Here is a 144179-nt window from a genome sequence, read left to right on the forward strand (position 1 = left end):
ACTAGGAGAGATTTTATGAAAGAGGGAGAGAAAAATAGTGAAAGCTTGGAGAAGGAAAGAATGCGAGAGATTTTTAAGAAAGAGGGATAGAGAAATATGGAAGAGTAACCATAGAGAGAAAGAGTGGGAGAGAGAGAATATAGGAGAGAGGGAAAGAGAACGGGAGAAATTTTAGCAAAAAGGGATAAACAACTACGGAGGAGAAACGGTAGAGAGGGAGACAGAGAAGAAAGAGAGTGAGAAAGACTTTAGAAGAGAGAGTAATATGGGGAGAGAGTGGGAGAGAGATTTTAAGAAAGAGGTGGAGAGAGTGGAGAGGGAGTTATAGAGAGAGGGAGAGATGTGTTATCTTGAGATAGGGCAATTTTAGAAAGAATAAGTGGGGTGGTCCTCTCACTTAATATATAAAAGTATATTTATATATATATATATATACAGATATTTACTTAAGGCTTTGACGAGGAATAAAAAAATTGGCATTGTCTTTGTTATTAGGCAACATCAACAGCTATAAGTCTTTCTTCTACAAATTTCCCTTGAATGGAAACTGTAGATTTATGTGAAGAAAACCAAAATGAAAAGAACCACAAAGATAAGGAACAGAAACAATATCATCATTATCTGCCCCTTCAGCCCAGCTTTCTTCATAACCATGGCCACCTTTTTCTGCCAAAAAAAAGAAAAGAAAAAAAGAAAATATTTAAATAAATGCATCTTTCCGATATTCAGGAGAATCGAAGAATCCATGAAAATTCATCTAACCTGAACAAAGTCAAGCTTGTTTGCTGTTCTGTCCATTTCTGAGTTCAAATCATCTAAAAGTTTCTCCTGCACATAATGAACATAAGTGATATGTGATAAAAATGTAAACTATAAAAAGAAATAAGAAAGAAAAATCATAAATGAAATTAACACACACACACACGTACATTTTTATTTTTATTTTTGGATAACTCACACACATTAGACAAGGTTTTTTGCATGTCAAATTTGATAGCCCTACTTGGGTTAGATTTTTAGTGATGCTTGGGAATTTTCTCATAAAGCTTACCTGACCCATAAGTTCTTCATGTATGGTGAGCCCTATGCCTCCAATCTTCTGCACGCTCGCACTAAGCTCATCCAGCTCTTCATCTTGCTGCCTATGAAATCCGAGGGGGAAGAAAAAAAAAACTCTAACCACTTTTGATAGAAAAAAGCTGTATGTTTGCCAGAGTAAACATGCATTCCTAAACAATTTGGGGCCCTTGGCTTACGTGATCAGGATAATAGAGCTACCATGTGACATCAAGGATCTATTCTTACCCGTTAAGATGTCAAAAAAGGAAAAAATGGCAGACGAGTGAAAGAACTGGTCATTTCCATCAAGTGTTCTAGAAATTATATTGGAAACTGGTAAAAGGAGAAGAAAAAGACAAGGGTAAATGATGCAGAAAAACAGGAGAGGGAAAAAGCTAAATTTCATTGTATTTCTCTTATAAGTCTCTAATATTCGTTCATTTCTTATCGACCTTACCTTTCATTATTATTCCTAAAATGTTTGTAGCTTAGTTTTTCGTGATTTTTTTATAGGAATTAATTTTATATGAACATATATATACACTAAACTACAGATTTAAATTTCAAAAATAGTGTGAGAAATAAGAGGGTCAAAGTCTGGTGATAATAGGGAAAACACTTTCATTCCTTCCTGAAACTGCCATTATTTATGAAGAATATACACAGCTCATAACTGAGAACCCTTAGGGTCTAGCTATTTACAAACCTACAGGTAGCATAATTAAACAAGCACTCTCATAGCATGCACATGCATACTCATGGCTTCCATGAAAGGCAAATGATAATGGGAGAAAATACACAATAATCCAATAGACAATGGAAAACCATGGTCCACTGGCACTATCACCGTCCAATGAAATGATGAACTCTTACAAAGAGAGTGAGAACCACCATCAGGGTCATGACCTATTCTGGCAGGTCTCACTCTCTCTCTCTCACTGTCCTTTTGATGGGATGGTGATGACCCAAATGAATTATGAGTAAATGAATTCCACTGAATTATAACATATGTTTGCAAATAAAAAAGTGGAGAAATAGCTTTTCAGCTTGAAGACACGAAAAATAATTTACTTTATGAGAAGCACTTGTCGATCCGATTCTGATGAGATGAAATCATCATTGCCTTGTGGGTCTGGATACTGGCTCGACCTACCAGCCCCATGGTCATTAGGTAACTTCATAAGCTCCCGCCGCATCCCATTTTGACCGAGACTATTCTTCTCTTTAGCAGCTTCCAAAGCTTTCCTCACTGTGGCCACCTAAAATGGAACCCTTCATTTTGATCATATCAAGCAGGTACACTCAAAAGTTTATGAATTTAAAAAGTATAATTATGAAAATAGGACAGAGCAAGTAGGATAAGTTGCCTACAAAAGAAAAAAGTAGATATGATCTTAAGAACATACCATGTGAAAAAGGATAATTTACCCAAAAGAAAAAGGTCAGCAGAAAAGGGTCAAGTTAAATTTTCCAGTGTCCCAAACGCCAATATTGTATAAGTTGGTTTCACAAACCAAAAGCAAAGTTAGGGCGATTTTTATGACCTGAAATTCTCAAACCATTTTTTATCCTGACCAATAATAATTTGAGCAATCAAAACCCACTATACGATTGTCCAACAAATCAATTAGTCTAGAGTCTTTCTTGGAGTGGAATGATTCAGAGCATATTTTTGAGCTCCAAACTATATTCTCTTTTAAGAATGACTTTGAAAGTGAACAAAGATGAACAAATGCCCCTAACTAGGTGGTTCGATGGTGGGCCAAAGTGTACAGTAGTCATCCATGGGACCTTGGGAAACTTTCCCCAGTGATAAATGGCCCCAACAAATTGGTGAAGAAAAGGACAATCTTACCCAAAAACATGTCCGTAGAAAGGGGGAAGAAGTGAGGAATAACCTGAAAACTAGTTGAAAAGGACAAGTCGCCCACAGAAAAGGTCAAAAAGTATAGAAGGGTCTAACCATACCTGATTACGAGCACCACTGGTCCACCTCCGTCGCTTTTCAAGCTCAAATTCATCAATGCCATACCAGGATGGATCCCTAGCTGCCACTGCAATCGCCTTGTCCAATTCATCTACCTACCTATCACAAACAAAGTGCTCAGCACCAAAAAGTAATACAAACCCTATTATGGACTATGGAATAAAAACCTCTCTCTCTCTCTCTCTCTCTCTCTCTCTCTCTAAGCTAAAGCATCAATGATCTAAAATCCCCCTGGATGTTTCCTGCGATTAAATCTCCAAACAAACACATGTTATTACCTGCCATACAATGCTCTCGGATCCTGCAATGAGTTCCTTTGTCAGATGAACACGCTCCCCGGTATTAGGCGCAATCTGTTCCCACTGACGGAACGTAGACTGCAATTTATTGATCTGAGCAAGCATAGAATGAATTTTTTGAGTGGGCATCCCAAATTACAAAATACAGAATTCAATGGAATATTCAAAGGCCTAATAAGTAACAAAAGAAAAAGTAAAGGAAAAAGTCTATATAAGGATGCAACCTTATAATGTAGAACTACGGATGCACCTCAAAAATCCATCGGAAAAGGTAGTTTTAATGTTGAAAAACCCTTTGATTGATCATCTCGACATCAAGATGTATGACCATGAAAAATAAAAAAGATTTTAAGTCTCAGAAATAGTGCATTTTACAACGTATTATCTACACCGTCCATTTCAAGATTTTCATATGTTTATAGATCTATTTGATTTTAACCATTTTTGAAATTTAAAATTTATAATTAGATATAAAAATAGATTTTCAGATAATCCTAAGAACATTTTACATCAAAATTATATAACATGATAAAATTTGAAGGTGCACCTTACCTCTACCGCTATGGATGCATCCATATGCCAACCGCACCCAAAAGTAAAAGGGAAAGAGGAAAAAATCATACAACCCAAAACCCCCAATACCATCATAAATAGAAAACAATGCTGCCTCAGAATATTTTCAACAGGAGGCCTTACATAAGAAATCTGAACATGAGAACCTATGGCACCTTTTATATCTTCCTCTAGTAGAGTCACCCTCTCCCAAGCCACTTAGTAAATCTTTAAGTCACTTGGAGAATGTCAGTTGTTAAATACTGATCTTCACATTTTTATCATGACAAGCTAACGGCACATGCATTACATAGTGCTCCAACTTAAAAATTTGATGGAAAATAGATTTTTTAAATATGTAATTCCAATGAACTAAAATTCGGTCCCCTTGCTGCCTAGGCAGCCTAGCCAACAAACCTATGCCTAGGCGGTGGGCTCTGGCGAGCATACCTAAGGCGGGCAGCCAAAAAAATAAAATAAAATAAAATAAATAAATAAATTTAAATCCACCTAAACAAAAATAAAGTCTGGTATTGCCCCTCTCTCTCTCTCTCTCTCTCTCTCTCTCTCTCTCTCTCTCTCGGGTCCATGTGCTCTCTCTATATATGGGAAGAAGAAGAACATGGACTCCAAGTGTTCGATGCGCGGCCCCTGACACACACAAATATATGCATGGACCCATATGCTGCCTCTTTACATGTAAGAAGAAGATGACCTCAAGTGTTCGGTGTGAGGTCCCTCTCTCTCACAGACTCTCTTTCTCTCTCTCTCTCTCTCTCTCTCTCTCTCTCTCTCCATAACCCCCAAGGTATTGAGACCTCTCTCACACAAATACAGATTCAAAAGAAAAAGAAAAGGAAAAAAGGAGGATGATCTTTAAGAATTTCATGCAAGACTTCACACACACACATACGTGCACATGGACATACACACATTCACAAAACACACACACACACACAAAAAAAACACCATATGGCCCCCCATCCCAACTCCTTCCCTTAGGGCCGCCTTGGTGTATGGGCAACCGCCATGGCACCTCGGCAGCTCAAACCCTTGGCCACCTAGGCGGACGCCTCCGTCTTTTTGAACATTGTGTAATTCAAATGAAAATTAATTTGTTAATTTTAACTTTTATATTTTATATTGAGTGCATTAAATACTACTTATAATGTTTAATATTCTACGTAATTTTTAGATATTTAATTAATATTATATATTAATTACACTGCTATCATTTTTTATTTCTAACATAGACATTATTTCTAATATGGGAATTCCTATTTTAATTTTTAAACTTCCAAGGAGACTATATTCATTTTTTCCCCATAAATTGCAAATGTTTTATTGTTCCAATTTCTTCTCCATAGTTTGATTTTTATAACACTAGTTTTTTGTAACAAATGAGAGATACTTAAGAGAGATAGCATCACCTTATTTGGAACCTTTCTAAGAAGATTTAGAGAACAAATGAAGATATTGTAAATGGCATATTTTAGGAATGAATAGGGTATGTGAATATTTCAAGAAAAAATTTTAGAAAAATTAGAGGGTGAGAGATTTTAGGTAAATTGGAAGAATGGGAATATATATATATATATATATAAGAGAATGTTTACAGCATCAAGGAAAAATTTGGAGGGAAGTAATGAAGCAGTGAACCAATTTAACAAACCACACGCACACACACACACAGGAGAAACTTGTCAATAGCTCCAAACTTATCTCCTAATGTACTTTAGATCCACCTCCCAATCGTCCAATCTTGATCGGATGGTTGCGAGTGCATATTTGTCAATGACTTCTATTATGTTTTCTACAAATTAGTTTGTGCTGAAATTTTGAGTTTGAGGGCATGTGTGCCTCATTTGGACTCATGTAAGAAAAACATAAAAAAAAGAAATTTTTATGAAATTAAAATGACTAAAATACCCCTGAAGTTTTATGGTATTTGCCCAATCTATTATCTCACGCATGCACACAGACACACATTTTGAATTTTAATCTTTGATCAAACAAGTAGGAGTGAATCCTCCATTTGAATTTTAATCTTTATATAAATCCAACTAAGCTAAAATTAGGGGTGTCCACACTTCATAAAGGGAAGCAACTAATAAAAATATATGCAAAAATATATTTCCAATATTTTAAAATGGCTGAATAGCCCCTGAAAGTTTCATGGGCATTTCAGTCATTTTAAATTATGGAAAACATTTTTTAATATTTTTATCGGTTGCACCCTATTTCCATGCATTCACAGCCAACATTTCAGCTTAATATGCACCGACCGATCAAGATTGAATGGTTCAGAGTGTTTGGGAGTGAATAAAATTCTAGCATTTTTTAAATTGTTGCTATATATATATATATATATATATATATAGGGAAAAGCTGAGGTTAGCCCACTAGCTACAGTGTTAGCCTAACGTCCTGGATTGAATCTGGGATGATCTGCCAGTCGCGACCTTATTTCGTAATATAATTTTAATATTTTTCTAAGAATCCAAATCACATGAAATTTTAGATGTCCATTCTTCTCATCAAGACGCACCTAATAAAAATATTAAATAAATAAATAAATCGCAAAATGTACAAAATACCCCTAAAATGTTTCAGGGGTATTTTGGTCAATTTACTTTTACGAATTATTTTTTTGATTTTTTTATTAGATTATACTATTTTTAAAGAGTAGACGCTCAAATTTTTAAGTGATTGGATTTATAAAAAAAAAAAAAATTCAACTACGAAATGCAATCGTGACCATTGGATCGACCCAGATTCAAGCCGTTGGGCTAACACTATAGCGTAAGCTTGTGTGTGTGGAAAAAGCTATCAATAGGTTGTCACCTAAAATGAATAGTAGCTTTGTTTCATATATACATACAAACATGCACGCGCATACACACACATCACACGCATACACACATTTCGATTATGAACCAAATCTGTAGCTCCAATTAAGTTCAAAGGTTAGATTCAGGCTCATATTACTTTAAGATTGAGACAAAGTAATAGAGGATAAGCGATGGTTAAGAGAAAAGAGAGATGGACATAAGACATAACATCGATAAAGCCATTTCAAGAGAGATGAAAAGAAAGGGAGAAATTCCCCCATTAGATTGGTCCTCCATCTCACCTATATTCCTAAGATATATTGATGCTTAGGAGCAATTTACTCACTTCCATTTTAAAAACAAGGAGTATCGTACCCTGGTGTTTCAGATGTTGCTTGATTCTTTAAACATTGTAGATAAAGGTGCAGCTTGTATAACGTGCCAACCTTAAATAATCAAAGTAAGGCGCACCTTCAAACCCTTCTGAAGAGGCAGCCTTGGTGCAAAAGACCCTTGCGATGGCAGGAAAATCTATTTTCACCCCTAATTATGAAATAAAAAACTCCAGAAATGTTGCAAAACAAGTAGATCTATAAAAACTTCAAAATCTTAAAAATGGACTATCCAGATGATGCGTTATAAGATACACTATTTCCAATACTAGAAATCGTTTTTCTTCATATCCATACATCTCAAGGTCAAGATGATCAATTGGGGGTTTTCCATAATCAATTAAAGAGAGTACAACGAACCAAATATTATAGGCTATCGACAGGGATGAAGATCTATTTACAAAAGCCCCTCAGGACCCTAGACCTTCTATGATTGACCTTTCTTTCCTCTCACTTCCCCTTAATAAAGCTCTTTGGTTGGAGAGACCTTTCTCTAAAGAAAAAATCCAGGAAGCAATTTCGCTTCTTGCTTCGGACAGGGCCCCTAGCTCTGATGGGTACCCAATAGCTCCTTTCAAACTTTCCTCGGATTCTTTTCGTTTCTTCCTTGCTTGTTTCAAAGAGTTTCATTCCAAAGGAGTCATCCATAGAGCAATGAATGCTACTTTCATTACCTTGGTCCCTAAGATAAAAGGAGCCCAACAGCTGAAAGACTATTGCCTGATTAACCTGGTCAACTCTACCTATAAGATCATCTCCAAGGTCCTGACCTCTCACCTGAAGAAGGTCCTTCCCTTGGTCATTTCGCCATCCCAGAGTGCTTTTGTCAAAGATCGACAAATTCTTGATGGGGCCATAGTGGCCCATGAATGCATACACTCCAGACACCTAGCCAAATTACCTGGCCTCATAATCAAATTAGACTAGGAGAAGGCATATGACCATGACGACTGGGAAATCTTAGAAGAAATTCTTGCTAGAATGGGCTTCGGTGGATGAAACCTTGCTACTCCCAACCTTTCTTCTCCATTCTTATGAATGGATCACCCAAAAGCTTTTTCCCTTCTACTAGGGGACTAAGCCAAGGAGATTCCCTCTCACCTTTTCTCTTTGCCATCTCAACTGACATTTTTAGTCAATCCATTTCCCGGATGTTTGCTGCTAGTAGTATGAACGGATTTTCTTGCGGAAACTAGGGCCCTATCGTCACGCATCTCCAATACGCGGAAGATACCCTTGTCTTTTGCAACGCCTCACCCGAAGAAATCAGCAATCTTTTCTTGTTCCTCATATACTTCGAATGTGCCACGAGATTCAAAATCAACTTCAATAAGTCTAAGATGATGGGGGGTAGCGGTAGATTTTCCTTCTCTTAAAGAGTTCGCGGATAGTTGGGGTTGTGAGGCAGAAAATCTCCCACTAACTATCATGGCCTACCCCTGTGCATTGGAAAACCTAAGAAGCGCTGGTGGTCCCATATTATTGACAAGGTGGACCAAAAACTCGCGAGTTGGAGGGGTCGTTTCCTTTCCACAACAGGAATGTTAACTCTCATTAAAGCTACCGTGATGCACATTCCCGTATACCATATGTCAATTTTCCATATGCCTATAGCAGTGAGTGCTCGGCTTGGACAGTTATTTCGCAGATTCTTTTGGTTGGGAGAAGCCACGAATCACAAATTTCACCTCATCGCATGTGAAACACTTTGTTGATCCAAGAGGTTCGGGGGACTTGGGATCAGAAATTTGAGGAAACATAACTTGGCACTACATGGTAAGTGGTGGGGGCGCTTGGCTACCCAAAGTCATCAGTAATGGATTGATATCCTCAAGAACAAATATCGCATTCCTTCCTCCCCCCCGTTACCCGTCTGCAGGATCAACAATAGATCTTCTGGGATTTGGAGATCAATTTGCTCGTCCTTTCAGTTGTTTAAAAGGTGCATTCAGTTTCACCAAAAACGTTGGTAGTCAAATTCTTTTTTGGAAAGACCTTTGGTTCGGTCAAGCACCTTTCAAGGAGAGGTACCCAGACCTTTACTTGCTCGCTTGTTCACAAGAGGCAATGGTGGCAGACAAGATGACTGAGGTTGCATCGTCTCGCTCTGGGAACCCAGTATTCAAACGAGCGCTTAATGATTCCAAGATAATTCTCTTCTGAACCTTGCTGCTGCCCTTCAAATTTGTTTTATTGCCACACCGGGAATGGACCGCATTATTTGGACACCAAGTGCCTCAGATGCCTTCACTGTTTCTTCCTTTTAACAAAAACTTAGTCAACCGCCCACTTTCCCATTATCTCCTACTTCCCCAATAGCCCAAGCTTAGTCCTCTTTTGCCCATCCTAAAATTCAGGTCTTCACGTGGTTAGCCTTCTCCGAGAGGGTGGTCACGGTTGACCAGCTACAAAAAAGAGGAATCCCTTTACCTAACCGTTGAGCCCTTTGTTTGGCAGATGAGGAAACTAATGCTCACCCTTTCTTGCACTGCCCATTTGCTTTTAAGATTTGGGGAGAATTTCTCCACCTTTATAATGTTTAGTGAGTACCACCGGCCACGATACCCTTTATCCTAAACTCTCTCCAACCTTTCCCTTGCCCTAAAGCAGGAATTTTGTTGTGGAAATCCTCGGTGGCAGCCTCTATTTACGCAATCTGAATAGAGCACAACAATAGGATCTTCCGGGGTGAGTACTCCTCATGGTACAATACCTTCGTCAAGCTTAAATCCTCGGTTGTGTTTTGGGCAAATAAAAGTTTCAAAGGGGTTCCTCGCTCCGCCTTTTATCAGGACTGGGTTGCTATCCTTCATCATAGTCGTAAGCGCCTACCTCAGGCATCAAATTGGAGACCACCAAACCCGGGTCAATTCAAGCTCAACTTTGATGGTTGCTCTTTTGGAAACCCCGGGCATGCAGGTATAGGCATTATATTCAGGTACCACCTTGGCTCAACAATCACCTCCATTTCTAAGAACATCGGTCATACTGACTCTACAGAAGTGGAGGCGACGGCTCTACTTGAGGGGATCAAGCTTCTTCATGCCCACAGTGAGTTTCTATTATAATAGAGGGAGACTCCAAAGAATGTTATTGCCTGAGCTACAAATTCTTCCCCCCCTCCTTGGGTTTTGGCTCATATTTTTTATGAGATTAACCACCTTTGCAAGGATATGCTCGTCTTATGGAGGCATACCTAGCGGGAATCAAACCAGGAGCAGACACTCTCGCTAAGGAGGTGGCGACCCAGGATGGTTTTTAGCATCTTTGTATTGGATCGACTTCTTTAAGTCGGCTGCTTTGCTATTACTTCATTGTAACTTTAAAAGTTGCCTTTAGCAAACATTGCAGAACCTATATACCTCTATTTAAAACTAGAACCCATGAGAAATCAAACTCTGCAGCAGCAGCAGCAGCAGCATCTATATATATTTTTCGATTGGAAGAATAGTTCATAGCATGCTGCCAATGCATAAGTATGTGAAGGCATAAATGGAAACTTTATGGCAAGCATCCACTAGGAAAAATATTATTACGCATTTAAAGTGTAGTGGAACATCAAGTTACAAGTAACATATAATAACTCTAATTGTGAAGAGAGAAACCAAGAAGAATCAGATAAGGTGAATGAAAAGTTGGGAATTCTTGTTGGTCCAGTTTGACAGTGAAGTAAGCTCCCTCATTGAGACCATAATTTGAAACCCATATTTTCTGAACTCATTCACAATTGAGTCCTTCACTGTTAATAAATGTAATCACATTTGACTGTGGTTTAGCTAGTGCAGCTCCTCATTTCTCCATGTCAATTTCAACCCCCTAAACCTTCAGTTGTTGCAGATACATTATGGATATTGTTTCCATAGTTGCATCTTAATGACACAAGGATGTAATAACAGATATCCTTGAAACTACATTATAGCATATATAACAATATATGCTAAGAAAAATTAGAAACCTCCGGCATTCCAATGAAGCAAGGATTAAGTTTTAAATTTTTTCATTTTAAAAAAAAAAATAAGTGCATTATATGAAATTGACTTCTGAAAGTACCAGCGGCTTGAGAGATTATTTGTTTCATTTTGATGGTTTATCATAAAATTCAAATTCTACCATTCCAATTTTCCGAGTCCACTATCCACTCATTGCAAAAACAAAATAATACAAGAAAGAAAAAAACAGGGATGCAAACTTACGGACTCTTGAATCTCTTCTTTTACTATATAAAAAGGGTCTTGTGCAGGCGTCATTGATTAGAATTTGAATTATCTTCCCAACTCCCTATACCTGAGTAGGCAGACACCACATCAAGAAAATTAAATTGACTCATGAGTAAAATTTATCGCTCATTATAATATTATGTATCTGATCACAGACATGCTTGAACACACAAACACAAACCCAGGAACTTGGGAATGCAATCAATGCAAATCTCAGAATAGTAAACAATGCAAATAGAGAAGATACAATAAAAAGATGATTCACTGGCATGCTAGAGACAGAAAGAGGTGATAGTGAAATAAAGTCCAGACTGAATTGTAGTTCTTCAGTGTTTTGATTTTTCTTTAGAAGATATTTTATTGATGGAGGAGAGAGTGTATAAGGTCATATAATGGAGATAGAATGAACAAAAACAACAATGGAGGAACAAACGAATTCTCAGGGTATGAAAGTAGGGCATGACCCTTGATGTAAGCCATGTTCGGACCTCAGGTTCAACAGTTGTTCTTTCCCTATAGCTTCGATAATTTGAAGGCATACAAAATCGCTTATAGTGTTAATAAAACCTGGGTTTTATAGCTATCAGGTACCTATTAGGGTCATAGAATGAGTGTCACTCTAACCAAACCCTAAGGTCAGCCTTTCCAGGGATTCGATAAAGAAATTGTTAACCTTCTTGTTGAACGCAATTTTCACCATTGCTTCATATAGCCCGAAGGAGAAGGAAGATTATGGCATGGAAAAGGACACCTATACGAGAAAAGTGGAGTTATTTGGGTTCCTGTCTATTGTGTCACTTTTAGCTCAGATATGCAGATATAGTAATAATCTCATGCTGTGCAACCATAATATTGAGAATTACTCCCCAAACATAATTATATGATAGAGAGAGTGGAACCAGTATTATCAAATCCATTCGCATCGGGCTCTTTAGCCGAAGTCCTAGAGTTTTACATCCAAACGAAAGCGAAGTGACTCACTCCTCAACATATTTCAATCACGGACACAGTTTATATGAGTCAGCCAACTATGTAGTCTGTAGATTTGCCCCTCTCTCCGTTATTCATTTTAGAGATGGATTTTGAATCCAATATTTTAAGTGTATATAACCTCTAACACAAGGATCATTAATATGTAAAAAAAATTGAATTCAAAAAATAAAAAAAAAGACATTTTTCGAAGAATAATTCTTGACCATTCATGTTAGTTCTTTGCGGGGGCACCACTTTTTTGCATACATCTTTAAGATGGATGCTTCGTGCATCAAGGGATGCAAATATAGAATTGCATCCCCTGACAGGGGATGTAAATATAGAGTAGAATGGCAGACCAAGATTCATGTAGGCAACTCCAATTAGTTGGGAAAAGGCTTTGATTAAGATAATGATAAAGATAAACTACCAAATACTTGCCCGGAATCAGCCACAAGGCCAAAGGAATTCCCTTTTCTCACCGAAGGGAGATCCCTTTGAAGCAAACTGATAATATTGGCTGAAACTTTCATCCATAGGTGGTTTATGAACTATTCCATGAGTGGGTTTCTTCGGTGGGTTTTGTGAAGGTGGATTGGTCTTTCAATTTGGGAGCCTGCCTTCAAATTGCCATAATTTGCATCTTATTGAAGGATGCCATGTCCACAATGTTTGTGACATCTCTAGTGAGAAAAAATTAGTTGAAGTTTTTATCATGGGGAAGATCAGAAATCTCGGCAACATTTAAAATGGTAATAGCAGAGTGGTTTTTGACAACACTAGTTTTGACAATACCATTTTAATAAAGAATATTCTAGCTTAAGGGTCTACATGAGACCTAGCCTCGAGAGATATTTTGATTGGATGAGGGATGCCTAGCCAGTTCATGTAAAGTAGCACCATTTATGTCCATTTTCAAGGGCATAACCTTCTTATTCATCAGGATAACAAACCTCTGTCAAAACCACCGCATTTCATGACTTGAAGAGAAGCCATCATAATATGCTCATCCTTCACTGAGAGGCAAGGAAGGGGAACAAAGAGAGCGCACAAAAGTATTATTTAAAAATTAACTAGATACGACCCAGGAAATAACCTTACATTTCTATCACTCCTTTTAATTATAGATTTCCTGATAATTGGAGCAATATACAAGCGAGAAGATTTTCCTGTGGAGAAGGCCAGAAAGACAGAGCAACATATTATCCCAACTCCTAAGAGATAAGGGACACTACTAACTCAGAATGGTTCCTTTTGTACACAAACTATAACCATAAAAATTCATCCAAGAATCATCTAACTTCAACCTGCAAATTCTTTTTTATCAGATGTCTCTGAAGAGACACACCCACATGACATGATGTCAACCATAGATAAGTATCAAATAACCACATGCCATAGCAAAATACGAAAAGTGAATATTATTCATTTATCCCTTGAAACCATCTAAAGAGCCAAAACTCAAAAATCTCAAATTCTCCAACCACCAATGAAATCAAACAACCAAAGTTCCACATTTTTCATATACTTTGAACATTGGCAAAACCAGTGAAACCCATGGAGCCCCACATGAAAGGAAAGAAACCTCCACTCATGAAAGTGAATAACCCAATCAAGTTTCTAAATTATAAGTAAAATACCCATGACTTTGTACAAGTAAAAGATTTTTATGAAGAATATTCTAAATCACAATCAACAATGGAGGTTTTTCAATCACTAGAGTAAAACATAAAAGCACAGTAAAGAACAGTGTTCAAAGTCGGCCCATTTTTCATAAATCAACCGACTAACTCGGAGTCAGTCACCGGCCGATCCTGAGTTTGCCCGATTTCATAGGTTATGTATAGGGCAATTTACATACAATGCCCTAATCGGCCAATTTACTGTACAAATCGGCACTAATCGGCACTATTTTCTCTCTCTTATTTGTTCTCCCACTCTAGAAAACATCTCTCTCTCTCTCTCTCTCTCTCTCTCTCTCTCTCTCTCTCTCTCTCTCACGTGCAAATTGCGTGAATGTCTCTCTTTACGATTCGCTTGGAAGCACACAAGGATTACTTCAAAAAGATCCCACCTTCAAAATATTTATCCAGAAAAAAGACCCCACATGTTTCTTAGATCATTGATTAATTATTTTATTAGTTAATCGTTTTGTCTCTACTTCTTCCTCTGTACTTGACCTTTTTTTGTAGGAGAATTTACTGTTCACATTCAAAAAAAAAGATTTAACTATTTTATAATGATTGAGCAAAACAAGAAATGGCCTAGTGGGATGGGCATTTATCTTCCTAGTCTTAACTACTTGACTAGCAAGTTGCATGCAAGAAATTAAAAATGAATACAAAGGCCAAGAAAATCAGAAGAACAAAACAAAACACAAATGACAAAGCAAGATGAGAAGAGGAAATAACATTAACAAAAAAATATGACAAGAGGAAATATTCGAGAAAATATGCACTTGGGGCATGTGAAAGATGAGAGAGACTCTTTCCGATGTAAGTGAGAGAGAGATTTTTTTACAATTTTTTTATAATTTTTTTGCTTATTTTATGTGACAATATAAAAAAACAATACATGTAAATTTTAAAAAAATTCTACAATTTTTTTGGGATTTTTTACCCCCATTTCATTTTGCAGTATAGAATCGGCACTAATCGGCCAATTTAGTTGGAATCAGTCCGACTAATCGGATCGGGCCATGACCGACTAGTCGGCCTGACTCGTTCTTTTGAACACTAATAAAGAAAGACAGGAATTAGAATTTCAAAAGCCATATGAATGATTGATCATAACCAAGGTTCACAAACTCGGTTCAGGCATTGGACACAGTGCCCCCCCTCCCCAAGCCAAGGAACTCGGGTGAGTCCGAGGGGACCCGCCCGAATAGTGTACGGTCCAAAAAAGCCCTAAAAATAAATAAAACTTTTCAAAACTTGTTAAATAAAATAAAAATGGTAAAAATCATGCTAAACTGAAAACAACATAAGATCCACAACTAAGATGAAAAAAATATAAAAAAAGGGATTTAAAAAATAGCTTACAGAGAGAAAAATCTCAGAAAATCCAAAAAAAAGATATTTTTAATTGCCCTGAGTTTTACCTGAGTACTCAGCTCAGAACAGGGTCAAGTCCGACTGGATGGCCAATTTTTCGATCACTAATCATAGCTACCAACAGTTTTCCAATAATTTGTTTAGTGAACAAACTCTAGTAATATTCAAGACCCAAATTTCCGCCACTCATCAAAACTAAATATAACCAGTCAAGAACCAATAACTCGGCAAGAGACCACCTAAAGAACACAATAACAGAAGCAATTCTAGTTCCAATTACAGAGAACGACAATAAACAGCCTGATCATGTAAAATCTCAACTCAAAGAGTTCTCTGTCCTTCTGCCAAAACACATGACTTGACGAAAACAGCCACAATCCAATTCTCAAGGTAAATATGAGAGAGAGAGAGAGAGAGAGAGAGAGAGAGAGAGAGTTACCACTTGAAATTGGTATCCTTAATCCATGGTGAAAAGGCCCTGATAATTCATGCGCCTCCTTGAAGCCACTACACTGTCTCCCTCACTTGATACAGCCAACCTGAGGGGAACTTTCGAGAGAGACTCAATCTATTGCGGATTGCAGGCAAGGTTCCCTACAATGGATCTCGATCTGTTGGATGGAGTAGATTACAACAAAAAAAACTCAAATAAAAGATACTCACAATAGAAATCTGATAAAAATCAAATCAATGCGGAGAAGAAAAGTAAAAATGATCATGAAATTAAAAAAAAAATGTTTTAAAAAAAATAACAAATAAAGCAGACATACTAGGAAATGGGGTCTTCTGCACAGCAACTCTGGTGGCAGAGAGAGGGAGAGAGAACACCCTCCTTCTAGCTTGAAAAAGAGAGCTCGAGTGAGGGAGACTATAGCTTGAAGAAAGAGAGAAAGAGAAAGAGAGAGAGAGAGAGAGAGGCCTTCACCCAACAAAACAGAGAGGCACTTAGAGAGAGAGAGAAACGTTACCAACAAAACAGAGGCCCTTTAGAGAGAGATAAAACAGTTGCGTGGGACATATGTTTCAAGGACTTACTCAACGAATTTACCCTTCACAAAGTAATTACTTCTCGAAATATTTGCTGCTCCCACAGGAGCACAATATCCATTTTCTCCTAGTCGGAATATACACAATATCCATTTTCTCCTATTCAAAATATATTTTGGAGAAATTTACGCGCATATTCAGAATAAGTTCTGGGTACTGTGTTTGATAACCTGCTGGAATGTTAAGGAAGTTCTGGGTACTTATGTTTGATTACATGCTAAAATGTTGAAGAAGTTATGGGTACATGTGTTTGATTCACCCTAGAACTTTTGAATGGAGACATGTCAACCCAATTTGAACCGTTTATTGATTTTTTAGTGATATGGGGAAGATATATGATGTATGAAGGATATAATTATGACATTCCTAATCTCTAATTGCATCCCAAAGAACAACCAACACAATTTTTTAGCCACTCATCTACTCGATTTACTATTTCATTTGATGGCCCCTTTGTATACTGAAGCACCCATTCATATATTGAAGAATCTAGTACATCACTTATCTATATTTATAAAACTATTTCCCAATGCAGCCAAAGAACAACCAAACAATGCCACCAAAAAACTACCAACCTCTACTCATTCACAGTTAAGACTCAAGAGTATCATGATACCTTTTTTTTTAAGGTGAAACCTAATTGCATTCAAAGAATTCTAGAAGTGCTTTGGATTTCAATTTATTTCGATTGTTGTGAATTTTGACAAGATAAGTCGAACAAAAATAGTACATGACACTAGAAAGCGTAATCAATGCAATCAAATGTCTTAAACATATATTCATGCATCTCAAAGAATATTCTTCCCAAAAATATTCAAATTTTCCAATACAGTATCACCTAGATCAATACCTATCATTCAAATAAGTTTGAATTCTCAATAGAAGCCTTCATAGCTAAAATCTCAAACCAAAACAAGGTCCACATGACACCAATCAAACCAATTTCACATAAGAAGAAGAACCAAAACCATGACCATGTTCATATCAAACAAACCATTAGTAGCAAAGAAATAATCAGCCTTCCCAGGGAATTATCAGCACAGAGGAAATTTCAAGGAGCCACATTCTTTAGGTACCATTGGAAGCCCATTTAAACTCACAAGATGCAAAACAGCAAATGCTCATTCACCGAAACAAAAACTCACAATATTTGTTGAACCTTTCCCATCAATGAATGAGAATACATACAAAATGTCCTTATTTTTAATAGATACCAGAACTATAAGCACATATCCATGAGTAGAGTGTTAGGTTTGGAGATAGTCAAAATCCCCATACCTATGTCTTCATTAAAATAATTACATAAAATGCCAAACCCAAGACCAAAGGAACAAACAAATACAATGCAGAGACTCTAACAAGTTGTATAAAATATGCAATGTTGTGTCCAACAAGACATCCATCCTATATATATTTTCTTTTTTGTGGTGGGTTAGTTACAGTAAGTGAAGTAAAAACCAAAGAATCTAAAGCATCTCTTTTACCCCAATTCAATAACTTTTGATCAAAGAATGACATGCTGCCGCAAAAACTTGGTAACCAATTCAAGCAATTTGCATACACGTTGCCATAAAGAAAACCAACCAGAATTTATTTTATCTTTTTATAGATGTATAAATGTCCTAATTCCCATCAATAAAATAGCATTTTTTGCAACTCGTAGTAATTGGAAAGAAAGTGAGCAATTGCAGTTCTTCACAGCCATGGATCAGTAACTGTTAGACTAGACTAACATAATTTATAAAACAGCACATTGTCACATAAAAAACACAAAAAAAAGAAATTGAAAACAGGAATTTGCAGAGAAACAAAATACAAGGAACTACTCACAAAGAATGACTGACAATGCACCAAAATCATGTACTACTGTGAACTCTTTGTTAAGATTCATGGGAGCATACATGCATTGAATGGAGAATGGAGAGAAAAGAAGAGAGGACACAATATTTACGTGGTTCAGGCCGAAGCCTTACTTCCACGGATCCAATGCCCAACTGACTACATCTTCACTAGTTTTGGATAAGAATTACATCAATAAATGCCTCTATATATATATATATATCACAATGAATCTTGGCGATAGAAATAAATAGTAGGAGGTCTTATCACCAATAACTAACCAATAACTAACTTGATGACGAAGTAATTTGACTTGGTCTCTTCTTATCTTCAAGACTCTTCTCTATTTTCTGCATTGAAAGGGTAGTGCACCAAAAGCAATCCCGTGACAAAAAACTTCCTGGTATCAAACACGGGATTTCTACAGTGATAAGAAGGTTTTTTGTATCAAGAAATATGCTCTGTCAAACGTATTTGTTTGGGCCATATGAATCTCTTTCATATTGACGCGCAAAACAAACGTAACCTTATGAATTTCTTGCATGTGTTGTTCTCGTATATCACACGATCTCAATTTTTTTTTAATTCGATTGTTGAAAATTATTTTATAAGCCAAATGAATTTTACCAAGATATTTCTTTTGATTTACTTATAGCAAATGTTGTTAATATATATTGAAATTACATGCACACTCACTGATAAAGAGAGCAATTGGGTCGATTGGAGGTCAATTAGCTCTTTAAGGTGGGTTCTAATATTTGTTGAATTCTGATTATTTAAGCCTTTAAGGAAAATTTTGAGATCAACCCAATAGATGGCTGCAGAAAGGCTCCAATAGATCACAAATCAGTTCCATTAGAAGAGGTAGATCAAATTAACATATCTAACTACAACAACATACAAAAGCATGCACGAATTCACAAAAGCCCTAATGAGCATCTGAAACTTGACAATTTACATTTGAGAAGGCAATAATCTGCAGAATACACAGCCGAAACCCAACAGAACCTAACCATGTCCCTTCATCAAGATAAAATGGTACCCCTCAAAACCCTAAACGGATTAAAGACATGATCGCATAATCCATGGTATGAAAACACGCAAAAACCGTAGCACAATCGCATAGCATTGATATAGAGATCTAAAAACTCAGAATAACCCAGAGAGTTAAAAGCCATAAATCAGCTATCAAGGAGAAAATGAAGAAAGCCATGGCGAAACAGAAAAAACCTTGCTTGTAGAAGGAAAATACCTTGAAAATAGAATGAAAAGAAACGCCAAATACTATGATCGAAAGCGAAGAAAAGCTTGTTGACGATGAAACTCAGATAGAGGAGAGAAGCTACTTATACAGCCGAGGGTAAGGTTAGATCTGATAATGGAGATATTTTTCGGAGGTTATTAGAGAAAAATGTCCATTATTGTTTTAGGGAGAAGTACTGTTTGATGAATTAGAGTTCTAACTTCATGGCATGACAAGGGTATCCCTTGAGCAGTTCGGTGTGGCCTCCGATGCACCAATTCGAGTGCATCAACTTTTTAGATTCAACTTGTAGATGGAGTTTGGATCCAAAACTTTTATAAGTTATTGCTTTGATCAACACGATAAGAATTCCAAAACATAATTATGGAGCCTTTAAAACAAAGTTTTAAAAAATGTCAAAACCGGCAAATTTGGATTGGGAATTGTAAGCTCCAAATTGGTTCCGTAAAATTTCAAAAACCGACTGGCTCCCAAAATAAAACGGCCGATTCTGGCTGGTTTGCTAATAAAATCGGTAAATTCTGTCAGAGAACCGGCCTCACTTCCTAAATTTTTAAATTGTTGAATATCTAGTTTGTGAATCTGGATCACCGATCCATTTCACATCGAAAATCTAGAGAGGCGATCTTGATCGTGGATCCATTTTTAAAGCCTTGCTTGAAAATAATATTTCTTTAAAGCATGTTTGTTGACAAATTTTTTTTTATGAAAATTACTTTTATCTAAATCTAATATACTATAGATAATATTATTATATGGGTGTGGTTTGTATAAAGCCTAGGTTCCAAACAATCAAATTATAGCCTACCTTCAAATAGCGATGAGAAATGTGGTTTCAATAGTGGAAATCTTTGTGATAGCCTTAAAATATATTTTCATATTTATATATAAAGTTTAAAGCTTCAAAAATAGTATAGATCGACAGATCTATGAAAACTTGAAAATCTTAAAATTGACGGTCAAAAAATGCATTACAAAATACACTATTTTCAAAACTTGAAATCCATTTTTTTCTCGTGTCCATGTATCTCGATGTCAAGATGATCAATTTAAAGATATTTGGGCATTAAAACAACCTCTTCTAGTGAAAGTTTGGAGGTAGGCTCAAATTTGATTGTTTAGAGCCTGGTTCTATATAAACTTTTATCTTATTTGTAATGGGTGTGGTTTGTATAAGGCTGTGGCTTTAAACATTCAAAGAAGACGCACCTTCGAATAGTGTAGAAAGATGTTGTTTCTATACATAAAATCTTTTTGATATCCTGAAATTTTATTTTCATCTCTAATTATAAAACTTGAAAAGTAGTGTAAATGAAGCAAATCTATGAACATTCAAACATCTTGAAAATTGATGGTAAAAAAATGCATTACAAGATGGACTATTTCTAATACTTTAAATCTGTTTTTTCTTATATTCATACATCTTGCATTTGAGATGATCAATTTGAGGATTTTTGGACTTCAAAACAACATTTTTTAGTGAATTTTTGAGGTGCTCCCTAAATTGATTGTTTAGATCCTCCCCTTTATATAAACTTTATCCAACAATCAAAGTAAGATGCACCCTCAAATAGTGTCAAAAGATGTTCAATACTAGAAATCTTTTTGATGGCCTGAAAATTTATTTTCATCTCTAATTATAAAATTTAAAACTTCAAAAGTAACATAGATCAAGCAATCTATGAACACTTGAAAATCTTGAAAATTGACTGTCCCAAAATACATTACACGATGCACTATTTCTAAGACTTAAGATCTATTTTTTTTTAATGTTCATACATCTTGAGGTCGAGATGATCAATTTGAGGATTTTTGGGCTTCAAAACAATATCTTTTAGTGAATTTTTCAGGTATTTAGGTGTGCCTTAAATTGATTGTTTAGAGCCCTGCTCTAAAAAAAAAAAGGAAAAAAAAGAAGGAAGTCATTGGGGATTTGGGCCCCTACCCTTTTGGTGTGAGAATGAAGGCCCCAGCTCTAGGTTGATTGTTTAGAGCCTAGCCTTTATATATAATTTTTTCAAAACAAAAAGTTTATATAAGAATGCAACCTTAAAATATAGAATTAGAGATGCACCTCAAAAATCCATCAGAAAAGGTTGTTTTAATGTTGAAAAGCCCTCTAATTGATCATCTCGACATCGAGATGTATGAATATGAAAAAAAATAGATTTTGAGTCACCATAAATAGTACATATTGCAACACATTATCTAAACCATTTATTTTTAAGATTTTTATATATTTGTAGATCTAATTAATTTTAACTATTTTTGAAGTTTAAAATTTTATAGCTAGATATAATAGATTTTCAAATAATTTTAATAAATTTTAACACTCAAATTACATGTTATGCTAAATTTTGGAGCAGGGCCTTGATTGGATTGTTTAAAGTTGCACCCAAACAAAAATAGTTCAAAGATAAGATTTAAGATTGCAGAGTGGCCCGGTGAAGAAGCAAACTCACGCGCCACGCGTACACGGCACTTAGGAACTTCGGCTCGACATACGCGCGCAGTGGCAAGCTCGAGCTTGCCCACCACCCACCCGCAAGCTTGGGCGCTCAAGACAAAGGGGGAGAGAAAAAATAAAGAAAAACAGTTTTTATAAGCGAGGCAATTGAACAAGGAAAAACTTCCAAGGGGATCGAATGTGAACTTTTGGGTGCTGAAGCGGCTCAGTTCGAAGCCCAGACGAACTTCGAAGGAGTTATGTTGAGGGATTGATAATGGCGAACTTCCTTGCTTCAGACGAATGTGATATGGACATGGCCACGAGGAGAGGGGGAGTGGTAGAATGGGGAGAGAGAGAGGGTGAAATAAAATAAGAGCTGGGTTGGAAGGGTCATGGATTGCTAGAGCTTAAAGAGAAATAGAAGGGGGATTGAGAGAGAGAGCAAGAGCGCAGGGAGTAGAGACGAAATAAAGATTAGGTAGATGAGAGTGGGAGGCAGCCTGAGATCGATTGTATATTGGTGGTTTTTATTGTTTCTTTTTTAATGTTGTTCTTCTATGGCATTTTCCTTTTCAGTCTTCAGTCACAGCTTTGAGGGGCTCAATTTTAGTGCGAGAAGCGAGAAAGAGCTTTGCAAAGTTCATATCAATCTGAAACTTGGGGTTACTGTGTTCTTTAGAGAGAGAACATATGACTTCCGATGAACCCATTTGTGAGAATTTATTGTTTTTCAGAAGACAAGAAGTAAAACCCATAAAGGAAAATGTGGATTTTGCAGAGAGGATATCTTTAATTATTCGGAAATGTGGGTGGAATTCAGTTTGTTCCGATGTATCAAGGTTTGATATGAGCCCTTGGAGTGTTTCTCGTCTTCTAAATGATGTGTTTGAAGGGAGTCGGGATGCTCGATTGTCTCTCTACATGTTTAGATGGTTAGAGAGAAAAAAATAACTGGGTCTGTATGTACATTGATAAACATTCTGGTCTCTGCAAAATTTAACCATATAGCAACTGAATTTTTAATTTATCTTGTTGGGTCAAGTGGGGGAGGACCTTGTGAAATTTTTGATGCCTACTCGAAGGGATAGAAAAACTTCTACAACTGTGCTTAGCATGGCAGTTCATTGTTATTTGCAGGAAAACATGGTAGATGATACTTTCCAAATGAAGCTTCTAGGCTTATATCCCACAACTCGAGTGTACAATACTCTTATCAGTAAGCTCTTGAATTTGAAACAGTTTGAATTAGCTTGGGAAGTGTTTATGGACCTACAAAGCCAGGGGATTGAGCCGAAGATCATTCTTTTTAGTCTATTTATCTATGAATTTTGTGGCAGAGGTGATCTGGTAAGTGCTCAGAACTTACTTTTGACCATGGAGATTAATGGGTGTAAGCCTGATGTTGTAGCCTACACAATGATAATTAATGCTCTATTAAAAAATGGTAGCATAAAAGAAGTTCATTCTCTCTTATATAAAATGAGTTTTAGGGGGAGTTTCTCCTGATTTCCTTTCATTATCTGCAGTTATAGATGGATATTGCAATGTGGGTAAGTTGTAGGAAGCCATGAATCTCTTAAAAAGTTATGGTTACACCCCTGACATATTTGTATATAACAGTTTTGTCTCTAGGGTATGCAAAGATGGTGATCTGGTACAGGCTATAGAGTTCTTTAGAGAAATGTGTGATTTTGGTTTGCTTCCTGATTGTGTTAGCTACACTTCCATTATTAGAGGTTATTGTAGAATAAGAAATACCGTCCAAGCTCTTAGATATTTTTGTGAAATGTTAAAGAAAAGACTGAAACCATTTATTGTTACTTATACTGCTCTGATTGATGGCAATTGCCACGCTGAGGAGATTACAGATGCAGAATACATATTTTTAAGGATGAGAGAGGATGGTTTTCTCCCAGATATTGTCACATATAATGCATTAATTGATGGGCGCAGCAAAGAGGGGGATTTTCAGAAGGCGTTTGAATTGCTCGACTTCATGCATTCTGCAAATATAGAACCGGATACTACAACCTATAACATGCTGATAAATGGGCTTATCAAAAGAGGTTATAAGAAAGAATCAAGAGAACTAAAGGGGTTTCTCTCCTGACGAGTTCACATATACTACTATCATAGATGGGTCTTCTAAAGAGGGAAATTCAATGAAGCCTTTCTTATATGGTGTCACATGAGTGAAAAGGGATTCAAGCCAGGTGTTATTACTTGTAGGGCGCTCCTTAATAGGCTTGCAAAGCAGGCCATATGGTGGAAGCAAGTGCTTTATTTGGTAAAATGATCGATGCTTGTTTGACTCCCGATAGGATAATATATCATACACTTATACATGGATTCTGTAAGGACGGAAACATGGATGAAGTTTGTAGCTTGTTAAATTTGATGGAAGAGAAGTTTATAATGCCAGATGATGTTACTTTTAGAGTGTTCTCCTATGGTTTAGAGAAAATCAGGGTTGAGGATGCTTTAGAAAAAGCAAGTATGAGGACTCAACATATATATTGGAAAAATTGAATATACCTGACAAATTCGATAACACGCGTTGTTCTGAATGAAAAGATTAAAACTTGATTGAGCTGCCTCAAATTGTCTTCCCAGTGAAACTTCACCTAGGTGGAATGTGCTTCATGATTAGTGGAAAACCCCACAAGGTTAAAACTCGGCTTCTCTTATATGGAAGGCTCTTTGAAAAACGATCTTTGGTAACCTGTGGTTCTGCACATACTGTGATGTGCATGTGCAACATTTCAGGTATGGTTTTTCTATTACACTACTTATTTAATTGAATTCCAGTGTTTGTTCATTAAAGAATTGTGATCATTAGTGCTTCAGTCATACAAAACTCCGAAGCCATGAAGTAATATATTAATTTTTTTCTCCTCCTCAATCAGTGTATTTACACAAATTTATTTTTTATGGACATGGAATGTAAAATAAGGAATGATTTAGGGCTGATATTGAATTGTCTATTGCAAGCCATGGCCTGATTGTGCTATGCTTCTTTGCAAAAGTATTTCCAAACAGCATGCCAGTATAATTATGGTTCAGTATAAAATGAAAGATAATTTATGGTTTTTTTTTTTTGGTTAATTAAGATAATTTATGGTTTGTATTGCTATAATGCCTTATAATTCTATATTTCATGTACAAGCAAGTAAGCGATGTATCTATAGTAAGGTATTCCCATGTTTTATGCATGCATTCACTTTTCATCTATGCGGACACATGATATGTTTTCATTGTCGTCTGTTCATATGCTTTTTCAAAACGTATTTTAGGTCCACATGCTGGATATGGAATGCTTTTCTTACCTGAATGGTGCTTTGAAGAGCACTGTCGCCCATTGTTATCTTTGCAACAAACAAGGGAATATGTGATGTGCGGTATACTGAGTGATTTTTACTTGGTCGTCATTCTTAAGGATTTCAATTGGACTGGCTGGTCCTCTAATGCGGCTCACTAATGAAGAATTCTACTAACTTATGCTGCTCACTAATTTGTTAATTCTACTAACTTATGCCTGCATTATGTCTATGGAAAGCAAAACCACAATTCAAAGGAAAGTGGTTTTTACGATAGTCCATTGGGGCATCACCTTCCCTTGAAATGATGCACTGTGATGGAGAAAAAGCGCTACCCATCTTTGGGTTATTTCCTATTTTGGTGGATGCTGCTGTCTCTCCAAGGTGCATGATTTCAATGGGCCTTTTCATGTATTGTTTCATATTTAGTTGTAATATGCTTTTCCTCTGTGAATGGCTTTTCTTTGTAGTATTTTTATTGTTTTGGGATGTCTATGTCATTGCTTTGTGTGATGAATAATTTGCATGGGACTGATAATGAGAAGTCCACACAGAATTCATGTTGATTCATTAGACAGATTGGTGATCACATAACTGAAAAACATTATTCAATTTTTTTCCTGTCCATGATTGGGGAGTTCTATATGAACAGTTGTGAGAACAACATTGCTTTATGGGGCAGAATGTTTGAGTTCAAGTATATTCATTTTTCCCATATATCGGATTCAGTCCTATATGTTGGAAAAATAAATATACTTGAAGAGTTCAAAATACTCATGGCTCCAAATAGTTGGGATAAGGCTCGGATGATAATGATAATGATATTTTGAATCCTCATAGTTGCTTTCCCTAACCCATTTCAATCCCAAAACTCATTAAGTCATGAGTGAAACTAAAAAAGTAACATCATTTTGCATTATAAGCTTCTCTGCTATCATCTAAAACAAGTTACAAGCTTCATCCATGTATGTGGTATGTTATTCTATTTGAGTGAAATCAACATTAATTAGTTTACTAAATAAAGCACTTGCTTCCCTCATGGCATGCTTTGCAAAATCCACATAGGAGCTTGAACCCATTTTTACTCATGTGATACCATATGGGAAATAATGTTAAAAAAAAAGGGATTTGGGCACCTAGGCAGTTTGGGTGCCTGGCTGCCTAGGCGGGCGCCTAGGGACAGGGTACCCTCACCAAAATCAAAACCCTCCCCCACCTTAAGCATAAGACATTAACTATTACTTTACAATAAGACTTAAATGAATAACTGAATATATAAGAATGTTGACCTTTCTAAAAAAAAAAAAAATTATATATGTATATATATATATATGACATTTTAAGACTTCAGTTTCATTTTCACCTAATACTTAACCCATTAATATATCACCTAGTCAATTATTTGTCAAATAAACTAAAACAAAAAAAATAGAATGTCAAAATAAGACACATTGTATAAAAAAAGAATCAATTATTCATGAAAGAATACGATATATGCTCAATTTCATCGTCCAAGTGAGAAAAAAAATCAACAAATCACCAAAAAAATCAATATTTTAACTACAAACATGTAAATATATCGTAAAAGAAAAAAAAAGTAAAAGAGAAAATACATGATTCATAACATAATATGTTGTAGCAAAATAAAATTAAAACCCTCTTTCAAATATGATAATAGATATTTTAGTGGCCAATTTTTCATCAATTTAGTCAACTTTTTATTGTAGTCTATATATAATTATATACTTAATCCATGATAATTCTATGATTTCTTTTGTGTGACGTAAATTTAATGGTCAACATAAGTTCATACAGGAAAAGAACATCTCAATATTCATAAATTGATGAAAACAATGAAAGTTAATAATATAGTACCCCATTTTTTATTGGATTCCTAAAAACAACATTTATAATGAATTTTAATAATTTTTTTTGAATTTTTTTAAGGTTTAATCCGAGTGATTTGGCCCAATTCCTGATCCGGATTGCTGATTTACCGATCCAAATCGATTTTTGGGATGTTCGATCCGGATCACCGATCTATTTTTTAAACCACCTGTGTAAACGCATCAAATAGGACGCCTCTTGCTTGAAGCTTCCATGGCAGCCATGACGAAGCCCAAACTCAAGACTAAATTTATGCGTTATTTATGTTGTTCATCACTCGAAAAAGATTCAACCATGGCGCCTACCAAGCCAGACGATTTAATCGTAAGTTTAACGGATCATACTTTTCCTTTCTTTTCCTTTTTTCTTTGAATCTTTTTTTATTAACTTTTCTCTGCAGAGAAAGAAAAAGGCACTGTATATCCTTGCTTTGTTTTTAACAACTTTTCTCTGCAGAGAAAGAAAAAGGCACTATGTATCCTTGCGTTGTTTTTAACAGGTGCAAGAAAAGATGGATCCAAACCCCCTCCATATCGAAAAAGCGCCAAATTCATGTTTTTCTTCTGGTTCTATCTCTAATTCTTGGCGGAGAAGTTATGAGGGTGAATGGTCTTGGGATAGGAATCCGGAATTTGATAGGATTCCCGAACTTGAGAGGGAAAAACAACAAAAAGGTTTCGTTGATTCGTTGGAGGCTTATTCTGAACAGGAAAGTTACCTGACTCGTGATAGGACTCAGAATTTTTTTTGTTGATTCTTCGGAAGCCTATTCTAACCAGGAAAGTTGATAGGACTCCGAAATCTGATAAGAGTCCGGAATTTGATAGGAAAAAACAAGGTCTAGTCTGGAGATTTTTGGGTGAGCAATTTCATGGCTGGAATTTGCCGGTATCATCTGGAAATTTAGTGGTAAAAAGGGCCTTCATCTCTTTAGTCTTGTTCTGCGTTTCCCCTCTTTTTCTACCAAGGAGCTGAAAATGTACCGGAGCTTTTTCTATCAAGGCTCTGAAAATCGACCACAGCTGAGCTGAGGAGTTCGAGGGGACTGATCTTTGTAGGTTCTGCATGGCGACATTGATGAGCTAAAAGTTTAACGTGATATTTGTGTTAATTTTCTCTACTATTTTGTTGGGGTGGACTATAATTCGCATCAACATTCTTCATTCTTTACACTTTTGAAGTTTGTACTGTTCTATTCTGGGTTGTTTAAGTTTATACTTTTCTGGGGTCCTATCATTTTTTTAATATGATCATGAAATTCAATGTTATTTGTGAGAGGTTTGGTCTTGAATTTCTTTCTTTTTGAGGCGGACAATGGACTGTTCTTTGTTCTTTCTTATTTTAATAGGAGCATAGAACTCAATGTTATTTGTGAGAAATTTGGTCTTGAATTTCTTTCGGCGGATAATGAATAATTGAAATAATGTTTCACTTTTTCCGAACTGGGTTGCGTTTTTTTTTTATCATTAGAATGAAAAGCTCGGATATTTTAAAATTTGGATCAAACAACATCACTTTTGAAGGTGCATAAATCATTATTTTTTACGTAAAGGAAAAAGTTTATATAGAGCCGAGGCTCTAAACAATCAAATTAGAACCTACCTGAAAAACTTCATGAGAATAGGTTGTTTTGATGCCCTAATATCCTCAAATTGATCATCTCGACATCCAGATGCATGGACATGAGAAAAAAATAGATTCCAAGTTTTGAAAATAGTTCATCTTGTAACGCGTTTTTGGGCCGTCACTTTTCAAGATTTTCAATTTTTAATAGATCTGCTCGATCTACATTGTTTTTTAAGCTTTAAATTTTATAATTAACGATAAAAATATATTTTAAGGCTATCACAAAGATTTTCAGTATTGAAACTACATTTTTTAACACCATTTGAAGCTTTAAATTTTATAATTAAAAATAAAAATATATTTTAAGGCTATCACAAAGATTTTCAATATTAAAACTACATTTCTCAACACTATTTGAAGGTGTGTTATACTTTGATTGTTTAGAGCCTCAGCTCTATAAAAACTGCACCTTTTGGGCAGCTGATTTTTTTTTGGGTGAGTTAATGTGGTGAGGCGCCATACCCTTTTGTAGGAATTGAGCCGCAGCTGTCAATCTAACCATATGCTACTACTTTAACCGAGTCAATATGTAATGCATTCATTTATTTGCTGCGCTAAGGTGATCACATCCAACAATATTGGTTGGATGTATATAGACATTCTAAACCTTTTGAATGCTTTAATGAAATGGTAAGTCTTGTTTATTGGGGAGAGTAAGGGGACAATAATATTTGCAGCATCTTGTGTTATTTGATTGTGGGCTTTGAATTACTTTGAGCATGGGATTTACTTAGAGAGAGAGAGAGAGTTCCGGCGGCATTGGATATTAGGGACAAAAGTTTAGATACTTTATTGGAAAAATTATTTGGTTGAAAGTCTATTGCAGGGTTTCGATATATGACAAGTTGGAGGTTTGGACACCATATTTCCCTTAAAACATCTCTCATTCAATTTTAGAACACTACAATTCAATTCTAGATCACTACATAACCTAAAATTTGAGTAATTCTTTGGCTGTAGAAGGTGATTCCTTAAATGGTATCCATTAATGTAATTTGAACCTATGTGGGACCTTAGATACATTTGGATGCAAGTTATGGATCTGGCGATGGAATTGTACTTACTTTTAATCATGTGTGTTAGGTTTGGTGATAGTCAAAATTGGTTTGGTGATAGTCAAAATCACTATACCTATGTTTTATTAAAATATTAAAGGTATTAAGGGAAAAAGAGAAGGGATTTCTTGAGGAGCAAAAAAAAAGCTCGAGGTGGTCTCTATAAAAGATAAACAAGTAGGACATAATATCATCCTTTTGAGAGTCACCCTTTTGGGGGTTATGTGAATGGATCTCCAAATATGGAGATTGGTCTCCAAGAGAGAGACATAGCCTCCTAGTGAGAAGCGTTATTCTCATGAGTTTTTTATTTGTAAGGATTCTACTTCTAAATAAAGAAAAGCTCTCAGTTCCTCTTGAGGTTATCTTTCTAGCAGCAGTATTACGATGAAAAAGACACTGGTGTTTGGTTGGGAGAGTGAGTTTAGAAGAAAAGATCGGTAATGGTCTTTTATCGATTTCTAAAAAGATGTATATCTCTTGTAACCGAAAACTGTAATTTTCATTGTGATAATAGATTTCTACTTATCGAGGCCGTGGATGTAACCCTATGGGGCAAACAATGTAAATCATGTGTTGTGGTGATGTGTTTTTTTATGTTTGCTTTATTTCTCACATTCAATTTATAATTATATTCAACTACTTTATATTTAGCCAATCATATACACAATCTTGGGTAGGATCCCAGTATTGGATTCTTGGATCCATGAGCTAGCGTTTCTTGAGAACCCTACAATGTGTATAAGGAGGCAAATTCCATGGCTGATGATTTGGCCAAGAAGGGAGCTCTGTCAAATTCTTTAGTAGTTTCATATATTTTGTTTTAATCTTTATATGTTTGTAATGGGACCACTCAATTAATAAAATTAAGTACTCTTGTAAAAAATAAAGACAGTTCAAAATTAACCTATATTTGGATTTCCCATCATCCTAAAAAATAATGAATAAATTAGTATAACTAAGAAGTAAACGTGACTTAGATATTAAATTTTTTGTATTTCGATGGTGGGATTTGGAAAAAGATGCAGTTTCTATAAAGACTAGGCTTTATGAAAACAGAGTAAAGCCTTAACTTGAATCCTCATTTGGAGAGTATTTTAGGCATTGGAAATCTCCATGATGGCTCTAAAACTAATTTTCAACACCAACTATGAAATTCGAAGCTTAAAAAAAAATGGTACAAATCTTGCAGATCCATGAACACTTGTGTTTAAGCAGGTCATCAAAATTTTGAAAAATACAATGATATCTTGTTTATAAGGCAATGTGGGAAGTGAGAAAAAACTAAAGCTTGTGAAATGGGAACGGGTAGGTGCCTCTTTGAAGGATGGTGGATTGGGGATTAAGAAGCTAAGATTGATGAACACTAACATATTGACAAAGTAGTGATGAACACTAGCCTATTTTGACAAAGTAGTGGTGGCATTTCCGTCCTCATCAAGGAGGATTGTGAGGTGAAATGTTAAAAGAGAACTACGGAGTGGATGTCTTGACTGGCCTAATTAAAATCCCTAGATCTAAGTTAGTTTTTCAAGCATTTGGAATGGAATACATGGTTGTTGACCTGTTTAGCTTCGACATTATAATAAGGTGGTCGGTAAGGTCGATCAAACATTATTCTGTTTTGATTCTACTAATTCTTCTTGGGGTTGATTCTACTAATTCTTCTTGGAATATTATTTATAGACACAGGAGGGTTGCAAACTCTTTCATTTATGAGTTTTAGTTGCTCATTGATTTGTTGTATAATTTATACTATGCACCTACTAAAGATGACTGTTTGGTGCGGGAACTTACACCTTCGGGGTATTTTTCAGTCGGATCAATCTATAGATTGTTGCAGAATTTTAGATAAAAAAAACTAGGCAAAATTTGGAAAGTGTAGGTGCCATTGAAGATCCAATCCAATTATTTTTGTGGTTGGCGTGTCAAAAGAAGTTGCCTGTTGTGGGCAATCTCCATAATAGGGGAATCATAATAGTTGATGTTTGTGGACTTTGCTTGAGAGACAATTAAAGCGTGGACCACCTTCTTCTACATTGCCCTTTTACTCAAAAGCTGTGGCACTGGTGCTGGTGCTGGTGCTGGAGATTGGAACATACTATGGAGATCATTATGGTTTAGCACCTTATGAAAAGTTTGGAGAGAGAAAATAGGAGAACATTTAAAGGGGTACAATTTGAGACTGATAGTTTTAAATCGAACATTTTAGCATCGGCAACTGAATGGTTTTCAATTCATAAGGAAAGTAAGTTTGTTCTCAAATCTCAGATTTTTTAGAACCCAACTGAAGTTGTTAAGCCAAATATTGATATACGAGCAAGAAACGTAAATTGGTCTCCTCCATTTGAAAATTGTGTAAAACTGAATTTTGATGGGAGTTCGTATGACAAGAGCTCTATTGGAGAGTTCAAAACTAATAAAATACTTTAAGGGCCATAAGGTGATGCAAGCAATGTCATTGCTTGGGCAAACGGAAAATCGAAATCAACATGGAGATTAAGCAGCATTTTTGATGAAGTTCTTTTTATTTTAATTAGTGGCTCCTTTGAGCTATTTAATTATTTTAGGGAGACTAATGTTGAAGTTGAAGTATTAATAAAGGGTGGTGTACACCAATCATCGTTGGTGCTTACACCCTTTCTTTGAATGAAATTTATAGTAATCGTTTAAAAAATAATTGAAAAAAAAACTGCAATTTTGACTTCCTAAACACCTAAAAAGCTATATCATATCAGAAATTACTTAAAAAAATTTTAGAGAGAGAAACTATCTCAAAATTATTAGATAGGGAAACTATCTCAAATTTTAAGTTTTCGAGTGAGAGTATCTTAAAATTTTAGAGAGAGAAATTATATTAAATTTTAGAGAGAGAAGTACTTGGAAATTTTAGAGAGAGAAGCTATCTCAATTTTTAGATATATATTTTCAAATTTTAAATTTTGAAGAGAAAGTACATTAAAATTTGTTTAAAAAAAACCATATCAAATTTTAGAGAGAAACTATTGTAAAGCTTTTAGAGAAAAACTATCCCAAAGTTTGAGTTTTAGATAGACAAAGTATATTAAATCTTGTGCACTTTTTGTTTTGTTATTTTACCAGGGCATTCTCTATTTAGTCCCACATCGGCTAGGCAAGCGAGGGTCAATGATGAATAAAGTGATGGGTCTGTGGTTAACGTTGGTGTTTTAAATACGTGGTGTGGGACCATAGAGCTTGTATCATATAACGAACCTGGGTCTCTAGGGACAAAAACGGCGTTCGTCCACAACGATTCTCAATTTGGGTAGGCCAAATGTGTTTTTTGGAAATGTATTTTTTCTTATGAATTGGACCACAAAAATATAAATTTTTTTTTTTTACTTTTTTTTCTACAGAAGATTTATGCTTCCTTTACCATCCAGCCATCTAATTTTGTTCAAGAGAATCACTCACCATTTATTAGATCCGGTCTCAAAGTATTTTATTTTTAGTTTTTTTTTATACAAATGGCATGAATATAAATTTTGGCACGTGTCATCTTCTCATTGGGGAACACCTATAAAAAATATTAAAAATAATTTTTCGATAAAATGTAATGACCAAAATACCCCTTAAAACTTTCAGGGGTATTTTGATTATTTTATTTTATTGAAAATATTTTTTTATATTTTTCGCTGGTGTGAGTTTAATAGAGGATTAGAAGTATAGAATTTGGTGTTAAAATAGTTTGTAGAAAAAAAAATAAAAATAAAATAATGTAGAGACGTGACATTGTGATTGGGGCAATCTTAACCCTCCATTCAGAATGGACGGTTGGATAAAGGGAAGTATATAAGTTTTATGTTGTAGGGGAAGCATAGAAAGCTTGCCCCAAAAATATTATTTTAAGATAATACCGCTTGGATCGGTGTTAAAGTTTATAAAGTTTCTATAAGGCTTAGGCTTTATAAAAACAAAATAAAGCTTCACCTCATATCTTCATCCGAAGAGCACTTTCGGCAACAGAAATCGTCATGATAGCTCTAAATCAATTTCTGACAATAAAATTTGAAACTAAAAATTTCTATAAGCCATAGGCTTTATAAAAACAAAATAACGCCTCACCTCATATCCTCGTCTTAAAAGCACTTTTAGCAATAAAATTTGAAACTAAAAAAACGGAAATTTTCATGAAAGCTTTAAAGTCAATTTCTAACACCGACAATAAATTTTGAAACTACAAAAATATACAGATCCACAGGCTGGTTTTTGAGCTTGAAATCCTAATTTTTCTTCACAACCATAATATTCACACTGAAATGATGGAGGTAAAGGTTTTCCAACACTTGAAATGCAATTTTCGATGAGTTCCGAGGTGAGGCTTTACTTATTTTAATAGCGCTGCACCCCATCAAACCATTTTCTTTATAAAAAACAAATGGTATCCCACATGTTTAGTTTCATATTCCCTTTTATTATGGGGTGAAACGTTTGTCCCCAAAATACGAGAAATTTTTGTAGCCCAATTGCTTGTTAAGATCTGATAATTCCAACCCAATTTTTTCTCCTACAAGATCGGTTCAAAACTCTCAATTTCAATATTAAAACCATATATATCTTAGGCATGTGCGTCATGATTTATAAATACCTCTTAACCTGGGAAATTGGGATTGAATAAAGTTTAAATAGAACATGGTCGGAAAATAAAATTATCTTATCGCAAGAGATAAGAACAACAAGAATATCTCATCGCAAGAGATAAGAAAATCTCCCCCTCTTTTGTTACTCCCCCAAAACCTATAAAACACTTACGGAGAAGGTTTCACTCTCTTCTATTCGACCATTTTTTTTTTCATTGTTGACAGTTAGTGCCGTAAATGAGAGAGAGACTTTTGTGAAAAATAAGCCGTGTTTGGCCTAACCAAGTCTGGGTTAGGTCTGGGTCCGCTTGATCCGACCGGGTCTGGGTTCGAGTCCAGCTTGGATCCTATCGGATCGAGTTGGATCTGTGTCGAGGCCCACCCGACTGAACATATTAGTATAAATTACATATAAATAATGTTACATATAAATAATATTAACTATGTAGTATGAAATACGTAAAATAATTCTTATATATTTTCTTTTTATAGATTCATACCTGATCCAACCCAATCCAATGAGTCAAGTTTGGGTCCAATTGACTTTGAGCCAACACGGACCCGAACTAGGTCCGAATTGTGAACCCTTGTTATCCAGATTGATACTCCTTGGTATTTCAAGATGCGCCTTGATCCTTGTTGTATGAAAATTTTAAATTCCAATTATCACACCATTTAGGATCACGCAAATTGTTAGAGAGATTAATGTTTGAAAAATATTTAGGCCCAAACGTTTTTTAATATAACTCTTTTTATTTATTTACCCACTTATAAAAAAGTACTTTTAAAGGAAAGATATTTAAGTAAGTGAGATAGTTGTCATGTGTCCTCAAGAGATACACATGGCCGCTCTTATGATATGTGTTATCTTGTTGGGTGAGTATATCCCTCGGTAATATCACATTAGTTTTTCTTTCATACTTTACTTCGTGGATTACAACCACAATGACTCTACATATTTAAGGCTTTAAGCATTGTATTAAAAACCTAGGGATCCGATATAATTGGTGCCAACACAAACAAATGAATAGCCTTGGTGGAAAGAAATGCCTAGATTGTGCACATAGATATTAGTTGAATACAAGAGATGTTAATCCCATTATTTTCCGATTGATTGAAAAAGCAACAGCAATTGAAGGAAATAGTAAGACGCACCACCTATAGTAGCATACTGCAGTTTTGTTGCCCCCACAACTACCGGGAAATCTGTGTCCATGGTCCGGTTGAAACCTCCGGCAAGCCAACCCAAGTTCTGGTAGCCGTTCTCGTGCAATCTTTTCACAGCCATCAAAGATCTGAGCCGTTGGTTTCATCTAGTCAGTGATACATCTTTCAAACTTAATTTCATGGCAAAAATAGCAAAAGAATTGGACAAAGAATGGGAAAACTCACTTAGAGCTATCATATAAAATCTATGAGAAGGTTGGTTTTCATCGTCCATGAACCATGATCAACGGTCAATTAAGGTTTACTTGGATGCTTTACTTGGAAACTCAAATGGAAATCGCCACAAACATGTGACACCAAGTATACTATATATAACAAACTACTTGCAAATTAAAAAGCCAAAAAAGATGAGTTACACTCTTAGTTAAAGTTCAAATGAAATATTTATGTTTCCCAAATCTAAATGATGGAAAAGACGTGAATGAAATAGTATGCTCCTATGTTATATGTATCTATATTTGATATGGATATGAGTGTTATAAATACACAATTTGTGACATGACAAAAAAAAAAGTTCAAGCCATTCCACACTAATAATAGTCCTACGTAGGAAGACCGTAATCCTAGTGATTGCAAGCGAGATGCAGTCATAACTCATAAACAATGGTTTAAAAAACGGATCGGTGACCCGGATCGGGCTTTCAAAAAACCGATCCGGATCGACGAATCGGCGAATCGGCGATCCGGATTGGGAATCGGGTGAATCGGTCAGAATAAAGTTTCAAAAAAATCCGAAAAAATTATTAAAATTCATTATAAATATTGTTTTTTAGGAATTCAATAAGAAATGAGGGTACTCCATTAAGAATTTTCATGTTTTTGAATGAATATGCGAATATTGATATGTTCTTTCCCTGCATGAACCGCCATTCAATATTTAATTTACATCACACAAAAGGATAAACATAGAATTATCATGGAATAAGTATATCAACATACATGGACTACAATAAAGCATAAAATTAGTAACATACGATCTAAAAATAAAATGATAGACGACGTTGTTGTTCTTCTTGGTCACACTGGTGCCATTGATTGAATTCGTTTGACAATTCATTGATTCGATCTAAAAACGAATCATCGATATTAGCGGGCGTCTGACTATTCTCAAATCCCTGAGTGTTAGTGTTTTGTTGTGTTCCCAATCCAAAATCCCCGAAGCTTGTCCATCCTTCATGCTCACCTACACTGTCGTGCTCATCCCTACACTGTTGCTGTTGGGACTCGATATGTGAATAATATGACTGGGATAGGGTGGCCTCAGAATCATCATCTCTCTCATTTTCTCTTAGACCCCCTTCCCACTCTCCCTCATTAGGTGCAATATCACCGACATATTGTGGATACATTGGCTGGCTGCTTCCTCTTTCATGCTGCTCATCACTTTCTTCAATATCTTCATCACCGATAACCTCAATGAACGCTCTCTTGTGCAACACTGGCTCCTCCTCTTCTACTACCCATTGGTCTGCTGTGTCTGTGACAAATATTGTGTCTAAGTCTATCGGCCCATAGTCTTCAAGCTTCCTTCTTATTTGTCGCTCTCTGAAGTTTAAATTATAATGAACGTAGACTAGTTTATGAAGCTTCTCAGAAGCGAGTCGATTCCTCCTAGTAGTGTGCAACCATTGGAACGTACTCCAGTTGCGCTCACAGCCGGTAGCAGAACATGTCTGGGAGAGCACCTTGATTGCTATCCTCTTTAGGTGAGGTGCATCAGTACCATATATCTCCCACCATTCAGCTGAATTAAAATGTAAAAAGCATTGTAAGGGCAAGAACAATTCATAAGATTAAATATATGAATAAACAAAATATTAGCGAGGGGATAACCTGGATCCATCATAGTTCGAGAATTTCTGGCAAGTCTAGTTCCGAAGGATCCTATAGCATCCCTATACATAGCAAGCTAAAACAAATATATTACGTTTTAGTGCATTATTCCTCACAAATATAACAACTCAATGAAGTTCTTACCCAAACATTAAATAATACCTCTTGTATTGCTGCTACTTGGTTTCGATGGCTTCTCTCCAACCTTGCAATAATGTATCTGACCCCTTCCATAATCTTGTGGGGTTGTTCGGGTGTCAAATAGAAAAATTTTGGGTTGAAGTAGTAACCTAAAAAATATATAGGTAGAAAAATGTCATTTACAATTTCATAAAAAAATGATTTAAACTGAAACATTGTAATGATATAAATATATATTTACCAGCATAATGAATTGGACGTCCAAATTTGGTGTTCCACCTCTTTTCTATAATCTCGATCACTTTGCTAGCAAAATTACACTTCTCCCCAATAGCTGATTTCGCCCTCTCAATACCTTCATAAAGGATACCCATGGTAGCTTTCTTATCAGCATCTACCATTCTCAACACCGTGACCAAAGGGGCAGTGGCCTCTACAACACTGGAACATCGAGACCAGAACAGCCTATTTGAGATTATGTTATCCACTTTTATACCGATACTGGACTTCGAGAGGCGGTCATTTAACCACTCTTCACAAGTAAACAATCTCTTTAATGCACCTTCAGATTGTCGAATGGAGTCCACAGCTACGTAATCGGTCGCAAAGCGGGTTATGGCAGGCCTGATTATCTCTTTTTTCTTAGAGTGTTCTCTAAACAGAAATAATATTTTAGAGTGGTTGTATATAAATCTCGACACCAACCTTGCTTCATCTAGAGTCTCCTTCACAATTTTGATCTCAACAATTTCCTCTAACATAAGATCGATGCTGTGTGCAGCACACGGGGTCCATACTAGATGTTTCCTCTTATCCATCAACTTGCTGCTCGTAGAAACACATGCACGCGCATTGTCCGTAATAAACTGAACTACATGCTTATCTCCCACCTCCTCCACTATCTGATCATATAGTCGTACGTAGAAGTTTGCATCCTTTTTCGTCCTTGATACGTCTTAGCTAGACAAAAAAGCTGTACTTTTTGGGGAATAGGCCAAGAAGTTTAAAAACTCCTTTTTGCTAACTTTATTTAACCAACCATCACTCATGAGAGTAATTCCTGTCCTTGGCCAACTCTGTTTATATTATTCAATCTACTTTTTAACTTCCTCTACCTCTTCATCTAATATTGGCCCACTGAGCTCATATGTCGTCGGGGGTTTTACCCCGAGCCCGACTCTCTGGATTGCACTAATCATAGGTGGAAAATATGGGCTGTTGGCTGCATCAAAGGGAATCCCTTTATCGTAGAACCATTTACCAACATATCTCCCTAACATGTTTCTTGTACCTTTAACCATGCCTTTTAGGGTCATCTGTTGTGACTTAGGCTTTGAGAGAAATGGGTCTTTACGACCATGACCTGCAATACTGGCACTCCTAGGTAACTTAGAAACAATTTCTTCAACAACTGATTTTCCTTGATACATATCGTCACCAACCCCTCCATACATATTTGAGCTGGGCCCGCCATACATGCTCGAGCTGGACCCGCCATGCATATCTGAACTAGGCCCACCATGCATATCGGAGCTAGGCCCACTATGCATGTCTGAGCTAGACCCACCAGGCATTCTAAACCCACGTTCCCTCTGATATTGTTCATGTAAACTCAATCTTGTGGCCATGTCCAGCTCATTATTATATTGCTCTTCTAGGTCATAATTATATTGCTCTTCTGTATCATTCCTGCTTGATGGTGTATATAAACTAGCTATCTCCTCATTCATCTTATGTTTGGCAATTTTTTTACCTTTGCTAGCATTAAGAATTGCCACAATCTGTTTTTTTACATTACTAGGGACACTAGTGCATGCAGAAACTTCTCCTTTAACCCCTGCCAAGTGTTGCTTGAACCTATGTACCCCACTACTTATCACTCTTTGACAGTAATTACAAATAATTTTGTCTTTCTTGTTGGGATCAAGTCTGACCCCATGTTGCCATGCAGGGTCTTCTGTAGATCTTGACATGATTCAACTGTTTTAAGATGTAAAAAGTTTAAATTAACCTAACAGTTCAAAAAGAAAAATAATCACCATATGTAGTGATAATATGTTGCGGTAGTTCATGTAGTCATATTCGTTGTTATTTGTTAATGCAAAATACCTTTTTTGACAATAATATTTTCGTACATATCAATTACAAATATTTAGAATAATACAAAATGCAAGCTCCAAACATGGCTACAACTCAATTATCAAGAACATACATTTTTTGCATTAAAAAATTAATAATAAAAACAATTCTTCAAAGAGCCGGCTAACATCAGTCATTCCAACTAAAAAATCCATGAACAACAGATAAAAAAAATACAGTTTTTTATTAAAAATATAATAACATGCATTTTTTTGCATAAATAATCCATCAACATACAATTTATCACGATTTTCACATCTTTTCGAAAAATCATCATTTTTCAAAAAATTCGATCATGGATAAAAAGAAATAATAAAAAAAAAAGTACAGCAAATTTTCAAAAAATCCGATCATGGATTAAAAAAAAAAATTAACAAATTTTTAAAAAGTTCGATCATGGATTTTAAAAAAAAAATCACAAATTTTCTAAAAATTCGATCATGGATTACAAAAAAAAATTCGATCATGGATTAAAAAAAAAAATTACAAATTTTCAAAAAATTCAATCATGGATTACAAAAAATTCGATCATGGATTACAAAAAATTCGATCATGGATTACATAAAATTCGATCATGGATTACATAAAATTCGATCATGGATTACAAAAAAAAAAAAACATAAAAGAGCAAAAAATTCGATGGTGGATTACAAGAATAGAAAAAAACAATTCGATCATGGATTACAAAAAATTCAATCATGGGTTACAAAAAAAAAAAAAAACAAAAAATTCGATCATGGATTACAAGTAAAAAAAACAAACATTTCGATCATGGATTACAAAAAAGTCGATCATGGATTACAGAAAATTCTATCATGGATTACAAAAAATTCGATCATGGATTACATAAAATTCGATCATGGATTACAAAAAAAAAAAACAAAAAAAAACAAAAAATTCGATCGTGGATTACAAAAAAAGAAAAAAACAATTACATCATGGATAACAAAAAATTCAATCATGGATTACAAAAAACTCTATCATGGGTTACATAAAAAATAAAAAACAAAAAATTCGATCATGGATTACAAAAAAAAACAAACATTTCGATCATGGATTAGAAAACATTCGATCTTGGATTACAAAAAACTCTATCATGGGTTACAAAAATAAAAAATAAAAAATAAAATTCGATCATGGATTACAAGAAAAAAAAACAAACATTTCGATCATGGATTACAAAAAATTCGATCGTGGATTACAAAAAATTCTATCATGGGTTACAAAAAAAAAAAAAAAAAATTATGTTCTTCACAGAGTCGTTTTACATAAGCGATTTTAACTCAAAAATTCACCTCTAAGTGAATAAATTACATCCAATTGAGTATATTTTCTGATAAACAACAATATAAGGAATCAAAACCCTAAATTTTTAACACATTATTTCTAATATATTGTGAAAACAAAATCAAAAGGCGGAAAAAAAAAAAAAAAAACAGCGGAATTTGGTTCCGCAGACATCTCAGTGTTCATATCAAATATCTTGCTGTAATTGACCAGATTACGTAAAATTGAAAATTTTAAATCATACTAGACACAATAAAGATTAAAAACCCTAATTATTGAACTCATTATGTTCAAAATATGCCGTGAAATAAATCAAATGGCGGAAAAAAAAAAAAACCCAAAGTTCTTACCTGATTTTGTGAACCGAAGCCTTCAATCTCCAAAAAACTCTGTTTTTCTCAACGATTATCACAAATTAGTAACAAAAGGTTTTGATTCAAAGATTTAAGATCAAAATGCCTACAAATTTTGAAAGATTCATAAGCTATTTGGCATGAAACTTTCAGAAAAGGCGGAAACCCTAAACACCGAATTTTTCGTGATCCAAAAACAACAAATTTTTCCACCATTTAATCCTTGAAAAAGCTTAATAAAGCTGTTTACAGTCTACAAATTAGATCACATGCCAAAAAAAACAAGAAAAATGATAAAAAAATGACAAATTTCAAAGAATCCCGTGAAAAACACTGTGCAACCCGTGTTCTTCACGGACTCGCCGATTCCGCACAGTGAATTGGCGAGTCACTGTGCGGAATCGTCCGGTTCTCTCTAAAACCGGACGATTTCCGATTTTTTTACCAATCCGGTCCCTTTTCGCGAATTCCGAGTCTCGACGTTTTTTAAAACGCTGCTCATAAGGGTTATGGCTGAGATTCTCCCCAAAGTCATCTAACAAGTTATACTCTCTGTCCATCATCATTCAGACCACTGATTGGATGGTGTTGACCTAATTACCAAATACCCCCTTGCGGTCCTGAGGATTACAATTACTCTCACCTGAGGGAGGCAATAGGCCGGTAAGGGAGGCAATAGGCCGGCCCCGGCCACGGCTTTGCCCGGTCCTTGTCCTCATAGGACGTGCTAGGCTCGGCCCTAACCTTGTCTGGGCCAGGCCGAGCCAAAAACAAATAAATAAATAACAAAAAAACAGAAAAAAGAGAGAAACTTAACCTGAGCCCTTCTCCACAGGCCACAATCAACTTCTCCTCCTTGTCAGGAACCAGCTCTTCCACCTCCCGCAAGAACTTCTCATTGATGGTGGTGAGAAGCTGCCCAGTCCACAATCCAATATACCCAAAGTGCACCCACTTCTTCAACAATGTGATAGGACCACTGTCTTCCTCCTTCACAAATAAGGGAACATGCAGAGAACCACGGACAAAAGCCTTCTCTCTCTCCCACTCTGGCCTGATATCGAGCAACTGAAATCCTTCATTTTCTATGAGAGATGAGGCATCTTTAGCCGTTATTTGTTGTACAGAGCCGGATTCTATCAATTTCCGGCCACTTGAAAATGCAAAGGTGGTTGTGAGCTTAGGCGAATGTTTAGTCAGAGAAAGAATGGTGTAGTTGTTGGGGGTGAAAGGTTTTGGAAGGGGAATAGCCATTGTGACTGAGAGGTTCCAGTTCCCTTATCCACCACACTCTTTGCCTCGTAATATCTCTCTATGACCCATAAAATATCTTTGTTATCCTTTTAATATTTCTATGATAAAATGATTGGAAATGTATGAAAAATACCATCAATTTTGGTATCGGGTACAAAAATGGGTATGTCACGAGCATCAAATGTTCTGAGAAAATTACCGTGAATTTTTTTTGGGAATAATGAAACACCTTGTGTCGCCTGATCTCACATATGATGGTGGGGATTTATTGTGACCTAGTATTTTAAGACCCGGTGATTTCTGATCCCACTAGGCAATCTGGATGGGAATTGGGTGGGGACCGAACCGGTGTTGGGATGATGTGGATCCCAACGTGTTTCGTTCCAAACCCCATTATATAGGTTTTTTTTTTTTTTAATCCTATCTAATATTTTTTTTTGGTCTCTTCCAAATCCATACCCCATAAACACCTATTTTTTTGTTTTATAGTATTTTATTTTATTTTAATAGATCGCCTATTAGGGCCAATCCACAATGTCGATTTAGCGATCCGTCCCTCCGATTTGGGTTTTGAAACACTGTTGTGACCTCCTTTTACTATAAGTAGAGTGCCATGTTTAAAAATTGAACCGGCCTCGGAAACCAACCAAGGCCTGGGTCCGAGTAACCGGTAAACTAGCCGGTTCAACCGGCCTAACTAGGCAAGTCCCCGCCAATCCAAAAAAAAAATTAAAAAATAAAAAAGCCAAAAAATTCAAAAAAATATTAAAATTATATTTTCATCCTGATTAAACAAAGCACATCCAATATAAAGTTTCAAATTAGTGGGAAAAAATATATTTAAAAAAAAATCAATTTGTGCCTAGGGATATTTTCAAAAAAATTAAAAAGATGAGAAATTGTGAAAATAAGTATTCATGCCCAAAACAATTCCCAATCTTTGCCAAAATGATAAAAATTATTCAATAACACATTACAAACAAATCCCTTATTTTGGGGATTATATATATATATATATATATATATATATATATATATATATATATATATATATATATATATATATATATATATATATATATATATATATATATATATATATATATATATATATATATACATTCTTATTTTTTTAAAAAAAACTGGCCGGACCACCAAAAATGGCTAAAACCAGATCGGCGAGTGCCTAGTTTCAGTTTGATCGGCCGGTTCCAAGTTGAAACGACCGAGTTTGCATCCACTATAGAGGGTATTATAGTATGGGATTGTATACTATAAGTTCACTTGACTACAAGGAGGTCACAATTACTCCTAGTTAATGCTGATAATTTACTCAGTTTGGATCCAAAACCCAAATTTCGGACCCTATTCGAATCCAGGAATGGATCCATATTTGATTGGACGGGTTGGATCCGGATCTAAAATTTGGATTTAAATAGTATTTTAGATTGGATTTGGTTCTAGGTAGATCCGATCTAGATCCAACCGAGATATTAAAATAATATATACATATATAAAAAATCTCCCCCTCGTACTCCCCCAAAACCTATAAAACGGTATCCGGATTTCTTATTAGTTTCATTACAACTCTCTCCTTCTCTAAACTGGTTTCATTACAACTTTCTCTTTCTCTAAACTCTAATTTCATTACAAGTCTATTTCTCTAAACTCTAGCCTATAAAACGGTATCCGGATTTCTTATTAGTTTCATTACATCTCTCTCTTAAGTGTGTGATCCCATCAAAGTTAAACTGTAAACCGTGGACGCCCTTTGCTTGAATTTTCCCAAGGCAGCCATGGCTAAGACCTGCTTAAAGCTTCCCAAGTTGAAGTTTCCCAAGGCAGCGATGACGAACGCCAAACTCACGACTAAATCCATGCATTATGTTTGCTGTTCATCGATGGCGCCTACCGAACCAGAAGATTTAACCATAAGCTTAACAAATCGTTGTCTTTTTTCTTCTTTTTTTTCTTCAAATCTTTTTTTGATATAACTTTTCTTTGTCGAGAAAGAAAATGGCATTACATAGGCTTGCTTTGTTTTCAACAGGATCCTTACCCCCTCTGTTTTTTTGCCCACCCACAAAAGCCCATGCTGGAGGGATTTTCTTGCGACCAGCATCATCTGAAATTTGCCTTTTCTAAGCCCATGCTCGAGGGATTTTACCATGCTAAGAATCATCGGAAATTTGCCGTCGAAAGGAAATTTTTTTAGCAAAAAAAGTGCAGTTGAAGGAAAGTTTTTAGCAAAAAAATGCGAAAATCTTCTTCTTGTTGTGAGGATAAGGCCAGACGGTGACTCATAAAAGTGAGCCAACTTCATGGCAGGATTTTGCCAGGAAAAGTAAGACAGATAACCAAAAAAGCAAGCGCTTCTTCTGGTTCTTCTTCTAGCTATGGCTCTACTGCTTTTTCTACCGTGAAGCTGAGAATAAGGGTTCTTCTAGGGGCTGCATGGCCGGAATCCTCAACTAATTACCATTAACATTCTTTATTCTTTATATTTTTTAAGTTATACTTTTGTATTGTGCCATCATGGAGTGTTTTTTTGGTTTTTTTAAGGGAAAAGTTTATATAGAACTGAAGCTCTAAACAGCCAAATTTTAGCCTATTTCAAAAATTTCACTTGAAGAGCTTCTTTTGATGCCCAAATATCCTTCAATTGATCATCTAGACATCAAGATGCATAGACATGAAAGAAAATTGGATTTCAAGTTTTGAAAATAGTGTATTTTATAATGCATTTTTTGACTGTCAATTTTCAAGAATTTCAAGTTTTCATAGATATATCTATCTACACTATTTTCGAAGTTTTAAACCTTATAAATAAAAATGAAATTATATTTTACGGCTATTACAAAGATTTTTAGTATTGAAACCACATATCTCGATACTATTTGAAGGTAGGCCCTAATTTAATTGTTTACAGCCTAGACTCCATACAAACTGCACCCTTTTTTTTTTAATATGATCATGGAAATCTATATTATTCGAGAGAGAATTGGTCTTGCATTTCTTTATTTTTGAGGCGGATAATGAATTATTGAATAATGACACCTATTTCACTCTTTCCTAGGTTGGATATAGATTAGTTGGGTCCGAGTCCTTGGATTCTAATGGATCTGGTCCGGACCAGGTCCAGGCCAACGTGACCAAATATATTTGGATAAATTATATATAAATAGTGTTAACTATGTAGTATATTTTTATATAAAATAATTATTTCTATATTTTTTATTTATAGAGTTTGACCCGAACTAAACCCATGGATTGCGTCCGGATCCAATTGACTTGGACCCAACCGGGACCCAAACATGGTCCGAATTGTGAACCTTATTTATCTAGATTGATACTACACTCTATTTAAATGTGCGCCTTGATCCTTGTATGAAATTTAGGATCAGGCAAATTGTTAGAGAAATTAATGTTTTCGAAATATTTGTTTCCTAAGATATACATATGGCCGTTCTCTCATGGAATAAGACTTAGGCCGTTCTCTCATGGAATAAGACTTAGGGGTCGTTTGGATCCATGGAAATAGATTATTTGGAAAAATCTATTTCCACTTAAATATATTTTGAGAAAAGTATTTCATATGAAATAGATTTCAGTTGTTTGGATGGATACATAACATTTTCATTTTTTTTTAAAAAAAGAATTTGTTATTTTTTTTTATTGTATTAGTCATTATAAAATCTTTTTTGTATCAAATTTGAGATAGTTTATCTTCCTAACTATTTGAGATAATTTCTCTCTAAAAAATTTCAAGTAGTTTCTCACTTTAAAAGTTGATATAGTTTTTCTTTCTAAAATTTTAAGATATTTTCTCTCCTTAAAACTTTAAATTTAATGTAGTTTTTCTCTCTAAAATTTTTAAGATTGTGTGTCTCACTAAAAATATTTAAATACTTTCTCTTTTTAAAACTTAAAATTTGAAATAGTTTCTCTCTCTAAAATTTTTAAGTATTTTTTCTCTCTAAAACTTAAAATTTGAAATAGTTTATCTCTTTAAAATTTTTAAGTACATTCTCTCTTTAAGATTTGATATGGTTTGTCTCTCTAAAATTTTAAGACGCTTTTCTATTTAGAGCTTAAAATATGAGATAGTTTATGTCTCTGAAATTTTTAAGATACTCTCTCTATAAAATTTAAAATTTGATATAGTTTATCTCTCTAAAAAATTTCAAATACTTTCTCTTTCTAAAACTTAAATTTGATATAGTTTCTCTTTAAAATTTTTGATATAGTTTATCTTTCTAAAATTTTTGAGATATTTTTTATCTCTAAAGATTTTTAAGTACTTGCTCCCTCTAAAACTTAATATTACAAAGATTTCCAATATTAAAACCACATTTCTCGAATATTAAAACCATATTTTTCGACACTATTTGAAGGTACCTTTTATTTGGATTGTTTAGACCCTCGGCTATATAAAAACCACGCCCTTTATGAACAGGCGCATTTGGAAGGAGTGTAAATTAAGAGAGAGAAATGGAGGATAAGAACAGAAGTTATTTAACTTGGAGAGAGAGAGAGAGGAACGTGGGAGGAAGAGCGGGAAGGAGAGTAAATTAAGAGAGATAAATAGTTAATAAAAGAGAGGAAGAGAGGGAAAAGATAATAAATGAAGAGAGGAAGAGAGGGAAAAGATAATAAATGAAGAGAGAAATAGAGATTTTTTTTTTTAAAAAAAAAAGACGTGGCCTCGCTTTATATGATAATGTAATAGATAAATAGATAGATATATAGCATTATAATTAATTGATTCTATTAAATAACACTTTGAAAAAGGGTTAACTCTTTGAATTCTATTTATGTCTGGGGAACCCAAATTCTACATCATTCGGAAACAAGAAAATACGTATAGTATGCTCCATACAAGGTACCTACTTCCTTGGGTGAGCTGGAGAGGTTTTTTCACAAAATAATTATTATATGGTTACTTAAAAAAAAAAAAAAAATATAAATTTTGAGTTATATATTACTATTTGAAAATTGAATATTTTCTATTCAATCTTGGGACATTAATTTTTAGGCATATATAGCAACCTGAGAAGTGTTTTCGAGATCCCCAAATTTTGGCAATAGAGTAAATGGACAATATGCTATTGCTGGGAAATAGCCTTTTGACAAAATAAGATCTTTATCCTTTTTTTTCTCTCAATGGTAGGCAATAGATTGATTGCAACTATAGAGCAATGTCATCCATCAACTCCCTCTAGTGAAATCTTAGTTAGGAGTATTTATGAGATATCTTGTTTTAGATACAAATTCATCAAGCTAGTGGCCAATCAGAGAGAAGAAAATATCAAACATCCTGAAAAAAATATTAAATACAAACTGTATTGGGTGAAATATAGGTGTTCAAGAACTCGAAATTTAATTTTCAAGTTGTTCCCACTTTTGGATGGTCAAATATAGCAGTTTATGAACTCAATCCAGTTTTCTTTTTTTAAGGGCGAGGTTTATATAAAGTGCCCATCTTATAGTAGACAAGTAAGGTGCACATATAAATTTTGCTAGAAGATGTATTTTTCTTGTCGAGAATTTATGATGGCATGAAAATTTTTGTTCACCTCTAATTATAAAATTTAAATTTTTAAAAAATGGTGTTGATCTAGCATATCTATAAATTTTTAAAATTTTTGAAAATAGACGGTTCAGAATACTTGTCACAAGATGTATTATTTTTAAAACTTGAAATTCTTTTTTTTTATATTCATACATACCCAACATCAATAAGATAATTCGGAAAGGTTGTTCAATTTCAATCTCTTTTCTCAACTTTTTCCTTTCTTAAAACAACCTCCACTTTTTCAAACTGAGAAACTGGTGTTAAGGAACGTAAACTCCAATTTTTTTCATGAAGTTACTCATGTTACATGTATAAAATGTGTATAAAGTCGAAAACGACGTGCTCCAATCGCTCTCGGACGGTGGTGATGCACCACAATTCAGACATTCAACACCATTTCTCTCCTCTGACACATCTCTACCGTTCGTTTTAAGAACGAGCGGTGATTGTTTTATCAGCGTACCTTACGGAGTTACAGTATGCATAACCGCATTTCTGAAATAATCACCGGTAAATTTGCGGACGTTATCTTGGCCTATAAATAGGTCTACAGAGAGAAGGAGGGAGTTTGTCTCGCACACGTGAACATCCATGTCCCCCTTCCCACCTAAATAGAAATCGGGAAGTCGCAGAGTTAGAGAGAGAGAGAGAGAGAGAGAGAGAGGGGTCCCAACAACCGTAGGTACCAGACCAGAGCTATTCATCCCCTTTCCCGCCCTTCCTTTTCATGGCTTTTCCTATCTTCGAATGCATTTCTCTCTCTTCTCCGGAACCCTAGATCTGCTCTCTCACCTTTAAATTAATGGAAATGGCTACTATTTCTTCGAACCCGCGCACTGTTGAGGAAGTTTTCAAGGATTACAGTGGCCGACGCTCAGGAATCATTCAAGCCCTAACTACTGGTAACGCTGACGGCCATGGCTCGCAATTCTCTCCTTTTTCTTTACTCTTTTTCTTTCTATCTGTTTTTCATGGTTTAAGTCTTTCATTTGGGTTCCTCTGGTTTTGGTTGTCTTTTTTCTTCATTGCAGATGTGGATGAGTTCTACTCTCTTTGTGATCCAGGTTACTATTTCTGCAACTCTCTCTCTCTCTCTCTCTCATTTGGATCTCGCTTTTTATTCTGTTTTTAATGATGAATAGAGCTTGGATTTCTAGATCTATGTTGGAAGTTGTCATGTTTAGTTTTTACTGTGGCGATTTTCAGAGAGTAATCTGTCCTTGTTGTTTCTCTCTTCTGGCTTCTCAGAGAAGGATAATTTGTGTTTGTATGGGCACCCAAATGATTCATGGGAAGTGAATCTACCAGCTGAAGAAGTTCCACCAGAGCTTCCAGAGCCTGCCTTGGGGATTAATTTTGCAAGAGATGGGATGAACAGGAAAGATTGGCTTTCTTTGGTGGCTGTACATAGTGATTCATGGCTGCTTTCTGTTGCTTTCTACAATGGTGCTCGCTTTAACCGCAATGAAAGGTATGGTGAAACTTACAATACCCTCTTTCTCTCTTCCCTTTTTTTAATGGTATTCATATTTATTAGGTTCTGGAAGTCATTTTTCTGGTTTAATTAGTTCCACCAGTTCAAGTTGTGTATTAACTTCACTTGGCAACTGGTTTTTTTTTTTTCTTCTAATGTTCACGAGGAGGTTAAGGTAATCCATTTCTTGTTTTCTGATAAATACACCTTATTGGTGAAGAAAGTCTAAACATCTAGAGGCATCCAAGGATGCAGACAGACAGGCACATACACTGGTTTAACGACGTGAAAAGAGGAGGAAAGGGAAACAACAAAAACATGACCAAAACAATTGAACTATAACAAGAAAGGAAGAAAAAATGAAAGAAAAATCGAACTGTGGATGGCATCATCAATTAGTATCAGAACACGCACTTTGTGTTTGGCTGATTGGTTTGCCTCCCATATGCGTCTCCCTAGGTCTAGTGCTGTCTAAAGAAAGTAACGGAAGTTTCCCAAGTTCTTTATTATTGGTCATCTAGGTTGAGAAGGCCTCCCAAGTTCTTATGTCAAAAACCTTTGTTGGGCCTGTGTTTGGTTCCTGTCTGTGCAAGATTCTTGCAAGTGAGTCGTGTCACCAACATACACGATACACTGATACTGAGTATGTTTTCTGCCCTCTCCATTTGACATACAAAAAGCAATGTCTTGTTACTGCTGAATTGGGAAACTTTAAGTCATGTTTTTGGTAATTGCTTTAAGTTTTAAATTGTGTTCTTCAGTTCACATAGTAATGTAAGCTCAGTGACCTAGAAGGACATTGAGAAAACTTTAGGTGGTTGTCGGAAAGAAAGGAGTCTCCAGACACTGCAGTGACTTGGTCAGAAATATGTACGATGAAATGCTTACTAGTGTAAGAACAACTTGTGGAAAGACAAATGAGTTTTCCGTAAAAATAGCTCTACATCAAGGGCCAGCGCCCTTACCTCTTTGTTTTAGTTGTGGATGACTTAACTAGGCACCTACAGGATGAGGTGCTGTGGTGCATGTTGTTCGTAGATGTCAATTTTGATTGATGAGACTGGAAACGACGTCAATTTTGATTGATGAGACTGGAAACGGCGTCAACCCAAAGTTTAACTGTGGAGGGATGCTTTAGAATCTAAAGGTTTTAAAATTATCCGGATTAAGACAAAGTTTATAGAATGCGAGTTTAGTAATAATAGGAGTAGAAACGAGGAAGTAGTTAAGATTGACGGCTAAAAAGTACTAAGAAGACTTCTTTTCGATACCTTGGGTTGTAAATCTAGGAAGATGGACAGATTCAGGAAGATGTCGCACACATAATTAAAGCTACGTTGGTGAAGTGGAGTTGTGCAAACAGAATTTTATGTGATCGCCGCATACCAATGAAGCTGAAGGGCAAGTTCTATAGGACAACTGTGAGACCAACTTTGCTCTTTGGGGCGGAATGTTGGGCGGACAAAAAACAATATACCAATAGAATGAGTGTAGCGGAGATGATGATGTTGAGATGGATGAGTGGCAAGACAAGAAGAGATCGAATTTGAAATTAATCCATTCGAGAAAATTTAGGTGTGACACTAATAGGCGATAAGATGAGAGAGAGTAGACTTAGGTGGCCTGTCCATGTGTGGCACAGACCTAGTACAACATATGTTAGGAGGTGTAAGTTAGTTCAAGTAGAAGGATCGAAAAAGGTAAGGGCTAGGTCCAAAAGGACGTGGTTGGAAGTAGTTCGAAAAGATATGGGGACTTATAACCTCACTGAGAGTATGACCATTAATAGAGCAGAATGGTGGACCAGGATTTATAGCCAACCCTAATTAATTGGGAAAAGAGAGTATGACCATTAATAGAGCAGAATGGTGGACCAGGATTTGTAGCCAACCCTAATTAATTGGGAAAAGATTGTGATGGTGATGGTGATGGGAAAAGATTGTGATGGTGATGGTGATGGTGATGGTGATGGTGATGGTGATGGTGATGGTGGTGATGGTGATGGTGATGATGATGATGATGATGATGTGATGATGATATGTAACTCTTTCTTTAGGGTGTTATGTAAGAGGCATTGGCACTCCATTAGTCTTTATGATTCTTCGCTGCAATGGACCAATTGGCTTTGATAGCATCTGTCTTTGTTGCTTGAGCACATTTAATGGTAGTTTGACCTCTTTTCCCTTGGTCGCAATTTTTATTTGATCTTCAAATGCATTTCGTACAATGTGTTAATTAATAGGTAAAAATTTAAAATAGAAATTTTAATAAAAAGTTTGTAAAACATCCAATCATTCTATAATATATATATTTTTTTGAGAAATGTTGACTTTTTTTATCATTCTATAATATTAGTATTAATGAAGAAAAAAATCCAGAATTGGAAATTATATTAAAAAATAAAAAATGCAATCATAGATTCAGTATCATTCAATAATGTTGCGATGCAGAAATGTAGTTTATGGCTTTATGCAATTACTTTGATGTAGTTTATGATGTAGCAATCTGGCAAGATAACTAATATTAGAGATCAAGATGCCATGAAGATGCCTACAAGGGAACGGTGAATCGTGATCCCGGAGTGGGATCGTCACCTCAGTTGGGAGTTCCCGGTAACTATGAATAAACCCATCTGGATTAAACTTTTTTTTTATACACATCTATATCAGAGTATGCTTTTAAATTTGAGTTAGTTGTGCAATGTCTCACACTCTCACTTCTCGTTCTGCTTTATAGCTCTAACTTCCTTCTTTGTAGCTTTCATTCCCTCAATGCGGGCATTCATTTCCTTGTAGCTGTCCGACTTTGCAGGGTCTGTAAGTGAGGTATACACCATAGATAAACAAATCAGTCATTGGGATGGACATTTGTTGTCCTTGTCATCGAGCAGTGAACAACTAAAAATAGAAGGAAATGCCTGAGTCTGGAAAGGAGTTATTGTGTGAGGGCGCGCCTATTCTTGGGGTTGCTTGCCTCCCCATATCTTATGCACAAATGGTCCTTGAGTTCCGCAACATAGGATTATCAGTCCCTTCAACTTTTTGTCCTTTCGAGTTCTATGCAGAAATTAAAGAGCAGGGTTATCCAAAGAAGAACTCATCAAGGGAACACCGTATAGTTGGGCAAAATTTTTGGTCATGTTCACCCAATAGATCTTAAGCTGCTCTCCCCATTGGTGCTATCATTTCTTGACAATTCTTGGGCATTTGGAAAGTGGAACTTCTTTATTGAATTTGAATTTGACCTTTCAAGAGACATTGAGTTTTCTTCTTGGAGGACTGTGGCATGAATACCCCTTTAATATAGATGAATGGCCAAAAAGCATGCATTGCTCTGATCTTGCGTCTATTTTTGTATTGGGCATTGCAAATATATGCAAAAATGTGAAAATGGGAAATATCCAGTAAGGTGATTAACTCGATAGCATGTAATTTATATTGCATTTAACTAGTGGTTTGTGCCTACTATAACAGCAATCAAAGTTGGTCGAGTACCACAAGTGGTGCTTCTTAAGCACGACAACTTCATTTACTGTGGGGTTGAAGTGCAAGAAGTCTGATGAGTAATTCCAACATCCTAAAGATACCTTGATGTTCCTCGATTGTGAAATTTGCACCTTTATTTGACTGAAAAAGTGACTGAAAAATTTTGACTTTCACCCATCAAAGTAGTTAATGACCCTGTTGTGGAACGATTTGAAGATGCTCATCCCATCCTTGACTTCTCAAGGCATTGCTTTGTTACCTTGAAGAAATCTTCAACAGAGTACCAGAATATGTCGGGGTGATCCCATGAACTAGATATCAACAGCTTTCGCACATGCTAGTTGTCATACTCGTGGACCGCAAGTTGTCCACCACTTTGGTCATGTTCGTCATGAATGATTTGGTCATGCCTGCTAGAGATTTTGAAAATGAAGTGTGTGGAAGCATGCAGATAAACAGGAGAGATACCTGTTATAATTGAGTGTTTGAATCCCATGTTGTCCTTTTATTTTTCTTCTCTATTTTTCTCTCAAACCGTAGATGGTTTGGATAAATAATAACTTGCTCTATTACCTGATTAGTTTTCAGAAGGGCTGGTGAAAGCCACAGAGCATACATTTTTCTCACTAATAGTCAAGATCCTGAGTGTGTTATATAGAAAATCCCTTTTGGTTACACACTTGCACTTGTGCATGGACAAAACTGATGTTACACCTGAACATCAGAAAATGACATGGTTAGAAAAGATAAAGAATAAGGAGAGAAAAAAAATTAGAACAACACACCAAACATAGATGAAACCATATATCCGAAAAAAACTTATATAAAGCCAATGCACTCCATCATGTTGCACGTCTTAATGTGAAAAATTTAAATTTTAATCTATCACATTGCAACTGACTGTATTTTGAAGGCATTTAGCTCTACAGGATGGTTAGTTTCTATATTTATTTTTAAATGCATTTGTATTATAATGCTTTGATGTTTTTTCCATCTAAGGAATTCATCACAATAAAATTTTTCTTAGGGATGAGGTGATATTAATTGTTTTTTGCAATATTTGAAAGAGATGCATTATAAGAGAAAAAGTTATTTCTTTGGTTGCTACTCTGTATGCTTATTTCTTTTGTTGAGATTTTGCATGCATATTCGCAGTTAAATAAATACCTAGAGGGGCATCTTTCTACTCTACTTTCCTGTTGTATGACATTATACTAATAAAGAAGTATTGTCACACCTGAACCGTTTATGTATCACATAAATGAAGTTATACTGATTAGGACTTGGAATAGGAATTCAGACTGTTGTGATTTTTGGACTTTGTGATCCATGTTATTGTATTTGCCTATTGGTGAGCTGGTTTCAGTACCCTTAATACGGATTCACAAAATGCTTCCTTTCTTTTTGTTCTTTAAATAGTCCTTTTTAATCGTAAAATACTTTTGTGTTGTTTTTTTGTTTTTTGAATATGTTGACTTAATATACTTTTATTCTAATTTCCAGTTTTACAAAGTTATTTCTCTTATTGTGTTGCTTTAATCTCTTGGGCCAAAAAGGTAATTTCCAGTTTCACAAAGTTATTCTCTTATTGTGTTGCTTTTATCTCTTGGGCCCCTTTTTTGTCTTGTGAACATGACCCTCCTACTTTTTTTACTCCAAATTGTATCATAATTCCTTGTGTCATTTTTCTTAGGTCCACACTCTTTTCCCTTTTAATACCAAAAAAGTAGTAATTTTTTGAATGATAATTTAAATTCTTAATATAGTTTGTCTGCTTCATGGGATATTTTGAGTCAGTTAGGAAGTGGGGAATGGCTGGAGTTCAGGGGTATCCTTCTTCTCATGTGATGGATTATATCTATGAATCATGCTTATAAATCCAGGAATTTGCCAAGAGTGTGAACTTTGGCTTGTGAAATAGTTTCACGAAAGTTTTCTTTTAGGGAGGAAGGTTAGAATTTTATTGATGAGAAGAGATAATTTGCAAAAGATAATTTTCTACTGGTGTCAGTTTATGGCAATTTTATGTTTCACCGATTGGGAATGGCATATGTATACAGAAGTATATTTTTTTCTTCAGTTTTTCATTAGGAATTTTGGGCCTACTGAAATATATTTGCTGTTGTATTGCTAGTTTTGGTTCTCTTGAAGGGTAAGCTACATAGGTCTACAAATCAGTTGTTTCGCAGTGTAAGTTCGGAAAAATGTTTCTTCAGTCAGAATAAAATATTTTGTCCTCTAATCTTGAAGGCCAACTCCATTCTATCGCTGAAATGTTGATTCAAGGTAGTCTGTAGTGTTTTTTTGTGCCAACCTTTATTATCTTGAATTGTGTAGGTTTGTTTCTGTGGGTATTTTTGGAAGTTTATTGGAGTTGAAATAGATGAATCAGTTTACTTGGTTTGGTTGCATTGGTTCATGAAAGTATACAGTGCATTGCTTTGTAGAGCTGTTGGGGTGCTTACCATTTTGCGCAAGGGTTTATTAGTGGGTAGAATACTGGTCAAGGTTGCATGACGGTCTTTTGAATAGATCCAAGAAGGGGTTGTCTTTTCTTTCCAATAGGATTCTCGAAAAAGGATGCCTTGCTTCTCTCGTGTCTATTTGGTGTAAGAAAGTAGTTTTTTCACTTATGTTTGATGAAGTGGTGTTATAAATTGAAATTATTAAAACCAGACAAGCTGACAAACCTGTGATGGTGCCGTTTCTTCTCTAATTGGCCTGTTTACGAGTTTTGTAAAGTTTCTAAATGTCCAACCACGCTTGGAACTTGTCTAGTCTAATATGTATTATTTTAGAGAAATTTATCTTCTGTACCGCGAGAAAGATGCAATATTACTGCATGATCCATAATTTTGGGACATATTATGCTGAAGTCCTCCATTTTTAAGCTTTTCTATTCCTATGTTATCTCTGGTTTGAAAGTGTAATTTCTGAACCTCCCAAAACACAAAAATAGATTATGCATTCAGGCTGTTTGAAAGTGGGTAACTACCCCAAACATGTGTTTGGGTGGTTCGAAAGGCGAACTTTTGAATCGCTTAAAATACAGAAAAACTGATGTATTTGGGTGATTGGAAATTCCAATTTTCGAACTGCTCAAATACATCGGATTTTTTGTGTTATGGATGATCCAAAAGTTTGACTTTCGAACTACCCAAACGCATGTTTTGGGCGGTTTGAAAGTTGGAATTTCAACTGCCCAAATACATAATTCTTCTGTGTAATTTGGGCGGTTCAAAAGTTGCACTTATGAAGCAGGGGTAAATGGGAATAAAAAAATAGCTTTAAAAAGTAAGACCTCAACATAGTGTCCCAAATTAAGGACCATTATGTGATACTGAATCTTTTTCTGACTTTTTAAATATAAAATATGTATTTCAGTGTATATATGTTGGGTGGATACCATGATGAACGTAGTTTTAAGCTTTTTGTTTATATGGCTTCTATCAAGGAATGCTTGCATCATTACCTTGATCTCCGTCTTCAATGTCCTTGGATTCCTGGAGAAATGCCATCAAAAGTTCATGGGACCAGGGGATTTGTCTCAAGATGCAATGCTAATGTAACTTTGAGCCACCTTTTTCTTTTGATCTTTCAGCCTGGGCCTCCTTTACCTTTTCCTCATGAACGCTTTCTCCTACTCCTTTGCTGCTGCTTCCCTGGTCTAGCTATTAAAGACAGACAATCAAAAAGTAGGTTTCCAGCCTCTATCTGCCAAATTTTGGGGAACCTACTATCTCATCAACTATATCCAGCTGTAGCTCCACCCTTCCTCCTTCCCCCACAATACAAAAAAAGAAAAAAAGTAAAGGAAAACAGAAAAACACAGAGTGCACCCCCCCCCTCTCTCTCTCTCTCACACACACGCATTTGAGTTGCATGTGTAGCAATCAAAGGCCAATTGTGTGAACAGGTGTTGCTTTCCTCTGTTGTGCTCTAGAGTTCAGAATCTAACATACTGACAGTTTCTTATGGCCCTTGTTGTTCATGGCATGGAACCCAAGGTTTTCAATGTTGCAGGAGATTTAGACTCCCAACCATTGGATTCTAGGAACATTAAGCCCCATGTTTATTTCAATATCTTAGCTTTGGGGATTAGTGGTGCTGGCCATATCCATCAATGTTGTCAGATTCGCTTTGGAGTCTTCCTCGGTTTGGTGAGAAAATGAAATAATCAGTGCTTTGGCCGATTCGGGGGAAGACTTTGGATTTTTTTAATTTAATATAAACAAATTTGATATTTATATATAAGAATATTTTTATAAAAATAATAAAAAACTAAAAAATAAAAACTTTAGAAAAGAAAAAACTTTTATAAAGATATTTCTTTGCTTAGGCCGAAGAGGCCGAAGCTTCGGTCGAATCAAACCGAAGCAGACCCGAATTTGACCGAAGCGACAACACTAGGCTTCGCTCTACTTCAGTCTAGGCTTAAAATCCAAAGCGAAGAGAATTTGACAACCCTGATATCCATTGTGTTACAGCCCCAGAGCAGTTTGCTGACTGAACCCAGTTGGCAGTTGCTATACTGGCTGTTTTAGAAGAGTCCAATCTAGACACATAGTGATCAACACCCAACATCTGCAATATTGATTAAGGGTATTATAGTATTTTTTAATGTGTTAGATTATCTGGCACTTGGGGTTCTCCATGGAAGAGATTCTATGTCAGTTGAGATACTCATGCTTAATGCTCTAGGTCTTTCACCCAATGTTGTCAAATTTGCTTCTCTTCTTCCGAAGAAGCCGAAGCCTTTGGATTTTAGGCCTAGACCGAAGAGAAGCGAAGCCTGGTGGTGCCGCTTTGGTCAGATTTGGACTGCTTTGGCCAGATTCGGGTCTACTTTGGGTAGATTCGGCCAAAGCTACGGCCTCTTTCGCTTAAGCAAAGAAATATCTAAATAAAACAATTTTTTATTTCTTTTAATTTATTTTTGAAAAATTTAATTTTAGTTTTTCATTTATTTTATATATTAATTTATTTATATTAAATTAAAAAACCAAATCTGAAGTCTTCTCCTCGAATTGGCTGAAGCACCAAATTGCTTCATTTTTCTCACCAAACCGGAGAAGTCTCCGAAGCGAATCTGACAACATTTGTTCTACTAATTGTTACCAATAGACTGATCCACCTTAATTGAGATACTAACATCAAATGTTGTCCTATCCATGAAAGGCAAAAACACTAAGGGGCATTCTAAATGCTGATAGGATGTAGCCTGAAGCAATTCCAGATGGAGGCTGTTCTCCTTAAACCCTCTATATGTTTTCTTTGATTGATCTTAGCTTGATGAACTTGTCATTGTAGTCCCAACAGACTGCGTGGTGTGTCTTCAACTACTTGACGAATACGATGTCACTGCCTCTCTGAGAATCCATTTAGGAAGTTCTCTTTACCAGTTGCTGGACAAAATCAAAAAATATTTTCCAAAAAGGGGAAGAGAAAGAGGCAACTTGGGGCTTGCATATCTGAAATCACTCATCAGTAAGCGTGTTAAATGAGCCATTCAAGGGTTCAATCTGCCATTGTTTGCTTGTCAATCCACCCCTGTATCCTATATACTCTGGCAAGTGCTCCAATTTGGCAATTCCAGATCTATTTGTCATAGCATACCCTTGTTTACTCCCATTATAGCAACTTTATGAAATCTTATTCCACAGATACACATACAAATTGGGGATGTTGGAAGTAGCATGCATAGAATTTCATATGTTCTCCACTTCATCTGAGGAAAAAAAGAAAAAAAAAGTGATGGATGTAGAAGTACTATCGTTGTCACTCTGTTTTTGTAAAACTTAAGCCTTGTTGCTGGGGCACTATTTATCAGCCCTGATAAGTCTTTAAAAAGCCAGAAGATAACTGTCTAACCCAGGAGTCTTTCAACCATAGTACTTTGGAACAGAATGGCCTCACCTCATAATGGAAACCAAGGCGCTTGCATCAGCTGATACCTAAGTTCTCTAGGTAAGATGACTGTGTGCATGTAGAGATGGTCCCCATCTTATTGTTGGAAAGGAGTGTGCCTGCAGGGGCAAGTTTTTTCCAAACTAGATATATTTGTACACAAATCTTCTATAGTAATCTTAGGTTTCCGCTTGTGTACACCAACAATTTTATATAGTTTTATATCCTTCCTTGCTATACACATGTGGCACAATTAAAAGCTTAGTTTTCTGCTCGTGGTCACCAACAATTTTATAGAATTTTATATCCTTCCTTGCCACTTTGGAAAGGCCCTTTTGAAGGATGAAATGTAGCTATATACCAATAATCAGACATATTGGATGTCAAGATTGGGGTTTTGTCTAGTTTACTGCAAGGCTATAGTACCATGATCGGTTCCGCACAGTGAACTTGACATTGGGGACTAAATGATGTTCAAATGAGTTCAAAATTGATGGGATGGTTAGCATTTTGAAGTTGTATCCCAAGTTTCACTGGATTTGGAGAAGCCTAGGTTGACGAAGTCAAGTTCAACGCGGAGTCTGTAGTGAGATACATAGGCCCACCCGATCAACTAGACAAAAGGGGCTAGGTGTGATCCAAATGAGTCCAAATCAAGGAAAGAGCATGAAAATGGTGTGCTAAGGAATCTCCCAATGAATCGTGAATATATGGGGAACGCTTGTGGTGAACTTCACCAACTGGGTTGAGGGATATCCAAACAGGTCCAAACTTGGTGAGGTGCATGGATTAAGTGTGGTAGTGATGCTACTAAGGTTTTGTGATGAAAAGAAGAGTTTTTAATGTATGTTTGCCAGTTGACCGTGAGGTGCGAGCTCTATGTTTATAGGTTTGCGGTGAACTTGATAATGGTTATGTTGTCGAAGATTTGGTTGCCATGAAGGGGTTAGGAGTGGTCTAGAAAAGTTTGAACATGGTTTCCATAATTTGCTTTAGTCAAAGCAAAGGCATGGAACTATGGAATCAAATAAGAAGCAGTGAAAATATGGTGTGTTTCTTGAGCTTGGATTTGGAATTTCCTTCAAAATATTGAAAGGGGGTGATTAGTTTTGAGATTAACAAACAAAGCGATGGAGACAGAAAGTGGTTGTTTCCAGAATATTCAGGGGCATAATTGAAGGAAATAGAAGATTTGATTCAAAATCTGAGACTTCCCTGAAAGATGCCGTGCTTCTGGAGAGTAACTTAAATATATAGCGTAATTCCATGTGCAACCAAGGTGATAAGATTAATTTTTGGATAGTCTATTGAGTGAGGATCATTATGAAGACTCCAAACTTGTTAGATAAGATGATTTTTGTTGTTTTCAGGAAGTCACCTCGTGTTCATCCGCCCCTCGCAATGAACAAGACATTCTCATGATTCATGCCCATGAATTGTGGGATTGTGATCTAAAAATGCAGGGAATTTCCAAGATAATATCTTCTGAAGTTTCCAAAGGAACATGCTCTGGAGAAAATCAGATTTGAAGGAAGAACTTGCCAAATACTGAAGATTTGACTTGACCACCAATTTCATCCATTATATAAGGGTGTGCTTCCATATGCATAAGATCTTTTTTGGTGAAGAGAGAGAGAGAGATTTCCAGCACGATTTTCGAGACTATAACTTCTGAAATCCTCTCTGAAAATCAATAAAAAGCTTCATGTACATTGAGATTTGAGATATATCCTTTGAGATTCAAGAGCAAAGCTAGGAGAAGTTCTAAAGAGAGGAAATTGCTGTTTTGGATCCCTCTCATCCATAAGTACGGTACTTAGGATTTTATATCAATCCAAAGTCTCGTATCCATAAATTTTTCTTCTTTCTTAAATTCTTAAATGTCTTTGTGACCACGGATCTAAGGCATTCCATTCTTTGTATCCTAAGTCAGATATTAATGAAACAAGTTGCTTACGAAGAACCTATTTTAATGAAAAACTCTTGATTATTAGGCAATCTCGAGTGAGTTTGTTTTTTGATTTTTGTGCAATCTCTGGCCCATGTATTTGGATTCATATTTTTTTATCAAATTTTCTGTACTACACATTCTGTCGAAACATTTAATTCACCTAGTCACATAGGCAAGTTCTTGGCATGCCTTTGATGGTGGGTTTACAACTTCCAAAGACTGCACTTTAGAATGTCGTCTTCTATCTAATTTGGCTGCCAACCCAGAAGCTAGAGGATACCAGAAGAGTCCTTGGACCTTCAAGGCCCAAGGTATCTAACAATGGCCAATTACCCTGTCATGTCAAGTTTGTTAACAAAAGACTGCGAGTGACCCTTCTATCTTTCCCAGATCTGAGAAATTGTTTTAACCCAACTTAATTCATGTTGGTCGAGTTTGAATTTCGAAGTCCAAATTGTGAAAGTACATCCAAATTAGTTGTTTCAAGAAGAATTATTTACTTCATATTTCCAATTTGGTCCAGTTCAATGTAGTCTCATCTTGAAATATTGAAGTCTATTCTCGTAAACCAATTCTTGTAAACCATAGATTTGATTCTTTTTCCTCTCCCATGATTGGCTGCCCTACTGAAGGAAATGGATAACTTAGTTGGTAGTGATTCGTACATTTTGGATTAGGAGTTCTATGCTGTTGATTCCTGAATGGTGAAACTTATGTCAACCATAGTGCGGTTGTCTTTTTCTCTATTTTTTTTTTTTAAAAACACACCTATGGGTGTACTTGTGCATTACCGTTTGGTTTGGCCTATGATGAATGGAGATGGCTTGTTGGGTAGTAGGATTGAGCCAGTAAACAGCCCATACGGGTTTTGGTGGATCTAGGTAAATTTTTTGGGTATAAGGTAATCCAGAGAATGTAACGACCAGGAAGTAGTTTTAGTGGGGGATTTGTTTTGTTAGTAAATGTCTTGATTCAATGAAAATAAAATACAGATAAAGGAGTCTTTGCAGCAGATGCGTGGTTTAGTAGTTTTTTGTTCATGTGGTTTTCATTGCTGGTCGTTCGTTCCTATTGGATGCTGCACAACACGGCTTCATAGTTGTATCAGGACTTTCTCACTGGGAGTAGTTTCTCTTACCTTGAATTTGAATTTGTAATTCAATTTGCGCTTACTCTTGTGAAACCGAATGTGCAGGAAGCGCCTTTTCACCATGATTAATGATCTGCCTACTGTCTTCGAAGTTGTAACAGAGAGAAAGCATTTGAAGGACAAGGTCATCACTGATAGCGGAAGCAAATCCCGACTGTCCACCAAGGTACAACCGTTCTCTCTCTCTCTCTCTCTAATTGACAATCGATTTGCCATTTTGTTTTACAAAACCAGACTATCTACCCAAGGTAAGATTCCTTTTTTTTTTTATCCATAGTATTATCAACAGTTTTCATTCAAGAGATTTATCCCTTTCTCTGTCGATTATAGCATGAGATGTGTTTGCTTTATACTCCTGTTTCTTGCAGCGATCTGTTGAAGGGCAGGTAAAAAGCAGCTCGAGAGCTGATGATGGTTATGAAGACGAAGATGATGAGCATAGTGAGACTCTTTGTGGCAGCTGTGGTGGTAACTACAATGCGGATGAGTTCTGGATTGGTTGTGATGTATGTGAAAGGTGGTTCCATGGGAAATGTGTGAAGATAACCCCTGCCAAGGCTGAGAATATAAAACAATACAAATGCCCTTCGTGCAGTTCCAAGAAGGGAAGGCAGTAGATGTGCTAATGGTTCAACAGTTCCGCTAGAAAGACTTTCAGCATCTTTTTCTCTTTTTTTCTTTTTTCTTTTTTAATATATGCTTGCACTGTACAAGTTTATGGCCGATGGGCATGCTCCATGTATTACAGGGGTTCTCTTTTACTTACTGTGACATTGCCTTTGTTCATTTCCATTGAAGTATTTATATCACCTGTTCTCATTCATGTTCATTGGCACCTAATGTTTTTGATGGTTACCGTGGCTTTAATTGGGAAGACTTGTAGGTGCCGTTTGAAACTAAATTATTTTCGAAAGTGGATTCCTCTCTCTCTCTAATGTGGACTCTCTTTCTAAATGGACTCGTCTCTCTCTCTCTCTCTCTGTGGCACACTCTACATCCATACTAAGTTTGGTAGTTTGGTCCATGGTACTCTCTCTGTAGCACAAAATCTGTGCATTCATATAAGTGTGCAGTTTGCTGCGCATGAACTGCGGTATCATCTCTATGTGGGTGTGCTTTTCAGTTTTTAGCGGGTGTACCATGCTCCCTTGAGAGCATACCATATATTTTCTCCCTTGGGTAAAAGGCTTGGGGGCTTTTTCTTTATCAAAGTATTTTGGGAACCACCAAATAATCAGTACAAGATTGCTCTCAAAAGAGAAAATTTGGACTTTCTCTTTTAATCTTGAGGCATTATTATTATTTATTTGAAGGAGTGGATGGAACTGTAGGAATCCTAGGTGGTTAAAGCATTCCATGGTTATGAGGAAGAGGTAAGGAGAGATCAGGTTTCCTTGTCTAAATTTTTCCCTTCAAAATATCCAAAAGGGATAACCATTGAGAATCAAAGAGAACCTAGGCGTAATGATTCACATTTTTATCCAATTAATGCATGCATTTTTCCCTGACTCCATTCGAGTTCATTTATCAAGAATTGTAAATTAGCACTGTTAGAAGCCTTGTGGAGATAAGATACGTCTATTTTCTAGGAAATCACGTTGATTTGGGCTGATGATTCGCTAAGAACTCATTTTAGTTTTATTAGCAACGATTTTGCTAATCACTTTATGGTTATAGATGGCATTACAAAACTAATAGGTTTAAAGTCAGTCACAGAGCGGAGTCCTTTTCCTTCAGGTGTTAAGGTGATGAAGATTGCGTTGGGGAATTGCATGATGGATTCTCTCTTGAAGTATCTTTAATGGTTTGCTTAATTTCTGGCTTATTATATTCCAAAACTTTTGGAAGAATTGGGGTGGAAAATCATCAGGTTCAGGTATCTTGTTTGGACTAAGAGTCGTGATGGTGGTTTTCATTTCTTCAGAAGTTACATCCCTTTGAGTTGACCAATTTTGTGTTGCAGTCCATTCCATTGTCTGTTTGTTGGATGGGTCTCAAGTTGTTCTTGTATGTTGCTCCAAGAACATAACCAAAAGTCTCCAACTTCCACTCTATTAGCGATTTTTATTTTTTCATGCTTTTAAGTTTTATTTGAACCATCAAATTGTTTCTCCACCCTACACTTATTTTTATGATGTCCTATCAATCTTTGTGTTCGAACCGCGTTTTAAAGAATTTAAAAGGCTTTGGACCTCAATCTATAGTATGGTTGATATGAAGCTATAATCTATATATGGAAATCCATTGTCATAATTCAATTAAGGGGGCGAATCCTAGTGAGAAATTGCCTAATTTATGAGACTCCAATATCTCTCCAATCCAGTATCATCTTGAGCCGAAATTTTAATCAAACATCGGTCTTGTCATCTTCCATAAGAATCTATTGGTGGATGGCCAAATTTGAGCATAATGATGAGATATAGAAATGAGTATGCAATTTTTACCGAAAATGAATTGCGGTCATCATTATGCTCAATACCTAATTCTAAAATTAACCAGCTATTAGCTCAAGTATTTTCGTAAGTCTAAAAGGGCGGTTAATTTTAGAATTAGGAAAATACTTGAGCTATTGGCTAGATGCCAATATTCTATCCAATTTTTCGAAGATAGCGGCTCGTGCTACTTGGTTGGTTTCTCCATGAGTATTTATAGGAGTTTTTGCCCAAGTCTATGAGACCACAACTATTAATCATGTCCACAACATCCATTCTTTGCTTTTGGCTGACCCCTTTTTTCTCATCCTCAAGTCTCTTCCATAAGTTGCAAATGGCAAGGAAGCAAATGCTTTTTGATTTCTTTCAAGGACACTTAAAAATGTTTTGCAGGAACTTTTATCTGCATCAAAGACTTATAAACTGATAATTTTTGGGGGACATTAAAATGGGGATGTTGTCAACCATGGGATTTGGTCTATCAGTGAGAACTTGGTTCGATGAATTGACAAATATTTGCGTTTTAAGGGATGATGGTACTTGGGTTCATGGAGGATATGTGAACCTCACACAACTTAATATTATTTAAGGGTGTGTTTGTTTTGCAGGAAAATTTAGGTTTAGAAAGATATCTTCTCCAAATATTGTAGAAATAAAGATGCACCTAAAAAATCCATAGGAAAAAGTTGTTTTAATGTTGAAAAACTCTCCAATTGTTCATCTCTACATTGAGATATATGAATATGAAAAAGAAAACATTTTGAGTCCTAAAAATAGTGCATCTTGTAACACATTATCTAGACCGTCCATTTTCAACATAGATCTACTTGATTTTAATCATTTTTGGAGTTTAAACTTTTCTAATTAGATATGAAAATAGATTTCCAGATAATCCTAACAATTTTTTACACCAAAATTACATGTTATAATAAAATTTGGAGGTGCACCTTAATTGGATTGTTTAAAGTTGCAACCTTAAAAACCACTCAACAAAACTTTTTTTTTAAAAGAAAAAGGTTGCAACCTTAAAATGTAGATTTAAAGATGCACCTAAAATATCAATCGGAAAAGGTTGTTTTAATATTGGAAAACCCTCTAATTGATCATCGAGATGTATGAATATAGAAAAAAAAAGGATTTTGAGTCCTAAAAATAGTGCATCTTGCAACAAATTATCTAGATCGTCCATTTTCAAGATTTTCATTTGTTTATAGATCTAGTTGATTTTAACCATATTTGAAGTTTAAAATTTTATAATTAGATATGAAAATAGATTTTGAAATAATCCTAAGAATTTTTTACACCAAATTACATGTCATGATAGAATTTAGAGGTGCGTGGTAATTGGATTGTTTAAGATTCCAACCTTATAAAATTATATGTCATTTTTAAAAAAGGGTGCGGTTTTTAAGGTTGCAATCTTAAACAATCCAATTAAGGCGCACCTTAAAATTTTATCATAACATGTAATTTTGTTGTAACAAATGCTTAGTATTATCTTAAAATCTATTTTCATAGCTAATTAAAAAAATTTAAATTCCAAAAATGATTAAAATCAAGTAGATCTATAAATATATGGAAATCTTGAAAATAGACGGTCTAGATAATGTGTTGCAAGATGCACTATTTTTGAGATTCGAAATTTTTTTTTTTCATATTCATAGATCTCAATGTCGAGGCGATTGATTAGAGGGCTTTTTCAACATTAAAACAAGGGTGCGGTTTCTACAAGGTTGCAACCTTCAACAATTCAATTAAGGTGATTTTATCACAACATATAATTTTGTCGTAAAAAATTCTTGGTATTATCTTAAAATCTATTTTCATACCTAATTAGAAAATTTTAAATTTCAAAAATGGTTAAAATCAAGTAGATCTATAAATATATGAAAATCTTGAAAATAGATAGTCTAGATAATTGTTGGAAGATGCACTATTTTTGGGACTAAATTTTTTATTTTTTTTATATTCGTACATTTCGATATCGAGATGATCGACTAGAGTGTTTTGTCAACATTAAAACTAACCATTTCAATATATTTTTGAGGTGCATATGTGATTTTACATTTTTAAGGTTGCAACCTTATATAAACTTTTCCCTTAAAACAATAATGCCGAGAGATTTTCAAGGTGCGTCTGTGATTCTACATGTTAAGGTTGCAAGAATAGACTTTTCCCTTCAAAAAACCGGGTCAAGAAACTCGGAAAGTTTGATGGGGGAGGCCCTTTTGTCTCGCTAGTGTTGCCGAATGTTCCTTACTACCTGTTCGCGCCAGCAAGGTATTCTCCCCCCCTCTCTCTCTCTCTCTCTCATCCGCTCTCTCTTTCTTTCTCATCTGCTATCTCAGTTCCTCTCTCCGTCTGCTCTCTCTTTCTCTGAATCTCTCCTAGTTTCGTCTCTCTCTCATCTGGTCTGTCTTCCTCGCATCATCTCACGCAAGATGAAGGTCTATACAACTTTCCATTCTAATCCTTCATTTTGCTCCTCTCATTCTATTTCGATACAAACACAGGACTCTCTCTCCCTCTTTCTCGTCTCAAATTTTGCGGATTTTTTACCTTGGCATGCATTTATTCCCTTCGCTGATAAATTGCTTGTTCCAATTCCAAGCAAATCTTTGCAATGTGACCTCTCTCTCTAGGATTGATTGTTGTTTAGAAATTAGGGGAACTTTGAGGAGAAGAATGGGTCTGGCTTTTATTCCCTCTGCCGATAAATTGCTTGACCCAATTCGAAGCAAATCTTTTGCAATGTGACTTCTTCTCTCTCTAGGATTGATTGTTGCCCCAATCATTGAGGGGCACTTTGAGGAGAAGAATGGGGTCTCCTCAGAACCCTGATTGGGTTTTTGAGGGGTTAATAGTCGAAGGTGCTTTTCAAGGAACTCTGGTCTAGAATCCTCAGGGCTTGAATGGGGTGCCTGGTACGGGGTAGTATTCTAAATTTGGTCTAATTTTTAGTTACATGAATTATTTGCCTTCTTTTTTGTCATTTATTTTTCCTCTGTGGGGCTTAAATGCCTTTGGTGAGGGGTTAAAATTTTTATTTGGCTCTGAGTTAATGGAGCTGTTTAATGTTTATTTGTTCTTGGAGATATATGTTGTTTTGTTAATGGCTGGTGTATTTGATGCAAATGGGGTTAAATAGGGGCACTTTGCTTGTCCTGGTAACTTAGGTTGGCGAATTTGGCTGTTTTTTTTGGTCATGCAGTAAATCCCATTTGAGGATCCACAGAGAAAATAATTATTTTCCTTCCTTGAATTTTGTATATGAGTGTACTGAATAGTATTAGTTGCTGAAATATTTTTGAGATTGATTGTTATACATCAATGCCTTTCTGCATATGTACCATAATTTGTTACAATTTACTTTCAGTAATAGATTTAGTATTATTTGTCAATGCTTTTCTATAGTTCAAATATATTGTTAATAGTGTTTATCGTGTATATACACTGTTAACATGGCATTGTTAATAGTGTTTATGGACTATTATCAAATTCATAAACTCCACTCTTGATAGCCATATATATAGATACACTGTTAACAATGTATATGGACTGTTAATAGTCAATAAATGTCATTCTCAAGTGTACATTCCATAATCCATATACATTGTTAATAGTGGAATGGATTGTTGTGTGTGGGCGGCCCATTCCATACACACAGTTAATAATGTGTATTAACTGTTAACATTCCAGCATGTTATCAAACACAGTTGCTCAGAACTTCCTTAACATTCCAGCAGGATATCAAACACAGCTACTCGGAACTTCCTTAAAACGATAGTATTCTACTTCTCAGCAAAGAACAACTTCTAGTTTCCAGGGAACATTATCTTCCAGCAAACAAACACGGCGTAAGAGAGAGCCCTTGTTATTTACAAGGGGTGTGTTTGGATATAGTTGTTATCAATTATAATTTACTGTTCCAATAAAGTTAATTACAGATAACAAATTATCCGCTGTTTGGTAGTGTCTATCAGACAGTTATCTAAAATAAGTGTTTTACTTAAGTTTATCTTTTCGAGACTTATTTTTTCTTTGTTCCAAATAATTCATTGAAAATCACATGTTTTTTGCCAGAGATAACTAAAAGTAGCTAAAAATACCTAAGAAATTTCCTTTAACCTGGAGGTGGATTCGGCTAATCCTCGTATACCTAATACCTCTAGTTAAGATTGTTGCATAATAAAGATCTATGTAACCGCAATTATATGACCAATGTCATATGACATTTAGTGCTTGGTCCGAAAAGATTATTGTCTTAGTATATATCTTTGCAAATGATGAGATGGAAACAAGAAAATTCAGCCGGTTTCTTGGTCTAAGGTTTGCTCCCCGAAGTCTTGGGGGGTTAGGCATTCGCAGACTCAAGTATAACAATCTTGCCCTTCTCGGGAAATGGTGGTGGCATCTAGCCACCCAAAGCAACCATCTATGGCAGGACATCATCAACTCCAAATACCACTCTATGGATCTATCTTGGTCCCTGAGCGCAGAGCTCATAATAACTCTTCCGGGGCCTGGAAATCAATCCATTGCCCTTACAACCTCTTCAAATCCAAAGTCAGAATTTGACCTTGCATTGGCAATTAAACCCTTTTTTGGTTAGACCCCTGGTTGGGCCATGAGCCTTTAAAAGACCAATATCCTATTTGTTTCAGCTTGCCAGGAACCCACAGGCACGATGGAGTCCCTAATGGAAATCACGGGCCAAAAGCGAACCTGGAATCCCAACTTTAGAAGGGCACTAGCGGACCACAAAATGCAGCAGTTTCTTAGCCTCTCCACCACCTTGCATTCTCTCTTTCTCCTTCCTCAGGGGCCCTGATAAACTTGTTTGGACTCCCACTCATTCGGGAGTTTTCTTGGTTGCATCTTTTTACTTCTCCCTCTCTTAACACCTTGCATTCTCTCTTTCTCCTTCCTCAGGGGCCCTGATAAACTTGTTTGGACTCCCACTCATTCGGGAGTTTTCTTGGTTGCATCTTTTTACTTCTCCCTCTCTTAACCTTAAACCCCCAATGCAGGTCTGTCCACTACGGTCAGAGCTTGGCTCCCCTTCATTCCTCCAAAAGTACAATTCCTCAATTGGATCCTAGTCTCTGAAAGCCCTCACAGTCGACCTCCTTCAGAGGAGGGGAATGCAGATCCCTAACCACTGTATATGCGTTTGGAGGAAAAGGAGACCAATGCCCACCTCTTCCTCCATTGCAAGCTGGCTTCAACCTTTTGGGTTGATCTCCTTCAACGTTCTCATTAGCAATTGGTGAACCCACCAACAGTCCCTCATCTCTTTCGCTCTCACTCCCCCACGCCCCCCGAGCTAAAGTGGGTATTGGCTTGTGGAGAGCTGCAAGGGCTGAGAATATTCCATTGAAGGAAACTTGTTGCTCCAAATTTCAGTTCCTTTTATTGGCAAAAACCCATGAATCGTTTCTATTTTAAGGTATTAAAAGGCTGAGCCTGTTTCCTATTTTTATCTACCACTGCAGAAATATTTTTCTTTTTTGGGAACAAAAGCTTCATCTACTTCTTTGGTTTTCTAATGAATTGAGGCTTGCCCATTTCTGTTTGTGAGTTCTTTTGTGAAATCGAGCAAAACCCATTTCGATTTTGGATACCTGTTCTGTTTCATGGCAACCCAAGTTCTCATCTTCAAAACTGATTCGGATCCAGATCCTATTTATAGTTTTGGATCCAGATCCAAAATTTGGATCCGGATTTGAATCTAGGTGGATCCGAACTTGATCTGACAAATTCTCAGCCCTAGTGGCTGCAACCCTCTGGGTCATATGGCATGAAAGGAACAGTAGAATATTCCGTAGCCAATGGCCCAACCCACCGTGCATGATCGAGAAGGTCAACTCCTTGGGCCACTTACAACAAACAATTTAACCACTTATCCGTCTCCCACTTCCATCTGAATTGGTCCACCTTGCTGAACCTGCCATCCCTTAGAATATCTCGGGCTTCCTTGTGGAGACCCCCAAACACCGGCCAGATCAAGCGTAACTTTTATGGCTTCTCCTTGGGTAACCCAGGGCCTGCGGGCATCGGGGGGTTATTTCGAGACAAAGACAAAGTCATCCTTCTCTCCTTTTCCCTTCCTATTGGGCATTTTGATTTCACCACTGTAGAAGCCCAAGCACTCTGGGAAGGCCTCGAGCATTTTGATCCATCCTGGGGCCATACTCTTATTGTCGAAGGTGACTCCAAGAGTGTGTTGACTTGGGCCTCGGGTAGATCACAGCTTCCTTTGGAGGCTGGATGATGTTTTTGATGAGATTCTCCAACTTAGCAATGTGACTCGTATCCTGTGGAGTCACACTCGGAGAGAAGCCAATTCTGAGGCCGACTCACTTGCTAAGGAAGGGGCCTTCCAATTGGCAGTAAACTTGAGCACAACGTAGCGAAGCGCCTTAGCACCTTTTTAAGCGTGCGTTTTCCCTCCCATCCCCCTTTTGTTACGCCTTGGCTTAACTACTCTTTTGTATAGCAGTTTTTGGACATTCCTTTTTGTGTAGGGCACCCGTCTGTGAGCTGCCTCTTTAAATATCAATCTCTTGTAATTCTCTCTTCTTTAATACAATGTCAACACACTAAAAAAAAAATGTATGAAATAGAGTAATTTTAAATGGCATAGTATACTCGAGATAAAATTATCTATCAGCCAAACAAGCCCTAATACTAGCCTTACACATTTCTCATGTGGGTATAGAAAAATAGAGAAAGAGTGAATACTCTCTCTGCTATTTTCATGTTAAAAACCTGTGGTCCTCTTTGGAATCAATAGGGATATTGTGCATCTCTCATTCTCTCCCCTTAACAAGTGTCCAACAAAAAGAGGCAGAATTACTCTCCCATTACCTCTCATAAAATGATGCACAGTCTTTGTATAATAAGTTCGAGCAGGTGTTTCTTGTTTGCGTCTTTCTCTTCCTGTGCTCACTCTTCTCTCTCTCCTCCCTAACTTTTCCCTCGCGCTCACTCCCTCTTTTTACCCTTGCAGATTATTAATAAGCTCCATACCCACGTGCCAATCTCTCTGTCAACCCGTAACTGTGGAACTGTAGCCATCAGAGCTGATCATAAGGTACAGCTGATCTGATTTGAGATCAATGCTCCCTTTTTGGCATCAATTTACATGTTTTCACTTGTGGTTAATGTTAGGGTTTCAGATTTTTAACATGGGGATGCTCTTTGAGCTTTTCACAAATGGATGCTCTTTAATGAGTCAAATATTGGAAGATAAATGGAATGGATGACAATATACACTTGTAATGGGCTTGTTCATTGTGAATGTTGAATTATTGTCAGTAGATTTTACCTTTTTCTATATTTGACCATTATTTGCAATTATCTTTACTCTTGCAAATGAAAGTGTGCTCTGGATTGTCTTTTATATATGTTTTGGTGGCACTGATTACTCTGATGCTTCAAATTATTTAGTTAAGTACATTGCTATTTTCAGTAACTGATTGGTTCACTAGAAACTATAGAAAAAACTATTGGATCATTAGTTTAAATAAGATGACGGAGATACTTTACCCCCTTATATAGAAGGGATGATGATTTCTCTCTCTCTAGATACTACTACATTAGTTAACTTGGCAATAGAGGACCCTTTTATAATGTGAGTCGTTGCATATACTTAGTTTTTCTTCATTTGGATCATATGGGTATATAATTATTAGTAATAGATGTGTAAATGTGTTCCTATGAAATTCTCATTCATTGAACAAATATTACCCTCCCAAATACAAATTATTCAAGGTCTCAATTAAATTGCCTAATTACCAAGTGTCTAGGTTTGAGAACTTCCAGGCTCCCTCAAAATTCCAGACAAGTTATCAAACACATTATTTCCAGTACAAGGAGCTAGATCATCTAGCTTCTTAGGGAGTCCAAACTTCCAGCTTCTAGGGAACTGTCAACTTCTACTTGTCAAATTGGCCCTAATAGTTTCATAGTATATGCTCTTCATTTTCTTTCGGACATGTTTTCCATGAGTCCCAGACTCATATGTAGTAATGCGCCCCCTCTTAAAAGCAATTTTTTATGTGGGCTTTGTCCCAAAAGTTTAAGGAATATATAATCTCTGAGATGGGATCATTAATATGTAAAAAAATAAATTTTAAAAAGCTAAAAATGATAATTTTTTAAAGGAAATATTTAGACCAGTTGTTTTTAGTTTTTCTTTGAGGGACACATCCATCTTTCGGTGGATGATTTATGTCTCCAGGAACATGAATGTAGGAATGCGTTCCTCGATGCATATAACACTTTTCCCTTTTTTTTTTGAGAATGTTAACACTTTTCCTATTCTAACTCCTCATTTTATGTCCCGTCCACATAATTCCACATCATGGGTATTTTTAAAACTTTGGTAGTGTGTATGTGACTTTTGAACCGTCAGTTTTAAATTTCATCACGTCTAATAAATTTTGCAACTGATTAGTTTCAATATCGTTCGACTTAGATTATTCTTTTACTTTCTTGCCCTTCTCCCTCCCCACGAAAAACACTCCTGGGTTTCTCTCCCACTTTCTCTCTCTACTGCTGTCCCATTTCACTTTCCCCTTTGCTCTCTTTAACAGCACGGCTGCATTCCCTCCATGGAGGTGAAGGTGAGCGTCAAACTAGCAAGGAGCAAAAATCAGTTTTCTATTTGGCTTTGTTAAAAACCCCAACTGCTTGGAACTTTTCTCTCCCCTCTGTGGATGATCCATTTCTCTCCCTTTGGGTGCCCAGATCCAACTATGGAGGCTCTTTCTCCCCTTTGGGTGCCAAAGAGCCAACGATGGAGTCTCTCTCTTCTCATTTTGGTTGCCCTGGCAATGAATAACCAAGAACCCAACTGTGAATGACTGTTCATCTCTCCATCCCTCTCTCCTTCTCCTTTGGATGACAAAGACCCAACTGTAAAGGGGTTCTCTCTCTCCTTTCAGTGCCATGGCAAAACCAAACAGTGATGGGCCTTCGGCTGCCTTGGCAGATACCCAAGGCAGGGTTAGAAGAGAGGGAAATCTCTAAAGCGAAAAAAGTAAAAAATAAAAGAACAAACAGTCAGTTCTAAGCAACTTCCTGTGTAGATATGTATAGCGAAATTGTCAAATAATCATATCTCACATTGTTCTTCTGATTTATTGCAGAAATGAAACACATTGCTATGATGATATCACGAGCTTTTAACCGCTTTCCTCATCAACCCTGTCTTTCGTGGTCTCTGAGAAGCATCAATACAAGCTGCAATGTTGGTTAGTTTCCTCTTAGTTGCTTCGATTCAAAATATTATTTTCTTGTTAATTTCCAGTTTTATTTGATCCCAAAGAACTGAATTGGAATATGAACTAAAACAAAGTTTTGATTATGTTATTGATCAGCATAACTGTAGATATAGGTCATAGATCCTAGCCATTTCCTATAGAATTTTAATTGTGACTATGTTATCTCCCTTTGTTGTAGGTTCACTTGATTCAAGTTAATTCAATAATTGTTTCATGGAGTTATATGTTATTTTTATGATTGTCATGATGGCCATTATGGTCATGTTATAATATAATATCATTTTATCATCCCTATTTTTTTGGAAATGTCTAGAATCATTGAAGTCCATCGGGATTTTAAATGCAAGGGATCATAATTTTGAGTTCTGGATGGTGCTATAAAAAAAGGAAATATATCTAAAATCATTGAAGTCCATTGGGATGGCTATGTATGATTTAGTTCCATCTCTACCATTCCTTCTTAGTGGCAAAGTTGGCAATGAGTACTTCTCCACTCAAACTCCCCCATCATCCATCAGGAGGAGAAGCGGATCATCTCCATGGCTCTTCATTGAGACTGGATGGTGGATATGAACTTATATCAGATACCCATTTCTCAGTGTGCATAGTATGCTATAAAAAAATTAGTATTAAATGATTACTTATGACATATTATCAAGGTTTCAAAAAATGCTAGGTGGCCTCTAGGCGGCCCATCTGGCGCCCAGCGTCTAGGCGGGCGCCCTGAACCTCGGGCGCCTTGCAGTGCAAATTCTTAGTTTTTTTTATATATTTGCTATCCAAATGCACATATATGCATATATTTGTGTCAAATTTTGTAATTTATTCCATTTAAAATTGAAAATATCGCAAGTTCGCAACATACGTTTTTATATACAAACATATCACATGTCTCAGCTTCTCAGGTAATCAGGTTGAGAATAAACTTATTCAAAATTTCAAACCATACAAAACATTTAAAAGTCTAATAGGCTATTGTAAGGTCTCCAACTCTCATATTCTCCATATTCCATATCCATAAAATAAACCATAATAACATCCAAGTCTCCAACTCTCCAAGCCATCAACAAACTGACTTCCAAAACTATAAAAAAACCAGTAAACCACACAACGAAATAGTCCAAAAAGGCAAAAAAATTACAAACCACAACTAAATAAAAATTGTCCAAATTCCAAATGTCTAAAGCCCAAATCAAGATGGTGCAATAAAGTATTAAAGTTACTTCAAAAGAGGAGAGAAGACAATCAAGACATCAATAAGAATCAGAATCATCATCTTCATTACTTTCATCTGCATCAGAATTGAGGTCGTCATCATCAGAATCATCACCCTCTTCAACGTATTCCTCTTCTTCCAGAGGTTCTTCTGAATCTGCCTCCTCTTCCTCTTTCTTCCTCCATGAAGTACCAGCAGAAGAAGTTGCTCGAGTGGCCCTCCTAGGATTAGAAGCTTGCCCCGAAACCTCCTTGACCATTTCCCGCGTCCTCCCCAGGGAAGACCTCCTCAGTACTAGGGTCACTAACTAGCCAATTTGAAGCATTCTCCATGTCTTTCGAAGAGATAGGGTCCTTTTTTGGCTGGTTTTCCTCCTTGAGCATTTGATTCTCTAACAAAGACCAAGTCATTGAGCTTCCTTAGCTCAAGCCTATTTCTTCTCTTTGTATGCACCTATAAGGAAAAATAATGCATAAGTAACTACTATGGGTCTATGATCTTCTTACCTTTTATAAATCTATATTACAAAATGAACTCATAAACAAAAACATCATATAAAATAGTAAAATATCATCTCAAACGAACTCCAATTGCGCTCACAACCTGAAGAGGTAGTTGTTAAACTCAAGATCTGCATAGCCATCTTCTGGAGGTTTGGAGCGCTACTCTCTTGTTGTTTCCACCATTGGGCTGCAATATGTGGGCAACCTTTATAATTAATTTAGGTATTTAACATTTTCAGAACTTGAAAGAAAATTATAAATTTATATTTTATAAAACAAAATTACATAAGTCAAAAGAATATTACCTGGTTCGTCTTTGTTTCTCTGCCTTAATGTCATATCTTTCCCAAATGACATCAAAGAACACTTGTATGAAATTAGCTCTTCAGTTGTTATCTTATCTTGGATATTTGGATCAGGAACTAATTTCTCAAGGCACGCATTAAAACCATCCATAATTACCCCTTTTGACTCAATATCTGCATTTGCATAAAATAATTTGGGGTTCAAGTAGTGCCCCGCTGCATGCAATGGTCTATGGAGCTGCCTATCCCTTTTGTCATCTATAATCTCCCAAAGTGGGGGATACTTCGCTGCATCATTGCCGAAATTCTCTGTAATCTCATTCTTAGCCCTTGCCATTGCATCATATATAAAGCCCATGGAGGGCTTATCAGCATCAACCAAGCGCAAGACCTTCACTAAGGGAAGAAATACTAATATCGCATGCTTCAACCCACGCCTAAAAATATTTCGAAAGAATAATATCTCGTGTCTTCTTTCCGTTGGCATCTCTAGACCACTTGCACCTACTCCACTCCTCTGAAGCAAACATAGACCTTAATGCGATCCTCCTCTTATACATGCTCTGTAGACTAAGGTAGGCAGTGGTAAATCTAGTGACCCCTGACCTCAATAGCTCTCTCTTTTTTGTAAACTTGCGTATCATGCTAAAGGTAACTATGTGACTGTATATGAAGATTGTAACCTCCTTAGCCTTAAAAATAATTCCTTTAATAGGAGGCAATTCACCAATTCCCTCAAGCATAAGATCTACGGGAGTCCAAAACATGCGAGGCCTCTTTTATCGAAGCAAATGACCTGCAGCTAGATTGGGAGCAGCATTATTTGTGACCACTTGAATTACAAGTTGCTCCCCAACCTCCTCAATGCCCTTATCAATGAAAGAAAATATATAATGCGCATCATGAACATCATTGGAAGCATCGATTGAGCGTAAAAAAACTGTACCCGTGGGACAATTTACTAATAAATTCATGTCACTCCTCCTCCTATCACTCCGCATATCTGTCATCAAAGAAACCTCGAATTTAGCCCATCCTTCCTTATGAGTCTTGAGATATTCGTTGGTGTACTCGACTTCTTTCTTCAGTAGTGGCTCTCCAATCTCATAAGGAGTTGGTGATTTCAAACCTGTCCCAAATTGTCAAATTACTTCTATCATTGTATGAAGCTATTCAAGCGAGCAATGTTAAAAGAAATGCTCGCATGGTAAAACCACCGAGCAATATACTGAATCACCCTGGCTCTATCTTCCTTTTAAACCTATTTTCAATTGTCACCTGTTTTTTCCCCTTTCCCTTGCCTTTTTCAATTATTGTCTCAGGGGTTAGGTGTAAAAAACTATCTATAGGCCCTCTCGTACGAGCCTTCTTAGACCCAAAAGCCCTCTTGGTCTTAGAGCTTTGAGTGCTAACCATGGCTACCTCTTCTTTCCCCTCTTTATCATCCTCTTCTTCAGTTTCAATATTATCATAAAAAATATGAACCCCTGACTTTAATTCTGCTATATCCTATTTTTTGCAATATTGTTACTCTTTTCAGCTTCAATATACTCCGAAATTTCTTTCTTTACAAGATTTGGGACCTTTTTACATGGGGCAACTTCACCTCTAATACCGGCAAGATGTTTCTTAAATCTATTTATGCCGGCATTAGAAACATGTCCACAGAAATTGCACATAATTTTATTTCTGTCATTCTAATCAGGGTTAACACAATATTTCCATCCTGGATCTCCAACCCTAGTAGACCCCACAGAAGACATCTCAAATTAAAAAAACAAAACTCAAATAAAGATTACAGACTGACCTTTTCTACCCAATCTCTGATCTTCGATGTTAGTTATCTCAATCGAGCTACGAATCAACTCAAAAGTCTTCTAATACCACCAATAGCACCCTAAAAATAATTTCAATCATAAAAACAAACTTTTTTGATCCACAAGAAGTACTTTCGATTCTCGGCAATTGCTTTAGATTCTCATAAAGAAGTTTAAGATTGAGGGTTTCTTGTTTTTTTTGTCAGTTTGAAGTTGAAAAATAAACCCCTAAACTTCGTTTATACAAACTTGGGGGTCAAAATGACCCCCTTTACCCTTTTGGGTGAAGTTTAAAAAGAAAACAACGTAAACTATGCTGGGCGCCCACCTAGAACTGGGCACTACGCGCCCGCCCAGGTACAGCCGCCCATGTTGGGGCGCTCATGTTGAGGCGTGCGGAAATTTTTTTCTGGGCGCCGGCAGATTGTTTTTTTAAACATTGCATATTATATTGGTGGTGTAGTTACTGTGTGTGTGTGTGTGTGTGTATGTGAGTATATGTGTGTGTGTGAGTATGTGTGTGTGTGTGTGTGTTATCATGGTCTTGAGAAGTGAAGCTTCTATGACCAAATGCATGAAGGGGAAATTGTTATTTTGCATTCATTATGTGGAAATTCTTTATTTTGGGTATTTTATCAGGTGGAATGCATGAATTCTCTCCAGCATCGCATTCATTCTAAGATCATCGTGAGGTAAGGAGCTATCTACTATTTCACCTTATTTGTGTTTTTATTTTCGAAACAGGTGATATCCCACATGAGAATGGCAGCGATGGTTCATTTGAGACGGCAGATGAGTTTGAGCGTCGGATATTTAGTGGAATTGATGATAATAATCCAAGGACTGATTCCATCTTTGCAAAGTTTGACAAACTTGAGAATGCCCGTGGAAGAGGTGGTTTTGGCTCTGTGAGAAAAGGTGGGGACAATCAAGGATTTGATGAGGGCTTAGATGGAATGGATGCCTTCAATACTTTGTCGGATGGAATGGATGGGAAGTTGAAGGAAGCTGCTATGTCGTATCCATATACTGATGAGATTAGTCATGAAGATTATTCTTTCAGACCAGATGTTAGGTTCGTTCGTGGTATGACATATACTACTAAGGTATGAGAATCCGCCATGATTTATGGGATTTACATATGCACGTCTTTATCTGATCATTATTTGTGTTGCCACTGATTCACTGCTTTGATACCTTTTTGGTCTAGTGAAACACATGATTGTTAAAGTTGATGTACCCAATTCTTTGCAATTGAGTCATTGTCTAATGTAAAACTGGTTTCCTTGAAACTTTAAAAAATAGGAAAAAAAAATACTAATTTTCTAAGATCTCGGTCGTTTTAGCAGCCAGATTACAGAATACAGTTAAGAAAAGCATCTAAGGAGAATTATGTGCATGATAAAACATCACTAGAGGGTTGAAATTCATGTATATCCATTGGTAGAAAACCTAATCGGAAACACTGCTCGTGCAGAAGACATTTGATTCATATTACATGGTAACCCTCCAAGTTTTGCAGTGGAGATATCGAGCATAGTTGCTCTTTATGAACATGACATGGCCGATATGGTCTAAGAAAGGGTGAGGATCTTAAACTTTCCCTTAACCCGTCTCAAGCCCGGGTAAAGGGGGTGGGTTGTATAAGGTAGGCAGCCAACATAAAACTTTGCCAAAACTTCTTATGAATCTAGAATATACACTATTGTTTATGCTAGGGTGTTCCCCATAAGAAGTGAGGATCAAGGGTCTTGGTGAGGGATGAAGACGTTGAGGAGGTCAACGAAAGGTGGAGAGTGAAAGAAGATATGGAGGCTTATGGCCTCACGGAGGATATAGCCTTTATTAGAGCAGAATGGCAGACCGGGATTCGTGTAGCCGACCCTAACTCGTTGGGAAAAGGCTTTAATGATGATGACATGGCCGAGATTCCTGTATTTTCCTTTGCCTCGCTGTATAAACCCTCTATTTCAAAACCTGATCAATCAGTCAAAAGACGAACTATTTTACTCCATGAAACGTAATCATGAGATGTAACTTATGTTGAAGACAAGATGAATTTGGAAAAATATCTGGCAACTCTTGAGTATCTTTATTGAAATTTGAAAGTAAATCATTTATTTCCTCTTTTGGCTTTCACTATTGGGTCGAAAATGAAATCCTTGAGGACCAAAGTTTGCTTTTTGGGATCTCTTTTTTCCTTCAATATGGTCTTTACTTATTGATGACAATGCCTTGCCTTTTGAAGTTTCTATATATTTTTTCCTTCAATATGGTCTTACTTATTGATGACAATGCCTTGCCTTTTGAAGTTTCTATATCTTGTTGGTTCAGGGTATTTCACGCATTTCTTATTGCTTTCCCAAACCCCAATCTCTAAGGCACATATATCTATGTAGGGGCTTGGGTCTTGGGCAGAGCTGCAATCTAACAGCTCTGCTTAAACTTGATTTTGAAATTTTCTGGCTATGGAAATCTGCAAAAGAAATATTTTGGGCCATGAAATTCTGCAATTTCTTGGAGTTCTCATACAGCTTTATCTGCTTTTCAATACTTTTGGACCTTGATAATTGTGTCCATCATGCTTCTGATTCACAAGAATATCTTTGGATCTTGATCATCTAGGCTTGCATTTAGCAGAAAGATTATTTTTTTGCATTTTTTAGGTCTTAACTTGTTTGGATTTCATTGTTATAAATTTGTAATACACTAATAATTTAATTATTTTTTTATGGTTTGCTATTTATTCTACTGATTTTTAACTTTAATCTCTAAGGCCTATACATGTCATTTTGTATATAGGATCTCGATCTCACAAAGCCTGCAGCACCTAGAAGTCCCCCGAGGGCAGAATTTGAGGTAACAACAAAAGAAGTTCTGAAGAAAGCTGATTTCCGGGTGAGTATATCAATCTTCTCCTTTTCTAATTATATCTGAGTATTTGTATCTGATTTCCAATTGAGCTATGTGAATCTTCACCTTTAGTTATCTTGAATTTCAGTCTCTGCCTTGTCTAACTAATGCTTGAATACCTTTGGAATTTATTGCCATGATTGCACCAAACATATTTTTTTTTTATAACTTTTTGATATTTGGATTTTTTTTTTTTACATTTTTCAACATCATGGGAACTCTTTGGCTTCGGCGAATCCTGAAGTCAGTTTTTCTTTCAGTTGTTGGATCAGGGTTCTTCTATTTGCATCGCAAAGGAAGGTGGTTTCTTGTCATGTACAAAATGCTGCCTGACTGACTAGCCAGTAGTGGACAACTCACTCAATTATCATTTGTTGGATTCGCTGCAAGTGCCATGTCCCTTGGGCAGTTGCAGGAGCATGGAAATGGGTCCTAGGGATAAGCAATGAGTTAGATGCCTCTTTTTGTTTATTCAGGGGCTGGTTCATGATGATAGAAGGGTTGGTCTCATAGGGGTTCATAATTTGAACTCCATTAAACTTCATTGAGGACAGGTCTTAGTATTTCATCGAGGACAGGTCTCATTTGACCTGTATTAGTTAACTATACCTCCTCTTCTCCAAACTACAGGAGATGTTTCATTTACAAAGGACGAATTGAAACTTTGATCAATAGTTTGGTGGACAGGTTTATAGAACTTTTCAGCCAAACTGTCATCACTGAGTAAAACTATGATACTCTTGATGTTCCTGTTTATGGGCAAATGAAGAGAAGTATTCATAAATGATAGATAGGTGACCAATGGAAAGTTTGGTCGATAGATGGAGGGGCAGGTTATAGAAGCTTCTTGTCATATTATTTTCAGTTAGTGACTAAAGTGGTTATGCTTTCTTTGAGATTTGTGCTCAGTGCTCTTGTGAGAGATAAGCAAGATATTTGATGGTTTTGCCTTCACCCATGAGGATCTTGCTATCCAGCTTGTGCTCAAGTTGGGTGTTAATCTCAGAGAAGATCTGTAATATGGTAGGTAAATAGCATGAATTGAAATTTGTGCAAATTATTGAGGACTTTGGGGCCCATTAACTGACAAGATTTCATATCACAATCCCTCTCTTAAATTTGGTTACTGGTGGCACAGAATGCACATTTTTTTATTTGAGGGAATCGATCATGCTGGTGTGATGATCCCTAATATTTTACCTGGTGACATTACTTTGGTTAGATGAGTCCTATGCAGTAATTTGGGTCAATTAGTTAGTACTTAGAGGCTCTAAGTGTATATTGAATGCCACTGCATAAGGAAAGGGGCTGGGGTCGTGGTGGTGGCATCCCACACCCAGTTACCACATTGTGGTATCCATTCCTACCGCTGACACCCCCAATTAACACCTTCAAATGGTAACTCCCTAATCTATTGAAAAAAAGGGGTAGGGGCCTGTCTTCCCCACTGAATTACCCCAAAAAGAAGAAGAAAAAAGAATGGCACTGCATAAATGTTGTCAAAATCAGGTCATTCCTTTGTCTGATTTCTTTCGATGAATCTACTGATTCAGCAAAAAATTTACTCTTGTTATTTGCGTTCAAACTGAAAAATCATCCGATTGTGAAAAACAGTTAAAAGTTGTAAACCATGGATAGATCCTTTTTTGAAATTGATATTCTTTATGATCTTTAGCCATTTGCTTCAAAGATAAAATGAAATCTCATCATCATGCAATGATTCATTTACAAGAAAAGCATTACAATAAAGAAGTTCGTCTAAGGGAGGGAAAGAAATTCACGGCAGAAAACATTTGATATGCCCATCCATCAATACCAAAACCCATGTAATTACTTCCAACATCGCACACATATTGAACAATACCTCCTGTGGTTTTGCACGAAAGTTCCCCAAGTTATCATAGGACTAGCTAAAATGTCCCCTCCAATCCACCTAATTACATTCAAGGAGTGCATATTGGCTGACACAACGCCCCTGTACTGAAGATGATTCAACATAAGAATATTACTTTTTGTCGTACCCATTCTAGTGCATTGACAAGTGGGACGGCCTTATTGCATTCCAACCATCTGATAAGCTAACCCCATCCTAACTGACACAATATTATACATATTGGCTTCATTTAATTTAGACTTAATGTCCCCATTCCTTGGTTTGTGCACTTCGGATTCATGCATGAATTCTTTGAACTATTCTAAAGGATCATTTGATCCACCTTTCTCCTTATTCAAATTTCTTTGCAGGAGATGCATCAATGAACACTTCCCTGTTCTTCTGAATAAGAATCGAACAACCTTACTCTCATTGATCAGTTGGCTTGGTATGGTCCAGATCAAGGGGAATTGTCTATAAAATCACCTGTACTTCTCCCTCCCTCCTCCTCTCTCTCTGTTGACATATTTTAGATATATTATACTATGATCATACCTTTTTTTGTATTATATATCTTTTTTTGGATGGAATTTCTATATTTATAATTATCCTAAGAGATCAGGTATTTGGTGTTGGTATTTTATCATTTGCGTTGATACCACTACTCTAATGATGCAAATTTCCGAGTTCCGAGAATGCATTATATATTATTATATGTTTTATGGAAAGTAATATTACATACTCATACATCATTTTATTGCGAATATGATATGATATTTATAGAATATGATTTCTGTTAGTGCTTGTTTGAGCTTATATATAAATAGGTCTAAGGTCCCAATGTCATATCATCATCATCAACTTCTATATTTAGGCCATACCAATCTCATCGTTGCCTTTTATTATTGCGATACTCATGTCATACTGTTGTCATAGCCTTATTGTACTGTAGGTGCACTAAATGAAATGTACCTCAAACCTTTTTCATCCTGGCAAACCAATACCAGTGCAGGTACTTGAAAGATGTATATTGGCGACTATGGTCCTAAGATAGTGCCAGCTGTTGATATGATTAATCCTAATGGGAGGATCTGTTTGCAGCTTTGGAAACTACTGTTTGTTCCAAACCAGTCTTTTAAAAGTCAGCCTGCACCTACCTTGGTGCCCAGGTAGACCTTGAGGCTGGCCAAGGCCTTAGGTACCTCACCTATGACCTATGAGTAGGACGGCATCTAGGGGCTTCGGGGCCCTAGTTGCTCCCCCCCCCCTTTTTAACTCTTTCTCTCTCTCTCTTTCTCTCGCTATATATATATATATATCCCCCTGTAGACCATCCCCATGGGGGTGGTGAAGGGAGGGCCCCAATTGGTAAGAAAAACCCACAACTCCCACACTTGGAAGAAGAAGTAGGAAAAAGAAGAAATATAGTGATAGTTTCATTCTTCGTCGTCGTAAATAGAACAAGTAGGGCGAACGACATAAGAAAATAAAAAAAGAAAAGGAGGAGTTCTTCACTATGTCACGTTCACTTAAAAAAAATCCTTTTGCAGCTAATCATTTATTATTAAAAATTCATAAGCTTAACACGAGGGAGGAAAAATAAATTATAGTAACTTGGTCGCTATATATATATATATATATATATATATATATATATATATATATATATAGGAAAACACTAGAAAACGCCTATAGGTGAAGTTCTACAGTACTTCACCTACGGCTTTATCACCGTTCAAAGTTTATCACATGGTCACAGATGTCTAATAATGTTTGAATTTTAATATTTTTTTTGTACAAATCATAATGATCAGAAATTTTGTAGGTGTGTGCGCCTTAGTGAGATGCACATGAATAAAATATAAAAATAATAATTTGAATGATAAAAATTACACAAAATACCCCTATAAAGTTTCAGGGGTAATTTTGTCATTTTATTTTATGACTATTATTTTTTTAATATTTTATTTTGGTGCGACTTGATCATATGTATGCACACTCCAAATTTTAGATAAATCTTTAATGAAATAATTATAAAAATTCAAATGCTAACGGACAATTGTGACCGTGTGATGAACTTTGGATAGTGATGATGTGTAAGTGGAGTACTGTAGAATTTCACCTATAGGCGTTTTGTAGATGCTTCCATATATATATATATATATATATATATATTTTAAGGCACAAAATGAGGCGGCCAAGGTGCCTTGTAGGAGCCAGGATCTCTACCCACCTGGATGGCACTTTCCACATTCTTTAACAACAGTCCAAACATTAGATTGTTATGTGCTTTTGTCTAGAATATACTTTGAAGTTGATTGTCTTAAGGTCCATTCTTTTTCATGTATGATATAACATATGAAGATACCAATGGCATGGAAATTCATATGGATCCTATATATCAAGGTCATGAGGAATTAAGTGCATGAGTTGTGTGATTCATTCAAATCATAAGATATTGAAGTACAATAAGAAAAATTATGGTTTCCATTGTTTGAAGGTAACTGTGATTTAAACATATATCATTCCCATTTTGTTGGATGTCTCTGAAGAAACGCCATAACGTACATAATCAATGTAAAGTTTGGGCACTTTATAATGCTTTGAATTTTTTTGGATTTCTTCATGTGATTTAAAAATATATGGTGTTACTTTATGGTGTTCTGTGCTTATCGTTGCTCCTATGGTGTTACTTTATGGTGTTCTGTGCTTATAGTCTTACTTTATGGTGTTCTGTGCTTATCGTTGCTCCTATGACCGTATTTTATGGAAACTTTTCCTGTTGCAGAATGTCAGATTCCTTGCCAAATTCCTTACAGAAGCTGGAATCATCATTCAAAGGAGCAAGGTAAAGTACATAGATATCTCCTCAACAAAACTGGTTTCTTATATGAGCTCATATGATATTTTTCTTTTATTGATCCTCCACCCATGGTACAGACAAAAATTAGCGCAAAGGCGCAGAGGAGGGTTGCTCGTGAAATCAAGACCGCTCGTGCTTTTGGTTTAATGCCTTTTACGACGATGGGAAAGAAGCCCTTTGTTTTTGGGAAGACAATGGAAGATCTCGACGAGGACTATGAATATGACTTCCATGATTCTGAGGTTGCTGCTAGTATGGATATGAAGGAGGAAGACATTTAGGTAAAAGAGATTTTTGTGCTCTAATGCTTTAGTTGATTGTTTTTTGTTTTTTTTTTTTTTCTTTGAAGTTTTTGTATCAATCGGATTTTCTTGATTCCTTCTCTAGAACTTTGCATCAATATATGGTTTATCATGTCATCACAATGTTTAAGCTTGAATAATGCCAAAACCAGAAATTTTAAGTAAACATATCGGCGATGTTCAAACACAAAAAATTGAAGCGATATGGGGTATTTCATATCAAAATCGGTATTTTCTTTTTTGCATGGATCTGTTACTTACCATGAGAGTTACATTGGATACTGGTACTAGTGTCGGTGTCAAGTTTTTCTTTAGTACTTCAACCTAAAATTCCAATATGGCCTGACATATGTCCCTACAGTGACGTCTACAAAAATCATGCATGTCTAATTATAAACGTATGTTAGAAGAGAACAGGAAAAACATTTGGTCCTCCGAAGGCCAAACTATGGCAGTTATCTGCTGTCCCTCATTTTGGACCTTAGACTCAAATTTGGCACAGAATTTTCTTGGATTTGAAGAAGCCCATGAAAAAGGAGTTTGATAAAGAAAACTTCTAAAGTGGTTTTCTAGGAGAGAGAAAGCAGGGAATACGAATGAAGTCATTCATTTTAGAAGGAAAAATATAGTACTAAGTCGATGCCCTAGGGGGATTTGGTTGAACCTAAATATAATGCTAAGTCGGTGCCCTAGGTGTTGCTCCCTTGAATAATACTTCTTTCAAGAAAGCTGCAAAGTTGGGTTAATTTTTTGGGGTGCGAAACTTGTGTTAGCAGCTCCCTGACCTCCTGTTTTCGGCTTCAGACAGTTGAGCGTTGTTGTACCTTTGCTCAGTCTCTTAGAAACGAGTTCCATGGCTGTTGTGCCTCTGCTCATAGTATAGAGCTTGACAATCTTTGAGCCAAGTGACAACCCTCGTTGACTGCCCATTGTTTGCATCAGACAATTGAGTTGGTACCCTATTCTTCTTAATGATGGGCATAAGAATGTCTCTCCCTTTGCCATTTGTTCGCATTGGTTGGCTGAGGAGCAACTACCCTGCTGTTTGAATCTCAGAAAAAATCGACGATCTGATTCAGAATTTACCCAAATCAAATGGGTCAGAATTTACCCAAATCAAATGGGGTTCTGAGCAAGGCAATGGTTCGAGGAAGCCCCAAAATTGCCTAGTTCGATGGTTTTTTAGCATTCTTTTTTTAATTTCTTATTAAATATGGCACGATCTAGTTTTGGAATTACCAGAATCGGACATTCAAATCATAATCAGACCCTTGCGAGTTGGGGCTGGATTCTGGGTTTTGATACAGTGGTTTGAAACCGATATGCAAGCATAGTATAGGAATATAAAGTATAATTGTGTGAAATATGATATAGGAAACCTTTATTGAAAATACGAAAATGCTTTGACATGATTATCGTGCTGACCCAAGACACCGCAAAAGTAAATAGGTTTGATGAAAGGGAAAATATCTCCATAGTTTTATATCTCAGTAGACCTGGTCATAAAAAGTCCTTGTATCTTCTAAACCTTAAGTTAATTTTATCTTTTTTTGCCCCAAATAAATATAATAAAGACATGACTTTTTTAAACACCAGCATTTCTCTCTTCACGTGATTTTCTTTTAAATTTCTCTTCATGATTTTTTTCCAAACCCTCTATCTCTTTTTATTTTCCTCCTCTTTTTCACTTCATCGTGTATTTTTTTTTATATATTTGTTTGATTTTTGTGGATTTTTTCTATTGATTGGTTGGATATTATTCGCATGGATGATTAACTGTATGTACATTGTACCTGTTTTTGTAATCCAAAATGAGAGAGAGGGGTTTTAGGAAACACGGGTAGAGAGAGAAAAAGCGATCTAGAGATGGAAAGTGGGGGAAAATACAAAGAGAGAAAAAGAAAGGGAGAATCTCAAGGAAGAGAGAGAAAGAGAGAAATTTGGGAGAATATATCACATAAAAAGATGAAGGATTTAGAATGAGTATGTCTTTTATATATTTGTTAGGTCTAAAAAAATAGATAAAAGTGGGTAAAGTTGGTAAGGGGATTACGAGATATATTTTAACTCTTTGGTCTATTCAGATATGAAAATAAAAAATATGGGGTATAGGGATATTTTCCCTTGATGAAATATGTGATAATTTGGACCAAAAAATGTAGGGAAATTTATCCAATTACCCATGAGAGATCAACTTTTTTTTTAAATTTCAAAATACCTATCAAAAGACCAATGATCTTGGAATAGTTGCAAAATGGGTAAAATGTTGAATAGTTTCTCTTAAGGGTATTTTGATAAATTTATCAAAAACATATTCTGTGGGCTACCTCTCATATTCATATTAACATACGCTCCCTTGAACAAACTTCATTTACTTCCCTTGTACTTATTGTTTGAGTTTGGGCACCTTATAATTCGCAACTCTTTGGACAAATTTACGTGAGTTTTCCTACTCTAAAGGCTTGTCCCAACCGATGTCTTTTTTATAAGAATTTAGGATTCATATTAGAATCACTAAATGAGTATTAAAAGAAAAAAGAGTTTTGGGTTCCTAAACACCTAGATCTAATGGCCTTTGTTGAATCATATGGCCATGATTTATTTTGAGATAATCTAGGTGGTTTTTTAGGTTGGTCTAAGTTAAGTAGGTTACATGTTTAAAATTTTAGGCCAAAAATAGCTAGGGTATGCCCAAGGAGCAAATGTACAATTTACTCGTATAATTTACTCTAGCTCTAGCATATAATCTTATCCATATTTAGATTTCTATTATTTCATTATTACATGCATGTGTGCTGGTTACACCTTAAGTTCGAGAATCATGACTAGCGAAACAAATTAAGCCGCACACACAAACATGCATACGCTCTGGCATACTCTATTTTATTTTTAGTTTTTTCTACAAATTATATAGATATGAAATTTGGTACATGTTATCATCACAAGAGGCCGTACTTAAAAAAAATATTAAAAATATTTTTTAAAAAATATTAAAAATATTTTTTTAAAAATATTAAAAATATTTTTTTGATAAAATATAATAATCAAAATAACCTTTGAGATTTTTTGGGGTATTTTTGTAATTTTATTTTATTGATAATATTTTTTTATATTTTTACAAGTGTGATTTTAAGAGAGGAGTTGACACCCAAAATTTGGAGTCAAAATATTTTGCAAAAACAAAATTTAAAATAAAATAGTATAGAGACGGGACATTGTGATTGGAACCATCTTAACCGTCCATTCAGAATGAATTGTTGGACGGGGAGGAGTATATAAATTTTATGCAGTTGAGGAAACATAAAAAGCTTATCCAATTGGAAAAAACCTGCGAATAGGTCCCATTTTAGCCTCGTACAAGAAAAACAAAACTCTCACTACTATTAAGAAAACTATGGATACCATTCCACTTGATCAGCATAAAGAGTGCTTATTTTCATAATTGCACATCAAGAACTAAATTTAAGGCTTACATCGAAATGGAATATCACCAAAATCCATTTTATAAACATTTAATGGATCTTCAAATGGGCCGCTATGGCGGTCCCATGGGACCAAATTGTTTTAATTGGCCATGGGACCAAATGTTGATGGACAGAGATGTGACAGTATTTTTCATCGGTTGAACAGTGGCTACAACATAAACTATAAAAAAATAACATTTTCTGCTTGCTGTACACATTGCACGGCAGAGACCTAAATCTGTTGATGGATCTCATTAGGACGCCATGCAGTCTGTTCTTTTCAAGAATACCAATCCTGTTCTTGTTCTTGTTACAACTTGTTCATGTTCTTAGACCCAAATTTTAAGCCATACACTCTTTTCATTTTAATGAGCAATAACAAAAAAGAAAAATTCACCAAGATCTTGAAGTTCATCAAATGGAGGGTCTAGATTTATTGTTGGAGGAGACTTATTTTGACTATATATAAGGTGCAAAATAAATTTTATTTTTTTACGATTGATTGTTGGGATGAAGAAAGTGTGTGTGCAAAATTTGGAGTCATACAAATGCCACAAACAGTTTTCTGGAAGTGTGGTTTCATTATTACAATGATATGGTGACATAAGATCATTCCCCATATAAGAAAAGCGTACAATGAGACTATTTATATTTTATACAAGGTGGTCGCTATTAATCTTGACCTTTGAAATTGAAATTAGGTGATTGCATTTATTCCATTGACCTAGTACAAAATTTTAAAAAAATTCTTGAACTTTGTAACGCACTCAAGCCATCGAATTTCACATCGGATGGTCATAGGCAATTGTGACATCCTTGTACATTAGGTTAATGGTTTCATTATATATATATATATATATATATATATATATATGAAATCTCAGCTGTCAAATTTTTATCCAATGGTTCAAAATATATATCACTATTTTAATTTTAATTTTTTTTATAAATATGATTAAGATGAAATTTTGGGTTTATATACCTAACACTATTGTGCACCATATAAAAATATAAAAAATATTTTCAATAATTTAAAATGACCAAATTACCCCCATCATTTTTCAGGTGTATTTCAGTCATTTAATATTTTGGAAAATATTTTTTATATATTTTTTAATTGTTTTAGTATACATATCTAAAATTTCATTATGATCAGAATTTTAGAAAAATATTAAAATTTATATAGTGATATGCATTCTGAACCACATGATGAAGATTTGACGGTTGGGATTCTACTTATATTACTATTCATTATAGATGTCAGTGTTTGTTAGCATTTTCGTATATATATATATATATATATATATATATATACTCGACCCACTTAGAGTATTGATGGATTTACAAACTTAGGCTAGTGTTTAACTTTGATGGGATTACAGATTTAGGCTAGAGTTGAGATCGAGAGAGAGTCGTAATGAAACTAATAAGAAATCGAGATACTGTTTTATTGGCTAGAGTTTAGAGAAGGAGAGACTTGTAATGAAAGCAGAGTTTAGAGAAAGTTGTAATGAAACTAATACGAAACGGGAGAAGTTTCCATATTTTCCCTATAGCATAGAAGATCACCCCTATATATATATATATATATATATATATATATATATATATGCTTGGACACTTTTTATTTAACTTCTCGAAACCTCACAATAAAGTTATTCCTTTCTTTTCAAGAGGTATGATGACATATCATATACAAAAGACAAATTTTGATATTAATGTTTCTAACACTCATATGTATATCAGAAATAGATGAAAGTTAATATTACTCTTCCAGAGGCGTTATCAGACCCAATTTGGTCCTAGCAGCCAACAGAGGTGCATATTATCATTTCCCTATTCCACCCAAGCACCGAACTGAGCATCCGGGTGGGTGCATAACTATCAAGTATCAACCACAGCCACGCTCTGCCTACCACGCTGCACTTGCAAGCAGGAAATTGAAATCAAGCTCTAGAAATTAAGCTCCGCTGCCTGCCCGAACTAGCAATGAGATCAACTCCATCACATTTCAATGCGAATCGCCGACATGATATCATCCATTAGACCTAACTAAACCTCTGAACAATGTATATGTCTCGAAATATAGATACTAAACTAACTACTAAATTGATTAGCATAAACAAATGTTAATGAAGGAGACACTCCCATAAAGATTGTCATAAATGGGGTAATTTATTAAGAGAAATGATCCTATCGGATCCGCCCTCACCCATGTATGTAGGACCTTAAAGGATTACCATTAAATTTATCACGGATCTTTAAAAAAATCAAATCTCACACCTATGTGACAACTTTTTTAGAGATCCGTACCAAATTTAATGATGATCCTTGAAATCCTACATACATGAGTGGAGGAGGGTCCTATAAGATCATTACTCATTTATTAATATGAGAAGAATAGGTTTCTTTTAGATCAGTTGGGTGGAACTCCAATGTTACCATTCATGAATAGGTTACCATTCATGAATGGGAGGGGAGGGAAAATAATTATTTAAAATAAATGGTACACGCAAAGAGGTCAAATTGGATAGTTTGGAATGAGTCACGAAGATCGATAATGTTTTTTTGAAACTTTGTTTCTATTCAATGAAGCTCTTACAACCACCCATTTTGAAATTTATAGGATTAAAAGATAAGAATGATTGTAACCTCTTTATACAAAAAGTAAATGGTCTCTTTGTAGACAATCTCATGAAAAATGAAAAAAATATCTAATACCGCATGATCCTCCATCCATTTTTTATGAGCTTTATTATATTTTGTTCAAGACTAAAACTTGATTCAAACCCGAGCTTTTCATAATAAAACTCATTCATCATCATCATCAAAGTCTTTTCCGAACTATTTGAAGTCTGCTATACGAATCTTAATGTGTCATTATGCTCTATCAAGGACCATAACAAAACTTGTTTGCATATGCAAAATTGAGTTGTTAGCCGTGAGCTGTGCACTCATGTAATTTTATTAGTTGATTTTATGCCCCATGTTTTTCACAGAATTTTCTCAACATCATTTACTGTAATTACTGGAAACAACAAGATCAAAGAATTTAAGAAAGCAAAGTTCCTCTAAAATCCCAGCTCTTGAGGATAACAAATTTTTTTACAGTACCTGGAAACCCCCTTAATATTATTACATGAACTGAAAGAATCATAATAATATCAATCCCACCATCACAGCTCAGAAACCCTTTCCCACATGTAGACATTAATCAGATATCACTACCTCAAATCTGAGTTAAATCTAACGTGTAACTTTAAGATGTACAAAAGCACAGGTTACCCTTATTTGATACAAGGCAACTCAAGTTAAATAGATAAACATTAAGGGAAAAAGGATAAGTTAAAAATCTTGCATCTATTTCTGAAATTATTAAATAAGACAAAACCATGCACCTTTAACTGAAAAGCTTACTACTCGTAAGAATTTTCACCATGAATGCCATCGGGAAGATCATATTTACAATAATCAATGTGAAATTAATCACCACAACAATTGGATCAAACACAAGTGGTTGGCAATCTAAACTTTCCCTGTTATTTTATGAATACGTGGCACAGTTGACTATCACATCAAAGAAATATCGTCAAGAGAAAATTTTTAGTGAAACCAAATGATAATGGTCTTTTGCAGCAATAAAATAAAACCCTGGATTCACAAAGGGGAAGGCAGCAAGTGACAATTGAACATGTGAACATATTCCCGAAGAAAGGAATTGTCATGATTTCAGAAAAGCAATAGTCTACTACGCCTTTAGGTACTCATCCCATTCCATATTTCTTTTGTTTTTCCCTTTCTGCAGCCTTCATCTACACAGGTATAGAAACCATCGTGCTTTCTCAATCCAATAAGATCCCATTCTTACTTGCCCATGCAAAATATCCTAACCTTGAACTCTAAAGAAGAAAGGTGGGGGGAGAGAGCTATTAAACTTACCATGCACTTGGTAGCAGCCAAAAACACATCAGGATAGAGACAAGAGCTGCTTGATTCCCGCCTTCTGTTCATTGGTCAGCCTACTTGGGAACTTGATGTTGAATTTGATTCTGAGGTTACCCCTCTTGGAAGGCTCCTTTGGAATTGGCATCCCCTCACCTTGAACAACCTCCTCATAAGAGGGATTAACGATGGCGTTAATTGGAAGGCTAATGGTACGGCCATCAAGGGTGGTGATGCGGGAAGTATGGCCAGCTAGGGCATCAGCCAAAGAGACTTTGAGGGTGGCAACAAGGTCGTTTCCATCCCTTTTGAAGACCGGATGGGGCTTCTCATCAATGATGAAGACTAGGTCTGCTGGAAGCATGTTACGTTGCCTGTTGCCTTTCTCAGGGTTGCCTTTCTCAGGGAACGTAATCTTCGTTCCCTTTTTCCAACCTGGCTTTATCTCAATTGCTAGGATTTCTTCCATGGTGGTGGCTTTGCTAAGAGCATCAATGCCAAGAGAGCAAGCATCAAGTCAAATATTCATTCAATTTTCAAGACTGAATAAAGAAGAACAAGGAAATTATGCTATCGGAAGAACATAGTTGGCTCATCAGGTTCATTGAAACAATAGATGGTGAAGGAGAGTGGAACCCACTCCAACGGTCATGTACTGTATGGCTGGGTCTCACTTTCCCTCATCCATTTAAGATCCAATGGACTATGATTTCACCATAGTCAGTAAGGATTATACTATCCATTAAAAAATATCAATGAAAGGACCTATAAAGCACATGGATATACGTCCTTGCACGGTTTCAGAATATGGGGCTGCTTGATAAGGACTGTATTTATAAGCATGCATTTGCCTACTTGTTTGAACAGTAAGAATGGAATCCATGTACCCACTTCACTAGAAAGGTGGAGCAATTACGATCTGCCGTTTTCAAACTGCAATATTTCCCCTAAACCTCAATAATTATGGCAGTGAAGTCCAAAATTTTATGTGCTTATAAGAATATACATAAAGAGCAATCATATATGAAAATTATCAAGTTATATGGAAATTTCATGGGCTCATAAGAATTTCATGGACTCATTCATGATTTTTCTAAAATATATACATTGTTCTCAACACTAGAACCAACTTGCCACCATCAGAGGACTGAATCGACATCTTTCACTACATAACTGGTCGATTATTTGAGCTTTGCACCTTTTTCCATTCATAAAGTATATACATGAAAAAGCATGTATAACGCATCCAAACACCAAAACCAATTCGAGGAACCTTTCAAAACAAAAACAAGTTAAATGAAAGCTGACTGGTAAGAAATTGGACACTTTTTGCTGCCCATGAATCCTAGATACCTCTTGCAGGCAATAACTTTATTGAGAAGGCTGCTCTGGGCCTTCTTGCAATGGTTCTGGAATCAAGTAAAATGTCGGCAAAAACATCAACCAATAAGTTCATGATCAGCCACAAGAAGAAAAAATGGCAGCAGTACAATGGAAGGATTGTGCTGAGATTAACAGATGGCATATGATTCGAACTAATATCAACTGCAGAGTAACATATAAACACACATCCCCATGAGTTCTTTTAGTGTGCAATTGCTTGCAATAAATAACGAAGTTAAAATTATACTGATTCATCCACAAAAACTAGTTACGAACGGAGTTAAGGACAGTGATTCAAGGGAAATTGCAGCCAAATCAACCTGCTGTTGTAAACCTTACAGGAGAAATTGCACATTTTGTATTTAGTTACAAGTAAAACTCACTTTCACGAAATTTAAACACACATGCCTATGTGTGCATGCACATACACACACACACACAAAGAGATTCCATCCATTCAATCCCAATATTTAACTGGGAATATTATCTAGATTAAGATTTGACAAAAACATTTATTTTTTACTATTAAATAGAATAAATAGGAATGCTGCTGATTTCAAATATCAAAAGAATACAGGCTTGCAGCATGGTGGTAGGCTCTTTCTTTTTCCTTTTGGGATAGGTATGATAGTAGGCCTTTTAGTTGTTCCACAGTTCCTTGTTGATTCACGCTATATCTTACATGTATTTTTCTATTTCGGTGCCATGCAAGTGTCAGACACGTGCTGACACGCATGCCAACTCAGATTCTTTTGGTATCTTCTTCTTGTTTGTTAACCATTGATTACATCATTTTAGAGACTTGCAGAGGCTTGCTTGATCTTCTTCTTCTTCTTCTTCTTCTTTTTTTTCTTTTTTTTCCGGCAGACGCGTGAACTTTGAAATGTTTATGGATTCAGCTTATTAAGGTATAATTCATTATTTATTGCTACTCATCATTGATGGACCATTAATGAAACATTGTTGGATTTGGTTGTCTCTTCATAATATAGCCTTGCCACTCTATCCTCTTGTTCATGGGATGAGGAATATGACAACCCGTACCCATGTCAGACACTGACACATGTATCCATGTCCATGCAACATTCTTCACACTCCAAAGCAAGCATGTGTGAGTATTCGGAGGGTGTATACTTGTGTGCACATGGACACAGAGGCATACACATTTTTTATCCAAAATCAAGAATGAGGAGACAAGGGAGCGGTGGTGGCAAGGAAACCCAGTTGCACTGTTGAATGGCAAGAGCATACATGAGTGGGTGAGGATTGGACTGCAGAATCAGCCACAAACTTGGCTGCCAATGGTACACAGATATATTGGCATTTTTTAACAGTTATATATTCCTTTTTCCAGTTTTTTTTTTTTGCAAAGGTGAAACTTATAAATTTTTCATCTCAAAATTACTTTCAAAATATTGCAATATGATATTCTTTTAGAAATTTGAAAGTACAGTAAACATTTCAATACTGGTGGAACATTAGTAGTTTCCGTAAACAGTAATGGTTTAAATTTTCATGTAGGCTAAATGCACAAGCCAATATTCATGAGGGTGTCAATGTCAGCTTGTCATCCTTGATCTTAACATTTCTTATCTCATTCAGCACGGACTGAAATGCCATCAAAAAATGCATAACTTGGTGTAAAGCTTAGATAAACAGAATGTCCATTTTATGCCAGATTCATCATGGTTTCTTCTTAGAAAATTTTGAACTGCAAGCGAACACCGAACTCTTGTTTTTATTAAAGATACATTCAACCGATTTTAGCGTTCAATCATAGCCATAAGAAGCATCAAATTAGTAGGTAACAACCAGGATGGCAAGGAAAGAACCTAAGGAAATTTTCGTTTTAGAGACAGCCACAAAATTAAATGGCTTCACTTTTTGACAAGTTAGCGCATACAATACCCAGGAAATTTCAGTGACCAGGGAAAAACAACTGCATAAGGGCCTCATCCAAAATTCCATTGATGTCTCAAGTTGCATAATAAGTACCGTTGATTATAAAGAAGTGCCAATTATCAATATCAAAGGCTCATCGGGAAGATATGATGATGTCCTGGATATTCAAATGTATCTTTCAATGAAGATAAAGCTTTAAACCCAAATAAAAACTTATGAAGAACCAGTATGGAAAATGAATACCCATCTAGATTCCTACAATTTTCCTACCCTAACTTCAAGTAGCCAGCATGGCTAAAGATCGTGTTTCCTAATGCTTGTGAACTTAAACCAGTAACCCTAGTTCGAAAAATATAATTTGTCTCACCACAAAGACCCTCAGTTCTATCTATGGGTTCAGGTCTCTCTCATAATTTACCCAATCAAAAAAAGGAAAACCCCTAAATAATCGGATATCTTTAAAATGGAAGGTGCTCGTACAAGAACTATGGTAGAAAAGAACAAAATGAGCTTGAAATCAACAGAAACAGATGGAAGAGATATATACAATTGCACATGCACACTGTTTAATATCCCAGCATATATATTACAACCATCATAGTTAAATGTTTCTTTTATGATCACTAAGGGCCTGTTTGGATAACTCATTATCATGAGTAATTCCCTGTTTTTATAAAGATATACACTACAAGAAGTTATCGGTTGTTTGGTAACGTGTCTCATAAACTGAATACCAATAGACATACAGTTAAAATTTCAGCCAAAGTGATCACTTATGACAAGGTGTTTAACTTAAGCGTTAATACCTAATTATTCAGATAAAAATAAAAACAAAAACTTAGGTACAGTATACCTCTATCCAATTTTTCCAGGTCTCTTCTTGTGGAATGTCTCGATAAAACCTCTAACAAGAGTTGTAGGCCATTTCCAAGTTCTCTCCACCTCTCCCCTCATAACCAGGCACAGCCTGTTCTTACTCCTCATATGTCTTTCCTCATCCTCTCTCTCCTCTCACGAACCTCTCTTCTCTCGCTCTTCTCCTCTTCTCAATGGGTTTTAGCTTTTTCTTCATTCCTTTGCTTCTATGGTTTAGGGATTTCTCCAATAGATTTCATCATTTTAGCTTGATAAGAGAGAGAATGAGAAAATATTTGGGCTGAACTCATTACAGGGCCATCTATACAGTGGTCTCAAGCTGAAACCTAAGATCTCAGTGTTTCTCTCTCTCCCTCTCTCATATTTTAAGATTCATTTGTGTCTTTCTATCTCTCTCCTAGAAGACAATGTGCTCCTTCCTTCTTCAGTTGGTAGGATTCTCCTGCTCTAGAAGTAAGGGGCACAAGTTTCAGATTTTTCTCCATTAGTTTTTCTTAAATCTGAAGCCTATGATTTGTGTGTGTGTGTGTGTGTGTGTGTGTGAGAGAGAGAGAGAGAGAGAGAAGAATAAGAAGCCAGGGGAACAACGAAATGTAAAACATGCACAGAGCTAGTACTCGTACACCAAAGATTTTATGTTAAGATGAGTGTGTTACATGAAAACAAATCCCTATGCATTCTTTGCACAGGAAGGCATGACTCTTATACTTGCATGATGATATTTCTTGATGTGCCATGAATTACACAGTAAGGGACCCCTGACCTTGGCACAAATGAGAGTGATGGGAACTAATTTGATTTCAGGCCTTTGCCGAACAAAAAATAGCATTAGCTTCACATTAAAACAAAAAATAACAAAAAACAACATTAGCTTCTATATTTAATGGTGTAAGTGAAACATCTAACAGACATGTTTATCAAGAATATACTAATCTTGGGATAAACAATATACTAATCTTGAACAGGATAACACATTTGTGAGAATCTATTTTGCATCCAAACTATAGTTGTTGCAAATGCCTATGATTTCGTATCATTTCAGGAATCGGAATTGCGAGTAGCCAAATGATTCCCATAGTCACTATCGACGTCCGTACAATGCATATCAAATGAAGTAGGATTCCAAACTTTTGGGAATCGCGCTCTGGTCCAATAGGAATCAAGATTCCTACCTTGTTGGAACCGCGATTCCATTAACTTGGAATCAACATTCCTAACTGACGGGACTTGTACACCAAACCACTTGGAACTAAGCCAGAAATTATCGACAAACGAGTTCCAAAGGGCAAAAGATTTAAGGTTCTGGATTATTCATAACCAAAAATTCCTTATAATCAAGATTCCTGAGTACGCATACCCAGGGCTCCCCTATTATTGGAATCTGTCTTTGACAGCCCTCCCCAGACATTGGAGTCGATGTACTAAGTGCCCTTTATCACAATTCTCCACAAGTACTGGAAACAGGGTCAAGTACCCTTAACTAAGAAATGTCCTAGAGTTTTTTAGTTTGAATAAAGACAAGAATATAAAATTACTGTATTTATTAATAACATATTTTTAAAAGGAAATGTACATAACGAGGCCATTTACTTTTAATACAAGGTCACAATCATCATTGACCGTCAAATTTAAAATCGTGTGGTTGAGGATGTCTCATTGTTTAAGCACAAAGTCAAAAATAAAATTTCGCGAATGTTCTGACAAACTTTCACGTATTGATTTACATCCAACAACTGAAAGTGATTGTGATGTGACAAAAAATAAATGGTCTCATAGGATACAATCCCTTTTCAAAAAATAAGACACTGCAAATTCTCGAAATTTAGGAATGATGTAAAAGTGTAAACCAGAGTTTATCGACACCCATAGAGTTTTAGATACCCGTCATTTATTAGTTACTAGTAATTTTTAAATAACAAAAGTTTTCTAATAGTGTTTAAGAAATGCAAGGTATTCCATAATATTTTGGCAATCATTATACCACCTGACATTTTGGCAATCACTATACCACCTAACTTGTCAAAGCGTGTTAGCAAACTTAGCATGTGACTTGTTAAAGCGTGCTAGGGAATTCGTCTCTAAGTGTACAAAACAAACAAAATTACAAAACAAATAAAATTACAATACTTAAAAAAAAAAAAAAAAAATTACAAATACAAACATACTTTAAAATGAAACTTCACTTTTAATGTCCTATGTTCTAAATATGTCTGATCGCAATTCCTAAAACTTGGAAGTGACATCTCTTATTGGTTGCATCACGGTCTTGTTCACCTAGGAATCACAAAATTTGATGAGGTGGAATCAAGATTCTAACGATATCAGAATAAAATTCAAAAACTGTGGAATCGTGATCCGTAACTTCTAGGAATCGTGATATGTGGCGATTCCTTCACAGAAATGCAGAATGTGATTCCGAACCAGAATTGCTACCTACAGTGGATGATTACAATCCAAAAATACCCTAAGCCTTTTCTTTGTAAGGCTGACTAGAACTTAGAAGCATTGTACAAAAAAGCACCATGCATTAAACACAAGAAAAAGGCAGATGCCAAAACTTTTTAATGAGAAGTCAACTCTTAAAAAAAAAAAGGACAAAGGGTAAACATTGAATTGCAGCAAGAATGCAATTAAGAAGGTCTATGACAAGACTGATCAGGATGTATTCAAGGGGGGTTGAGACAACACCCAAGCTAGGGCATCCTCCACAGCATACATGACTTTCAAACTCCCATCTCCAGGTTTCTAGTGAAGAAGGATCAACACTCCATGCTCCTAAACTCTTCTGGGCCGCTCAACCACCAAACTATTCATCCTCAACCAGTCAAAGTGACTAAACAATGAGAAAAAGACCAAAAAAAGTAAAAGAAGAAGAAGAAGACAAGTGACACCCATACAAGAAAAGGAACGTCATATTCAAAACCCTAAAAACCACAAAGAGATGGTACTGACATACATCCAATTCAAACCTCTTCTTGCACAACTTCAAACAGCAGGTAGGACGCAATGCAATCCTAGACCTCAAATTAAACCATCCTAGTGAGCAGGGTCCCAGGAGTAAGTCCTTTATTTTTTTTTTTGGGCTATGCATTTTGGTGAGATAGACCTTGTGATATAATATTTACAAAGGTCCTGGTTACAGTTAGACCTTACTATATATGCTCTATCTCACTCAAGGTCAATTGGAAATTTGCATTCCCCATCTTCCATACAGCGATCTCTATCTTTCATCTTGTGTATTTTCTTCCAAGATACTGGTCCGGATCTTAGAGTCCCTGGAATGGTATGGTGATAATTGCTCTTTGCTTGCCAGTTTCTTTCTTGCCATGACCAAATTTTAGCAAGAAGAGAGGCACTCCATAGCTTGTCTAGAGTCTTGTTATGGAATTTGTTTTGGAACCATTTAGTTAGGAGACAATAGACTTTTTATGATTGCATCCACTATAGATTTGGTGCTAAATCTCCACCTAAGTGCTTGCCAAATCTCCACAGAAATGGCACATGTTATGAAGTGATGGTTGTGATCCTCAATCTTTGACTACATAGAAGACACCTATTTCAACCATGAAAAACCCATTTTTACACTCCATAGGAATTTTGAAGCCTTTTTTGATAAGCTGTCCTGCAAACCACAAGGCCTGCAGGTGTAATGCTTTTATCTCGTATAGCTTCAAGTGTATTGTTTTTGGCCTTGTGCCACCTAATAAGTTCATCAGAACTTTTTCATATTATTTCTCCATAGTCATTAGGCACATATGAGAATCTATCCTCATCTCCACTCCACCAGTATGAAATCTTTTTCTATCATTAGCCTCCAAGCACTCAACTTTCTCCACTTGTTGGAGGAGGGAGTCTCCATGAGTTCCCATCCTAAAGTTGGGCAATATGTAGAAGACCTTCCAAGCCCCAAAGCGCTTATAATTTCATCCCCAAATATCTCATTCAGGGGCCCGTCATTTGGCTAAGGATCAAACCAAAAATCAATATTGGACCCAGCGTTCAAAAATTTGCCAGCCCTGGGCACCTAGGCAAGCTCCCTAGGAAGGTGATACCTCGGGAAGCATCGCCTAGAAGGTAGGGAAGCGCCTAGGGAGGGCATTAAATAAGGTGCCTGCCTTTTGCCATCAGGGTGAGCTCCAGACAGGCACCTTGGCCAGCTTCAAACCACCCCGAAAGACGAATAAGAGAGAAGAAGATGATAGCAAGAAGAAAGAGTGAAACCACATTAAATTGTGAGATGACAGGAAGAACAATGAAGCCACGTGTCAGTAGCTAAAATGCACCTAAAAACAATTGAAATTACATGACCGACTGTCTTCCATCAAGATCATCTCTCTCTCTCTCTCTCTCTCCTCTATTCTTACTGTGTATATAGAGTGGGGATAGCTAGAACTCTCATGACCAGCTGTCAACATTATAATAATAATAATAATAATCACCAGCTGATCTTTCCATCGAGATAATCCTTCTCTCTCCTCAATCTTTCTCCTCTCTCTCTTAATCCCATAATAGAATGGTTTCCCTCTCCTCTCTCTCTTATTCATAAATAGATTGGGAATAACTGGAAATTCTATATCCAGCTGTCTTCCATTATGATGCTCTCTTGATCTCTCCTCCCTCTCTCTTTTACCCATAATAGAATGGTCCTCTCTTACCCATAAATAGAGACGGAGAGGCTGGAAATCTCATGAGCAGCAATCTTTCATCAAGATCCTCTCTCTCTCTCTCTCTCTCTCTCTCTCTCTCTCTCTCTCACACACACACACACACACACACACACACACACACACTGAAAAGTGGCATAAACCGCATAACTTCAACTTACAACTCACTATTTGACTATTTTGGGCAGGGTAGTAAAAGATTGCCCAAGTAGCTCCTTTAGTTTATTAGAAATAAAAGTGTTTATTCTGCACTATCTCGTCGTGATGGAAATGCTAAAGAAGCTTGGGTTTTTACCCAAACCTCTCTCCTCTTTGGGCCGCCACAGTAACTGAGCGCCCGCCTAGAGGACCAACCCCAAATTCTTGAATATTGGCTGAAACCATCTCTTATGACCCATTGGCTATTTTCCTTTATTAATAGGAGTGTTTCATATATTCCTTTCCACCCCCAAGATATCATATATTCTAGAATTCCATAATATGCTGTTTCTTCAAAGATACTTCCCATTAGTTGTGTCCACATGGATTGACTTCAATTATCCAATTCCCATCCAAGTTTAGCTAATAGGGACATGTCGGTGTCCTTGATGCTTTTGATACCAAGTCCACCTTCACTTTTAGGTTTACAAATGGTGCTCCATTTAACAAGGTTTGAGTGCTTTTGGTTTTAGTGGTTTCCCCAAAGGAAGTTCCATTGGAGTCTCTCTTGTGTGTAGATTGTGGCAGACGGTAGTTAGACAATGGAGTACCAATGATTTGGGAGTGGGGCAGGAGAGTCTTCTGGGGTATGAAAGTAGTTCAAGTTTCCGTCATTTGGCTGTATTGGATAAGTTTTCTCAATCCTAGACCTAAAATATAGCCCTCCATGTGAGCGGGTTCTTGGGAGTAAGTCCTAGTAAGCAATATGTTGGGAGTTACTTCTTTATTCATGAACATAGGTGGAGGCAAAGCATTTCCACCTTATTTCAGAGAGTTGTATCCATGTTTTCCGTATTCCGATGCCTATTGAAAGTGTGATCATCGGCCAATCCTTCAACAGTAGGAAAGCTTGCTTGGCCCTATTTTGGTTGTTCAAATTCACGAAATACACAATGGGAACAAGAAGGATACAATGGTTGGAAGATTCTTGGGAGGCTAGCAACTTGGAAGATTCTTAGAGCAAGTAGTAGGGTACTTATATAGGTGGTATATGACTTTCTTATATACGTGGTATATGACATTGAGCAGAAAGAGAATCCATCAAAAGATCGAATCTCAGAGGATCTTGTCTAAAGAACCGATTGAACCATGTTATGAAATCAAGAATGCCAACTACAAATGCTAGAGTATGGAATGCCCAAAATATTCAAAGACTTAGCAGGTGTGAGGTTGGGAGTTTTGCTGTCCAAAGTTCAGAGATGTGGGGGAGGGAAGACATCAATTGGGTATCCGAATTAAGTTTCAAACCTTGCAGGAGGGGTCCATTTGGGATGATGGTATTCTATGCTCTTAATGGTTCAAGGATCATGGATAACCTTTGGCAGGTTAATAATGGGTGAAGGCATCAAGCCACGGTGCATTGCCAGGTGACATATTTAAATTCATCTCTCTTTTGAGAAAGGGGCAGTAGTGTTACTCTGAGCAAGACTCACTTCTCCTAAGTCATAGGGAGACATGACTTGATTTACCTGTTTCTAGATGAAGCATTGTTCACCAGGTCCAGTATATAGGAAAGAAATTGGTGATGACTACACAGACATATTTTCTAAGTCCTCATGACTGGAAAAGCACAAGGGGTGAACCAAAGGGTCGCCAAACACACAAGGTACGACATCTTGATACTTGATACTTCTCACCCATTTGGCTAATAGGAGAGCAACTTCTCCCTTTCAGTGTTTCATATTGCACCTCAAACAAGTGGGAGGAGAATATGGATCATGCGGGCAGGCTTTAAAGCAACAAAGAAACAACAGTTGGTCAAGCATATAAGCATAGATGCTAGTAATAATAATAAAAAGATGAATAAACCAGCCTTTGGCAACAATAAAAAACAGGCTTGCTTTAGGTAACATCAGGTACAAGGGAATAAAATGTCGTTGATAGGAGAAAAGGCGATATAGTACTCTTCACAATTGAAAAGGTGAACCACACCTGGCCAAAAATGAAATAGGATTTTTTTATTTTTTGATATGAAGACTTAATTATGGAAAGAAGAGATCACGTGGCACCATAAAGTGCAAACAAGACAACTTAAGGGACACAAACACCATGCTCTTTCATACCCAAAGAATGGGAGGAGCAACTTAGATCCAACATATTATTATAATTTTTTTTGAAAATGTTAACTATTATATATTAATAAGGAAGTACAAGGGGAAAGAGAGAGAGAGAGAGAAAGAGAAGCTATCCACAGGCGAATAGCAGAGATACAAAGGAGGGAGAAGAGCGAGATAGAGAGAGGAAAGCGGAATACAAAGGCTTACTTTTTGAAGGTTACAAGATCCAACATATTATTCATGGTCAACTATGAGAAGGCAGAGACATGGAAGGCCATGGTTGACTTCTCCATGAGCGTCATCATTGGCTGTTCTTATTCCTTAATTTAGTTACAAGAACTTTGTGTAGGATCTACACAGGATAATCGTCTCATATCTTTTATTTCAAATCCTTTACATCTTCTGTCCCCCAAAAATTTTGGGTATGACAAGGCCTCATTAATCCTACTTATCTGATACAATTTGTGAAAAATTTAGTTCCCCTCTAAAATCTCCTAGAAATCTGGAAAGCATAAAGGCACCATTGGGATCCAAGGCATTATATCCTCCATTACAAAGATAAAAACCTATAACCACAAATACATTGGGAAATCTTCAAATATCTGATGGCATGGATGGGTTCTGCAAATCAATTGGGGGATAAGATAGTGCAGGCATCGTGTTTGCCTCTTTCTTGGACACACAAATAACTCCAGATAGACTTCAAGGCATGAGGCAAGGAGATCCCTCATCCCTATTTTTCCTCACAGCTAGTCAGTGCATCTCAGCAAGCCTCATTAAGGGTTTTGGCCGCCCCTTTAAGGAGATTTGTGATCCAAATTCAGTTTATAGTTTACACAATGATGTCTGGTATGAGTTATGCCAACAACTTCAAATGATCCTCAAATGTTATGAGGTGGTGGTTGGATTGATATAAATCTCACTAATGATGCAGTGCTAGGTGTGGGGTGTGGGGTGTGAGGACCTGAATTGGAGAATAGTGCCACCACTTTGGATAAATTTATTGAGGCCTTCCCCAAAAATATACGATTTTTATTAGTACATAAAATTACAAAATTTCTTACTATTCCACAGTGTATCGGTGAGTCGAACAAATGCTTTAGGATCCAGTCAAGGTAAAGAATGAAAATAGCACAGATGCACGAATACAGCTTTGGAGAAATATGCATCCGATGCAGAATCGGCACCCATTTTGAAGTATGCATGTCATAGGGAAGTAGGTTAGCACCATAGAGGATGCAACTTTCATCTCTAGGAGGAAGGGTTACCATCTCCCTCCCCACTAACAGCAACTCTCAGAAATATCTCAGTATACTCTATTTCCCTATCTCAGATTCTAAGGGGAATGGCGCAAAAATTACAAAGAAGCCAAAGGGATTTATTGTGAAAGGACAGAGATGAGATAAAAAACTATGGCGAGAGGATATACCATCCTAACATCTAAGGTGGATTGGAGATGAAATGATAGAAGAGAACAAGGGGGGTTAGTAGAAAAATGGCATCATCAAAGGTCAGGGGAAGAAAAGGGCACTATCGTTGTAGGCAAAGTACAGAAGCACGAAGGAGTGGTAGGGAATTCGGGTGTCACTAAAACAAAATTGCTTTTCAGTGCTATGGAGAGGCATTTTCTTATATAAGGGCAGCAACCGATGTTTAGCGCAATTCCATATAGAGTTTCTAGCCTTTAAGGTGGTTGGTGAAAGCGTGTAACAGGGGTATGAGGGTTGGAGATCAATCTTTCTCCCAGTAGTTTATATCAGTTGCAATCTGAATCCCTGCCTAAGTTTTCTGACAAATGGTAATCCTGGACAATAAGGGCAACAGAATCTAGAGAACTTAAGATGAGCCTATGCAAAGCGCGGCTCCCCCAAAATGTCACAAAAAGTAATTACGATGGTTGATCCATATGCCACCACGTCTACTCCTTTAGCACAAAGACCTGCCCATGCTACTTTTGGAGCCACCACTAGTCCACCATAATTACAATTACAAGTAACTATAAAAAAACCACACAGGTACTGAAGAAAGGAAATTACAATAGAACAATTCCGCATCCTCACTAACCCAACAGTATCAACACAATCCTATAAGACCTCATAGCATCAACTCCACACAAAACATATACTTTGGGGTGAATACTATGTCTCAACTGGAGAAGACGAATGAAATAAGTAAGGTGTGTCATCTCAAAAAAAGAAGAAGAAGAAGCAAGGTGTGTGCCCGCTAAGTATAATATGATTTATCAGTACAAAAGGACACCACCCTATAACCAATCTAGTCATAAATAATCTAGCAATGACAAATAAATAAAAAACAGCAAAGCAGCACAAAAACTAGCACAAGCAAGAGACCAAATAAAAGAAACGCGCAAGCAGGAAAGCACCCATTACCCATAAGCATCCACATCATCTCTAGAGATTTTCATCTTCTTCGTGGTTCCCTTATAGAGCTCCTCCAAGCTACATGGCAAAGTCCTCTCAATTGGAGGAGGCTTTCTTGGGACATTTGTAGAAGCCTCACCGCCCCCACCACCACCTCCTCCTACTTGATCAAAAATAATGTCATCCGCAAATGGTCCTCTTGCAAACCTTGCACTGCCACGAGAACTGTCGTTCCCAAAAAACTCAGAGAAAATGTCATCTGCACTTCTTGGGAAGAACCTAAAAGTGGTTGGGCCACCTGCACCAGGTGGAGGGACTCCCTTGAGCCCTTCTTCTCCATATTGATCATAGATTACGCGCTTTTGGGGGTCACTCAAAACCTATGATATTGAGAAAACCAATTGAGAAAACGAACTTCTGAAACTGAGAAGAGAGTGCAGGAGGTCTTTCAAAATGCAAGAGGTCTGTCTATATGGGGAATGAAATTAGGAGGTCTCTCTATAGGGAATGAAATTTTGGAAAGGCAGAAAAATGGGGCACTTGGTTTTGCAATTACCTCATAGGCTTCAGAGATTTCCTTGAATTTGGCTTCTGCTTCCTTCTTGTTGTTGGGGTTCTTATCAGGATGCCATTTCATGGCGAGACTCCTGTAAGCTTTCTTCAAGTCTTCTTCCTTCGCATTCTTGTCCACCCGCAATGTCTTGTAGTAGTCCATCCCCATATCTCTCTTCTCTGAGAAACCGCAAATATGCAAGCAAATCTATCTATGCTTTCTCTCTCTACTGAGCAACGTGGAAGCACTTCGCTCCGGTAATTTGAGAAGAAAGGGAAAAAAATGATATTCCTTTCTCGGTGTTTAACCCTAGAAACTTATCTGAAACAAGAGATTTTTCTGGTGTGCGCAAAAGAAGATATTCAAACGGAGAAAACAGAGATATGTACAATAGGAAACTCATAGATTATTATGGAAAGGGTGATATATATCACATCTCATATGCTTCCCAAAATTAAAGCAAGGGAAATTTATCCGAAATAAGAGATTTTTCTGGTGTGCGCAAAAGAAGATATTCAAACCGAAAAAACAGAGATATGTACAATAGGAAACTCATAGATTATTATGGAAAGAGTGATATATATCACATCTCATATCCTTCCCAAAATTAAAGCAAGGATTAGCATGTGGGCTTAGCCCTCTTTACAGATGGGAAGAATTGGGACTTCTTTTTCTTTGAAGTATGGAGAACAAAGGAGTAAAAAATCTACGAGAGAAATAAGTGGTACAGTAGAATCAGTAGAGACCCATGAGAGTTGGAAATCTCGAAGCGCACAAATTTATTATTTTATTTATTTATTTTTATTTTGGAAACATTGTATAAGTCACTCGTAGGTAAGATGGTAAATCTCATGCCACAAAGTTCAAAAAAACAAATTCTACCTTAATCGAATAAATATGAGGCTTTTTTTTATTTATCAAAAAAAATAAAGATGAGGTTTTCATAAGACCCGGGATTTATAAAAACACAATAAAGCCTCACTTCAAGTTTTCATCCAAAAAACACTATCAACAACAAAAAGTCTTCATGATAGCTTTAAAATCAATTTCCAATAAAAATGATAAAATTTGAAACTCAAAAAAAAGATACAAACTTGTAGATACGTGAACACTTCTTTTTACAATTAAATGAATGGTCTAGATAATTTGTCACAGTATATACTATTTTAAAAACGTGAAATCCTAATTTTTTTCACAACCGTAACGTTCAAGCCGAGATGATCGGTGCAAAGGTTTTCCAATACTTGAATTGTAAATTTCGATGAGTTATGAGGTGAGGCTTTACTTATTTTGATAGGATTGCAACCTTATCAAATCATTTTCACATCCAACCGCCACGATTAATTATGACCACTTTGTAACAAAAAATGAATGGTCTTGTTATATATTTTCTTTTTATTTAAATATCTATGTGAAATCAACTATTTAACATTCTATTTATTGTTTTTTATTTAATTTGAAAATACCCGTGAAAGTAGAAAAAAGGAGATTTGTTGAACAAATTATGACATGTCATAGTTTCAAATAGGATCTACGATCTCAAGGTCATGATATGGGAAGATATTTATTTTTCTCTTTGAAAAAGGAGATAGAGATGAATCATTTGGTTGAGGAGATTATAGAATCACTTCAAGTATCTTTGTTTTAGGAGATTATAGAATCACTTCAAGTATCTTTTTACTCACGGAATCACGTAAGGGGTTTGTAGCTTTTACTGATGTTGGTTTAACCAAAGTATATGGGTTTAGGATGTTATTATTTTTCTGAAAGATATTTTATGGAAAGTTTAATATTTTGTTTTGAAATGTTTAAATATTTTTTGGAAAGCTAAATGTTTTGTTGTGAAAAGTTTAAATAATTTCTTGGTATATTTGATAATTTTCTGGTATGTATGTTTTGTTCTAGAATGTTTAAATAAGCTCTTGATACTGTATTTGATAACATATATATATTAACAATATAAATATATTATATAATAATATAATATAGAATATAATGTATTTTATATATATTTTTAATATGTATTTGTATTATATATAACATATAATATAATATAAAATATTTACATAATATATAATATAATAAATACATACCATATATAATATATAATATAATATAAGATATTTATATATTGTATATAATATTTTTTCCCATGAACATAATTTAAATCTTGAAGGTCCGAAGTTGTTCGAAACCTCAAACTCAATTCCAAACCTTCAATTTCCAAAATAGGCGCAATTTGGAAAAATAAAATAAAAAAAAGGTATGCACATGAAAATGTACACTTGAGAGGGATTTTTTGAATATCTGTAATTTAGGGGATATTAGCGTAGTCAAGATATCCATTGCGTTTCATATTCCTTACTTTAAATTGAAAAACAAAATAAAAATAAAAATCTGTTAATTTAAAAATAAAATATTAAAAATTGCTATAATTTTTTTTTAAAAAAATTAAAATTCGACAGTGAAATTCAAACTTAATCTTATGAATGCATGAAAATCTTATTTATTGTGATTCCAAGATGAGGGAGGCCTTTCGAAAGTGATTAAGATAATTCTGAAATAGTGACCATGTCACACCCCAAGTTTACTAACATTCTTGAGGTGCGACAGGCTATTCTTATACTATCTTTTATAGAACAAATTTAAAATTTCTACTTGTATATTCGTATTGTACCAAATAGTATAATTTTAATATATACAAAGTTTGCTCACAACTGGTATTAACATGAAGGGCTAGATCTATACTTGTATATTCATATTGCACCAAATAGTGTAATTTTAATATGTACAAAGTTTGCTCATAACTGTATTAACATGAAGGGCTAGATATATACATCTCTTGATAGAACAAAAATTATAATGGTGCGTTTGAGCCCAAAGTTACAAAAGGAAATGTCAATCATGTCTACAAATTCTTCATACATTCGAACTATGAAACTGCAATTACCCTAAAAAAATATTTACTGTAGTTTGAGGAGTTTGACTACATAGTAGGTGATCATTATGATCCTAAAAAATAATCATGGTTGGAAAATATAAGTACTTGCAAAAGAGAGGTCTATTAAAAACAATGTGAGCAAAAGCATTTATGAATAACAATATCACTTTCACAAATGCACAGTTAAACATAATCCAAATGATTAAAATACATATAAATGTTTTAACATCAGTGCATCATTCAAAAGATTTCACAAAATACCCTACTGGCATCCCAAATAGGTCACCTATATGCCCCACCAGTGTCTTGAATGGGTCCAAATAATCAAATCATACCTCACCGGCATACCAGATGAATCCAAATATCCCACCAATGTCTTGGATGGGCTCAAATAATCCCTGCATGTCCAATCATACCTCACTGACGTAACAGATGAGTCCAAATACCCCACCAGCTTTTTGGATAAGTCCAAATATCTCATTAGCGTCCTAGATGGGCCCAAATATACTTAAATAATATCTGAAACTCTTTTAACATCATAAAGCATCAATATCATATATACAAAATATCATTGAAATCATTAACCAAAATTAACTTGAAGCAATTTAAATAATCACTTTCATTGAAATATCTGTAAATAACCAGTCAAACATTTTGGCAATAATTTCTGAAAGATAGCTATTCTAAAAGGCATTCCTGAAATGTAACATGATAAACGGATTATATTATGAAAATCCAAAATTAAATACAGAATTATTACAATTTATGGAATGGCCAATTCACAAATAATCATTTCATAAGCAATACTACAATCAAGTACAGAAATATCAGTTTTTCAAATAATGAGGCAATCATTTGCACATAAATTTTACAATATCTAAATATTTAGAACAGTAAAAAAAAATCTCATAATTTTACTAAAAACGGAAATATAACATTTATTTCTAACAATACCATTAACATAATTTTTGAGTTCCCAAAATTCAGGTTATGTTATATACCAACTCAATCCACGCATGATGGATTCTTTGCTTTTCCTTTTCTGTTTTGGCCCTTTTCTGAATGATATTTATTATACATGACGTGGACTCTATTTTTAAAGGGGTAACATGTCACTCTTGTTCTTTATCCAATGGTTATGATTAAAGTAATCAATATAAACTTTGATTGCATGATTAAGATACACATCATGAGAAACTTACTATTTGTTGTGTCTATTAGATGTTATAAATAGGACACATCTTATGAATAGTTGAAAAAATCCAAGTGCTTCATCATGGCCAAAAATAGTTATATATATCTTATGAATAGTTGAAAAAATCCAAGTGCTTCATCATGGCAAAAAATAGTTTTATATATATATATATATATATTTTTTTTTTCAAATTAAATAATAATAAATTCCTTAAAAATTAGAGCATCACGCCAGTTAGCTAGTTTTCCTCTTAAATCAACAACTCTCCCCAAAGTTTATACATGGCTCCTTTCTTATATGCTTTTAGTTTCTCTTCTTCATCTCTTTTGGAGTTTGTCTCTCATCTTTTCCGGTCAAAAGTTACTTATGGACCCAGTTTCTACGTGGCTAAGCCTACATATGTAGAAATGCGGGCCTATAAATGTATCGTTTGGATGGATTTTTGGATTTAATTTTTAAAGATACGTAATCTCTAACATGGAGAACATGAATATGAAAAAATAAGTAAATTTTAAAAATTAAAAATAATAATTAAAGTAAGAAAACATTTGGACCGTTAGTTTCTATTGCTTTTAGATGGAACACCTACTTACATCCGTATTTAATATGGATGCTTTACAATTTTTGGACCACATATATAGTCACGCGGGCCAACCCACATGAAACAATTTGCCTTTACTTATTGGAAAAATGTAGTTTATGTGTCGGGGGATGTATATTTACATTTGCGTCTATCAAGGTAGAAACCATCTATCTATAAATAAAATAACGGTCCCTAAAAATCAATAACTCAAATATTTCATTTAAAAAATATCATTTTTAGGTTTATTTGGAAGGCTTTTAAATCTCTAAATAGATAGCATGGGCAAGCGTATGATATAATTGGTCAGTGACCTCCAAATTCTCCTTAGTGTGTTCAAGTTACCACACTAAAGCATGGTTGTTGCACTTTTTGAGACCAAGCCTCTATAAAGTGTCACGAAAGGCGCTGTGAAGGCTTTTATACCAATTGATATCATTATTTCAAATCACCTTTTTAGGGGGTTTTTTTTAACAAGATTAGGAAAAATTACATACAAACATGGTTTCGACGCTTATATTATAGAATGGGTCACATTTTTTCACAAAAATTACTCGGAGACGACCCTACCTTGTGGCTCCTTTTTCTTTTCTAGAATTGTCCATATGTCCGGCATTTTCAACACTGGATAGGTGGGAAATCATGCAAAGGTTATGATACTACTAATACCTAACATCCACATTGTTTGGTGTTTCTAATACTAAACAGTTCAACTTATAAAAAAAATTCCCTACTCAGAGCATGTATGATATTTGAAACACCCAATAGCCCTGTTGTTTGGTATTTCTAATATCAGACTGTAAGTTGTGTGATATTAGAAATACCGGATAAGTAATTATTATTATTATTTTAATTCTCACTATTTTTCTATTAGTATGTAATAAATTAATTTTATTCATTTCTTATTTTATTTATTGTTATTTATATTTGAATTATTTTATTTTTCAATAAAATATCTTGAATAGCATAATAGAATATTTTTTCTATTCTAAAATATTTAATTAGATTTTTAATTCTATTTTTAAAGTTTAGAATTAGAATAAAAAATTAACTGAACTAACTAACTAAGATAGTAATAGAAAATTAAAAATAAAAAAATAAAAGATAGAGGAAAATCTATTAAAAGATAGAGGAAAATCTATTGAAAAATAAAATACATTCAACTACAAATACTAATAAATAAAATAATAGATAAATAAATTTAATTAAATTACTTAAATTCTATCATATTAATTAATTAATAAGAATTAAAATAACAATGATTACTTATTTTAAGTTTAGTTTTTCTAATATCGAACAACGTAAGAAGTTGAGCTGTCTAGTATCAGAAACACCGAATAGTGTGGTTGTTCCCTTTGATAGTACCAGAAGGGTCCCTACGAATAGTGATGGCCAAACACTCATGAGATTCCCCACAATGGGCAATTCTTGAGCGGCGGGGGGGGGGGGGGGGGGGGGGGGGGGGGGGGGGGGTGGAGTTGGGTGGGGGGGGGGGAGAGGGATGTTCTGTATAATTTATGCAAAAACATGGCCTATTCTGTAACAAAGGTGTTGAAATTTGATCCTTACATAAATTGTGGGGGGGGGAGAGGGATGTTCTGTATAATTTATGCAAAAACATGGCCTATTCTGTAACAAAGGTGTTGAAATTTGATCCTTACATAAATTTTCCAAAATATAATAACATTTTTTTTTTTTTTTTTTTTCATGTAATATATGGTATGGTTATTAAATGAGATATTTATGTTAATGCCCTCTTAACCTCCTATTATAAAAATAGGAAAGCTTTCTATGTTCCCCCGAAGTTCTATCCTCTCTCTTATCCAACCTTCCATTTTTGAATGGAGGGCTGAGATTGCCCCAATCACAATGTCACGTCTCTACACTATTTTATTTTTAGTTTTTTTTTTTCTATAAACTATTTTGACACTAAATTTTGGATGTCCATTCCTCTATTAAACTTGCACTAATAAAAAATATAAAAAAAATATTTTCAATAAAATAAAATGACCAAAATACCCCTGAAAGATTCAAGGGGTATTTTGGTCATTGTGTTTTATCGAAAAATTATTGTTAATATTTTTAATAGGTGCACCCCCAATGAGAAGATGACACGTACCAAATTTCATATTTAGAAAATTTGTATTAAAAAAATAAAAATAAAATACTTTGAGATGTTGGATCTAAGATCAAACGGTGAGTGGCTCTCTTGATAAACAATGGATGGCTGGATGATAAGGAGAAGATAGAACTTCTATGTTGTAGGGAAACATAAAAAGCTTTCCTTATAAAAATACCCTCTGATTTTTGTTTTTTTGAATTTATATATATTTTTTTTCTTTTTTCTTTTTCCTTTTTTCTACCCCCTTCAGACCTTCAAGGTCCTAGTGACAAGAACTTTGGACCAAAGTCCAGAAGATTTTTTCTAACATGACTTCACACCTTCAAATCCCATAATTTCGGAGATTAAAAGTCCAAAGTAAACTTATGGAGGACCACCCTGACCATTCTTTTTCACTAAACTTGTTTTTGGCTCCCAATTTTTACCAATTCATATCATGTATCAGTATCATGTCCATTCATAACTCGCCATCACATGTATAGGTAACCATGATTAAAAAAAATCCAGATAACTTGGAAGAAAGTAAAAATTTGCTGTGTGAAGCGCTCTCATGAGTTTTAGAAATAGACCTTCAATGTCTGAAATCAAGTATTTTAATGTGACTTCAGATTAAACAGATCTAAAGTAGGAATTTTGAAAAAAAAAAAAGAGACCAGTAAATAGAAGAGATAAAATTAGAGAATTTTTATAATAATGAATATTTAAGGCACATGAACGTAAATTTTTCTCATTATTTTCATTTCACTCCTAGGGGTGGTGTGCATTGCCCTGATTATGTGCAGGTCAAACTAGTATCGTTAAATTCGCTTCGCTTTAGCTACAGAGGCAGAAGCTTTCGGATTTTAGGTCTAGACTGAAGTGAAGCGAAGCTTGTTGCTACTGTTTCGGTCAGATTCAAGTTTGCTTCGGGTCGATTCGGCCGAAGCTATATAAAATTTTTCTATTTTTTTTATTTTTTTTAAAATATTTCCATTATTTTTAGGGTGCGATTTGTATAGAGCCGAGGCTCTAAACAATAAAAGTAAAGCGCACCTTTAAATAGTGTCGAGAAATTTGGTTTCAATACTGAAAATCTTTGTGATAGCTTTAAAACATATTTTCATCTTTAGCTTCAAAAATAGTGTAGATCAAGCAGATCTATGAAAACTTGAAAATTGACGGTCTAAAAATGCATTACAAGATGCACTATTTCCAAAACTTGAAATCCATCTTTGTCCCTCATGTCCATGCATCTTGATGTTAAGGTCATCAATTTGAGGATATTTGGGCATCAAAACAACCTCTTCTTGTAAAATTCTTAAGGTGCACTCTAATTTGATTATTTAGGGCCATAGCTCTATATAAACATTAATTTTTTCTATATATATATTTTATAGATAAATATCTAATTATTTATATTAAATAAAAAAAGTCCAAAGTCTTCTCTCGGATCGGCCGAAACACCGAATTGCTTCATTTTTATCACCAAACTGAAAAATACTATGAAGCGAATCTGACAACATTGAGTCAAATTGAAAGACCGCTTATTTGTAGGCTAAACAAGATGACCTGGATGGTCACCACTTTTCTAATTCTAGTCGAAGGCCAGATTAAATTACGACTCCATTTCCTTTACCGAAGTATAATGCTTACGTTTTACATGAGAAGTAGGGGACACTTCAAAACCCTGTCAAAAAGTGTTGTTTTGGTGCTTAAACGTTTTTTTGAAATTAATCACCTCAATCTCAAAAATTATGCTTATGATTTTAAAAAAAATGAAAATAAAAAAATAAAATAAAAATTCAAGCGCTAAAACTTGTGTACATTATAACATATTAACTAAATTATCGATTTTCAAGTATTTACTGATTAGTCAGATTTAAAATATTTTTGAAGCTTCAAATTTGATAACTAGAAATGAAATTACACTGTCAGGTTACCACAAGGGTTACTGGCATCAAAACTACTTTTTTTTGGCTGGTTTTGTGGTACGGGTACACTCTAAATTAAAGCCTAGGCCTTAGGCTAATCGCACCCTCTAGGTTAGCCTTATCACATGGAGTGTGTCCAACAGTTTCCCTAGTTAAATAATTGCTTAGATATATTATTTTCACATACTCGGGATTGACATGCGTTTGAAATACTATTAAAAAAAGTAAACTTTATGCATATTAAGCAATGAAGTTATTGATCATCATCATCATTATCATCAGAATTTTTTTCTAATTATTTGGGGTCGGCTATACGAATTATGGTATATTATTCTACTTTATCAATAGTCATACTATCAGTGAACCCATAAATCCTCATATCTTCTCAATGATGCTAACCGATAATTTCAAAAAATATGGGGCCTAAGTTACCACTTTCTTTCACAAATAATGGGTTGAATGATCTACAATAAAGAGTCAAAGACAATTCTAGAAATATCATTTTCACAACTTTGAGAATTTAGGCCTCTAGATTTAGATATCTTGATGGCCCCACACAGCCTCATCTTTACAAGCATCCATAAACATAGGTGGCACCCTAAAAAATAGGCATATATAAATGCCCCCAATAATATCTCTGATTTTCAATGATAGACTTTAAGCTATCGACGGAACACCGTTGTCGGTGGCAATTTGCCAATAACTAGAGTTTAAATTGTAAAAAACACCCATGAATAGTATCACACCAAGCTAGCATACCAATCTTCTAAAGCAACTTTAAAAGAGCTTTATCCTTAACCCAAAAAATCCAAAGATTTAGGCTCTTGTGTTCGAATGCCCTTAGTTTGATGGAAAATATTGAATTAATGTCAAAATCTTCCATGGGTTTCCAATCTCAAAATCTCATTTCTTTTGCATCAACCCCCGTCACCCCCCCCCCTTCGGTTCGTGGTATGTTTGATGCACTGATGCCTACAGACTGTTGATGCTAACATAGCTATCTTTGAAGCTCAAAAATGTATTTGCAGGTTATTGATTTTCTTCATGTGGCTCAGCCAATTTTGTTAATCTTCAATTTAAGGATGAAATAACATTTATAGTCCTTGATGCTTCTAATTTGCATGGATGCCTTGGAAAGACAATGTTTTGAAGTATTAAATTATCTTCCCCAAATAGAAATGCTTCCCTGTTGCTTAAAAGTTTCTTATCCCATAAAGATTGGTCTATTGAAACTTAAACAATGTACCTTGTGAACTCTACTACATTCTAAATGGAGATTGCAGAAACTATAGATTCACTCTGAAATTGGGGTCATTAACAAGCCATACATTCGTTCTTACATAGGGACCTGAGAAAACATCTAAAGCATAACATGAGGATTCCTTTATGATGCCCAAAACCCGAAGAATACACAACATTACTATTAAACATGGGGGATGAATATTTTAGTCTAGGTTTTAGAAGGAGGATCTCTTCTTTTCAAGATATCAGCATTCAAGCAACATTGAAGGAGCTTGCGGTGCTCTCGACGAACTTCCTCGCACCCTTGAACCATCTCTTGTCACCAGCTTGTGCCTTGCATATGTACAATTTGCCATCAGACACAGTAGCTATAATCAATTGATGCTTGCCACCCTCATCGCCATCTGCAGTCCTAGTTAGAACTGAAATGCTGTAATATTTCTTTCCATCAATCTCAGGGGTTGCGGTTTCCAAGATGTTTGCAGTGGCCACAGCATCGGGCTCGAATCCACCCTAGTGTGCAAATTTTCATGAGCAATTGCGCAAAAATGAGAATAAGATCGAGTGATTTAATGAAAACTTCAACAATCAAAACTAACTCCATAAGCCAATTGCACAAAACTAAGAATAAAATTAAGAATACGGTTGATGTTTTCAAGCATCAATACTTACCTCTGCATCAGTTTTGCCAAAATTCTGTTTCCCAAGCAAATAATCAACCTGCAAGGGGCCATCAAAGGTTAGTTTACATGGTCAGGCAAAGATAAGGCTAATGTGCTTGATTGGTATGCGCCCATAAACTTGAACAAGTCCTTATTTCTACAACAAATAATGAGCATACTAAACAGTCTATGTTTTCCGAACTCGCTTATGACAACTCTTAAAAGTAATTGATAAAATAAAGATAAATAGAGAAAATGGAAGCTAATATGCTTTCGGCAACATTGGAGGGCGAGCAATACTTGTTTTAGCGGCTCATCGGAATACAAGTATCGCATATCACAGACAAGACATACATGCATTATTTAAAAAAAGAACAGTTTGAATTTTAGGTGACATTATACTTGTATAATGATGACTTATATTCAAATTAGACCGTTGTTGGAAAAACCGGGCGATCTAACCGCTAACCGTCCGGTTAGATCGGAACCGGCTAGTTCCGGTTTTGGCCTGTTTTGGTGATCGACCAGTAATTTTTTTAAAAAATAAAAAATACATATATAAATTCCCCAAAAATAAGAAATTTGGTTTGTAATACATTTTTTAATATTTTTTATATTATGACAAAGATTAAAAATTGTTTTGGTTATTAATACTCACTTTAATTCGATAATCGATAATCGATATGTTAAAATCCATCTTTTTTCATTAATTTTCATATGCATTTGAATGTGTTTTGTTTTAATCATTCTTTAGTAGATTGTTTTTTTGGGAAAAGTTTACATAGAGCCTAGGCTCTAAACAATCAAATTAGAGCCTACCTCAAAACGTTCACTAAAAGAGGTTGTTTTGATGTCCAAATATTATCAAATTGATCATCTGGACATCAAGATACATGGACAATTGAAAACCATGGATTTCAAGTTTTGGAAATAATCCATCTTGTAATGCCTTTTTAGACAGTCAATTTTCAAGGTTTTCAAGTTTTCTTAAATCTGCTTGATTTACACTATTTTTTAAGCTTTAAATTTTATAACCAAAGATAAAAATATAATTTAATTTAAGGTTATCACAAAACTTTCTAGTATTGAGACCTTATTTCTGGACACTATTTGAAGGTGGGCTCTAATTTGATGGTTTAGAGCCTCCGCTCTATACAAACCGTAATTTTTTTTTTTGTATCTTTTTATTTTTTCAACATTTTTTTGACTTGACTGACCGACTTGCCCGATTAGAACGGTTGAATTGACCGGTTTACCGGTTAACTAAGCTAGTTAAACCGCTTCCGGGCCATGTTCGATTAACCGTTCAGGTTCGATTTTGCGAACATTGTATTAAACACATCATGTTGACCTTAGTGTCTCGGCACCCCTATATAAACTATGGACATGCATGTCCATGATACATATATGCTGTGTGTAATCCAAGTGTAAGTGTCAAAAAGGAACATAGAGAAAGAGGTAGAAAGATGAGACAGAGACAGAAATCAATACTAATAAAAAGTTTTTGGGATGGTATCTTACCTATGTTATAAAGAGATCACAATTAGTCCTGGCTATGAGCTTGCGGCTCATCACGTAATTTCACAATCTTTTTTTTGAACTTTAAATGACGCTCTTACTTGGAAATGATTGGAAATCTAAAAGACAAGAGTATATATGTAACTTCCTTAAATGGTGTATACTTTCCTAAAAGTTTCAAGGTATACAGAGAGAGAGGGGCTTGGAAGTAGTTACTTGGGCGAGGAATTCTTCAGGAGATCCATATTCAGTGATGGTCTTCTTGCTGTTTGGGGTGACCATGACGCTGACGTAGCTGTTCGGGTCGAAGTTGTCTTCGTATCTGAGTACCTGGCCCGGGAACTCCACCTCCTTGCTGGGGTTCCACTTTGCGGGGATCAACAGCTTGAATCCATCTCCATTATACGGCAAGAAGTCTGTGTTTGTCTTCGGCTTCCCGAACACGTTCGCTGCACACACAACAAACACATGCCATGGGCAACCCAACTTCAGAATTCAAGTTCTCTTGAGCCCAATTTCTAAGTTTCTCTCTATGAAAGACACCACAATTTGAACCATCGCTCTCTCTAGGTTCATTCATTGCTTACCAGCTTCTCCATAGGCAGCATCAGCAGGGGACACCTTGGTGCTCACCGCCGCCGTGCCCACCAGCACAGTGAGCGCCAACCTGCGCGACACGGTCAAGGCCTGAGCCTCCTCAGTGTCTTGCTGTTTCTGAGCCCTGCACACCACCAACTGGCCCACCTTGGCGGCCACGCGGTGCGATGGGCTAGCCCTCGGGTGCGCAGATGGCGCGGGGTGGCGCAAGAAACAGGCGGTGGAAGAAGCCATTGATGGTGTTTGTTTTGTGCGGAGAAGATGGAGGGGGTGTGTGTGTTTTTTGATTTTGGAGGTGAGGAAATGGATTGGATTTGGGCAGTGGATGAAGAGGAGAGACGGGATTTGATGGATAAGGTACTGGGGGTTGTGATTGGGCCAGCGTGGACATGGTGCTCCACTTTCTTCTGCAATCACCTTACAGTCTATTTGGGTAGGAAAAGATTTGATGGTCTGGCGGTCCACCGTTATTTACATTTTACTCACCCTAGGGTCAATTGGGAAAATATAGAATGAGTGAATTGCATTCATTTTATTAGGGCATGTGTAGGATGATAGTTATTATTATCTAGAATATATCATCTTATCTTAAATTAATATGGGTGCGGTTTTTATATGGCCGACCGAGGCTTTAAACACATCAAAGAATCAAAGCAAAGCACACTTTCAAATAGTATCGAGAAATGTGGTTTCAATACTGAAAATCTTTGTGATAGCCTTAAAATATATCTTCATTACGGATTATAAAATTTAAAGCTTCAAAAATAGTGTAAGTCGAGCATACCTATGAAAACTTGAAAATCTTGAAAATTGACGGTCTAAAAATGCATTACAAGATGCACTATTTTCAAAACCTAAAATTCATTTTTTACTCATGTCCATGCATCTTGATGCCAAGACAATCAATTTGAGGATCTTTCAGCATCAAAACAACCTCTTCTAATGAAAATTTTGAGGTGTGCTCTAATTCGATTGTTTAGAGCCTCGGCTTTATATATATCATATAATTAATATACTCTTGAATAATATTATATTGCTAGCTATCTGGTATGTACCTTGTAGTATATATAATATAGTTTAATTACCTAACAGTTTTGGTAATTTTCAACCATAGTTGGGCTAAAAATAAGTGATTTCCATCAAGTTATTTTAAATAAAATAAAATAAATTTTTTTAAAAAATTAAATTTATATGTTCAACTCCCCATAAGTTTATCTTCAATAACTTTATAAAGAACATTATCAAACTCCAAATTTATTAAAACAATGAATTATCGATGATTGAGTACATCAAAACATGCCCTCCCTCAGCCTAACAAAAGTTTTGATGGAGTTCACGACCACGTATTCACCTTTCTCGATCAAAAAATGTAGTGCTTCCATTATATGTCGCCCCATATACATTTTACAGGCATTGACTATTTGGAGCTCAATCTTTCTCCATTCCCATGGTTAACAATATCCACTTTTATGCCACTTAAAAGTGGATATGGAGAGCAAATTGCATGCTTGCTCCCTCGGTAAAAATCCCCCATTAGGACTAATTTTCAGATCTCAAATTTTGGCGATGCAATTTAGTCAAGATCATCATTAAAAATATGGGAAGAATATAATGAGAGCATTTACCTTCGATGCAAGGCGGTCATAATTAATCTTGATCATTGAATGTGAAATTGGGTGGCTGCATTTATTTCACTATCAAGTTCAAAGTTCAAAAAGAATTTTTTCGAACTTTGTGACACACCCAAGCTATTAGATTTCATATCGGATGGTTTATAAGTAAAGACAATGATTTCATATAACTGTCGTATAGTACTATAATGCAACAACCTTAAAAAATCATCTGATGGCATCTAATGAACAATCAGAAAAAAAGAACAAATTGAAAACACAATTTAAACAATTTTTTTTGAGCCCAATTAACATAGGCCGTTCATTTTGGTGAGATACTTAGATCTAGGCCTTAGAAGGATTTTTTTCATTTCCAATTTTTTTGGATGGCTTTATTATCATTAGATGAACATTGTTAAAAAAGAAAAAAATGATTTTGAGTTTATAAAGGCTAAGATATTGAAATTCACAAAATGAACGGTCTAGATTCGTTTTTGGAGGGGACTCATTTTGACCATATTTAGGGTTCAAATTGAACTTTTTTTTTTAGGAGTATTGATTATTGAGATGAAGAGAATGTGTGTGTAAAATTTGGGGTCATACAAACACCACAAACATGGTTTTCTAGAAGTGTCGTTGCATTATACTATGATACAACCGTTGCATTGGATCATTGTTCTATAAGTAATTATGACCTCCCTATACCAAAGGCAAATGATCTCACTGTATACAATCCCTAAAAACATTGGACACTATGAGACTACCATAAAAAATAAAAAAATAAACCCAGGATTAAACATCATGCATCAACTTTTCGGGACATTCAATATACGTGCTTAGGTACTCAAAATCTTTGTTTTATAAATTGAAATTATTCATCTAGTGTTTTGGAAGGGAATACCAAGATTAAGAAGAAACAAAAAAATCCTTCTATATTGTCCTTCTGCCAAAAGGAGCAAGTGTTTAATTTACTTTCATGGTAAGATGGTGTACATGCACATCGAAAAACTCTCCTCACAATGTGATGTAGGGACTTCAAAAAGAAACTTCTAAGCAAAACACAAGCACACATTGAAGGAGACCTGGGTTTCCTTTCCAAAACCCTAATAGGGCTAGCTCCCTTTTTTTCTTTCCTAAAACCATGACTTTGGGCCTTTCACAAACCTTATTTTAACTGGGCTACAAAAGTCCAAAAAGAACCCTGTTCCTCCATATAAAACTACACAATCCTTTATGAAGAGAGAAAAGAGTAGATTTAAACTGGTTTAAATGGTTTTCTAAATCAACTTAATTAGTTGAGGATTTTTGCGAACTAATCATGAAATTCATTGCTTTCGCGTCCAAACTAGCCATGAAATCCATTGATTTCGTGTCTTATCAATACACAAGCTTAAATGGAGCTTTCCCTCAATTTATCCATGAGTTTGGAACGATTTCAAATTAGTTCTATTTCAAATTTCCTGCCAAAACTCACTAGTAGTAATTAAAACATGGAACTGCCCTTGGCAGTCTTTGACCATGGTTATGCCCGAGAGCTTGCGCTTTGGCTGCAGCTACTCACTCCAAACCGCTTTGTACTTCTATTTCACAGAAGTTCGACATGAGTCAATACTTCCACCCACTCCCACATGCTCCACCATTTTTCATCTGAGGACAACAGTGAATTTCGAATTCTATATTTCAAATTGAAAAGATAGGGGATACTATGGTGGGACTTCTTTACAGTATCTCTGGTTATTCATCACCTGTTGCTGTACTGCATACAATACGATGACTTACTGCATGGGCTTGTGACAATGAAAAAATGCCAGAGCATAGACAGGGAACTGATGGGGCAAGACTTTTTGAGGGGCAAGGGATTAGGGAAGTTGCATTGGGTAATGGCAATCAGTCAATGACTTCCTACTGTCGAGTTATTATCAGCGAAGCTTGGTTGGGATGGTGATGGAGTCTTTCTCTTCTCTTTATTGGCTTTTTCTATAGATTACAATTGACTTATTGTATATCTTTTCCCAAATTTTGTGCAATGGACATTTTTCAGTCTCTAGGCTAACTATTGCTTGAAACTATGGATCCTCCAACACAAAAGGATGACAACAGACAGTTTCCCTCACGGAATCCAGTCAAACTAGGAGAAAAGTACATTACATACATTATCCTTATCTGGAAACCAGAGATATGGAACATTGGAAAAGATCACCGTCTCTTTTCTTTTTCTTTGTCCAGGATTTTTACAGAAGAGCCACATACTTTAGAAAATAGCCTGTGTCTCTAAACTGTGGAAGTCGGCAACAGTCACCATGTTCATTTCCAATGATCCATCAACAATCATTTCCATGTTACAATCTTTGGTGCCAAAAATTCATCAAATTGTCGACATAAATGGAGATTTACAATTGAAGCATCTTATTCGAAATAATAAGATTGAATCTCTATGATACATCGGCTCAAACAACTCTAAACCTAACAAGATGAAAATATGCATTTCTTTCTTGGACCCCAGATATCCATATCTTCCCAAACTCACCAAAGGAATTCAGAGAAACATCTTTTCTCCTAGTACATTAGGTTATTTGAGAAGGGATACCACCAAATGGACCTCACTCAAGCTCCATGACCTTTAGTCCAATGTGGATGGTGGAGAGATCCAGTATGTTCCAGGTTAAGCATTTAAAATGTCCAAAAAAAGAACAACCTGAGCCCACTCAAGCTCCATGACATTTAGTCCAATGTGGATGGTGGAGAGATCCAGTATGTTCCCGGTTAAGCATTTAAAATGTACCAAATTAGAACAACCTAACCTACCATTTTCATAAAGAATTCAGCCTCTTGGCTTGGAGGTATAAATGCCACAACATATTCTCCATGGTTCCAAACCCAGTTTACCAACAATATCGTGGTCCAAGATAGCCATGCCCCTGAGTACCTGAGGTAAACAGAGATTCTCAAAGCTCTCCAACTCTCATCACTTTACTCAAACCAACTAAAACAACATGTATATCAGGGGCTTGTGGGTGAGTTTCTTCACCAGCAAGAAACCTATGGACTGTACCAGTGATCTCAATCCAGCTGACCCCTGGTTCCTTAACCATGCACCTCTCTCTCATCTCTTCCCTCACAAAACCCACATCTCCCCATCTCCCTGCCTCTGCATAAACATTGGAAAGCAATATATAGATCCCAGGATTACTTGATCCTAATTTCCGAAGCCTCTCTGCAACAAGCAAACCAAGCTCTAAATTCCCATGGTTCCTACAAGCCCCAAGCAACGAGGCCCATGTGCTATCCTCAGGCTCAAAAGGCATGAGCCTTATTAGCGCATAGGCATCTGTAAGCCACCCAGCTCTGCCCAATGCATCGATCACACACCCATAGTGTTCAGTCCTTGGCTCAAGGCCCTCCTCTGTCCTCATTAACTCAAAGTAATGTAATCCCTCATCAACCAAACCTGCATGACCACACGCAAATAACACACCTAAGAAAGTTGAGTGATTGGGCTTGATAGAACCCATCAATTTCATCTTACTGTAAATTTTCAAGGCTGACTTGCCATGTCCATTATATGCAAGACCCGAAATCATTGTATTCCAGGACACGAGATCGGGGTTTGACATGTAATTAAAGACTTCGGAGGCGTGATCGATGCACCCACACTTGAAATACATGTCTATGAGAGAACTTCCTGCATAAATATTGGAGGATAGCCCCATTGAAATTGCTTGCTTATGAATCTGCTTACCCATGCCCAAGACTGCTAAGCTCCCACAAGCGCTAAGAGCACTAGTGACTGTCGAAGAATTCCATTTCATGCCTGCACAATGCATCTGATTAAGCATGATCAAGGCTTCCAAGGGCAACCCATTTTGCTCGTACCCCGAAATCATAGCATTCCATGTTATAGTTCCTTTTTCTTGCAACCCATCAAAAAGCAATTTACCCTCTTCAACTTTTCCAACAGAAAAATAACTAGAAATCATATTTGTAGTCGAAAGGAAGTTTTGAAAGGGCATTTCATTGAAAAGTAGTCTTGCTTCTTCAATGAGGCCACTTTTTGCTAAAACCCCAATCATTGTATTCCAAGAAATTGTGTTCTTCTCCGGCATTTCATGAAAGATCTCCCAAGCCTCATCAATTTTGCCTTCTCGAGCATAGCCCGAGAGCATCGAATTATATGAGATGACCGACTTTCCTGGCATTTCATCAAACAACCGCCGAGCTTCACACACCAACCCAGAGCGCATATACCCCGATACCATCGCAGTCCATGAGACCTCGTTCCTCTCAGGCATCTCATCAAATAGCCTTCTCGCCTCATCGACCTGACCACTGTCACAATACATTCCAATCATAACGGTCCACGACACCACATTCCGCTCCGGCATCTTGTCAAATAATCGGCGAGCCTCGAGTACACATTTGGCAGAGGCATAGGCCTGAAGCATGATAGTCCATGACACCACATCACGACATGGCATGCTCTCAAACAGGGTATCGGCATCATGGAGCATGGAGTGGCGCACGTAACATGAGAGCATGGAGTTCCAAGTGATTTGGTTTCTTTGAGGCATTTCATCAAACAATTTGCGCGCATCTGCAACCATAGAGTGCAACGCAAAGGCATTAAGGAGTGTGGTCCATGTGACCACGTCTTTAATGGGCATTTTGTCTGCAACACCGCGCGCATCGTCAATTCGACCGGATCGAGCATGAAGTGCAATAAGGTGGTTGCCATGGCGCAGGGATAAGAGAGAAGGGCTTCTAGGGTTGTCAGAGAAGGCGTTTGTAGAAAGATAAAGTGAGGGTTGGATTGTGGAGTGAGGGTTTTTGGGAATGTAGGGGTTGTGAGAATGGGAAATTGTTGAGAAAGAAAGTAGTGGTTGGGTTATGAAGAAGGGGATTTTGGGTATAAAAGAGACGACCCATTTGAAATTGTAGGGTTCTATGATCATTATAATACAGAGAAGGGGAGTTTTGTGGAGCTGAGAGATTCATCATAGGTCCGTAACACAAATATTTTCTCTCTACTTCTCTCTCTGCCCTCTTTCATCAGCCACTTCATGATCTCTCGAAGACGCGAACCTTAGATTTTGGACCTGTGTCAGCAAAATCGAATCCGAACGGTTAATCGGACATGGGCAAGAAACGGTTTAACCGGCTTAACTGGTAAACCGGCCGATTCAACTGTTCTAACCAGACAAGAGACCAAAAAATTGTTGAAAAAAAAAAAAAAATGCAAAAAAATATCTACTAAAATATGAAAAACATATAAAGAATGATTAAAGCAAAACATATTCAAATGAAGTTGAAAATTAATAAAAAATAAATTTTAAAAGTGAATATTAATGACCAAAACAATTTTTAATATTTATCATAATGTAAAAAATATTAAAAAATAAAGTAAAAATCTAATTCTTTATTTTGGAAATTTTATAGATTTTTTTTTTTGAATTTTTATTTTTAAAATACAGGCCGATCACCAAAACCGCCCCAAATCGGAACCTGCAAAGGGTCGGTTTTGATCTAACCAGGCGATTACCGGTTAGATCGGGCAGTTTTTCAAATAATTTTTTGGACTTAGTATTCTTGTTTTATGAGACTTGAGTATTGGATATAGAATATACGTGATTATTTTTAAATTTTAAAAATAAGGAAAAATTATGTATACCCTGGACCATCATGGTCTCTTCGATACTTTTAAACTATACATCTAATATAATCATATTATTTATTTTTGCAGCCACATCCAAAGAAGAAAATATTTTTATTTTGGACAAAAATACCCCAAACTTACAATTCTCTCTTCAAAGGGAGAGAGAAACTATCTCAAATATTTTACAATACCAAATATTTTACTATCTCAAAAATTTTATAGAGAAAAACTATCTTGAATTTCATGTTTTTGGGATAAATAAACATCTTATAAACAGACTATTTCAATTTTTTAGAGAGAGAATTATGGGTTTACATTGAGGATATTTTCATCTAAAACAAAAATATCCTTTTTCTTAATGTTAAATAAAAATATTTTCTTCGTTGGGTGGGCTGCAAAAATAAAATAGATGGTTGTTTGAGCATTGGTTTAAAAAGTGCTTAAGGTAAATAGTCTAGGGGATTATATGGATACATTAAGACCCTAGCCATGAAACAAGGATGCTGCAATTTGAATTAATAATTAGCTAATAGTTTTTAGTTTTTTCACGTGTTATTATGACAACCTTGGATTGGAGTATAAGAAATTTTATATGAAAACATCAAGACTTTAGTGTTTAGTGTGTGGGTTCCAAACTCAGGTACATAGAGCTTTAGAACATAAAAAGAAACCTCTATGTTTTTTGTATTTTGAGGACAAATTGTCCTTATGCACATCAAATACAATATCAAAAGGACACAAATATCGTATTGAGAAAGCGCTCCTGCGTGCCAAAAAAAAACGCATCTTTTGCCCTATTTCACCCCACCTTTTTCCAACAAGCAAGGCCTCATATAATTTGTTTAGATGCGAGGTAGTCTTGTATGACCACATTGCCCTATTGTATGTCTGGTTTGATGGGACATTGATGTAGATCAAAGATTTGGATGATACAAGATTTTTATTTTATTTTTATTAATTTTATTTTTAGAGATGTGGGTAAACTTTTTTTTTATTAGGATTAAATGTTAAAAATAGGACTTTTAAGTTAGTTTGATAAAGTCTACTGTTTTAGAGAAATGCATTTTTTTATAAGTATAAATCTTTTATTTTTGTCGATCGGTTTTCTTCTTTCTTTTGCATTTTGCATGAATTTTTTTAAGAAATTTTTGTTTATTAGGGCATTTTGCATGAGTTGTTTTTTTTTATGAAACTTTTGTTTCTTAGGGAATCTTTTTTGTAGAGTTATCTTATGAAAAGGAAGTTTATTTTTTAAGAATTAGAAAGGAGGTTTAGAAGGAGAAGGGACTTAGTACGTTATAAAAATTGTTTGAGTTGCTTTTTTTAGGAAAGTTTTGTTTCTTAGAGTATTTTTTCTTTTGTAAGGTTGACTTATCCTTTTTTTTTTTGTAAGGTTTAACTTGGAATAAATATTAAGAGTTGTCTAGTTGGAAGAAAGTTTTATCTTTTAAGAATTAGAAAGGAGGTTTAGAAGGAGAATGGAATTACGAAGTTGTAAGCTAACCAATCAAACCCAAGCCTTTTTCCTAACTGGATGAACTTCTACAGAAAGAAGGACGTCCTTTGTATGAGTTGTTTTTTAGGAAAGTTTTGTTTCTCAAGTACCTTTTTCTTTTGTGAGGTTGACTTATCCTTTTTTTTAGTATGTTTAACTTAGGAATAAATATTGGTAAAGTTTTGTTTCACAGGATATGTTTTTCTTTTGTGAGGTTGACTTACCCTTTTCTTTAGCATGTTTCACTTAGAATAAATCTTTTACTTTGCTTTACTTGAAATAAATATTAAGAGCTATCTTAAGGGGCTAGGGTCGTGGTGTAGCACCCTCACATTATAGTCACCACATGGTGTTTTCATTCCTACCTATGCCACCCCATTAACATTTTATAAAAAAAATTAAATCTTAAACTATTTTAAAAATTGGTAGAGGCTAGTCTTCCTCATTGAATTAACAAAAAATAAAAAAATAAGGAGAAGGGGACGGTGTATAAAAGGGAAGAAACTCTACAAAAAGAAGGGATGTCCATTGTACTAGGGAATCTTGACGAATAATGTTTTGATGTTGTTTTTCACATAACGTATGGAGAGAGAGTTAGATAGAGAATGACAAGATGCGTCTCTTATTTACTTTTGATGGTGAGTGAGGAAGTCTCGACTCCCTTTGTTTGTGCTTCCTTTTGCTATTTTTTTCGTAGTTTTTTGTTTCTCTCTAAAACACAACTATATTTGTTGGATATTGGCAGCTGGTAATTTTCAGCTACGTTAGACACCAAGAACATTTTTTAAATGAATTCATTCACCTTGTGATCATTTTTTAAAAAATAATTTTGATTTCTAAGAACCTTAGGATGTATGTTAATCACTTAATCATGACACATAAAATAATTTAGAGCATTTTTTTTAAAAAAAATATCTCCATATCTTTTATGTTTAAGTTTCATTTTTTGATAAACCCAAGGTTTCAAAAAATATCTTCTAACCCTATGGTCACTTTAAACTTATGTTTTAACCTAAACAAATGTGAGAAATACATGTTATTCTAAACCCAATCATTTCTCTCTCTTCACTTATATACCCCAAATTTCTCTCTTTCTCTATCTTCCTACGTCTCTCTCAATCTCTCCCTCCTTTCATATTTCTCCAAACACCTTTCCCTCTCCTCCCGTTAACCTCTCACCTCTATGAAGTCCTTCTCTTTCTTGAGAAATTTAGGAGGATAGCTTTTATTGAGAAAATATGTCTTTTTAGATTTATTTAGCCTAAAAAAACAGGTTTAAATTAGATCAGGGGGTTAGAAGAAATAAAATATACAATTTTAATACCCCAAAGTATCTTTTAAAACCTTGGATCTATTATGAAATGAAACTTAAAAATAAAAGGTATGGAGATATTTTCTCTTTTTTTAAAATCCAAATCATTTTTTTCTTGTCGATCTTGGAGATGAATAGAAATGATTGGAGAGTATTGGGGCAAACCAATCCCTTCATGGTGTCTGGGGTGCAAGACTCGTGTAATGTTGGAGAGAGGGATGTAGGGTTTATGTGGCCTTTGAAGGCCTTATGAGTGTCTATTGAAACATTTTTATTATAGGGAAACATAAACTCAGTGGGAGTGTGATCCCTCGAGGACCATACTAAGCACATGATGTTTGCCTATATCGGACTGTGCTCATCGATCTAGGCCAGTCGGTTAGAAAACCCAACGTACTTGGGCATAAAGAATAAAACCGATGAGGGTTTTAGGTTAGCCCTTGTGAGGTTGGAGCTTATGCCTAGATGAGTGAGTCGTTGTGTCTGATGGTAGGCCTACTGAGACGAAGGCCAAAATATCATCTATGTTCCATCACACGGCATGCATATCGATAGATCGTTCAGAAAAGCTAGATATCCACCTTTGGGTGAAGCGTATACATGTGCGAGAGATACCCTTATGCACCATAGAGCTGTGGTCACATCAGATCGTGGTGACTTTGACTCGTCTCTAGGGGAGGACCTATAATCCACAGATTGGGATTGCGATCCCTTGATTCATCAACCTGACTTTGGTGACCCGCTAATGAGCCTTTGCTTGGACTATGGGTCATGGGAAACACTGGGTCGGTTCGATAAAGCTAATGTGATATGTAGTCCACAGTTGAATGTGAAGTACCCCATTATTACAGATTAAATTCCTAAAACCATGTGGATCATTTTCTCATCATATTAATTTAATTGTATTTATTTTATTATTGAAATGTTTTTAGCTTTATTATTTGAATTGTTTTTAATCTCTCGATATTTTATTTATGTTTTTTGGACTTATAAAAATACAATTATTGATTTTACAATATTATAAAAATTCATATATTAAATTGTTTAATTTTAAAATTATTTATAAAATTCCATGGGGGGACCAAAGTGCACATGGGCCCACCATGTGGCATGTGGGTGGGGGCCCACATGTGCCACAAAGGGGTGGCACGCCCCACCCCTTGGATTCTCTTGTTGCTTTGTGTTCAAGTTTATTAAATATAGTAACTTTGATTTGTGGCTTGTGGTCAAATCTTGAAAGGGAAATATTAACCTTATCTTATTTGGTAGTATTTATTTGCTTGATAATTATTGACATGTCCTTATAAAATATGTGACATGGATCATGCAATTTTATGGAATGCATGATATTTATTTTATTTAAATGTATTGATGGGAAAATGGTTTAAAGAAATGAGGATAATAGTCCAAGCATCTTCCATAATGTTGATGATCTATCTATAGAAATGATGACTCATATCTCTCACCCCACAAGTCACCTTGATCAACAATCTAGATTCAATATCATGAAATAGGTAAACTATGGGAAAACCCTAAGAAACCCTAAACCTAAATATCCACTATAAATAGGGGTGCTCTCCCCCCAATCTCTACACACAACCTCTCTCGCTCTCTTCTCTCTCTCACCTCTCTCTCTCCTAAAGGAGCAGACCCCGCTCTCTCTTCTCTGCATTTCTCTCTCTAACTTTCTCTATCCAAAACCTTAGGTAGTACTCTCTCTCTCCTCTGTAAACCTAAGAAGAAACTAAGGGTTGGAAAAATTAGAGGGAAGCCTAAGTTAGTTTTGGGGGTTAATGTTTAGTAGAGATTTTAAAGATGGTTAGATAGTTTGGCAAAAAATCAGCTATCCCGGTTCGAGATTGAAGCTAGACCATAGATCCTTTGTCATTGGATGTGGTGACTCGGTGTGGGGTGTAAAAAGCTTGTTTGAGGTAATTTCCAGTATCTTTTATTTTATTTGTTTGTTCTTGTATTTTATATTCTCAAGCACAATATTAGGTTGTATGAATGACATCAAGTAGTTGAGATTTATATTATTGATGTGTTATTTATTTTTTAGAATTTCTATTGTTTGTAATAAGACCATCTGTGAGTGATCTTGTTGCCAAAATTATAAGAGGTGATTATTTTTTATATAAAAAAAATAACATAAAATTGTATTTTCCTAGTAAAAGATCACATAAGTTTTTCTTTCATTAGTATTAAAGCTAGTTTTACTTAATTGTCATTAGGAGAGTCTTCTTATTTTTGCTTGAGAATATAAATATATGGTTGCGCGTACCTTCATCTTACAGATCCTGAAAACCGAAAGGTTTGATGGGACCAATTTTGTCTCATGGAAAAGAAAAATCAAATTTGTGCTCTATGAAGAAAACTTACATGAAGTCTATTTGAGGACCGACCTCGTCGTCCAATTGACGACTCATCTCAAGTCATTAAAGATGAGTACGCCAACTGGAAGAGGGGGAACCTTATATGCAAACACATTCTTTTATTTGCCACGACTAACTCATATGCTTCTGAGTATGAGTCAATCTATATTGTAAGTGAAATTTATGATAAATTTGAGAGCGAGTATGTTGAACCAACTCTTACGAAGCCAACCATGGCTATGAGAAGGTATAATGAATTAAAGATGACAGAAGGTACTAAGGTTGCAGATCATGTGCACGTGTTTCGTATACTAGTAAGAGAGCTAGAAGATACAGGCATGAAACTTAATGAACCTATGCAAGTGGTTCATCTTCTGGATTCACTTCCTAATTCATAGGATACCTTCATATTTTCCATCTCAGCCAGAAGGAAAGCACTAAAACTGGAGGAACTCATCACTACAATCAAAGCAAAAGAGGAGAGGAAAAATTCAAGGCAATTACGGATAATGACTCCAAGGAAAGCTGTGCATATGGTAAAATCTCAACCTTCTTTTAAGTTTAAGAAGTAAAAGGGAAGAAATAATTTTGGAAAAAAAAATATTTAAAAATGAGCTATTTTGGAAATAAGGGAGCAAAGAGAAGGACTCGAACTTACTTTATTTGTAAGAAGGAGGGCCACATAGCCAATAGTTGTTGGTTTAACAAATCTGGAGGAACCAACAAAGAATTGGCATGTGTAGTTTTTGAGTCTATGTTGGCTGACCCCAAGGGAGCCTTTTGGGGCCTTGACTCGGGTGCTACAGCACATGTCACAAACACCAATGAAGTTTACGTTCTTTTACTCCCATGGGGCAAGGACAACAACATATTAAATGGGAGGAAATCAGAAGACTGATGTTCTTGGAGTTAGAGATTTTGAGCTGAAACTGAAGAGTGGGAATACCATGATCCTAAAGCAAACACTTTATACTTTTTATATGAAGAAGTGCTTGGTTTCGATTCATAAGATGTCTATGGCTAGATTCATAACCACTTTTATTGGGGAGAAAGTGGTGGCCAAAAAGGGGAAAGATGTGATCATGACTGGACGACTTGTAGATAAGCTTATGTCTCGTCCCTTAATGAATTCGATGCTATCCTATGGCATATGAGGTTATGACACATTAATATCAAATGAATGGAAAGATTAAAAAGGGACGAGATTCTTCAAAATTATAAGAGAGATTTATCGAAAGTGTGCGAGTCATGTGTGCAAGAAAAATTAATAAGGAAAAATACCACTAGGGCAAAAAAAACTACTAACGTATTGGAAATCATTCATAATAAAATATGTGGACCTATGAATGTAACCACCAAAAGTGGAAAAAAATATTTTATCTCTTTATAGATGATCGCTCGCGATATGGCCATGTGTACCTTATTCATGCAAAATCAGAAGCCTTAGAAAAATTTAAAGCTATAAGGCTTACGTAAAGAATCAAACCAACCTGAAAATTAAAATCCTTAGAATCGATAGAGAGGGGAATATTCATCTAACCTTTTCAAAGATTTGTGCATTGAAAATGAGATCATCCATCAGTACACCATGCCTTATACTCCTGAACAAAATGGTGTAGCTGAGAAAAGGAATATGACTTTAGTGGAAATGGTTAGGAGTGTGACAGGGCATGCAAATCTCTCAATGGAGTTTTGGAGAGAAGTACTATTTACGGCATATTACATCCTTAACCGAACTCCTACAAAAGCTGCCCCACTTATTCCTTACGAAATTTTCACAGGTTGTAATCCCTCCCTTGAACACTTGAAAATTTGAGGTTGCTCAGCCCATGTCCTTATCCCACATCAAAATATAACAAAATCACAATCCAAAACTGTCAAATCTAATTTCATTGGTTAGCCAAATCATGGTAAGGGGTATCGATTCTACAACCTTAAAACATGTACGGTTATTGAAAGCCGCGATGCTCACTTCTTCGTGGAAGAATTCCTTGAAGCAAAGGTGAGTAAAAAACAAGCCAACTTTTATGAGGAAAAAAAAAACAAGGATGTAGCTCGAAACCCTGAACCTGAAATTTCTAAACCAACCCAACTTGTCCCTGAACTCCCTAAAGAAAGTGAACCTTCACCTGAACCCAAACGAAGTAACCGAGTCAATAGACCACCACTTTAACAAGAACATTTTGTCTACATTGGAGAACATTTTGATAAGGTTGGAGAAGATCCAGATTAATAACCTAGAATTTACCATGAAGCCTTTACCTGTCATGAAAAAGGAATACTGGGTAAAAGCCATGAAAGATAAGTATGCTTCCATTAACTAAAACTATGTATGAGAATTAGTACCTCTACCTCAAAAACGTAAGTCCATTGGTTGTAAGTGGATTTTCAAGAAAAAGTTGAACTCTGAAGGGCAAATAGAAAAATCCAAAGCTAGGTTGGTTGTAACGGGTTTTACCCAGAAAGAAGGGATAAGATTATGAGGAAAATTTTTTCCCTGTTGCCAAATTTCCATCAATCCAAATCCTTATAATTATAGCAGCCCATTTTGACTTTGAGGCTCATCAAATGGATGTCAAAACACCCTTTCTAAATGGGGATTTAGAAGAAGAAATTTACATGACCCAACTTAAGGGATTTGAGGAGAAAGGGAAAAAGAACCTAGTATGCAAACTTAATAAATCCCTTTATGGCCTGAAACAAGCATCGCGACAGTGATATATAAAATTTCAAGAGACCCTTTCTCTTACATGGTTCTCTACAGAGAATGAAGATTATTTCATATATCAAAAGGTCAGTGGGAGTGATGTGGTCTTTATATCATTATATGTGGATAATATGCTAATTGTTAATAGCTCAATTTCCCTAGTAGTAAAGACGAAAAATTTTCTTGCACAACTCTTCGATATGAAGGATCTTGGAGAAGCTTCATATGTGTTGAGCATCAAGATAATAAGAAATAGGAAAGAGAAGACTATCCAACTTTCCCCGACAACCTATTATAAGAGGATTTTCGAAAAGTTTGATATGAGTGTGTGTAAGCTCATGTCTACCCCAATTGACAAAAAGATGGAACTTAGTAATAAAATATGTCCTACCGAAGACATGGATATAAGAGTCATGGAGAGAATGCCATACAGGAATGCAGTTGGGTCCCTTATGTATACCATGATGGGAACAAGGCCTGACTTGTCATTCGTCATGAGTCTGGTGAGCCGTTTCCAAAGTAATCTAGAAGAGGAGCATTGAAAAGCTGTAAAAAGAATTATTAGATATTTAAAAGAGACCATGAACTATGTGCTCACATATAAGGGGGGAACTAAAATTGCAATAAAGGGATATTCAAATGCAAGCTATCTCGCGGATCTAGATGATGTGAAGTCTACATCTGGGTATGTATTTATGCTTGGAGGGGGTGCGGTTTCTTGGAAGTTAAAGAAACAAGATATTGTGGCCTCGTCCACCACGGAATCTAAGTATGTGGAATGTTGTCTAGTAGTCAAGGAGGCCGTGTGGATTAAGAAGTTTCTTAATCAACTTAATTTTCATCCTGTACATTGTGAGACAATGCGAATTTCCTGCAACAACACTGCAGCTATTTGTGTCTCTAAGGAGCCTCGGTTTTATAAGAACTCCAAACATATTAAACCTTATTTTTATCACTTGAGAAAATAAGGTGAGATTGAAAGAGATCGAAATCAACTACATATCTACAGATTTGATGATTGCAGACCCTCTGACTAAGAAGTCGTACCTAATGTTCTTGTAAGACATGTGAGCGAGATGGGGATCAGAGAAAGCGAGGAAGGGAGAATGTAAGGCCTTCAAAGGCCAAGTGGGAGATGTTGGGTTTATGTAGCCTTTAAAGGCCTTATGAGTATGTATTGAAACATATTATAATGAAACATAAACTCAGTGGGAGTGTGATCCCTCAAGGATCATACTAAGCAAATGATCTTTGCTTACGTCGGATTGTGCTTTATCGATCTAGGCCAGTTGGTTGGAAAACCCAACGTACCTGGACATAAAGAATTAAACCGATGAGGGTTTTGGATTAGCCCTTGATAAGGTTGGAGCTTATGCCTAGATGAGTGAGCCGAGAGACTGTGTGACCCTTGTGTCTGATGGTAGGCTTACTGAGACGGGGGCGAAAACCTCATCCATGTTCCATCATACGGCATGCATATCGATAGATCGTTCGAGAAAGCTAACTATCCACCTTTGGGTGAAGCGTATACATTTGCGAGAGATATCCCTATGCACCATAGAGTTGTGGTCGCATCAGGTCGTGGTGACTCATCTCTAAGGGAGGACCTGTAAACTACATATTGGGATTGCGACCCCTTGATTCATCGACCTGACTAAGGAAGGACCTATAAACCACATATTGGGATTGCGACCCCTTGATTCATCGACCTGACTTTGGTGGCCCGCTAATGAGCCTCTGCTTGGATTGTGGGCATAGAAAACACTGTGTCGGTTCGATAAAGCTAGTGTGATCTGTAGTCCACAGTTGATTGTGAAGTACCCCATTATTACAGATTGAATTCCTAAAACCATATGGATCATGTTCCCATCATACTAATTTAATTGTGTTCATTTTATTATTGAAATGTTTTAGTTTTATTATTTGAATTTTTATGAATATCTCAATATTTTATTTATGTTTTTTGGACTTATAAAAATATAGTTATTGATTTTATAATATTGTAAAAATTCATATATTAAATTGTTTAATTTTAAAATTATTTATAAATTTTCATAGAGGGCCCAAAGTGCACTTGGGCCCACCATGTGGCATGTGGATGGGGGCCCACATGTGCCACAAAGGGGTGGCATGCCCCACCCCTTGGATTCTCTTGTTTCTTCGTGTTCAAGTTTATTAAATATAGTAACTTTGATTTGTGGCATGTGGTCAAATCTTGGAAGGGAAATATTGACCTTATCTTATTCGGTAGTATTTATTTGCTTGATAATTATTGACATATCCGTATGGAATATGTGACATAGATCATTTTTATTTAAATGTATTGATAGGAAAATGGTTTAAGGAAAGTGGGATAATGATCCAAGTACTTTCCATAATGTTGACGGCTATAGAATAGATGACTCCAATCTCTCACCCTACAAGTCACCTTGATCAACGGTCTAGATTCAATCTCATGAAATATGTAAACTATGAGAAAACCTTAAGAAACCCTAAACCTAAATATCCACTATAAATAGGGGTGCTCTCCCCCCAATCTCTACACACAACCTCTCTCTCTCTTCTCTCTCTCTCTCACCTCTCTCTCTTAGAGGAGCACGCCCACTCTCTCTCCTCTATATTTCTCTCTATAACTTTCTCTCTCCAAAACCTTGGTAGTACTCTCTCTCCTTTATATTTATCTCTCTAACTTCCTCTCTTTAAAACCCAAGGTAGTGCTCTCTCTCCTCTATATTTCTCTCTCTAACTTCCTCTTTTCAAGACCCTAGGTAGTACTCTCTTTTCCCTCTGTAAACCTAAGAAGAAACTATGGGTTGGAAAAGTTAGAGGGAAGCCTAAGTTAGTTTTGGGGGTTAAGGTTTAGTAGAGATTTTAAAGGTGGTTACATAGTTTGGCTAAAAATCAACTATCCATGTTCGAGATTGAAGCTAGACCATAGATCCCGTGCCATTGGATGTGGTGACTCGATGGGAGTGTAAAAAGCCCGATTGAAGAAATCTTTGGCATCTTTTTTTTTATTTGTTTGTTTTTTTTTATTTTATATTCTCAAGCACAATATTCGGTTGTATGAATGACATCAAATAATTGAGATTTATATTATTGATGCGTTATTTATTTTTTAGAATTTCTATTGTTTGTAATAAGACCATATGAGAGTGATCTTGTTGCCAAAATTATAAAGGGTAATTATTTTTTATATAAAAAAAAAATTTGAATTTCTCCAGCAAAAGATCACATCGGTCTTTTTTTCAAGGGAAACCTAAATGACCCTATCTATTAAAGATCTCAAAATTCGATATATGATATCTTCATCCTGTTGACCAATCTTCAAATAAAAGAATCAAAATAAAAATTTGTACACGTTCGACATTATAAGCCAATCCATACTCGCCCAAGGAACTCCAACTAGCACCATAGTGAGCACTCAGGATATTAAAAAAAAAAAAAAAAAGAATTACAAAAAAAAACTAAAGAAAAAGGAATTGTAATATTTTTTATGTTTTATGTCATCTTGGCAAAAATTGGAATGTATTTTGCCCATTAATACTTATTTTTATACTTTCCATTCATTTTGGATTATTTCTAAAATACCTCGTCATTGATTTTTTGAAAATTCATTTGTCCCTACTTTTTTTAACCTCATGTAAATTTGTTTTGTGTAATTTTATTTTCAACATATTTTCCATTTTTTTTTTTTCTTTTTTTTTCTTTTTTTACACTTTTTGACCTTAGGACTTGCCCAACTCGGGCCGAGTCGCCATCCCAGGGTCATGGTTTCCTCCACCGGAAAAGAATTAAAACAAGGGGAGAGTTGGGTGATTCTCCTTCTCAAACTTGGAAGATGTTTTGCACCTTCGTGGGATTCTTGAGAGCGAAAAGTGCGTGTGTAGGCCCCACATTTGGCTTTTGAAACACAAATATGCCTCGCTTTACGTGCACGTGTTATAAGTCAAGTGGATGATGGTGACCCAATCGGCTTTTTTAATGGTAGAGGCTACTTTCTAATAGTTTTACAAAATATGGTTTCAATATTAGAAATATTTGTGATTGCTTAAAATATATATTTATATTTATTTATAAAATTTAAAGCTTAAAAAATAGTGCAGACCAAACAAAGCAACGATAATTTGAAAATCTTGAAAATTTGCAGTCCAAAAATGCGTTACAAAATATATTATTTTGAAAACTTGAAATCCACTTTTTTCTGATTTCCATGCATCTTGATGTTGATATGATCAATTTGAAGATATTTGGGTATCAAAACAACTTCTTCTAGTGAAATTTTTCATATAAGCTTAAATAAAATTTTCATATAAGCTTAAATAAAATTTTCATATAAGCTTAAATTTGATTGTTTATCTCGGCTCTATATAAGCTTTTTCCCCTTTTAAATAGGCTATAGAGGCGTCGGGCCTCATTATTCCAGTGCTCTTTCAACCTAAGTGCGAGTTAGAAGGAGCGCGTGTTCAAACGGTCCCCTTCCTAAAAACTTTGATTCCGGATCAATACTTTGTAGGCATGGTATTGTACTACCACCCTCATAAATTAGAAAATGTACTTTTGAGATCGGTGTATAAAATAACGGATTGGTGGGATGGATCGTTAACTTTTGATCGCAATCTAGATTGGCTGGATCAGTGACAACGATTGTTCTCTAATCATTCGGATTGGTGATGTAGAAAAAATAAAAAATAAAAAAAATACAATTACATAGAAATAGAACTTTACGGGGGTGATTTGGATTGCTAGATCACCTCGTTCCTTTATACTATATGTTTTCCTCTTATTTTGTATTTTGTATTATTTTTTGGACCGACTATCACACTAGAGAATTGGTCTAATTTGTCGAATCGGTAGGTGAATTTGGATTGGGGATGGCCAGTTGGACTGTTGATCTAGATTTTGAAGCACTATTTGAAGTTTGAACCTGACAAGTAATTTATCTTAGAGTTGTACAGTGTGCTCCCCTATGGGCATTTACTTGATACGTACTCCCTTGAGGAAAAGGCATAATTTGGAAGATTTATTTTGGGATCTATCTAAAATTTATACTATTATTATTATCCAAAAAAATTAGATTTTGAGTTTTTCAATACTTTGATCTCGCCCTTCAAAAATTGGAGGATCTCTTTCAATATTGAGACATTATTTTTCTCTGGCATATAAATAGTGAGACTTAAAAGATTTTCATTTTGAGATTGGTCTCTATGTTGAAGACGTTACATCCATAAAAATTTGGGTTAATAAAAATACTCATAGATTGGATTTTACCCCAATGCATCGATAGCATACTCCCGTGGAAGCACAAAATAAAAAATTATCTTAAACTTTCTTTAAACTTCAACCAATAATTAAGTCAATCAAATTGCTTGTTATCAATAAGTGATTTAAAAAACGGATTGTGACAAAGATTGGGCATTGTAGAAATCGATTTGGATCTTTTAATCGACAGTCTGGATCGCCATTTTATTGTGTAGAAAAAATAGTGAACTGGCAAAAAAATACGTGCAAAAAGGAACTTCGTGTTCCTTGGATGTTGCGATTGATTTGGGGCCAAGTTTTGGACTTAGAAGGGGTATTATCGCTATCCGTCCAGCATGTGTTTAGATAATCTAATGGTATTGCTCATGGATTGGCTAATAGAGTGGAGTCGATGGATTCCATTTCGATTTTGAATGAGTACTCAAAGTTGTAATCATGATTTAGTTAGTAATAAAGTTTGATAAAATTTGTCAAAAAAAAAAAAAAACGTGCAAAAATAGTGAACCAGCCAAGAACCGTCCGGATCGGTAAATCGGGGTACTGTAGTATAATGTCATTTTAGTGTAGCAAATCATTGATTCCCTTCTAGACTCGGCTCTATATATTTTCAGTTTATTTGTGGAGAATCTATATATATATATATATATATATATATATATATATATATATATATATATATATATATATATATATATATATATATATATATATATCTAGATGATAGGAATTTGGCTGGATTTTTGGACAAGGAAAAATAATTATCGTCTTTTATTTTTAAAGAAGGAGTTCTTGTATTAAATAATATTTCTACTTCTCCATCTACATTTTCAATTATTTGATTCGGAATATTATGTTGAGGGGTTTTAATTGCTGGATTTGAAGTCTGAATTTTCCATTTTTGTGGAAGTTGTATTTGTGACCACTGTATTGTTTTAGGAATAATAACATTTGATCTGTCAATATTCGTTTGGAAGAAAGTAGTTTATCCTTTCGTATCTATTTGTATAACATTTGGGCTTAAAGTAGTCATTACTTTGTAATATATTCGATAGAAGATAGCTATATTTTGTTATCCGTGTAACATATCAAATCCTTGAGTTTTAATATTTAAAGTTCGTACTTTAAGTAAATTAGGGTCATGTAATGATATAGCATAATTAAGAAAGCAATTAAAATAAATTGGTCCATTACATAAACTGGATTTAATTATTCCTAATAGTGAAATATGAGAAGTTATTATATCTTTCATCTCTTAGGCATAGTAGAATTGAAGTGTTTAATCCTAATCTTGTTAAAGGCTTAACAACTACCTGAATTAATCCTATATGAAGATATTGGTATTCTTTATTTTTATGAGATTGTATAATTTTATTTGTTAAGCGTTGAAGATTTTCTTGTTCATTCTGAACAGGTAAACTTTGTTCAACGGTTTTAATGGCGTATCCAATTTTTAGATTAAAGCTTCCTTTTTTATATACGTCTGTTATAGGGACCTTAGGTATATTCCAATTTTGAATTTGTTGTTCAACATTCTCAATAACTACTTCTTCTTTATTTTTTACTCTTAGAGTATTTTTAGAATATGATAGTGTTTTATTAGATAAGGTTTTAATAAAATTCTCTATTTATCGGTACGGATAATGACTCTAGTCAACCTCTTATGTATTGTACGACCTGAACGGCTCTCATTGGCCTAAATGATTTTTAGCGACTGGGCGAGAATGAGTCTTAACTCTCGGAATACTATATAAATAACTAATTTTATTATAATCTTATCTCATAAATACTATACTCAGCTAAAAATAATCTAACAGTAAATTTTAAGAATGGCTAATGGCTCTGATACCAAAGTGAACCAAGATCTAAAATCATCTAAAATCAACTCAAAATCTTAAAATTTTATTTTTATCTTAATAACATAGAGAACAGGGTGCTATAATCTAATAATGATCTAAGAAGAGAAGTGTAGTATAAAAAGATGAATAGTATAATGATGAACGAAACAACAAAAATATCTATTACTATCCAAGTAGTATAAGTATTATTCAATAGTTTAACACTAAATATTAATTTAAACCGCATGACAGTAATACAAACAATTTTATTGATATTAGACAGAATACAGAAAATATAGATACAGCTTTAAACAAAGTACTGTAAATAGTACAGCAAACTGATACAAATTACAGACTAAATACAGACAGCGTATCACTTACAAGTTACATGGGCAGAAACTTGAAAAATGTTGCCATTCATCCGAACAGAACGATAGTAACCTATGTATATTACAGTCACACATAAATAAAACTAAAAGACTAATGAAAAGACCTTACTTGTGAAAAAGGCTTGCCTGGAAAATTTGCAGGCAACAGATAGACAACACAGAAGCTTTGAGAGAGAGCGAGAGAGAAAGAGCAGGCAAAATCTTTCAGAGCAAAGAGCAAAGAAGATGATAGTTCCCTGATGCTTCAAATGCAAGAGAGGGGAAGTATTTATAGGCAAGGATGAGTGATCAAGTGCGTCGAGCTGGCGTTCCGAGGATTAGACATACAGCTAAGAAAGGACAGGAAGGAATCTTTTTGGTGGAGTTGTGAGCTGTTATCACTTTTGGAAAAGAAAGGGGTGCGCATTGTACGTAGAGGTAAGGCAGATAAGAGGAATCTTTTAAAGTCAGAGGTGACTTAAAAATAAAGGTTGATATGACATAAAAAAAAATAAAAAATTGGAGATGACTTAAAGAAAAAGTAAAAGTTACATCTGACTTAAAGTAAGAATATTTCTTGTCGGCCAATAAAGTACGGAGAGCATCTTCTGTTGTACGACAGATGCCATCTGTCTTCTTTTTTATTTCTTTTTGTCTTTTCTGTGGATTCTGCTGGATAGCTGTACGAATGGATGAATATACAACTGGCTGGTATTCTGTACAAGTTGATGGGCTGAGCCGAGCTATTCGGGCTGTTGGCTGAAGTCTTCATCAGGCTCGGATGGAAAAGAGGTTGCTTCAGAAGTTTCTTCTTGAATAATCTTTAATAGCCGATTTTCCAATTCGTCTTTAGTAGCTCTGGGGTATTGTTTTCGCATCTGTCTTATATATTCGGCGAAAGTATTTAGGTCAAATTTAGGAGTATTTTGATGATCATGCGTAGCAGGAGGTATTCTTTTGGGTTTTATCATATTTGGGTCCATACTAAAAACATCCCACCATCGAATCGATATTCTTTTTCCCAAACGGGGTATATATTCGAAATTATTATGAATATTTTCATTTAACCCATATTCTCACTTTACTATCCATGGTATTTGATATGTAGCTATAAAATAAAGATGATAGTCAATATCATCATCAACTCCATTGTATTCAGCAAATGCTGTTTGAGCTTTTTTAAAGGGATCTGGCAAGATTTGAGCTCCTGATCCCCAGATTAAAAACCAGTATCGGAACCAACTAGGGAATCTTTCAAAAACAGGCATTTTTATTTGAATAAACCATGTATGGGAATTATTTAGGTTTTAATATGCAAATACTTAATACTGAAGATAAACGAACAATACTCAGCCAATACATTCAAATAGCAAAAACTAGGAATAAACCAACTCCATTAATCAAACCACCAGAAGAATATAGTTTCTCTGAAATTCTTAAAAGAATTGGTCCGAAAGATATTACTCATAAAGAACCTACAATTGCTGAATTAAAACACGAAGTTAATGAGGTAAAAACTGACCTTAATAATTTAAAAAATCGAATTAGGTTATTAGAATTAAATAATGAATTGATCGATAATTCCGAAGATAAAGAAATAGAATTTGATGAATTACTAAATAATGATAGAATATTAGATCAACC

The 144179-nt window shown here is 35.7% G+C and overlaps 8 protein-coding genes and 1 long non-coding RNA gene across 46 annotated transcripts; 3 read left to right on the forward strand and 6 right to left on the reverse strand.

Annotated features, from left to right (window-relative positions):
- Nucleotides 1-453: 453 nt before the first annotated feature.
- SYP61 (syntaxin of plants 61) lies at nt 454-19665 on the reverse strand. 27 transcript variants are annotated; one of them, XM_088873790.1, is made up of 11 exons: nt 19501-19665; nt 18530-18598; nt 16133-16201; nt 15802-15973; nt 11314-11404; nt 3325-3438; nt 3028-3141; nt 2131-2318; nt 1052-1142; nt 763-828; nt 454-666 (listed from the first exon to the last, which is right to left on the reverse strand). In XM_088873790.1, exons 5-11 carry the CDS (start codon nt 11365-11367, stop codon nt 556-558), a joined length of 738 nt encoding a protein of 245 aa, XP_088729916.1. In that variant the 5' UTR covers nt 11368-11404; nt 15802-15973; nt 16133-16201; nt 18530-18598; nt 19501-19665; the 3' UTR covers nt 454-555. The 27 variants fall into 27 exon arrangements, with proteins under 27 accessions (XP_088729916.1, XP_088729925.1, XP_088729917.1 ...); XM_088873799.1 differs by having other exon boundaries at nt 15802-15956; nt 18530-18648; XM_088873791.1 differs by having other exon boundaries at nt 18530-18648.
- A 2259-nt stretch (nt 19666-21924) lies between these two features.
- LOC110007201 (uncharacterized) lies at nt 21925-28456 on the forward strand. Its single transcript, XR_002280870.2, has 3 exons — nt 21925-24727; nt 27226-27489; nt 27665-28456. It is a non-coding gene; the product is annotated as an uncharacterized LOC110007201 (long non-coding RNA).
- Nucleotides 28457-35484: 7028 nt separating this feature from the next.
- LOC18433401 (Rhodanese/Cell cycle control phosphatase superfamily protein) lies at nt 35485-42694 on the reverse strand. The gene is made up of 3 exons (XM_088873815.1): nt 42245-42694; nt 41425-41463; nt 35485-35742 (listed from the first exon to the last, which is right to left on the reverse strand). Exons 1-3 carry the CDS (start codon nt 42679-42681, stop codon nt 35547-35549), a joined length of 672 nt encoding a protein of 223 aa, XP_088729941.1. The 5' UTR covers nt 42682-42694; the 3' UTR covers nt 35485-35546.
- LOC148781075 (uncharacterized) lies at nt 36562-40818 on the reverse strand. Its single transcript, XM_088873814.1, has 4 exons — nt 37890-40818; nt 37670-37797; nt 37508-37583; nt 36562-37418 (listed from the first exon to the last, which is right to left on the reverse strand). Exons 1-4 carry the CDS (start codon nt 38464-38466, stop codon nt 36652-36654), a joined length of 1548 nt encoding a protein of 515 aa, XP_088729940.1. The 5' UTR covers nt 38467-40818; the 3' UTR covers nt 36562-36651.
- Nucleotides 42695-48878: 6184 nt separating the features above from the next.
- On the forward strand, nt 48879-63052 carry AL1 (alfin-like 1). 2 transcript variants are annotated; one of them, XM_006843493.4, is made up of 5 exons: nt 48879-49158; nt 49288-49320; nt 49505-49727; nt 62269-62389; nt 62592-63052. In XM_006843493.4, exons 1-5 carry the CDS (start codon nt 49059-49061, stop codon nt 62838-62840), a joined length of 726 nt encoding a protein of 241 aa, XP_006843556.2. In that variant the 5' UTR covers nt 48879-49058; the 3' UTR covers nt 62841-63052. The 2 variants fall into 2 exon arrangements, with proteins under 2 accessions (XP_006843556.2, XP_088729942.1); XM_088873816.1 differs by lacking the exon at nt 49288-49320.
- A 3670-nt stretch (nt 63053-66722) lies between these two features.
- Nucleotides 66723-85962, forward strand: LOC18433403 (Ribosomal protein S18). 10 transcript variants are annotated; one of them, XM_011624707.3, is made up of 7 exons: nt 66723-66935; nt 71668-71751; nt 73811-73915; nt 78531-78892; nt 80589-80684; nt 85361-85420; nt 85513-85962. In XM_011624707.3, the coding sequence occupies exons 3-7, from the start codon at nt 73813-73815 to the stop codon at nt 85714-85716; spliced, it is 825 nt and encodes a 274-aa protein (XP_011623009.2). In that variant the 5' UTR covers nt 66723-66935; nt 71668-71751; nt 73811-73812; the 3' UTR covers nt 85717-85962. The 10 variants fall into 10 exon arrangements, with proteins under 10 accessions (XP_011623009.2, XP_006843557.3, XP_020522528.2 ...); XM_020666869.2 differs by having other exon boundaries at nt 66914-67586; XM_088873817.1 differs by having other exon boundaries at nt 66914-67579; nt 78426-78892.
- A 6756-nt stretch (nt 85963-92718) lies between these two features.
- Nucleotides 92719-107599, reverse strand: LOC18433405 (uncharacterized). Of its 2 annotated transcripts, XM_011624710.3 has the most exons (4): nt 107161-107599; nt 106614-106984; nt 93141-93625; nt 92719-93013 (listed from the first exon to the last, which is right to left on the reverse strand). In XM_011624710.3, the coding sequence occupies exons 1-3, from the start codon at nt 107323-107325 to the stop codon at nt 93169-93171; spliced, it is 993 nt and encodes a 330-aa protein (XP_011623012.1). In that variant the 5' UTR covers nt 107326-107599; the 3' UTR covers nt 92719-93013; nt 93141-93168. The 2 variants fall into 2 exon arrangements, with proteins under 2 accessions (XP_011623012.1, XP_006843559.2); XM_006843496.4 differs by having other exon boundaries at nt 92719-93625.
- A 9583-nt stretch (nt 107600-117182) lies between these two features.
- Nucleotides 117183-120221, reverse strand: PSBP-1 (photosystem II subunit P-1). The gene is made up of 4 exons (XM_006843497.4): nt 119915-120221; nt 119544-119776; nt 117820-117867; nt 117183-117660 (listed from the first exon to the last, which is right to left on the reverse strand). The coding sequence occupies exons 1-4, from the start codon at nt 120156-120158 to the stop codon at nt 117400-117402; spliced, it is 786 nt and encodes a 261-aa protein (XP_006843560.2). The 5' UTR covers nt 120159-120221; the 3' UTR covers nt 117183-117399.
- A 3598-nt stretch (nt 120222-123819) lies between these two features.
- LOC18433407 (uncharacterized) lies at nt 123820-126650 on the reverse strand. The gene has a single exon (XM_011624846.3). The coding sequence runs from the start codon at nt 126481-126483 to the stop codon at nt 124480-124482; it is 2004 nt and encodes a 667-aa protein (XP_011623148.2). The 5' UTR covers nt 126484-126650; the 3' UTR covers nt 123820-124479.
- Nucleotides 126651-144179: the final 17529 nt, after the last annotated feature.

This window comes from Amborella trichopoda, chromosome 8 (assembly GCF_054954075.1).
Source record: "Amborella trichopoda isolate Santa Cruz 75 chromosome 8, AtrichopodaSantaCruz75HAP2 v2.0, whole genome shotgun sequence".
Taxonomy (NCBI): Eukaryota; Viridiplantae; Streptophyta; class Magnoliopsida; order Amborellales; family Amborellaceae; genus Amborella; species Amborella trichopoda.

Excerpts from the sequence above, each read along its gene's own strand:
- SYP61 (XM_088873802.1), bottom strand. The coding sequence starts at position 11,367 with ATGACGCCTGCACAAGACCCTTTTTATATAGTAAAAGAAGAGATTCAA. Across the intron at positions 3,142-3,324 it reads CCGAGAGCATTGTATGGCAG|GTAGATGAATTGGACAAGGC; the intron begins GTAATAACATGT and ends TGTGATAGGTAG. Across the intron at positions 2,319-3,027 it reads CCAGTGGTGCTCGTAATCAG|GTGGCCACAGTGAGGAAAGC; the intron begins GTATGGTTAGAC and ends GTTCCATTTTAG.
- LOC148781075 (XM_088873814.1), bottom strand. The coding sequence starts at position 38,466 with ATGGATAAGAGGAAACATCTAGTATGGACCCCGTGTGCTGCACACAGC. Across the intron at positions 37,798-37,889 it reads ACGTCCAATTCATTATGCTG|GTTACTACTTCAACCCAAAA; the intron begins GTAAATATATAT and ends TATATTTTTTAG. Across the intron at positions 37,584-37,669 it reads AAGTAGCAGCAATACAAGAG|CTTGCTATGTATAGGGATGC; the intron begins GTATTATTTAAT and ends TATTTGTTTTAG.
- LOC18433401 (XM_088873815.1), bottom strand. The coding sequence starts at position 42,681 with ATGGCTATTCCCCTTCCAAAACCTTTCACCCCCAACAACTACACCATT. Across the intron at positions 41,464-42,244 it reads GCCTGTGGAGAAGGGCTCAG|AGTTTTTTGGAGATTGAAGG; the intron begins GTTAAGTTTCTC and ends TGAGAAAAACAG. Across the intron at positions 35,743-41,424 it reads GCTTCGGTTCACAAAATCAG|ATCTTTGATGGCTGTGAAAA; the intron begins GTAAGAACTTTG and ends CCAACGGCTCAG.
- AL1 (XM_006843493.4), top strand. The coding sequence starts at position 49,059 with ATGGAAATGGCTACTATTTCTTCGAACCCGCGCACTGTTGAGGAAGTT. Across the intron at positions 49,321-49,504 it reads CTACTCTCTTTGTGATCCAG|AGAAGGATAATTTGTGTTTG; the intron begins GTTACTATTTCT and ends CTGGCTTCTCAG. Across the intron at positions 62,390-62,591 it reads AATCCCGACTGTCCACCAAG|CGATCTGTTGAAGGGCAGGT; the intron begins GTACAACCGTTC and ends TGTTTCTTGCAG.
- LOC18433403 (XM_006843494.4), top strand. The coding sequence starts at position 66,905 with ATGTTCCTTACTACCTGTTCGCGCCAGCAAG. Across the intron at positions 78,893-80,588 it reads GTATGACATATACTACTAAG|GATCTCGATCTCACAAAGCC; the intron begins GTATGAGAATCC and ends TTTTGTATATAG. Across the intron at positions 80,685-85,360 it reads TGAAGAAAGCTGATTTCCGG|AATGTCAGATTCCTTGCCAA; the intron begins GTGAGTATATCA and ends TTCCTGTTGCAG.
- LOC18433405 (XM_011624710.3), bottom strand. The coding sequence starts at position 107,325 with ATGGGGATGGACTACTACAAGACATTGCGGGTGGACAAGAATGCGAAG. Across the intron at positions 106,985-107,160 it reads AAATCTCTGAAGCCTATGAG|GTTTTGAGTGACCCCCAAAA; the intron begins GTAATTGCAAAA and ends TCAATATCATAG. Across the intron at positions 93,626-106,613 it reads GATGATGTGGATGCTTATGG|CAAAGCCACCACCATGGAAG; the intron begins GTAATGGGTGCT and ends TGATGCTCTTAG.
- PSBP-1 (XM_006843497.4), bottom strand. The coding sequence starts at position 120,158 with ATGGCTTCTTCCACCGCCTGTTTCTTGCGCCACCCCGCGCCATCTGCG. Across the intron at positions 119,777-119,914 it reads TGCTGCCTATGGAGAAGCTG|CGAACGTGTTCGGGAAGCCG; the intron begins GTAAGCAATGAA and ends TTGTGTGTGCAG. Across the intron at positions 117,868-119,543 it reads CTGAAGAATTCCTCGCCCAA|GTTGATTATTTGCTTGGGAA; the intron begins GTAACTACTTCC and ends GGCCCCTTGCAG.
- LOC18433407 (XM_011624846.3), bottom strand. The coding sequence starts at position 126,483 with ATGATCATAGAACCCTACAATTTCAAATGGGTCGTCTCTTTTATACCC.